Here is a 121,896-nt window from a genome sequence, read left to right as displayed (position 1 = left end):
TTAAAAATGATAGACATTTCGTCTTTTGAAATTCACTGACGTTTGGGTGCTTCAGAGCTGAAGTTCAAACTACAAAAATTTACAAAATTATGGAATTCTAAATGTAAAATATATTAACTAGTGAGTTATAATCGCTGATTTCTGATGCAAATTAGAAATGTAGTATCCTTAATGAAGAGTAACTTTTCTTGTTGTCTATGCATTTCATAAACAGTTGACGTATATTTACATATAACGCTTTTTATTAATTTCAAAATATTTTGTCACACAAATTTACAACAGTAGAAATTAAGTAAAGTAAAATATTAATTTTCATTTGTCATATTTCATCGAGAAAAAAACTCGTACATCTGCAAATAAGAAATATTATCACCTTCAATGTCTTTTCGTTACACCTAAAAGTTTGTCCACTTAATCTTTCTCTCTAAAACAGCGCTTTATATTACATATTTCAACCATTAATTATTTTATTGATCCCTCTCAGGCAGCCTAAAATTATACACATGTGCAGTTCACCAACACTCATTGATGGATACTGTAAATTGTCAAGGCACGTGAATGCACTTTCTGCTCTATTAGCAGTTGCTACAGCCTTCTAAGACCGTTTAAGTTATTTACTGTACAATTACATCTTAAGACATCTACTTCCATTAATTTTAGGCCCGGCAATCCAGAATTAAGAAAAAAGACTTTGGCACATGTAAATTTGGAATTATATGGCTGAGTTCCATTGTTACTTAAATGCAAACAATAAGGCAGAGCGAACTTACTTCATGAATTACATATTTAATTGAGAAATGACTTATAATTAATGTTACACATGTACATCGAACACAAAACATTATTTGTGGCACTGCGCGATAGAAAATTCGTTGTCTAGAAGATGAAGAATTCGATATTTCAGTTCCTTGAAGCACTAAAACTCAGCAGTTGGTGCTGTATAACTAAAACTAAGCTAATACTCTTTCAATTTTTATTCCGTCCATTCATAAAAAGGAGCAAACGTTACACATTCTTCATGGAGAATAGTTTCTGTAGTGACGCAAGAGATTCAAACATAACTTCACATCAGCGCTGGACGTTAACACAGTAGCAAAGTCTTGCCTGCGTTTTTGTGTTCAATGAGAACATCACTGAGCAAAGCTGTTAAACTCGACTGTTTGCCATATATTTCGGGAAGACTTTTCTTTTTTAAGGATTTTTGTAGCGTTAGTAGACTTTCCTAGAATTTTTGCTGCAAAAAGGATATAAAATATGTTATTTACTTTTGTTTTCATAGAAAGGTGTTAACAAGGCATCATTAATGGTACTGGAGTCGTCATTAGTTTTTAAATTGGAACAAACACGTATCAAGAAATTATAGTTTCTGTCTGTTTGCATTATGCTAACGAGGCATGCGTTTACGGCGATTGGGGACTGATAAGACATATATAGATAATAATGACCGCTGCAGGTGACTTATGTAAAGTAACACAGTGACAATCTGCAGTGTTAACATTGTCGTTTACATCTGAAATGTGATCTTTTCGGCTCGTCTGGCATTAAGAAAAGTTAAACTCCTGCAAACAGGTCGGAGTCTCTCGAAGCGTTGGATAGGTCCTATAGCCTATATTTGGAAAATCCCGAATACAGCTGACTATTGTGACAACTGCTTGTGAAGGCTGGAAGGAATTCTCCATTTGAAGAACAGGGAATGGAGCCTGCAGCTAAACTGAAAATCTCAAGGGTGAGTAGGGGAATGGCCTCCGTTGCAATAGCAACTTCACTTATTTGCTGCACCTTCAGACCTGTCCGCTTTTGTCTTTTCCAGCATTATTATTTACTCGCCAGAATGAGTGGAGAAGAAGGTGCATGTTATATTACTGATGAACATAATACGGAAATATTGGTTAATTGGAATCAAGGTGACGTGCCATCTTTCCCATGAAGGCCGTTCGCAATAAATGTCCTGCTATCACATAGTTTCACCACAGTATCAGCAGTTAATGTTATTAAAAGCACTGGAGAACCTAAAGAAATAATTTCATGTGGCTCAACGTCCTGATGCAAATTTTTCAATTGGACGCCATTTCAGCGACTAGTGTGTTCACAGTAACCCTTCCGGGGAAAGAGCACCTACGGTGTAACGTCGAATACGAGCCATGTGTCTTTCCTGGCGTATCCTCACATCATTGAGATGTAAAAGCTGGGCATACGCTGCACGACTAGATCACCAGGCCCGACGGGGAAAAATATAGAGATGGTGTAAGGAATCAGAATTATTACTAAAATCTTAACTGAGGGCGCTATCTGGATAGAAATCTTCGTGAAAAGCTGTGAAGAGAATGGACCGATCGCAACACAGACTCCAGAAGGTCAAGTGTGCTTACAGCTGCGATAAAGCCACACTGCTTGGCTACAGTAACCGTTATCAGACCATCATAGAACAATTTACACCATGTGTAGAAAATTACTAATGCTTGGCAAAATATTAAGATCCTCAAGGCTGTATTTAAAATGCTTAGATGTTCGTCTTATCGTTGTGTTGTAGAAGTATGTATAGTAACGTAATTAGTCGTGCATGCAATAGCATGTTCGTTTCCCCTCAGACAACACGATATCAGGGCTAATCAAGTACTGTTTGTGATAGCGGCGTAAACTGATTGATTAAGTCGGCACCATAGGAAAAGAAGATGCAAATTATAAGAAGGAATGGAACCTGGATTTCATCGATCTATCGAGCCTTGTGTTTCGTCGGCCTTTGCAGACTGATCTGCTTACTGTAACATACTGTGAGCAAAAATTTTAACGCCTGTGAAGGGCTCGCCTTTTGTGTAACCAGCGATACTGCACTTACTTTATGAGTTATCAAGAAATAAATTGTGATCATTTGCAGTTGCGGTATTCTCGGTTCGCTTGTTCCTAGTACCATTAATGTGCTTGAGTTAGCCTTTGGCTCTCGATACAACTACATAGCTCTCAAAGCAGAATGTACTGTACGCAACGTTGGGCAGGTTCGTAGTTAGCTGTCGTGTGTTTGCCGGCGCTTCCCAGGCCGGTCGCTACCGTTCCTTACACGAAGACGATGTCCTCTATGGAGTGGCCAGCACTGATGTTGGCCCGGAGTCATCCGAGGAAGGGCGGCAGCGTGACGTAGGTCTGCTCCGTCTTGACGGAGACGCCGTCCTTGCGGCCGGCGGGCCCCCCGTTGCCGCCGCCGTTGCCGTTGGCGGGGGCGGCGGTGAGGATGTAGCCCGCGTCGGCGGCGCGCTTCTCGTGGGCCAGCAGCTCCTCCTGGTACTTCTGCGGGCTCATGTCCTCCACGTCGATGTAGTCGATGCCCTTGGCGCCGTCGATGGTGATGTGGTGGTGCGGCGCGGCCACCATGGTCTGGTACTCGCGCATCGGGCTGCCTCCGTCGGCGTACTCGTGGTGCTGCGGCTGCTGGTGGCGCAGCCCGCCGGGCGAGCCGCCGCCGTACTCGTGGTGCGCGCGCAGCGGCGACGCGCCGCCCCCGCCGCCCACGTAGTCGCCGTGCTGCCGCAGCCCGCCGCCCGGGGAGCCCGCGCCTGCCAACACCGAGAGGTCAACTGCGGTCCACGCAAAGCTGAATAAGAATGCTCGTTCAACTTGTGTAAGTCCTTCGTTCTCGTAGACGTACGACACTGGACGATGATATAAAGTAAAGAAAACGAAACGCCAGAGTCGTATCGTCAAAGAAATCAATTTCAAACGATTAGTTTCGGCGCAACACTTACGCCACTTTCAGGTCCACCATAAATGGAAAGAGCACTTTCATTCTTTGACCCATGTATCGTAGAACCCATATAACGCTAGTTGTCGTGGACTGCTGTCGTACATCTGGAGTAAATCCAGAATGAGATTTTCACTCTGCAGCGGACTGTGCGGCTGATATGAAACTTCCTGGCAGATTAAAACTATGTGCCCGACCGAGACTCGAACTCGGGACCTTTGCCTTTCGCGGGCAAGTGCTCTGGCAGAAGAGATACTGGCAGAAGTAAAGCTGTGAGGACCGGGCGTTAGTCGTGCTTTGGTAGGTCAGATGGTAGAGCACTTGCCCGAGGAAGGCAAAGGTCCCGAGTTCGAGTCTCGGTCGGGCACGCAGTTTTAATCTGTCAAGAAGTTTCATCTGGAGTAAATGCTCAACAACGTTTTGTCAACCTGTGACCACATGGACATAATGTGCTTAATGGTTCAAATGGCTCTGAGCACTATGGGACTTAACTTCTGAGGTCATCAGTCCCCTACAACTAAGAAATACTTAAACCTAACTAACCTACGGACATCACACACATCAATGCCCGAGGCAGGATTCGAACCTGCGACTGTAGCGGTCGCGCGGTTCCAGACTGTAGCGCTTAGAACCGCTCGGCCACCTCGGCCGGCCTATAATGTGCTTATTAGAATTATATGTTAATACCTTCACCTGCTGACGGGCGTTAATATATATCAACGGGGACAGGTGAAAATGTATGCCCCGACAGGGACTAGAACCCAGGACCTCCTGCTTACAATGCCAGACGCTCAATCCATCTGAGCCATCCAGGGCACAGAGGACAGTGCAACTGCAGGGACTATCCCACGCACTATCCCGTAAGAGTTCGGGTAATATGTGTGCATCCGCACAGAAGAGGAAGGTCATGGTATTGCCAGAACTATATACTTACATGGATATGGCGTCTGTTCTTTCCGAAAGACGGGAATTGGTAAGAATGTCTTCTATGAGTAATGAGTATGATGGGTGGGGACACTACGAATGTAGTGTGTGGACATATATGGTGAGAATGTGGGTCTCGAGGGAGGCGTGCGCGGGATAGTCTCTGTAATCGAAAGAACAGACACCATATATATAATGTGCTTATGCGCCAAGGAAGGAAAGTACTCTTTTGGTTTGTGGTGGTTCTGAAGATGGCGTAGCGAGCTAGTACCGTGCTTGGACTCGGGCAGTCTACGTCACAACTTGGGGAAATCTCGGACTCCGCTTGACCTTTAGATGTCTTGTGGTCTGACGACTTCCGTTGGTACTGTCTCCGTGACATGTCTTAGCATCGTCAGTGCAGTAATTGAAACACGGATTGCAATATCTTCTAGAGCAACTCATAAACAAATAAAATATCGTTATTACGACTCAGTGAAATTCTCGAGCTCTCGCTCATTTTACAATCTAATGATGCCTTTGGGACTATCTTCATAACTTGGTGCTGTACTGTGTGAAGTAGCAATTGTTGTCTGCCATGTTACTGTGCTGTAGCTCTCTTTTTCGTACTATTTCATTTCCTTGCGGTAATTGTTACAGTTAGGATGTTTATAAAACTTGTCGATACAAAAGATGATTTCAGTTTAGATTATCATCAAAATTTAAGCAATCTTTATCTCCATGCGTGACTTCTGCTTCTCTGAAGTATAAAGCTGAGTATGAGGTGCCTGCACTTCAGGAGACAGGCATGGCTTGTTCACGCCCCCCCCCCCCCCCCCCCCCACACACACACGTCTCTCCCCAGCACACTGCTCGTCACTCGTGGTGGTCTGTGTGGGGCCCGGGTTCGCTTCCTCCGCTCCGCGTAATCCCCTCTTCTAGCTAAAGGCCAACTTACAGTGAACACGTTGTAATTTTTTCTTGTGATGGCAATTACGGTCAGTTTAATACGATTTACACATTCGTCAGTAATTTAATTTGTAAATAATTTACTTCCTTGTTTCATCTGAACATTTTACATCTTGTTTTCAGTCTGGTAAGCTTTTTACTCATTATTCACAGGAATCGATTCCCATCTGCAATCATCCACTTCCTGTATAGTCACAGTATCTAATAGCCAAATAAAATATTATTCTGGGTTCACAATCAAGCAATATTTTTTGAAGGACAACATTTTTCAAGAACACTGTTCACAAACTCACAATAAATGTTTGTACTTCCATACATACTGTATAAGAAGTATTGCAAATGTTTTCAGATAAAACACGAATTTTTACAGGGGTAATTTTTAATGCTGTGTTCTAAGACAAAAGAAAGCACTCAACAGGAAGACATTATCCTAATGGGACAGAAATCCGTATATGTGATGTACATGCACAGACGATCAAATGATTACAATTTCAAAAAAATGGATGATTTATCAAGAGAAAGGGCTTCATGTATTGAGCAAGTCAGTAACACGTTGGTCCACCTCTGGCCATTGTGCAAGCAGTTATTTGGCTTGGCACTGATTGGTAGAGTTGTTGGATGTCAACCTGAGGAATATCTTCCCAAATTGTGTCCAATTGGTGGGTTAGATCGTCAAAATCCCAAGATGCTTGTAGGGTCCTGCCCATAGTGCTCTAAGCGTTCTCAAATGGGGAGAGGTCTGGCGACCTTGCAGGCCAAGGTAAGGTTTGACAAGCACGAAGAGACACAGCAGAAACTCTCGACTCTGACAGCGGTGGGATATAAACTTGATTGTCGCCCATGATATGGCCCAAGAACCACGAGTGATGGTCTAGGGTACATTTCATTTCGTAGCTTGACTCCCTTGGTTGTCTCGTCAGCCGCTGCACCATTACAGCACAGCGGTACGTCGACATTCTACTCCCCGGTTTGTTTACCTTCAAGTTAAGCGATCCGGGGCTTACATTTCAACAAGATAATGTCCACATGCACATGGCGAGAGTTTCTGCTGCTTCTCTTCGTGCTTGCCAAACGCTACCTCGGCCAGCAAGGTCGCCAGATCTCTCCCCAATTGAGAACATTTGGAGCATTATGGACAGTGTCCTCCAACCATCTCGGGATTTTGACGATCTAACGTGCCAATTGGATAGACTTCGGGACGATATTCCTCAGGATGACATCCAACAACTCTGTCAATCAATGCCAAACCGAGAAACTGCTTGCATAATGGCCAGAGTTAGAACAACACATTATTGACTTTCTCAATTTGTGAAGCTCTTTCTCTTGAATAAACCATCCAGTTTTCCTTGAATTGTAGTAATTCGTTTGTCTTCACATGCACCCCACATCTATCGATTTCCGTCCCATTCTGATCATTCTTTTCTATATATATGGTGTCTCTCCTAAGAGTCCTTTACTTGAGCACACGCATATAAATCACCAACGAGAAGTTGCTGCTCTGTGTCCACATTACCCTTCTAGACTTCGCTCTAATGCCAGCTCGACAAACAGTACTCTAACGGAGTAAGATCGGGTGTAACATAAGCATTCATGGAGAATTTCGTCAGTGACCTCTCATATGCGAAAACACTGATTGTGAAACGAAATTCTTAGCAATCACATAGGTCATTGTACACAACTGCTACTTTATTAGCCTAATAAAACTGTGATTTCTTCGCAGTCGTATTACTTCTGATATATGAGAGAAGTGAGACACACAGCTGACTGATTTCGTAGTCTACTGAAGACTACCTCTCGATGTTTTACTGGTAACATCTTCGCAGGAAAATGTCGCTTGTTACTTCATCTGGTAGGAAGCTGATAAAGTAGCCTATTACATACGCAAGGATCTCAGTTGTACATGACATATTTCCAATATTAGGCTTTCTTCTGGACGGCAGGGACGAAGTACGTTAAGCACTTACGAACTTACTCTCTTGAGTCGGAGCGCGTCTCTAGTTTTTGTACCTTACCCTTGAGAAAGCAGCAACCATAAACGGTTCGCCGCTATCCAAGTAACTATCTTCTAGGAGCTGACTTCACATATCTTCATGCAAACTCTCAATGTTATTGCCGAGTAAATCGTCTCAATATATCTACATTTTACGTTGTCCTCAGCAATGTAACCAAACACAGGTATTGCCAGTGAAAATCAGTACAGCATGTAATCTATTCATCTTGATATACTCCTCCATCAAATGGACTTCATAGTACGCAACTATCTCCATTTCAGTGCTAAGTAAAGTGATCATGGACACGTAGGAAAAACTTAGTGCTTTAGCTAAAAGTTTAATACGGTTCTGCAAATCAGGGAATAGTGTGGTATTTTTCATTGGCATAACAGATACATGTACTTTGTACTCGTAGATTGACTGCTCGGTCTAGGAGCAGAAACCTGCCACATTTTGTAGTACACAAGGTGCACATCCTTGGTTGTGAAGTAGTCAGGGAGTGATATAGTGGGTATGTTTGATGTGAGAAACCGACAAACGGAGAGTACCTAAAAAACTAATTGTTTTGATCTATTCATGGAAATCTCAAGTCGATGTAAATTCCTCATTTTGTCAGAGAAACAGTTACTGTAATTAGTATGTAAAAACATAATTTGATCCTCGTTATATTTCATTTACTCACATTATATATGCAGGGATATTAAATAATTTTATGTGTAGGACGACTGACAAAATTAAATTGTAATTTTGGCGCTTTGCTATTTCTCTATTGCTGTTCTGTAAGTAAGCATCTTAAAACGTAGTAAGTCGATTATAGTAAATTGGGACCAATTTTCCCTTGTACTAACGTATTAGCTTTACTACAAATAGAGCTGCAGTAGTCCTTGTACACTACTGGCCATTAAAATTGCTACACAACGAAGAAGACGTGCTACAGACGCGAAATTTAACCGACAGGAAGAAGATGCTGTGATATTCAAATGGTTAGCTTTTCAGAGCAATCACACAAAGTTGGCGCCGGTGGCGACACCTAGAACGTGCTGACATGAGGAAAGTTTCCAATCGATTTCTCATACACAAACAGCAGTTGATAGGCGTTGCCTGGTGAAACGTTGTTGTGATGCCTCGTGTAATGAGGAGAAATGCGCACCATCACGTTTCCCACTTTGATAAAGGTCGGATTGTAGCCTATCGCGATTGCGGTTTATCGTATCGCGACATTGCTGCTCGCGTTGGTCGAGATCCAATGACTGTTAGCAGAATATGGAGTCGATGGGTTCAGGAGGGTAATACGGAACACCGTGCTGGATCGCAACGGCCTCGTAACACTAGCAGTCGAGATGACAGGCATCTTATCCGCATGGCTGTAACGGATCGTACAGCCACGTCTCGATCCCTGAGTCAACAGATGGGGACGTTTGCAAGACAACAACCATCTGCACGAAAAGTTCGACGACGTTTGCAGCAGCACGGACTATCAGCTCGGAGACCATGGCTGCGGTTACCCTGACGCTGCATCACAGGAGCGCCTGCGATGGTGTACTCAACGACGAACCTGGGTGCACGAACGGCAAAACATCATTTTTTCTGATGAATCCAGGTTCTGTTTACAGCATCATGATGGTCGCATCCGTGTTTGGCGACATCGCGGTGAACGTACATTGGAAGCGTGTATTCATCACCGCCATATTGGCGTATCACCCGTCGTGATGGTATATGGTGCCATTGGTTAAACGTCTCCGTCACCTCTTGTTCGCATTGACGGCACTTTGAACAGTGGACGTTACATTTCAGATGTGTTACGACCCGAGGCTCTACCCTTCATTCGATCCCTGCAAAACCCTACATTTCAGCAGGATAATGCACGACCACATGTTGCAGGTCCTGTGCGGCCTTTCTGGATACAGAAAATGTTCGTCTGCTGTCCTGACCAGCATATTCTCCAATTGAAGACGTCTGATCATTGGTGGCCGAGCAACTGGCTCGCCACAATACGCCAGTCACTACTCTTGATGGACTGTGTTATTGTGTTGAAGCTGCATGGGCAGCTGTACCTGTACACGCCATCCAAGCTCTGTCCGAATCAATGCCCAGGCGTACCATGGCCGTTATTACGGCCAGAGGTGGTTGTTCTGGGTAATAATTTCTCAGGATCTATGCACCCAAATTTTGTGAAAATGTAATCACATGTCGGTTCTAGTATAATATATTTGTCCAATGAACACCCGTTTATCATCTGCATTTCTTGTTGGTGTAGCAATTTTAATGGTCAGTAGTGTAGTAATATGAACGTCACATAAAGTCACTTCTTCTCTCATTTCACAGCTACTTATTTTCAGTATGAGCTTTGAGGTGAAAAAGTGGCAGAAAAGCGAGATAGCCAGCTGAGGCGAAAGCAGGGACACACCGCGTTCTTGCACTCAGGTCACGGCCACAGTTGGTAAGTTGTGCGGGAGCCTTGCTGCTAGGCTACAGCTTATCTCTCTTTAGCACTCACCCCTTTTTTTCTTCAACAAATTCCCTTCGGCTACGGTTACCTGTAACAACATCAACTGCCTCCAGGAATTCAATCGTCTCTCATTCCAAAGGACTAATCTAAACGCTTCCTGGAAATGAATAATTTATTTATTTATTTATTTATTATATTTTTTTGAGAATGGTTCAAATGGTTCAAATGGCTCTGAGCACTATGGGACTCAACTGCTGTGGTCATTAGTCCCCTAGAACTTAGAACTACTTAAACCTAACTAACCTAAGGACATCACACATATCCATGCCCGAGGCAGGATTCGAACCTGCGACCGTAGCAGTCGCACGGTTCCGGACTGCGCGCCTAGAACCGCGAGACCACCGCGGCCGGCTTGAGAATGGTAAGTAGGCATTTTGTGTGGTCTTCAGTCCGTAGGCTGATTTGATGTAGCTCTTCACTCTGATACATACTGCACAAGTATCTACATATCTGTATTGTTATTGTGACCTAAATTACTTGAACGGTCTTACTGTAGTCGAGCCACGGTCTAACTCTAGCAGTTTTATCTGCCACTCACCTTCCTCCACTCTCCCGCCATCCCTTCCGACACTTCTCTCCACAAACAATTTAACACTTCCTTGACGTCTCAGGATGTGTTTTATCGGCGGATATCTTCTTGTCAAGTTGTACCATAAGTTTCTTTTCTGTGCATTTCGACTCAGTACTTCATTATATGACTGATCAGTCCATCTCATTTTTAGCATTCTTCGAAAATCTAAAGTAACACTTTTCAAAAAATTTGTATTCTCTTCTTGTCTGTACTGTTTAACGTCTACGTTTCACTGTCGTACAAGGTTCCACTCCATACAAATACTTTCATAGGAGACTTACTATCACTTAAATTTGTATTAGATGTTTAAATATCTCTCTTTTTCATAAACAGTTGTAGCTAACTGCTCTAAATTCTCGTAGTCAACGTTGCTGATTTCCTAGAAATACTTCGGGTCTATTAATATTCTAAAATGCATATTACTTGAAATACCTGTGTCAGCGGATGGCACCTGCTATCAAAAATGATAAGTCTGTACGAAATTGGTAAAAACCACGACTCATACACATTAATGTCAAACCGAACTTCAATACTCATTCTGCAACTGTAAGAACTACTGACATCGGAAAGACCCGCGAATACCTAAAGCAACAGCTGTTTTAGTTGTAACTATCTCATCCAGCAAGTAACAATATTGGCAGGTGACATATGAACAGTTATGAAGGATAACAAAAATAGCTACATGTGACTTCAGCAGCTCAGAGAAAGAACAATCCCTTGTTGTGGGTATTTCAGATAAACATTAGTTCATTCAATACATCGTGCTTATCAGTAATTGAGGTTGCGTATTAAAATCGTCACTGATATAAAGCAAAATAAAGGTAGAAACTTCAAACGATGATTATCCATAAGAATGCTAGATGAAATTGACCATGTGAATAAAGAAACACGACGAGAAGCCGTAAAATGAGTACAAACAGAGATCCATCAAATGTATAATTATACTAGTTTCAGAAAACACTACCGTGACAGGTTGATAGACTGTGGAGGAGGAGAATGTGAAGAAGATAGGGTAAAACAATGAGAATTATGTCTTCGAATGATATAAAACGATTTTACAGATTATAGCCTAGTGCATGCCATTCTATCTGACGCAACTTAGGTTGTTTATGTGACTATCTTACTAGTTGTTTACACAAACTGCTTCTCATTTGACTGCACAAAGCTCAATGGACGCAGCTTCAGGCCTTACACAACTGCTCTTTTCACTGTAGAATAGTTTACAGGGCATCAGAAAAAGAGTATGATGTAATAATTCAGGGTAGGTAATATCAGAAGAGTTTCTTCAGCAGTGTCGCACGTTTAAAAACGTAATATGTTTGAGGAGATTAAAGTCATGTAATAAAGACCAGAGGAGGAACTGTCATATCCGAAATATCAGCATCATATCCATGACCCACAATGACAAAGAAGTGAGTTACTGACAACAATTTATCGATGTTTACGGACATATAATGTAGGAGGTACGATTAAGCTATGGCTCTAAAATGGCTCTGAGCACTATGGGACTTAACATCTGAGTTCATCATTCCCCTAGAACGTAGAACTACTTAAACCTAACTAACCTAAGGACATCACACACATTCATACCCGGGGTAGTATTCGAACCTGCGAGCGTAGCGGTCGAGCGGTTCCAGATTGAAGCGCCTAGAACCGCTCGGCCACATGGGCCGGCCAAGCAATGGCAGTATTTGAAAATATCAAGTGGCAAATCTTTCAGTTTCTTAAACGGGAAATATAGGGAAGTGTAATATGAGCAGTGAACATCCAAAAGTTCAAAAATTGGGTTGCCCAGCTAGCAGTGGAAATATGCATGTTTGGCATAACAATAAGGGAGAGAAAAACAAGCAAATGGTTGAGCGGAAAGACTGGATTTGAGGACGTGATAGTGGCGCTCACAACACTGAAATGGAGATGGGATTTGCATATGGCAAGACAAAATAATTGGGATGGGTGGAGGAGATCCTGATTTGGATCTCCGTAATAAGAGAGGACCAAGGGGGGGGGGGGGGGGGACCTAGTGGAAGATACATTGCCCAGTCACATTAATGTGACCACTTGTCAAAAGCCTGAATAATCGTCTTTTGCAGCGCATACCGCAGCAAGGACTGCTGGAAGAGAGTCAGTGAGGTTCTGGAAGGTACCGACAGGGACGTGGAGCCATGCGGACTCCAATGCAGTGGCCAGCCGGCTGCGCTAGGTCTCTCGGTTAAGGATATATGGTGCGAACAGGCTGATCGAGGTGGTTCCACAGATTCTCGACTGCGTCTAAATTCGAGCAGTCTGGTAGCCAGGGCAGTACGGTAAAATCATCTATGCTCTTCGAACCATGCACGTACAAGCGAGCTCTGCGATACGTTGCATTGCCGGCCGCGGTTGTCGTGCGGTTCTAGGCGCTACAGTCCGGAACCGCTGGACCGCTACGGTCGCAGGTCCGAATCCTGCCTCGGGCATGGATGTGTGTCATGTCCTTAGGTTAGTTAGGTTTAAGTAGGTTCTAGGGGACTAATGACCTAAGATGTTAAGTCCCATAGTGCTCAGAGCCATCTGAACCATTTGAATACGTTGTATTGTCCTGCTGGTAGATGCCATCGTTCAGCGTAAAACAAACTGCACGTAGGGGCTGACATGGTCCCCAAGGATTGATGCATGGTTGTGTTGATGCATTGTGCCTAGCAGAATGGCGAGATCATATAGGGAATACCCTCCGGCTTGGACTATTGTTGCAGGGTGTTTCACGCCGTACATGCCAGCGACCATCTGGCCAATGGGAGTCCACCTGTTGCCTTTAATGAGCGTCAACTTGTGGTACTGGGGTGCAAATTCCAGCCTTCCTTGCCGATGAACGGCAGTCAGCATGGGTACATGAAACATGCGCCCGCTGCGAAGGCCCAAATAAAGCAACGTTCGCTGAACGGTCATTGAGGAGACACTGTTGGTAGTCCCTTGGTTCATCAGGGCGGTCAGCTGCTCAACAGTTGCACGTCTGCTCTTTCGTACACATCTCCACAGTCGTCGTTCTCCCATATCATCTCTGGCCCATGGGACACCACAGTTGCCTCGACGCCTGTTTTGGATAGCGGCATTTTGCCATCCACGGTATACTTTAACCACGGCGGCACGCGAACAGTTAACGCACTTAGGCGTTTGGGAAACGCTTTCACTCTTGTCCTGAAAGCCAATGATCATGCCCTTAGGGACGTCAGGTAAATCGCTCCGTTTCCGCGTTACGACAGCGACTGCAGTGTTTCCTGCGCTCCCCGACACGCTTTATATAACTTACACTGCTAGTGCTCCCACCAGCCTTCTGTGAGTGGTTCTTGCCCGTCGATGTCGAACAAAGGCGATGGTCACAAAAATATGAGTGGGCCTTGTAGAATGACGGTATAAAGAAACACGCACGGCAAACTTGGATGCGAAAAACTGATGATAGTAGTTTATAAGGCTTAACTACTGACAAATATGAACCGCGCACGCCCCCATCTCTGCCGCGTTAATATTTCAAACCAACATCACAGTCACTTGATGGAGGGGAATAAGCCAAGTTTATGTCATTTCGCACTATGCAAAGTGGAGCCGATATCTACTATTTTTCTTATTTATAACTGAAATCAAGTGTTGTTTTTATCAACTGAACTACCCGTATTAATTTATACATGTTGTAATACAGTTTACTTAATTTCTCCGAAATTCCCAATATTTGCGCTATGGTTTTGGTTTCGCCTTCTTGAAAGGGTAGGAAACAGATTGAAACACTGTATTGAAAAATGTTTCTTTTTACAAGCGACAGAATTACTGCTGTACAGTTAATTTCTGTATTTGTTGCACTGCCAGAAACTTAAAATAGGTTATCGCTTCCACAGGAGAAGACAAAACGTCAGTTTGACATGAAGGATTTAGTTTCCTGGTGATTCCTTAATAATTTGTGTTAACTGTTTTATAATACTTTTACAAGAAATGACATTTGTATCTGTTCATAACGTCCGGTTTTTACCCAAAGTAAGCGTTTATGTTTTACGAATTTTGCTTAATCTAGTACAGCTACCGAAACAATATAAAGGTAAGGATCATAATATATGAGAAAAGTTGATTGTAGAGAAAACTCTTGTAATGAGTCTGAAATCAATATTGTATCGTCTCAAATCTTTGCCGTTCATGGAGTTTTAGATATGAGGGCTAACGTATTATTTCTAGATAGATATGTAATGACGCTATCATCCAGTTTGTAATGTTATGTATGAATAAATGGTCTGAAATAGAAGACTGTTCGCATGTACAGTCGTGGACAAAACGAGAGGGCCCCTCGCCTTTTCGTTATGCTGATCCGCACAGCTTTAAAGTCTGCTACACAGCATAACAGGCAAGGCGACGAAGTGCTACCAACATACTATGCACAGGCATGAAATTGAAAAACTACCCGAACTTTGTCAGACTGTTTTCAATCATGTGTAAGACTATATTAATGCTGATTAGTGTGTTAAAGACAACACGTAAATGTAAGATATAAATGAAAGAAGAAAAGCTAATTAGTATGAACTGTACTAATAAAAATGAATTTCAGCTTACCGAGATAACATAACTGTTTTAGTAAGACAAAGTACCCATATCGCTACGAATTAGCAAAATATTTTGCGCATTCGGCCGCGAAATGGTCTGTGTCAACGTTCAGACCAGTCATACTGGATTAGCGTTGTTGACCTACCATGAAAGAGTGCGAATTTAGCATAGCGTGAAGATTCATAACGAAATTCAGTGAAACATCATTCAGTGCCACACTTAAGTCAATTCAATTATTGACCGAAGCGGCAAAAGTAGGCAGTATCAAGTTTGAAATTCTACAAGAGTTTCATATTGACATCCATAGGGCGCCGGTACAGCATGAAGGCAGCAATAAAACGTATTGGGGGCGCGAGAATGTCTTAAAATTGCTTTACTGATAGTCTATCTGCCTCCATCGAGATTAGAACCGCAAACAAACCAGACCTCCCTTGCAGTAGCAAACTCCTTTCACTACACGAGCAGACAACCCAGGCAAACAGCCCTCTACTATTGCTCCAGACATGCATAAGCTGGCAATTTCGCAATGAAAATGGCAAAATGATCTGCAGTTTCTGTTGCATAGAGCTTTTTGGACTCAAAACATGAATTTTCTACCTTTATGTTACCGCTTACGTGACAATCATTCGGGGTGTTTATCGAAATAACAAAACATTGCCATTAGCGAGTAAATTTAGTAGGATAATTCTGCACCACCCCAGAAAATAAATGGCGACCTAGCTACGAAACGTATTCTACAATGTTTCGAATTCTCTGTTAGACTCGCCACAGCCAGAAAAAGTTCATTAGCCGAAGTGTTTCTTAAGCTAGCTAGCAATGGGGATACTCGCACTTATAAGACGCGGTGGCATTAATACTGGGATCTGAATTACCACATGTATAGACAATTTTATTTGCATTCCTGTAAATGTGATTTTGATAGAAAGCGTAGCTACCATTAATATGCTGATGTATCGACTGCAACTAGAACATTTCGAGTAATGAGTAGGGGGAATTATTTATGCGACCCTCATTTTCAGTAAATGTCGCAGCTATTTTTGTTGTTAGGATTTCGTCATCCAAAGGTAAAAATGGAACCCTACTAGTCTCAGTTTCTTGACCGTCTATCTGTCTACCCAACCCTTGAAAGCCGTTTACCTCGAGTACGGGTAGACATATTAAGCGGAAATGTATCGCACTTCCTACAGTATACGATCCCTTGATGATGTAAAAAAGTGAGCTTCTATGTCGACGCAATCTAAACATACGGCCGTTTATTTAAAGAAAATTTACGCGGAAGGTCAAAAAATGGCTCTAAGAACTATGCGACAAACTGCTTAGGTCATCAGTCCCCTAGACCTAGAACTACTTAAACCTACCAAACATAAGGACAACCTACACATCCATGCCCGAGGTAGGATTCCAACCATGCGACTGAAGAAGCCACACGTTGGTGACTGAAGCGCCTAAAACCACTGGGTCACCGCACCCGGTGAAACCCTTTTCCCCTCACGTATAATGATAATACATACTGTCTAGTGAGGATAAACTGTATTCGCAAGCAACTCAGATCATTTGATCACGGAACTTTTACTAAGCTACATTCAGATTTTGTTCGAAGTCGTCTGCAATATCCACTTATAAACACTCTAGGAACGTCGTATGCGATATCCAATTCTGAAGACGTTGGCAGATACTGCAGTACCATAACAAGTAGTTAAGAATTTATTGTTACTGGTCCATGCATGATACTATATTTCAGTATCATTTTAACACACCTAGGTGTTTGTCTGTGGCTGAAAATAATGTACAAAAAATAAATAAATAGCAAACAACTTCGATGTTCAAGTCAAAGATAGAGCCATTTGATAGAAGTGATAGAGAAGATCCAACGGAGAGCAGCGTGCTTCGTTACAGGATCATTTAGTAGTCGCGAAAGCTTTACGGAGATGATAGATAAACTCCAGTGGAAGACTCTGCAGGTGAGACGCTCAGTAGCTCGGTACGGGCTTTTGTTAAAGTTTCAAGAACATACCTTCACCGAAGAGTCAAGCAGTATATTGCTCCCTCCTACGTATATCTCGCGAAGAGACCATTAGGATAAAATCAGAGAGATTAGAGCCCACACAGAAGCATACCGACAATCCTTCTTTCCACGAACAATACGAGACTGGAATAGAAGGGCGAACCGATAGAGGTACTCAGGGTACCCTCCGCCACACACCGTCAGGTGGCGTGTGGAGTATGGATGTAGATGTAGATGTAGAAATGTAACTCAAATGTCGCAATTACAACATAATTTCGTTGTTACATCAACATGACTAGATCTACAGGATTTCTTTCCAATCCAGACTTACGTGCCTGGCAGTTTGTCAATTTCATGCCTGTGCATAGTATGTTGGTAGCACTTCGTCGCCTTTCCTGTTATGCTGTGTAGCGGACTTTAAAGCTGTGCGGATCAGCATAACAAAGAGGCGAGGGGTCTCGCTCGTTTTGTCCACGACTGTGATTGGTAACGATATCGCCCCTTATCTTCAGCCTGAAAATTCACTGACTTAGTGTGGAAAAATGTGGTCGCAAATTTGTTTGTGTTTTTAAAACAACTTTACGTGTGGAACGAAATATTACTTCCTTTCACATGTCTTCCGTTGCAACCAAACATTGCACAATATTCCAACACTGTAATAAAAAAATCTTTACTGAAAATACTACAGTTAAGATAAAGTGAACGATATTTCAGGAGCCACCTTGAAGTGAATGCCGCCACCAGTCAGCTTGTAACGCCGGAAATGCATATCCTCCTATTGTACTATCCATCTATTGTAGTATAATTTTTTTTTCCTTTATTTGTTACCTGAAGATATGACATTTCTGTGTCTTTATATATTGTAATTGTTTTATTATTTTAGCATTTATGTCGATGTATGATTGGTTTGTTTTGTAAATACTATTTGTATTTTTACGCTGGGTCTGGCCTAGGGAAAACTATGCTATCGAACGACTACATCGATAGGTCGTGTGGAGAACCCAAGTGTTTAGGATCTTTGGTAGTGTTAACTCTGCTGCATGGAGGGCGGGCAGAGCGGAGTCTGGCTGGAGTAGGGCGGTGGAGCAGGTGTGTTATGTGACGCTCCCGCGAGTTGCCGCGCTTTCGAGCTTTGGCAGCATGTAACTGCGCTTGATTGCTATGATAGTTTCTGACACGGTGTCGCGGACGGGAAGCATTAGGTGGGACATCAAGAGCCCGTTTCGCCTGGTGACTGTGTCGAGAAGAAGGCGCGCCAACATCCAGCTTCTGCAACAGCGACGGCCGACAATGAGTGACTGTCGCTGCCTTCTCGATCGACGACTTCAAACCTTCAATCAACGAGCAAGGAAGACTGGAAGCACGTAAAGTTTTTAGAACTGTATGGCAGACCTCAGCTTTTAAAATTGTTCCATTTGCTTCTTTAAATTACAGCAACTTAGCATGAACCTTTGTTGCTCATTGTCCCAATTGCATTACCAAGTTGGGTCCCTTCCTTTTCCGGAATGAACCCGAGTGTCGTTGAAATTCAAACGCCAGCATTAAAGCAATATCATTCGATTTCACTGCTGTAATTTCAGAGTTCAGTTAAGGTATGCATAGCTGGCTACAATATTTAGGTTACACAAGCACAAATTAAGAGTGCGAGTTTTGTTACCGTATTTTAGCTTACCTGTGACTGCAGCTCAGCTTGGTACGTACTAAATTGTACTATTGTTAATTGCTCAGAATCATTTAAAGCAGGTTCAAAGTTAAATCTCTTATTTCTAAATTGCGTAAATTCAAGTAGCTTTTGAAATGATTGTTGAGGTAGCCCAAGACTAACCTTATTTTACTGAATTTCGTTGCGCTTCAGAAGCAAAGCTCACTATTAGTTTCTGTCACTAAATTAAGTTTCAATTTTCCGGTTTTATTAATCCTTTGCTAAATTAAGTCAGAGTGTAGCGAAATTTATTACTTCTGACAAACATTCAGTTTTCACACAACACGTGTCAACCTTCAGTTGCCACGCTTTTAGTGCTAATTATATGTGCATCAATCTTTCATTTGCAGTTATTATAGTAGTTGTCCATAGGACTGGCGACCGTAATTTTCCCCAAATCTCAAATATCTAATTAACGCCAATTAATTGTTAACGTAACGACCGCACATTTACTTTCTTTATTAATTTTAACCTTTTCTCAAAATTAATTTCGACCAATTTCATTAGCATTTTTCCCTTCATTTAGATGTAACCCTTTCCTCCCTCTTTACCGACAGATTAACTTCGGTGACGATTGCTTTTTCCAAATTTCCGTTAGGTACACGCTGTTTAATTTTTCACCGTCATTAAGGTCGATAAGTGAGGGGGAGGTTACAAGCTGATCTAGGGGTCGGTTTCAGTGTAAAAAAGACATGCGCGGTCTGTGTCGTCTACGGTCTAAGGTGTGAGGATGTCTGCACGAGTTGTACGCCCAGCAGTGGTAGCTGAGGACGGCACTTCGACTGTCGGGTCAAGTAGTGCAGGTACTCACCAGTGGCTGTGACGTAGTCGTGATGCTGGCGCACGGAGGCAGGAGAGCCGGCCCCCGGGGGCGGCGGGGGCGGCGCGCCGTAGTCGTGGTGCTGGCGCAGCACGCTGCCGCTGCCGTTGCCGGCGCCGGGCGAGCCGCAGCCGTCGTAGTCGCCGTGCCGCGGGCTGCCGCCCCCGCCGCCGCCGCCGCCCACGTAGTCCTGGTGGCGCAGCGCCACCCCCGGGCTGTCGTCGTAGTCCTGGTGCTGGCCCAGCACCGCGCCCGACTCGTCCAGCTGCGGGCACACCACCCTCCCTTGCAGTCCGCTAAAACGACATTTGTACTACGGACGAAGGCCTCTGATGATGACAGCAATACGAATGAATCACGTTTCGCTGCGATCCATACATGATAACTTCTCCATTATCATCACGAGATAGCATGACAGGAGCTACTTTCAAGGACTTAAGTAGACCTATAGTTCAGGAAATGCAGTAAGTGAAGCAGGCAAAAAGGAATACAGACGTCTCAAAAATGAGATCGGCAGGAAATGCAAAATGGCTAAGCAGGGATGGCTAGAGGACAAATGTAAGGATGCAGATGCTTATCTCACAACGGGTAAGATATATACTGCCTACGGCAAAATTAAAGAGACTTTTGGAGAAAAGAGAACCACTTGTATGAATATCAAGAGCTCAGATGGAAACCCAGTTCTAAGCAAAGAAGGGAAAGCAGAAAGGTGGAAGGAGTATATAGAGGGTCTATACAAGGGCGATGTACTTGAGGACAATATTATGGAATGGGAAGAGGATGTAGATGAATATGAAATGGGAGATATGGTACTGCGTGAAGAGTTTGAAAGAGCACTGAAAGAACTAAGTCGAAACAAGGCCCCGGGAGTAGACAACATTCCATCAGAACTACTGACAGCCTTGGGAGAGCCAGTTCTGACAAAATTCTACCATCTGGTGAGCAAGATGTACGAGACAGGCGAAATACCCTCAGACTTAAAGAAGAATTTAATAATTCCAATCCCAAAGAAAGCAGGTGTTGACAGATGTGAAAATTACCGAACTATCAGTTTAATAAGTCACAGCTGCAAAATCCTAACCCGAATTCTTTACAGATGAATGGAAAAACTGGTAGAAGCCGACCTGGGGGAAGATCAGTTTGGTTCCGTAGAAATGTTGGAACAAGTGAGGCAATGCTGACCCTACGACTTATCTTAGAAGAAAGATTAAGGAAAGGCAAACCCATGTTTCTAGCGTTTGTAGACTTAGAGAAAGCTTTTGACAATGTTGACTGGAATAATCTCTTTCAAATTCTGAAGGTGACAGGGGTAATATACAGGGAGCCAAAGTCTATTTACAATTTGTACAGAAAGCAGATAGCAGTTATAAGAGTCGAGGTACATGAAAGCAAAGCAGTGGTTTGGAAGGGAGTGAGACAGGCTTGTAGCCTCTCCCCGATGTTATTCAGTCTCTATATTGAGCAAGCAGTAAAGGAAACAAAAGAAAAGTTCGGAGTAGGTATTAAAATCCATGGAGAAGAAATAAAAACTTTGAGGTTCGCCGATGACATTATAATTCTGTCAGAGACAGCAAAGGACTTGGAAGAGCAGTTGAACGGAATGGATACTGTCTTGAAAGAAGGGTATAAGATGTACATCAACAAAAGCAAAACGAGGATAATGGAATGTAGTCGAATTAAGTCGGGTGATGCTGAAGGTATTAGATTAGGAAATGAGACACTTAAAGTAATAAAGGAGTTTTACTATTTGGGGAGCAAAATAACTGATGATGTTCGAAGTAGAGCGGATATAAAATGTAGACTGGCAATGGCAAGGAAAGCATTTCTGAAGAAGAGAAATTTGTTAACATCGAGTATAGATTTAAGGGTCAGGAAAACATTTCTGAAAGTATTTGTATGGAGTGTAGCCATGTATGGAAGTGAAATATGGACGATAAATAGTTTGGACAAGAAGAGAAACCGAGCGAGGTGGCACAGTGGTTAGCACACTGAAGTCGCATTCGGGAGAACGACGGTTCAATCCCGTCTCCGGCCATCCAGATTTAGGTTTTCCGTGATTTCCCTAAATCGTTTCAGGCAAATGCCGGGAAGGTCCCTTTGAAAGGGCACGGCCGATTTCCTTCCCAATCCTTCCCTAACCCGAGCTTGCGCTCCGTCTCTAATGACCTCGTTGTCGACGGGACGTTAAGCACTAACCACCACCACCACCACCACCACCACCACCAAGAAGAGAATAGAAGCTTTCGAAATGTGGTGCTACAAAAGAATGCTGAAGATTAGATGGGTAGATCACATACTAATGAGGAGATATTGAATAGAATTGGGGAGAAGTGGAGTTTGTGGCACAACTTGACAAGAAGAAGGGATCGGTTGGTAGGACATGTTCTGAGGTTTCAACGGATCACCAGTTTAGTACTGGAGGGCAGCGTAGAGGGTAAAAATCGTAGAGGGAAACCAAGAGATGAATACATTAAGCTGATTCAGAAGGATGTAGGTTGCAGTAGTTACTGGGAGATGAAGAAGCTTGCACAGGATAGAGTAGCATGAAGAGCTGCATCAAACCAGTCTCAAGACTGAAGACCACAACAACAACAACAATAGTTCAGAAAAATAAGTTAATTCTGCAAAACTAACAAATTCTTTTTCACTTTCGTATTTTGTTACGAGTCAAGTTTATTATCTTCATATATACTAAGCTGTCGAAAAGCAACACTGAGTTGAACATGAAACGTCTCTAAAATTGTTTTGGTACAGGTCATGGCAAGGTTAGAGTTCAGGCAAAATTATGTCACCTTTGTCTTCGTTTTAAGCTTACTGGACAAAAAATTAGTCATCCCAGAGCGCACGAACAGATGAGTCGTTAAACCTTTATAGATGGCGCAGGTATCGAGTTGCACGCCCAACCGCACCACAGTATAATCTCCACAAAATATTCTCTATTCAGTGACCGCACACGCACTGCCTGTACGTGAGCATAATGAAATAGCTATCAGTGAGATATTTATGTTTCAAGCCGACACTGTACGTAAACATGGGTAAATGTAAGGACGTGACATACTGGACAAAAGAGGCAATCGTGTTTGGCCGTGCCCGTGGCCATGCGGTGTGTGAATTTGCTGGATTGGTTGATGTTCCGCGGCGTACTGTTCATCGTGTCTACAGTCAGTGGTGTAACACCACGTGGTCAAAAAACACGAAGACTTGTGAACCAGAACCGATTACACAACAGACAGGAATTGCTGCTGGCAGTAAATGAAGGTCCGTCCTAACCTGTCAACGAGAGAACGTTGTGACGAGGACTGCATGCAATGAACACACAGACACATAAAGCTGCGCGTCTTCAGTGGCCTGCAAATAATCGAAAGTGAACAACAGGTGACTGGCGGAACATAATGTGCTCTCACGAATCACAATTTCGAAAAGGCCCCGCGCAGAATCGCGGTTGGAGTGGGAGGGGGGGGGGGGGGGGGGGTGGATCACGGTGCTCGGTTCTTACTTGAGCAAGGAACGTGGGGTAAAAAGTTTTTAGTTTAGCCCGGACCAGCGGGCATTTGTATAGCCATGTAGCAGTATATTAAGAAAGATTTGAACGACGCACCGGAGCTGGCGCCCAGGAAAGTTGTACGAATCCATTAATTCCTTTTTGCAAAATATTTTAGTTGGGCTGAAAGTAATGCTCAGCTAATGATACCGAGTTCATGTACACCTTTCGGATTCTACGTATAAAAACAGTCGCCCTCGTTCGCATTTTACGTGCGTAAACAGTCACCCTTAAATTAAATAACTCCGGAGTGGAGCGAGACTGATGGTTCAAATTTGGTATACTGGGCTATTAGACCTTCTTTGAAGATGACTTATAACCGTTTGAAAACATCTTGCCTCGTTTGGATTTTTCATGTTAAAAAACACATTTTCCTGGGATGTATTTGCAACGTGTCAATTCTGTACTTTAAACTTGTGCGAATCATTTGAAACTTTGCACGAAGGTACATAAACGACTATAGTAAAAGGTCTGTATCCGCTATTGAGATACGTTGGTTTAAACTAGAGTTAAATGTGGCACGTAAAATTCGCACTTATGTAAACTGAGTGTGTAGAAATGGTTTAAAGTGAATCAAATAAATAAAACACGTGTTCTTAAGATAAAATTGAGAAGTTGATTTCAAAAATCTAGCATCAATCGGATTTTACATTTAAAAAACATGTTTTTTTTTGGTCAGTCTATTTACGGGGAGCGCTTCTGTGTTTCAGACTTGTGCGAATCGGTTCAAATATTGTGAGAAGATGCACAAATTCATGTAATTAATGGTCGTCCTGTTGTTTTGTGAAAGTTTTATCCGTTGCCACGATATAATGCAAAACAACGCATGTACGAAATCAGAATTATGTCCACCCCTGCACGAAATGATATACTGTTTGATCGAGTATTTAAAGCTTTATCGATGACCTCGCAGAAAATTAAACTAACCTGAAGTTGCCATAAAAATAATTGTCAGAATAAGATCATCTTATTTCGAACAAACGGAAAATGTTTTACTACGTCGTCTTCAAAAACTATGGTGGTGTCATGTAGAAAATTTATCTTCGGAAAAAACAAGCTTAAGTTCATCAATTTAAGTTCAGGTTTGAAAAGTAGATAGCATTTTTTTTGTGCATACATTGTTTCGCAGTTCTTCTACTTATTTCAGCCAATCATAGTTAATTCGGATTGGTTGATGAATCATTTAGCGCTAAAATTTTTCAATTACGTTTTCCTAGCCGGCGGTTACATAATTTTCAATTTTTGTTATTGCGTTTTTTAAAAATAATGACACGAATTTTAAGATAAGGGATAATAACAAGAAATCTTCAATAGTTCATTATTTGTTGCACCAATCTTTTAATAATATGATCGTATTGTAAGTTTGCCTACATAATATAAGCTTTTTACTTACTTTAATTTCATAAGCTTTGCACGACTTGTAATATTGCGTTCGGTATCGTATTTATTTTTGCTTTCATTTTGTGCACTGTTTTAAGTATTTGTGATTATTTTTCATATGTTTGCATGTATCGTCTCATACGTATATGACAAATATGAATTAAATGTCTGAAAATAGTTCGAAAAACAATACAAAATTAAACAAAATTTTAAAAATATGAAACAAAGTAATAAAAATCAGAATTAAGAAAAAATGATAAATAAAACAAAAATTCTCACACGGTCATGTTAACGTGGAGGACATAGTACGCTGTGCTATACAGCTTCTGCCATATCAGTCAAGTAACTGTAGTGGACCCAGACTGACGACACTCAACTCATGAAAAATGGTTCGAAACAGAATAAAAAAACCCGTGCCGGATCAGTTGTCGCCCGAGTCAACAATCGGTTGCCAAGTTATCGCGGTTCAATATAAGCGCGTATGTAAGTTATGATAGAGTAATAAAAGTTGGGAACCAGAACGAAAAATGTTCCTATCATGTCAAATAAGGCCAATACGTCCTAGGGATCTAAAAGAAGGAAACTAGCTTTTCGACTTATCTGGCAGCTTCAAAGACATTTGAATCTAGACATGTGGACACATTCGCCCTTTTTTTACAAGTTAACCCTACTTCCCCAGCATAGTTAACTCTCTTAGCCACAAGGTGCATCTTGCAATTTATAAGCTAGTCCCTGATCGTGTGCCCAAAATCCAGAAGATTCGCCAGCCATAGTAAACAATAAACACTGATCAGCCAAATTACTATGACCACTGCCCACGGCGGCGTTGGGTGCAGCCCGGTGGCGTTGCGGGCTCGTGACGCGGTAACAAAAGTGTGTAGGCGGAGCAGACACGGACGCGGGATCACCCTAGCGAAGACAAGGCCTGAAAATGGAGAAATCCATTGAGATAAGCAACTCTGACGAAGGGTACGCACAGCCAGTGTACCTGGAAAACGGCGAAGCCAGTCGAATGTTCACGTGTTCCTGCCGTCAGCATCTACGGAAAGAGGCAGAAGGACAGTGAAACTACGAGGCTCACTCCAAAAGAAATGCTCACTATTTTTGTAAAAATACAGTTTTCTTTTTGCACATGTGATAGTTTCACAGTGTGTAGATACATCCTTCCCGCTTGTTTTCAAACTTAGTTCAACCTGTTCCCGTGAGTGGCGCCGCCACAGCATGTCTTCAAGGTGGCTGCTACACTTGACGTTCGTCAGAAGCAACGTGCTGTCACAGAATTCCTGTGCTGTGAAAACGAGACAGTGGGAAACATCCACAAGAGGTTGAAAAAGGTGTATGGAGATGCTGCTGTCGATCGCAGTACAGTTAGTCGGTGGCAAGCAGGTGCCGTGAAGAAAGTGGGCACGGCAATATTGAGGATTGTCCTCACAACGCAGGCCTCGTACTACACACACTCCAGACAATGTGCAGAGAGTTAACGAATTGGTGACTGCTGACAGACGCATCACACTGAACGAATTGTCTCGCTACGTTGCGATAGGGGGAGGAAGTGTTTGCATACTACTGAAAGTGTTGGCGTTAAAAATGGTTTGTGCCAGATGAGTTCCCAGGAGTTGACAGTGGCTCACAAAAAAAAAGGTATGCAAAGAACTTTTGGAACAGTACGTGAATGGTGGAGATGAATGTCTTGGAAGAATTGTGACAGGTGATGAAACATGGCTCCATCATTTTTCACCAGAGACGAAGACGCAATCAATGGAATGGCATCATGCAAATTCACCCAAGGAAAAAAATTCAAAACCACTCCTTCTGCTGAAAACGTTATGGCTACGGTGTTTTTCGATTCTGAAAGGACTCTTGCTTATGTACATCATGCCAAGTGGAACCACCATAAATTCTGATGCATATGTGACGACACTGAAGAAACTTCAAGCTCGACTGAGCCGTGTTCGACCACATCGGCAAAAGCAGGTTGTTTTGCTGTTGCACGACAATGCACGGCCACATGTCAGTGAAAAAAACATGGAAGCGATCACAAAACTCGGATGGACAACACTGGAACACCCTCGTTACAGTCCTGACCTGGCTGCATGTGACTATCGTTCGTTTGGGAAACTGAAAGACTCTCTTCGTGGAACAAGGTTTGAAGATGGTGACTCCCTTGTGCACGCTGCCAAACAGTGGCTCCAACAGGTTGGTCCAGAATTTTACCGTGCGGGTATACAGGCGCTGGTTCCAAGATGGCGTAAGGCAGATGAGAGGGATGGAAATTATGTGGATAAATGAAAATATTGTTCCTGAAGGGTGTACCTACACACTGTAAAACTTTCAAACATGTAGAATAAAAGATGGATTTTTAAATAAATAGTGTGCATTTATTTTGGAGTGACCCTCGTACAACTAGACGCTAATTATTGGACGTTCACGACTCTTTTCAGAACGTGGGGTTCGGAGGCTTGTCTACTCTGTAATGTAGGATCGATGGGGATCTGTGGCATCTGTGCCGAAAGAGCACAACGCTGGTGTTCACACAAGTGTTTCAGAGCACACCGTTCATCGTAGATTGTTGAACATGGAGCTCAGCAGCAGACCACCCCTACGTATTCACATGTTGACCCAACGACATCGTCAATTACGATATCAGTGGGTACCGGAACATCGGAATTCGACTGTTGATCAAAGAAAATGTGTCGGCTATTGGGGTGAATCACATTTTTGCTACTCTAGATCGATGGTCGGCTCCAGAAACAGCGTCATCGAGGTGAACGGCGGCTCGAAACGTGCCGCACGCCACGGACATAAGCTGGAGGGTATTATGCTATGGGAAACATTCTCGTGCGCTTGCATGGGACCTGTGGTAGTATTAGAAGATACGCTGACAGCTGTAAACCACCTGCATGCCTTCACGCTTGATGTCTTCCACAAAAGCGATGTCATTTCTCAGCAGTATAATTGTCCGTGTCTCGGAGCCACAACCGCGCTAAAATGGTTGATGTCTCGGCGACCAAATTCGCTTGTTGTAAATCCTATGGAGCCCATCACTGCGTACGCAAACCAGCGGCTCGTTATTTACGCAAATTACATGAACTGTGCGCAGACATTTACTGCTACATACCTAGAAACCTATCAACAAACTGTCGGTTCCTTGATACGGAGAATCGGTGATGTATTTTGTTCCAAAGACGGACAAATAAGCTATTACGCAGTTGGTCATAATGTTTTGGATCATCAATGTATAATATAATATGGCTGATGAATAGATAAAAATGTTTTTCTGGGGGGTTAAAATTTCTGTTGGTGGATTTGCCCCGGAGGGACGCTAAAACAATTTATTAATTTCTGGGTGGAGAGGAGGATATAATTCCCGCCCAAAACCCACTCCCTGTTACAAGTATAGCGAGGATTGTAAGAAAAGATAGACACAAACTTATGTGTTTCTGCAGAGTGGATTGCATCTACAATAGGAAGTATCCGAGAGTGGGGGTGCGTCTGTAATAGATAGTACCCCTGAGTGGGGATGCATGCATCCTAAATTTTAATGACATGTTATGTCATACTGCGTAACACAACAACTGCTACGTTGGGCGACATGATGGCATGTGTCATTTTATACGACATGACATCATGTATCATGTTGCTTTATTTTATACGATGCATTATATTACATGACATGGGTACTAATACTAACAAGTAAAACAGAGCGAATATGTCAAAATGTTTTGATTTAAATGTGTTTGAAGCTGCCACGTAAGTCGAAAAGCTAGTTGCCTTCTTTTACATCTGTAGCCCCGCCCAGGACGTATTTGTCTTTTTAGTGCTATTGTATGACTATTTTTCATTCTGGTTCAAATGATGCACGTCGTCGAATGCACTGAAGGCCAATTGCAGCATTTCATCCAGAGTGTGTGCAAGAAGGTCCAAGCCGGGCGTGGGTCTGTCATGGTTTTTGCTAACACGAAGCACTATGTTTATTTAAACATTCTGAATGGTCGGGTGTTGCCTTTCAATCAACAATGCGCGAGTATGCTTTGATACCACTATTTTCCAAGAAGACAACAGCAAAGTTCATCGGCTGGAAGAAGACGTGACTGGTTTTCTGAACACTTACCCACCCTATTACATCTCTATTAGCCTGCAAAATCACCTGACTTGAATCCCCCAGGAAATCTGTTGGACATGTTGGAATGGCGGGTAAAATTGCGAAATCAACATCGCCGGAATTTGGTGAAATTGCGCAATCAAATCTTTAGCGAGTGGCTTAACTTGGTTGCGAAGTACCTCCGCAATCTTGCGGACTCACTTCTTAATTGAATCCAGGTGTTTGTCAAATACAGGGGCCGGATTATACGGTATTAAATGATGCAGTGATGATTTCTGTAGGGAGTGATTAATTTTTTTGTAGTGAACTTAAACTATGTATTGCACGTCACAACATCCCACACCCAGCTCCATTCTGATCTCACAGATTTATAGCACTTCGTTAATGTTCGATTGTTTTAGCTCTTTTCGTTCGTATTATGTTACACCTTTTCATGAGCAACAGAAAATTGGTTCTTTTCCTTGGGGACAATCTGCTATTGTCATTGCAGCTATTCAGCTTGCTTCTAGAGTGCAGTGTGACACACATGAGACGTAACTACTACTATGAGACTGTTTCACGTAAGTGTTACCTGATGAATACGTACCGCTTCAGTGCTCAATCTGCTTGCAATTCATTTCTGTACTGGCAACCCGTAGTCTCTAACCAGTTTCCCAGATCCGTCCCAACTTTCCATTACATGCGAGTTTAACATAGTAGATTGATTCATTCAAATTTCTGCAATGAGCACGATTACAATACACATGTGTGCAGTAAGCAACAGTACATATTCGTTGATGTGTCATGACTGACTATTAAGAAAAACTCAGTATCGAGACTGAAAAGTCCAACAGCAAACACCTTTTGTGAAAATAAAATGATTCAACTGCATTGCGTAGGTGGCGATCAAGTTTTCCTTTTGTAACGATACTCCAAATGACATGGTGTCTTTATGTGCGCTAATTTATCTATCATTGTTTGTCTACTAAACTGAGCCTCATCAATAAGATCAATTACATTTTAATCTCAGCATATTTCTAGATTTTAACCCCTGCCGCTTCATTCGTTCCCAGTATTAGCATATCTGCTTTACTTGGCATATGTCCCCACCTTTGCTTCAACTTCTACGTAACAGTACGTAAAGGATAAAAAATAATGGGATGAAGACGAACCGTCGTATGTATATCGTCAAGCACACGAGAAAGATAAATGATGATTTAGCAAATTCCTCTGCTATGCGAAATAATATGCCTAGTGATTTTGAAAGTAGCAACCGTCCGATTGGTGTCATTTTCCATAACCCTATATCAATCCGCAGGCAATCTGTGGCACGAAGCATTTGCATGAGTGTACTTCGTTCTTCTCTTGACATGCCTCTCTTCAGTTCGGCTTATTTGTGTGCGCTTCTCGTGATCCCACCAACGGAAATCATAGGTGCCGAGGTCGGGTAATTAAGATGGCTAACCAACTAGCAATTAGATCGTCACCAAACGTGGTACGGAGAAGAGATCTACATTTGAATCGAACGTTGCATGAAACCTGTTGCGTTGAACAAATCTCCCTCCCTCTCTCTCTCTCTCTCTCTGTCTCTGTCTCTCTCTCTCTCTCTCTCTCTCTCTCTCTCTCTCTTTCTCTCTCTCTCTGTCTGGTTGGACAGAGAGCAAATATTAACAAAGAAGCTGCAATAAGGTCATAATCTCATGTTAGTCATATTTGGAGCTTGAGAACCAATCTGTAATAGAAATATAGACGAATACTGAAACTAGAGAAGAGGCTACACAACACAATGAACGGCCACTAAACAGGAAAATTTAACGCACGTTGGTTACAGACGAAGATTCCCAAATCAATAGTTCTTTGTTTTCAGCGCATTCATGAAAGATAATTTTCTGCTTTGTATTGTGTGAACTACTTTCTGGCGTGAATTTAGCTTAAGTACTATTTCAAAACATTCTAAAGTATCTACCAAACAGGGGATCAAGAATTGTTCAGTTGCAGGGAAGCATTTCGCGCACTGATTAACAGTTGGTAAGTGGAGAGCGTTGTCCATTCATCAATAGGAGCTTCGTTTTCCACATATGGCGTAATCGGTTGCCAGGCTCTCCGTGAGGCTGAAACCAGCACAATAGAAGTCGTGGAGAGATGATATATTCACAATCCTTTCATCTGCCGCAGTATTGCCGTTATCGTGATGGGACTGCTTCACAAATAACGTCAAGATTTTCTTGTTCAGTCCGATGTTGAATTTCCTTGCGCTGCTCTATTACTGATCTGTAAGTGTATCTATACTTGTGTGCAATAACAATCCCAGGTGATCTGTTGAGAAAAACCATAAAAATCTTGTGTCGCATAAGATGGATCTTTTTCGTACCACGTTTGATACCCATGCTGTAATTAACTCCCCGTCTACGTCAGATGAAATAAGGGAAAATTTAGTGTTTTCTCGTTGTGACGAGAATCGTGTTGATTACAGCTTGTTAGGGCATCTTTTTACCGAAATCGCTTACAGACTCAAAGCTAGATCCTTATTAATGAAGTTTTAGGTGGAATTAGATGGCGAGTTTCTTCTACTTTGGTTTTCAAACAAGACCAATTGGAACTTCTTTGCATCTGATACCAGTGTGGTCGAACTGCTCTCCATTCGTAGGTATGATGGACGATCTCCTGCACGCTGTTCAAATTTTAGTATAGCGTCTCAAGTGTGTCATGAACGCGCATGTAGAATTTATTTGTAGGTGGTGAATCCTTAGGTGAGAAAACAGGAATACTCCGTAGTACTGCACTGCTCCATAGTCACAAGGGAAGAATAAAGTTGTAAATTGTTACCTGTGCTGTATCAGCGCATCTCTACGAAATTATTGGTGGATGTCAGCGACAAGCGGACTCTCTGCGCAGTACGCGACTTGACGCTGTCGCAGTTCACGTAGCAGATAACATATTTTCCATTCTGTGTGTAAGTTACATCCTAGGGTTACCGTCGAAGGAAGAATCAATTGGGTGCAACCTATGTTTACGCCTACTACGAAGTTAAATTTTTCTGTGGTCCAGTGGTCCGTGCTAATAGCGTCTGTCCAAAAAATGTGTGTGAAATCTTATGGGACTTAACTGCTAAGGTCATCAGTCCCTAAGCTTACACACTACTTAAGCAAAATTATCCTAAGGACAAACACACACACCCATGCCCGAGGGAGGACTCGAACCTCCGCCGGGACAAGCCGCACAGTCCGTGACTGCAGCGCCCAAGACCGCTCGGCTAATCTCGCGCGGCGTCTGTCCATACGGATAGGTCCTGTGGTAACTGGGATACTGACTAGTGAACACATGGAGCGAATGGAGTTGCATGTATACCATCTACCAGAAGCATCCGGACACTATTAACGGACATTAATATGGGATGTGTCCACCCTTCGCCATTATGACGGCTTGAAACTCTGCTGGTAACATCTTGAGTGAGGTGTCTGAATGTCTTTGGAGGATTGGTAGCCCACTCTTCCTCAGGATCCGAAACAACAGAAGGCATTGATGTTGAACGCTGGGGTGTGGAGCGAAGCAGACGTTGTAACTCATCCAAGAGGCGTTCAGTTAGGTTGAGATCAAGACTCTGGGGTGGCCAGTCCATTTCAGGAATGTTACTGTCCACAAACCTCTGCCTCATAGATGAATCCACGTCTCAGAATTGTTTATCTACTGTACACAGTATAAAGTGCTGCATGATGTGCTCATATCCTTTCGCATTTAGAATTTACACAAGCGTAACGAGGGTACCACACCATAACTACGAAAAACACCCCCATACCATAACACCACTTCCTTCGTATTTCACTGTTGTCACTACATGTCATTCAGGTAACGTTCGCCTGGCAGTTACCAAATCCAAACCCTTTTGTCGGATCGCCGCATGGTACAGCGTGATTTGTCATCAGAAATCGCTCTTTACCAGAAATCCACCGCCCTGCGCCGAGCGGTCTAGGCGCTGCAGCCATGGACTGTGCGGCTGGTCCCGGCGGAGGTTCGAGTCCTCCCTCGGGCATGGGCGTGTGCGTTTGTCCTTAGGATAGTTTAGGTTAAGTAGTGTGTAAGCTTAGGGACTGATGTCATTAGCAGTTAAGTCCCATAAGATTTGACACACATTTGAACATTTGACCACTGCCCTGCCGCGACGCTCTTTACACCATCTCAAGTGTCACTGACCAATGACTACAGAAATGTGTGGATTATGAGGAGCTGGTCGACCACTGTATGTACCCCATTCTTTTTAACTCCGTAGGAAGACTCATTGTGCTAGCTGCACTGCTGGAAGCACTTTGGTAACTGACGAGTGATTCCTTGCGATTTTTTACAGCCATCAGCCCTAATACTCGAAGATTCCTGTCTGTCAGTACGTGCGGTCTACCTGGTTTCGGTTTAGCTGCGGTCGTTCGTTCACCTTTCCACTTCACAGTCATATCACCAGTAGTTGATTTGAGCAACTGTAGAAGGGCTGAAATGTGCTTGATGGCTTTGTTGGTCAAGTGGCATCGAATGATTGGCCCACATCCGAAGACAGTGAGCTGCTCTGACCGATCAATTTCGTTGTCACTACCGACAATAGAGTATTCCCCGCTTCCAGTTATACTTTAAGTTCAATTCTTTTATCTTTTCGCGCATGCCTGCCCAGACACGGGAGAGTGCTTCGTTGCCAGCTGTACGCGCGAAGAGAAGCAGTGCCATAGTATAGTACAGTTCGCACACTTACGTTTAGAGGGAAGCGCGCAGTTTATGAAGTAAAGCCACCACGGCCGCATTAACCCTTTCGCTGCTTCAGAGACGTGCTCACCGCATTCCGCGCTGTGCACGATTTTGTCGCCAATGCATTGCTCGCCTGTCCAGACACATGGTGTTCCGACTGCTTTGACACACTTATCATTGGACTTCACAAAAACTATTTGGCCCAAAAATTTGATTTTTACACATCTTCTTGAGTGATACCTTCCCCCCATAAATGACCTAATTTTGTTTCGATGTTCAACGCAGTTATTGTGCAGCATTAAATGTAGTAAACCATTGCACGAAATATTGAAGAGTTTGCAGTCCACTGCGTATACTTTCCGTACAGTCGATTTTAGTTGCCACTAGAAATTTCAAAAAATTACATTCAAACGAATAAAATTCATGAAGTAAGACACTTCGAAATTGATTTTAAACAAAGGAAATAATATGCACCGAACAAGATTTTAACTCAGAACCTCTTGAGTAGCAGCCAAACACCTTAACCATTACACTTTTTTGTTTTTTGTTTTTAATCTCATTTTGTTCGCTTTCGTTCGTTGTACCTGCTCGGGGCGGACGTCGAAAGGCATCCATTTAAGTTCGTTGTTGATCGATTAACTCAGTTTTTTTATTACAGAGGGCAGCTAACCCTCTGACTGAACTCGCTGAGCTACCGTGCCGGCTCACTAAAGTAGTGCATCGTTCAAAGTATTTCCCAGAGTACTTTAAAAAGTGACGCAAAATACCTTCAAATCAAATGGTTCAAATGGCTCTGAGCACTATGGGACTTAACATCTTAGGTCATCAGTCCCCTAGAACTTAGAACTACTTAAACCTAACTAACCTAAGGACATCACATACATCCATGCCCGAGGCAGGATTCGAACCTGCGACCGTAGCGGTCGCGCGGTTCCAGACTGAAGCGACTAGAACCGCTCGGCCACCAGAGGCCGGCAAAATACCTTCAAACACTGTTGGTATGACCATGAATTACTCACATTTCGTTGAAGTACAATAGGAGATAAACAACTACCGCTGTTCTTTATTGCGAAAAAGCGGTTAGTGAGAATGAATTTCCTTTCTATCGTCTGAATTAGGAGGCTTATTGCTTGTTTGGTTTAATTAATTAATAAACTATTAAGCAGTTGATATAAAGAATGCTTTTTCCAAACTTTCTTTTATAGAAAATCTGCTATCAAGACATTGCTTTTGTTCAATTACTTTATTTGTGACTGAACGTTTCTAAAACTGAAGAAACTCGTCCGTGCTCTGCATTGGCTGACTGTGTTTTGTGACGTCAGATGCGCAGAACGAACCTAAACTCGGCCGTCGTCGTAAATGACGCGCACTTTAGCAGGTTCGTTGCTCGGGGCACCAAGTGCTCCATACCGTATTCCACAGAGGCGTTCGGATACCTTTGATAAGATAGTGTACGTCTGAAACAACTGAATTCTGTAGTGCAAGCACGGGATGCTGTCGGAATCATGTGGTGCGGAGAGTATCAACATTGCAGACTTGTACCCACCTGGTGCTGCGACCGGAAGAGCGAGGCGTCGTGCTGCGGCTGCAGCATGGAGGCGTACGAGTAGGGCCCTGCGGAGGGCGCGCCGAAGGGCGAGCTGGAGTAGGGCGCGTTGAGCAGGTTGAGGTGCGGCGACAGCTCGTACGCCGCCGGCGAGTAGGCGGCCCACGAGTCGCCCGGCGCCGACACGCCCACGCCGACGCCCACGCCGCCTCCGCCCACCGGCACGCCGCCCCCGCCCACTGACACGCCGCCCCCGCCGCCTCCGGCGCCGCCCCCGGAGAACGGGCCAAGCGAGCTGTTCAGCGAGCCGAACGACGACAGAGACGCGGTCGCCGAGCCTACGGACAGTCGGCGGCGTCTCAACAGTGTTCCCTGCACGGCTGTAATAATAACAAACTGCGAGTAATACCGCACGAGGCAACTGACGATCCACGTTAATGTGCAAGAAAGCAGAATGGCCACAGAAACGACTGAGTGTGTTCGACGCTCACTCTGGTAATCCGAAAAGGAGCACTAACGAGTAAGCCTGCCAGCGATAGTGAGTCGTCAGTCTGTCCCTCTCCTCAACCTATGAGCACCGGACAAGTGAACAAGCTAGTTGTGATGGATTGCTTGTTTCAGATAGCCGTCACTGGCCGTTTGTCATGTGACCCAGATTAAACAGTGACAGGCCGGCGTTTGAGAAGTGCCCGAGTGAAGTGCGGCAGAACAGCTCTTATCCTTTATATACATAAATGATCTGATGGACAGAGTGAGCAGGAGTTTACGCCTGTTTCCTGATGACGCTCCGGCTCACAGGAAGGTGTCGTCTTTTAATGATTGCAGGAGTTCATACGATGGTTCAAAATGGTTCAAAAGGCTCTCATCACTATGGGACTTAACATCTGCGGTCATCAGTCCCCTAGAACTTAGAACAACTTAAACCTAATTAACCTAAGGACATCACACACATCCATGCCCGAGGCAGGATTCGAACTTGCGACCGTAGCGGTGACGCGGTTCCAGATTGAAGCGCCTAGAACCGCACGGCCACACTGGCCGGCTCATACGATGGCTTAGACAGAATTTCTAGTTGGTGTCATGAATGATAGCTTCCTCTAAACGTAGGAAAAATGTAAGTTAATGCGGATGAGTATGAATAACAATCCTATAACGTTTGAATATAGCACTAGTAGGGTGCTGCTTGAGACAATCACATCGCTTAAATACACTCCTGGAAATTGAAATAAGAACACCGTGAATTCATTGTCCCAGGAAGGGGAAACTTTATTGACACATTCCTGGGGTCAGATACATCACATGATCACACTGACAGAACCACAGGCACATAGACACAGGCAACAGAGCATGCACAATGTCGGCACTAGTACAGTGTATATCCACCTTTCGCAGCAATGCAGGCTGCTATTCTCCCATGGAGACGATCGTAGAGATGCTGGATGTAGTCCTGTGGAACGGCTTGCCATGCCATTTCCACCTGGCGCCTCCGTTGGACCAGCGTTCGTGCTGTAAGTGCAGACCGCGTGAGACGACGCTTCATCCAGTCCCAAACATGCTCAATGGGGGACAGATCCGGAGATCTTGCTGGCCAGGGTAGTTGACTTACACCTTCTAGAGCACGTTGGGTGGCACGGGATACATGCGGACGTGCATTGTCCTGTTGGAACAGCAAGTTCCCTTGCCGGTCTAGGAATGGTAGAACGATGGGTTCGATGACGGTTTGGATGTACCGTGCACTATTCAGTGTCCCCTCGACGATCACCAGAGGTGTACGGCCAGCGTAGGAGATCGCTCCCCACACTATCATGCCGGGTGTTGGCCCTGTGTGCCTCGGTCGTATGCAGTCCTGATTGTGGCGCTCACGTGCACGGCGCCAAACACGCATAGGACCATCATTGGCACCAAGGCAGAAGCGACTCTCATCGCTGAAGACGACACGTCTCCATTCGTCCCTCCATTCACGCCTGTCACGACACCACTGGAGGCGGGCTGCACGATGTTGGGGCGTGAGCGGAAGACGGCCTAACGGTGTGCCGGACCGTAGCCCAGCTTCATGGAGACGGTTGCGAATGGTCCTCGCCGATACCCCAGGAGCAACAGTGTCCCTAATTTGCTGGGAAGTGGCGGTGCGGTCCCCTACGGCACTGCGTAGGATCCTACGGTCTTGGCGTGCATCCGTGCGTCGCTGCGGTCCGGTCCCAGGTCGACGGGCACGTGCACCTTCCGCCGACCACTGGCGACAACATCGATGTACTGTGGAGACCTCACGCCCCACGTGTTGAGCAATTCGGCGGTACGTCCACCCGGCCTCCCGCATGCCCACTATACGCCCTCGCTCAAAGTCCGTCAACTGCACATACGGTTCACTTCCACGCTGTCGCGGCATGCTACCAGTGTTAAAGACTGCGATGGAGCTCCGTATGCCACGGCAAACTGGCTGACACTGACGGCGGCGGTGCACAAATGCTGCGCAGCTAGCGCCATTCGACGGCCAACACCGCGGTTCCTGGTGTGTCCGCTGTGCCGTGCGTGTGATCATTGCTTGTACAGCCCCTCGCAGTGTCCGGAGCAAGTATGGTGGGTCTGACACACCGGTGTCAATGTGTTCTTTTTTCCATTTCCAGGAGTGTATATTGGATATGTTGCGAAGATATATGAAATGGAATGAGCACGTCTGGTTGGTAGTAGGGAAGGCGAATGATCGACTTCGTTTCATTGGAAGAATTTTGCGAAAATATAGTTCATCTATAAAGCAGACGGCGTATAGAACGTTAGTGCGCCTCATTCTTCACTACGGCAAGTGTTTGGGATCCCCACCAGGTCGGGTTGATGCAAAATGTCGAACCAATTCAGAGGCGTGCTGCTGCATGTGTTACTGGTAATTTCGATCATCATGAAACTATAACGGAGATGCTTCGCGAACCTAAATGGGAATCGCTGGAGGAAAGACGACGCTCTTTCCGCGAGAATTTAGAGATCTGGGATTTGAGGACGACTGCAGAACGATTCTACTGCCGCCAACGTACATTTCGCGTAAGGGCCACGAAGATAAGATGCGAGAAATTGGAGCTCGATCGGAGGGTTTAGACAGTCTTTTTTCCTGGATCAGTTTGCGAGTGGGACAGTAAAGAACTAGTAGTGATACAAGAAGCTCTCTGCTTGCGGAGTATGTATGTACATGCAGATGGAGTCTTCTGCGAGGCCACAGAATTGAAAAGTTTTTGGTGGTACTGCTGATGACAAACTGTCTGTCATCCGTAGTGACGCAGACGTTGACTCTTTGTTATTCGTAGGCCTGCGCGCCACGAGCAAGAGAAGCTGTCTTGGGACTGAGGTGCGTTTCGTATCAAACCGTACAACAAATTCCAACTGTAATAAAATAGGTAACTAAAAGCAACATTTTTTGGAAATCAATTAAAGCATACCTTTTGAATAGTACATCATGCGCAATGGAACATTATTTAACATAAATAAGGGCTAGCAGAAAATATTAAGGTTTGTAAAAAATAAAAATCTGAAACTTTCAAAGAGTAATGCATGTTACCTGCAAAATTAGACACCCAAGATGTGCGCTGGAAAATTTTAGCCTCGTTACATCTTCCTAAGCTTAACGACTTCTTCTTTATGGAACGATGCTGGCTCAGTTTTTCAGACTGATGCATGGCAATGCACAATAAACGTAAGGAAATGCAGCGGTGTTATCATAGTTCTGATCTCAGTCGACAGGATGTGTTTGTAGTGAGCGTAGCGAGTGAATGTATGCACTGATATGATGAGATCTGAATGAGTAGTGAAACATTACGATAGGAATTAATGAGACATTAATTAATTAATTATTCACTTGCATGTTTGTCAGTTTTTAATTGTTTTTTGTTGTTGTAATAAGCTGATAAGTTATGATAATAATAATATCGTGTGACTAGAGCCTCCCGTCGGGCAGACCGTTCGCCGGGTGCAAGTCTTTCAATTTGACGCCACAATGGGGATGAAACGATGATGAATACGACATCACAACACCCAGTTCCTGAGCGGAGAAAATCTTCGAGATAGCCGGGAATCGAACCCGGGCCCTTTGGACTGACATTCTGTCCCGCTCACCACTCAGCTACCGGAGGGCGCACAGCTGATAAGTTGAATATTATTTTAAAGTCATCTGTGAATGCATAACTAATAACTAACTTATTTCTTATGTCTAAATCGCAAACTTTTAGATCTATGATCAGTTTAAACGTTCAAGTCATCATCAGGTAGCCGCTCCTACCGCGGTTATTAATCAGTTTGAGAACGTCGTCTTCGCAAGTCTTCCAAAGCTGAGCTGTAGCTGCATACTCAACTGAGGACTTTATTCCCAGAATGATTAAATTAACTTAGGTAATATTAATGTTTTATTCTTATTTAATTTAGTGTACATTCGTATACAACTGTGTTTTCATCTCTGTTTTTTAGTTTTTTGTTTTATGGTTTCAGCTCTAATTATTAGTTGATGAGCGCTAGTGAACGAGCAATCGGGTCACGTAAACAATCAGAGCACACAATCGACATCCTAAGTCCCGGGCATCAACGGATCTGTAGCTTAGCGCAAGCTCTAGATCAGGTTGGAAGATGGAAGTCTGACTGGAGATAGTGAAGCCAACGAAGGTGAAAGCAAAAAACTTGGTTGTGGTGTCAGACTGATTTGTAGCTTACTCAGAATTCTAGGGTAGGTTATAAGGAGATAGTTTGATTGTGAGATGCCAAAGCCAATGAGTGTGACACACAGATCTGTAGCTTAGCCTGAGATCTACACTACTGTCCATTAAAATAGCTAAACCAACAAGAAATGCAGATGATAAACGGGTATTCATTGGACAAATATATTGTACTAGAACTGACATGTGATTACATTTTCACGCAATTTGGGTGCATGGATCCTGAGAAATCAGTACCCAGAACAACCACCTCTGGCCGTAATAACGGCCTCGATACGCCTGGGCATTGAGATGGCGTGCACAGGTACAGCTATCGATGCAGCTTCATCACGATACCACAGTTCATTAAGAGTAGTGACTGGCGTATTGTGACGTGCCACTTGCTCGGCCACCATGTTTTCAATTGGTGAGAAATCTGGAGAATGTGCTGGTCAGGGCAGCAGTCGAATATTTTATGTATCCAGAAAGGCCCGTACAGGACCTGCAACATGCGGTCGTGCATTATCCTGCTGAAATGTAGGGTTTCACAGGGATGGAATGAAAGGTAGAGCCTCGGGTCGTAACAAATCTGAAATGTAATGTCCACTGTTCAAAGTGCCGTCAATGCGAACAAGAGGTGACAGAGACGTGTAACCAATGGAACCCCATACCATCACGCCGGGTGATACGCCAGTATGGCGATGACGAATACACGCTTCCAATGTGCGTCCACCGCTATGTCGGCAAACACGGATGCGACCATCATGATGCTGTGAACGGAATCTGGATTCATCCGAAAAAATGACGTTTTGCCATTCGTGTACCCAGGTTCGTCGTTGAGTACAACATCGCAGGCGCTTCTGTCTGTGATACAGCGTCAAGGGTAACCGCAGCCATGGTCTCTGAGCTGATAGTCCATGCTGGTGCAAACGCGGTCGAACTATTCGTGCAGATGGTTGTTGTCTTGCAAACGCCCCCATCTGTTTGACTCAGGGATCGAGACGTGGCTGCACGATCCGTTACAGCCATGAGAATAAGATGCCTGTCGTCTGGACTGCTAGTGATACGAGGCCGTTGAGATCCAGCACGGCGTTCCGTATTACCCTCCTGAACCCACCGATTCCATATTCTGCTAACAGTCATTGGATCTCGACCAACGCGAGCAGCAATGTCACGATACGATAAACCGCAATCGCGATAGGCTACAATCCGACCTTTACCAAAGTCGGAAACGTGATGGTACGCAATTCTCCTCCTTACACGAGGCATCACAACAACGTTTGACCAGGCAACGCCGGTCAACTGCTGTTTGTGCATAAGAAATCGGTTGGAAAGTTTCCTGATGTCAGCACGTTGTAGGTGTCGCCAGCGGCGCCAGCCTTGTGTGAATGGTCTGGGAAGCTAATCATTTGCATATCACAGCATCTTCTTCCTGTCGGTTGAATTTCGTGTCTGTGGCACGTCATCTTAGTGGTGTAGCAATTTTAACGTCCAGTAGTGTAGGATGGTAGTTATCAGGTTGATCGTGAGATGGCTAAGGCAAAGAATAAAAGCAAAAAAGCACCTGAAATGTATGGGGCTCTGCAGAAAAATTAATATATTCTGCACTAGATGTCCTATTACGCTTTCTTGGAGTATAGCCGATATTGCTCTCTTTTCTATAGAACATTGTCTGTCAAGTACAACCTACTGGATTCCGTGAAGGAAACATTATTCGAACCAACCACTTATTCGCGAGGATATTCCATATAAAACTTACCTAGATGAGAACTGGGGTGGGACCTAAGGCCGACAAACAGTCTGAAACAGGTCACAGCAGACACTGTAACTGATGTAAGTTCACCGTACAGTGAGGAGGCAGCTACAAGTGAGAGCGTGTTGGAGACTGACCTCCGGTGGCGAGGTAGCCCGTCTTGCGCGGCGGCTCCCGCTTGCGCCACTTGGCGCGCCGGTTCTGGAACCACACCTGGACGCGCGACTCGCTGAGACTCAGCTTGAGCGCCAGCTCCTCGCGCGCGAACACGTCGGGGTACGGCGCCCGCTCGAACGCGCGCTCCAGCTCCTCCAGCTGGTACGCCGTGAACGTCGTCCTGGAAGCAGTGCGAGGCACCATCTCAGTACCGAATAACCTGCGCATACTTACCAGAGCAGTGCTCACACAGCGCGTCCACTGTTATCTATCAGTACACTTTACCAACTTCGTCTCAATCCAGATAAAACACAACTGTATGCAATTCATCTTAAGCACAATCAGGCACGTCACAAGCTTGTCATTACATGACAAGGGATAGAGACGGTAAATACGACCCATCCAAAAATATAAGGGGGTCATTATGCATCGTTTTCTGACCTACAAACTGCATTGCGAGAATAGGAGAATAAAGGTAAAAGATCAGCGGTAGCACGTGCGGCTCTCGACCGCAAACCCTGAGAACGACGGCACCTGCAACATGTTACAGTGCTACTGAGTATGCTTGCGCAATCTGGTACAAATACAAATGGTTCTAATGGCTCTGAGCACTATGGGACTTAACATCTGAGGCCATCAGTCACCTAGAACTTAAAACTACTTAAACCTAACTAACCTAAGGACATCACACACATCGATGCCCGAGGCAGGATTCGAACCTGCGACCGTAGCGGCCGCGCGATTCCAAACTGAAGCGCCTAGAACCGCACGGCCAGACAGGGCGGCTACAAATACACTCACGCAAACAGTCGACAAGGCGCTAAAAGAAAAGAGTAGGCTTATTAAAGGTTGTATTAAAGCTATGTCACTTCTAAAACTCTACCAACTCTCTGCCACAGCGCCACCAGATATTCATCGTGAAGTAGCTGCCAATGCGGAGAGAAGAAATCAGGCTCATCAGGAAAACTATTCACAACGTGGGCACATACCTGTAGCCCCAATTTTTCTCAAGACCACTTCAGTCTTGGAAACAGCAGCAGCTACAGCAAGAAAACAATTGTGGATATGTCGACTTGAGAATCACCCTGTCTGGCCCTTTACTTTGGAAACCTTACCACCGGGGCATGGACGAAAATGGACCGTGTGGAGATCACTCAGCCGGTTCGTTCTGGAGTCGGAAGATCCAGGAGTAACCTCCAGAAATGGCACTTCACTGTGAATATCACCAACTGTGATTGCAGAGAATCACGCGTCATGGATCACAGCTATGCCCTGCACCTTGCACAGAAGATGATCTTATGCTTCCGGCACCGGATGCAGTTGAAGTTGCAAGACTCTGCTCAAGAGTAATGTAGCTTTGTAATTCTATCTTTCATTTGTTTTATGGCTTGAATAGATAACAAATTGTAAAACAGTCTGAATCGTTTCACAGACGTTCTCGCGTAGACCGTTCGGCGTATCACCCAGTCACGCATATAACAATTAATATGAAATGGATTTCAACCTGATGTGGACTGGTGTACACTGAACTAACTCTCTGACAACAGGAGTAGCTAACATTGTTAAGGACAAGTCAAAAATGTCGCCTACTGGCAAGTATCGTGCCTCTGTTGTGAACTCAGAATTTTTTTTGATGTGACTCGTTGATGGTTTCCTTTCGGATGTTGAGTAGATGCTGTTCCACTTTTCTGCACGGTATTTCGACGACCGATCTAGTCATCTTCTTCAGGTGCTGCAAACTATGTTATTACGTTTTACTCGCTGCCCGGACTGTACTCATGCTATGAAGGACTGTCGGTGTCGCGTGCCTATTTATTGCTAAGCTCGAGTCCCGGCGCCTGCTGCGTCCTTTGCTGCTTAATTGTTTTTCAGAGTCCACACTGCGAAACGCACATTCTCTGAGCGTTTCGCAGCTCCGGTGGATGAAGTGACCTTCGATATCTTAACGAACTGACCACTTGACCGCAAGTATCGTTTAAATTGAAACCTCCGTTTTAGTTTGTTTCCTACTTATTTCACAAGACTCCTTAATTATTATGCTGTCTCAGAACGTTGGCGTTTGCACTAAGAATATGATCTTGTCGTATTATACTCGAGTCAGTCATTGGCAACAGCTGATTTGCTTGGCTGGTTTAGTTGGATGTGTCAACAAAAATAAAAAATAAACTTCTTTGTAGTGTTACAGGTGATCTAGCTAAACGTAAGCCGGATGTGTACCTCTTTTTATGCGTTTGTTGCGTTCCTTATGTAGGAACAGAAAAATCAAGAAAATGGGGGGGGGGGGGGGGGAGGGAGGAGGTGGCTGCATGGAATATCAGCGGCAATCCGACTAAACTAACCAAGCAAATCAGCTGGCTCCAAGCACTACCACGAATATAATCATGGAATGAAGTACGACTAGACAAGTACGGTGGTGCAAACGCAGCTTACTGGGACAGCGTAATTAAGGACAGTATGGAGGTTCGAATTTGAGCAAAACTTGTAATACGGCATTCTATTTATTACATATCGGCAGCCATGTCAGCCACCAGAGCTAGAAAATATCGAGCGAATGTACGTTTTACGAAATAACAGGATTGTTAAGGCTTTCGTGGTCACTTGTTTACAAACTGCCTATTGGCTTCTGTATCGGGTTCTTCGGCCGACGTTCATCTAATGATTTTACTGACGTTTCGCCAGCACGAGTGGCTGGCATTGTCAAAGCTTCATCCTCCACTGCCGGTGGTGAACTGGAGACGAGATCGCGGCAGCAGACTATATGTACCTGGCGCGCCAACGTCCGAAGGCTTCTCCGCGATCATTTCCGGTGCGGTTCTCCTCTTGCTACCGGCGACGGTCGTTCGCTGCAGTACGGGAAGCCAGGATCCGTTTACTTCAAGGCTTTCCTTTTTCTTGTTGAAACTGTTCGCGTGTTTTTGTATGAAACTGTTCGCGCGTTTTTGTATTTCTACAGCTTCTCTGAACAAGCGCGTGTGATAGTGGTTCTCTACAGCCAGAACTTCCGCGTGCTCTGCCAAGGCCGATTTCTCCACCTGCCCCCACCCTGAAATGTCGCTTATGTTCTTTGATTCTGGTGTTGATTGATCGTCCAATCATTCCGACATAAACTCTTCCGCATGTGCATGGTATAGGATATATTCCCGACATTAGCCTAAATAACTGAAATAGATGTATATAGCGCACTTAAATAGTGACCGGTGATGGTACCGCAATGCGTCACTCTAAATCTCTACTAAGATATATAGAATTGTAACAAATGCAGTAGAAAACATATTACAAAACAGTACAATTCATACAGGCGTAATTTAAAATTTAGCTTTGGGATTAAAATAATTAAGCATTTTGTCGGCGTCCGGACGTGAATAGTTCGATGAACATACGGAGGCTTTTACTATCGGACGCCTAAGGTAGTGGGACAAACCTCTCCTCTCTACTCTAACCTACCATCTTTTATTTTCTTCTTAATATATAAATATTACAATTTCTTTTTCCAAATCCATTTATATTTCATGTTCAAAAATATGTGAACTGCGATACACAAGCAAAAAATAAGAGAAAAAAGAGAAAGAGAGAGGAAAAAACTGTCACTTCTCCATGTGACAGTGACGGGCATTGGTGCGTCTGGTGGTTTGCTATGGGTAAGATTATCCATGTCGGCGGCGCTGTGCACAACCCGATATTTGTAGCTTGAGGCTCCCAAATACGTAATTTCTGAAGATGCTTGCACTGTGCGAGTGAAACAAGTCAAAAAGAAGTAAAAGTTACATACGACTTGTGGCTGATTTGCAACTTTAATTATGTAAAATCTATAGCGATAGCTTCTGAAACTTAATCTCCTGGAATTTTTAAAAGTAAACTTGCCTTTGATGCACAACTTCTTTCCTCTAGTGCCTTCTGCTTCAGATTTTTGGTAATTTCTATCACACTCTCCCGCTTGCTAACTAAATCTGTTACAATTGGTGCAATTATTCACTCGATCTTCGTCATCTTTTCCGTTAATCGAAACTGATAAACGTTCGATGCCGACAAACTTGGATTGAGAATCTATCGGATGAGGCTATTGTAAGCGATTTTATTCGTGTATGAATTGCAATTCTTTAGCATTTTTATGGCTCCGTGCGTCAATCGGTAAAAACGGAGCACTTCTATTAGGTTGTTGTCCGTCATTTTATCTATCCGTCTTTTTTTTCACTAACGGTTAGAGGTATCAAATTGAAATTTATGTCAAATACTAAAGTCTGTGATTGCTTGAGGTGTAAAATATAAATGTAGTCAAAATATACGGCCGTTTATGTCAAATATTTTGATACTCTCAAACTTCCTCATTAAAACGCAGAATCATGAAATTTGTCAAGAAGAAGATTTCACAGTATAATTAAACAAAATGCCAAAATGATTAATTTGTAATTATGTCACATTAAAAAAGTATTTTTTTGGCCGTTTGTTGTCCACCTATCTATCTGTCAGTATGTTAAAACTCCTTTTTCTCAGGAACGGGTAGACGTTTCAAGATGAAATTTATATCAAATACTGAGGTCTACGGTCCCTTGGCGGTTAAAGCACTTAAGCTTCTAAGTCAATGCAGTCAAAAGATATAGCCAATTCTATCACGTGTTTTGATACTCGCAAACTTGGTCATGAAAACCTATAAATGAACTGTCTATAACACACAATTAAGTTTGTATGGAACCCTCAGAGCACGAATCCTACTGTCAGAGCTGCGTGAGTCCAGTCCAGTGGCAGGAGCATGTCGTTGGATTGCTAGAGGGTACTGATCAGTAGCGTAGGAGTTGTGACTTTATAGTCTTGCTTCACGGGTCAAAGCGTAGCTGGTGATAGTTATAAAACAGTTTTAGTAATATAGCGGTGCAAAACCAAAGAAAGGGTAATGTAATTTGGTGGAATTAAGTAAGGTGGTGCTGAGAGAAGTAGACTAGCAAAGAAGGATGGGGATGGAAACTGGACGCCTCCTTTTCAAAGGAACCGCCTCGGAATGAACCTTAGTCTTCTTAGGGATACGGAGAAGATAAATCTGGATGGCCGCTGGGGGTTTGAGCCCCCTGCTCCTCTTCTTCTTGTGTGTACAAACATCTATCACGTATTTGGTTACATGTTTTCACGAACGAGGATTGCCCAGAAAGTGATGTACCGCATTTTTTTTCTCAGCCGAAAACAGTGCGACGAATCCGAAACGTTACGTATATATTATTTGAACTCTCCTGAGTGAGCCCGCCAAGTTTCCGTTACTTCCGACAGATAGTGTAGCTTCAGGACAGTTTCAAAATGGCGTCTGTAGGTGAGGTACGTTACAAACAACGTGCCGTTATTAAATTTCTCACTGCAGGCAAAGAAACTGAGGGGAATATCCACAAACGCTTGTGCAAAATGTATGGAGTATCTGGTGTCAACAGAAGTACAGTTAGTCGCTGGGCAGGGAGGGTGAGGTCATAAGGCGGGTCTGCGGAGCTCCACCATTTGCAGCGGTCGGGGAGACCATCCACGGCTGTCACACCTGGCATGTTGTAGCGAGCTGATGTCATTCGCGAGGACAGACTTATTACGACTCGGCAGTTGGCGCTGCATCTGTCAATCAGCAAAGGAAGTGTGGATGCAGTTATCCGTACTCTTGGATATTCATAAGTGTGTGCAACATGGGTCCCTCGGTGTCTAACGGTGGATCACAAATCGCACAGAAAAAACATTTGTCTTGATTTGGTGCAACGTTTTGCAGCTGAAGGGGAGGACTTCTTGTCCCGAACTGTGACAGGTGATGAAACCTAAGTTCACCATTTTGAGTCCAAAACAAAACGACAGTCGATGGAATGGCGCCATTCCCACTCCCCACAGAAGACAAATTCAAAACGGCTTTAGAGGATGCCATTTGTGGAAGACATTTCGAGGTGATTCACACAGTGAGGCAGTGGCTCCGCCACCAGAACAAGGATGGGCACCGACAGGGCATAAACGCCCTTGATTCGCGCTGAAGGAAGGCCGCAGAACGGGATGGAGATTACGTGGAAAAATGGGGTGTGTAGATGAAACGTCACTCTTTCGTGTGTGTATGTCCCATAACATTCAATAAAGAACTGTTCAAGAAAAAAAATGCCGTGTATTACTTTGTGGGCATCCCTCGTATTTAAAAATGTACAACGATTGAGAGAAGTAAATGAATTACATGAATAAAGATGTAGCGCGTGTAGTACATTAAAATGACTAAAGAAATAGATAGATGAATATGTGTAGTAAATACACAAATGAAAACGATCAAGTGTCATTCCGCTACATCGCTTGAGGTGCCCTGACGAAGAGCCGTGTCCAAAGCATTATCATTGAACTGTTAGAGATGTTCTAATCTGTTGTGATTCACGACAACGTACTTACTTTGAAAGAATTTCCCAGAAAATGGCAAGTTTTGAGAAACAAACGTTTAGGTGCCTGTTCAAGTATCTTTAGAATAATGGAAGCCTGTATCCATTTGGTAAAGTACCACACTATTAATGGAAAGGGTTTCGTTTCTGGTCTTTATTACGAATTATTCCTGCACTTACCGCTTCTTTAACCTCTGTCTGTGTCTGTTTACGTGAAAATTGTTGAGTTAAGCTTGGTTCGGAGACCACTTAAGCTGTAGATGCCAGTGTAACTGATGAGTAAGTCAGTTCAGATGTCGGAGAGAGGTGTCTTCCCCACCCCGTGTGTAATGGGAGCTAGTTTGAGGCCGCTGCACACGCAGCCAGGCAAACTGCGCCTCCCGAGGTGAGGGCCCAGCGGCTGGCGGTGTGCGTAGGGAAGCGCACACCTGGCTGCCGGCGCCTCGCCACCAGATAGACCCCACCCCGTCAGCAGCACAGCAGGCGCTCTCACTTCACTAGGTTTTTGCTTGGATTAAGTTATGTAAGGATGAAAGGGGCACGAAAGTGAAGCAGTGGTTGCGAAGGGAGTGACACAGGGTTGTAGCCAATCCCTGATGTTATTCAATCTGTATATTGAGCAAGCAGTAAAGGAAACAAAAGAAAATTTCGGAGTAGGAATGAAAATCCATGGAGAAGAAATAAAAATGTTGAAGTTCACCGATGACATTGTAATTCTGTCAGAGACAGCAAAGGACCTGGAAGAGGAGCTGAGCGGAATGGACAGTGTCTTCAAAGGAGGATGTAAGATAAACATCAACAAAAGCAAAACGAGGATAATGGAATATAGTAAAATTAAATAGGCTGATGCTGGGGGTATTAGATTAGGAAATGAGACGCTTAAAATAGTAAAGGAGTTTTGGAATTACTTACAATGGCCGAAGTAGAGAGGATATAAAATGTAGACTGGCAGTGGCAAGGAAAGTGTTTCCGAAGAAGAGAAATTTGTTAACATCGAGTATAGATTTAAGTGTCAGGAAGACGTTTCTGAAAGTATTTGTATGGAGTGTAGCCATGTATGGAAGTGAAACATGGACGATAAATAGTTTGGACAAGAAGAGAATAGAAGCTTTCAAAATGTGGTGCTTCAGAAGAATGCTGAAGATTATGGGTAGATCACATAACTAATGAGGAGGTATTGAACAGAATTGGGGAGAAGAGAAGTTTGTGGCACAACTTGACTGGGAGAAGGGATCGGTTGGTAGGACATGTTCTGAGGCATCAAGGGATCAACAGCTTAGTATTGGAGGGCAGCGTGGAGGGTATAAATCGTAGAGGGAGACCGAGAGATGAATACACGAAGCACATTCAGAAGGATGTAGGCTGCAGTAGGTAGCGGGAGATCAAGAAGCTTTCACAGGATAGAGTAGCATGGAGAGCTGCATCAAACCAGTCTCTGGACTGAAGACCACAACAACAACATGTAGGGATTGAAATGGTTTGTAATTCTGTGAGAGACGCCAAAAGACTTGGAAGAGCACTTGAACGGACTGTGACTGGGTTCGTGGTTTCTTGTCATAAAGGTCACAGTTCCTAATAATTGACGGAGAGTCACCGAGCAACACAGAAGTATAATATCTGGCGTTCCCCCAAAATGTGTTATAGGCCCTCTGTTGTTCCTAAGCTACATAAACGATTTAGGAGGCAATCTGAGAATTCCTCTTAGACTGCTTGCAATGGTGCTGTCATTTGCCGCCACGTAATATCATCAGAGGAACAAAACGAATTGCAAAATGATTTAGGCAAGATATATTATGGTGCAAAATACGGTAATTGACTCTACGTCACGAAAAGTGTGAAGTCATCCACACGAGCACTAAAAGGAATCCGCTAAATTTCAGTTACACAATAAATCACGCAAATCTAAAGGCTGTAAACTCAACGAAATACTTAAAGATTACAATTACGAATAACCTAAATTGGAGAGATCACACAAGTAATGTTGTGGGGAAAGCCAACCAAAGACTGCGACTTATTGGCAGAACAGTTGGAAAACGTAACAGGTTGATAAACTAACTGCTTACACAATTCTTGTCCATTCTCCTCTGGAATAGGGCGCGTGGGAACCGCACCTGATATGATTGATGGAGGCCATCGAAAAAGTTCGAAGAAGGGCAACTCGTTTTGTACTATCCTGTAGTAGGGGATGTGATACACGCATTGGCATAGCAGTCATTAAAACAAACGCGTTTTTCGCTGCGGCAGGGCCTTCTCGTTACACTTCAGTCACCAACTCAGAGTGTGAAAATATTTTATTGGCGCCCACCTACAGAGGGAGAAAAGATCATCATAACGAAATAAGAGAAATCAAAGTTCGCGTGGAAAGATTTAAATTTTCGTCTCTCCCGCTCGCTGTTACAGTGCAACGGTAGAGAAGTAGCTTAAGGGTGGTTGCTGCTACAATGGGAGGTTATCAAGATTTAATTGAGTTTCAGTTTGGTGTTATAGTCGGCGCACGAGCGATGGGACACAGCATCTCCGAGGTAGCGATGAAGTGTTGATCTCCCCGTACAACCATTTCACGAGTATACCGTGAATATCAGGAATCCGGTAAAACATCAAATCTCCGACATCGCTGCGACTTGAAAAAAATCCTGCAAGAACAGGACCAACGAAGACTGAAGAAACTTGTTCAATGTGACAGAAGGGCAACCCTTCCGCGAATTTCTGCAGATTTCAATGATGGGCCATCAGCGTGCAGACCATTCAACGAAACATCATCGTTATGGGCTTTTTGAGCCGAAGGCCCATTAGTGTACCCTTGATGACTGCATGACACAAAGGGTTACTCCTCGCCTGTGGCGACAACACCATTGGGCTATTGATGACTGGGAACATGTTGTCTGGTCGGACGAGTCTCGTTTCAAATTGTATCGAGCGGATGGACGTGTACAGGTACGGAGACAACCTCATGAATCCACGGATTCTGCATATCAGCAGGGGACTGTTCAGACTGGTGGGGGCTCTGTAATGGTGTGTGTGTGGGGGGGGGGGAGGAGTGGGGAGGCGGGGTGCTATTGGAGTGATATGGGACCCCTGATACGTCTAGATACGACTCTGACAGGTGACACGTACGTTAGCATCCTGTCTGATCACCTGCATCCATTCATGTCCATTGTGCATTCCGACAGACTTATGCAATTCCAGCAGGACAATGCGACACCCTACATGTCCAGAATTGCTACAGAGTGGCTCCAGGAACAGTCTTTTGAATTTAAACACTTCCGCTGGCCAGAATTCCCAGATATGAACATTATTAAGCATATCCGGGATGCCTTGCAAAGTGCTGTTCAGAAGTGATCTCCATCCCCTCGTGCTCTCACGGATGTATGGAGAGCCTTGCAGGATTCATGGCGTCGATTCCCTCCAGCTCTACCTCAGACATTAGTCGAGTCCATGCCACGTCGTTTTGCAGCACCTCTGCGTGTTCGCGGAGGCCCAACATGATATTAGGCAGGTGTACCAGTTTCTTTGGCTCTTCAGTGTTAAGCGTTCAGTTTTGACCGATTGAGGTACGGAACCCTAAATAACAGTGTCAGTCGTGTTCATTTAACGTTAATGTTGTTTGCACTTTGGGTAGAAGACCATAATCATATAACGTTTAAAGCGACGGCGACATACGCTCCAAATACCGAATGGTATCAATTATATGTTGAACGGAAGTCTACTCAGCCTCTGCTCTGCATGTAACTGATGCCACTCGGTTTCACACTGGAAGCATATTCTAGAGGTTGTTAACTGGAAGGTAATCTCGAACGGAAGTGAAAAGTGAACGATAAGTAGTTCAGACAAGAAAAGAGTAGCAGTTTTTCAAATGTGGGGCTACAGCAGAATACTGAATGTTTCACGGATAGATAGAATAACTAATGAGCGTTTAATGAATCGTACTAGGGAAAAAGGAAATTTATGCCACAACTTGACCAAAAGAAGGAATCGCTTGATGCAACACATTCCGAGGTAATAAAAGAATCGTCAACTTGGTAGTGAAAGGAAGTGTGGGGGTAAAAAATCTAGAGGAAGGCGCGAATGCATTAACCAGGTTCAAACGGACGTAGGCTGCAGTAGTTATTCAGAGATGAAGAGGCTTGAAAGGAATAGTGTAATGTGGGGAACTGCTTGAAACCAGTCTTCAGACTGTAGATCACAATAACACTATCCTTGTTTTTATTTCTTGATCACCTTTCATAATACTAACAACAATATATATGAGATGTCTAATACAGAAATGATAAATTGTTTAATAACAATATAATATATAACTGTTTTAATACGGTAACAATAATACTTTCTGTACATCAATCCTCAGTATGTCGCTTCAGAATAACTTCCAAGAAATAACAGTGCAGAGAAACACAGCATTTAAAAAGTATTCGTCAGAAAATTAGAGAAGTGCATGTGTCTTGTGACTTCTCTGGGAAAAATAATAACAAACTCTGACCTATTGACTAGGTCGTTATTTGCAAAGTGTGCACTTGCTTTTATCAGTACATCATTTGACACACTCATTGTGAAAACAGGTCTTCGGTCTGTGGCTATGTGGATGAGGGGTATACTTTTACTATCAGTCATTTTGGCCTACATGCGAGGAGTCAGTCATTCTGTTATTTTTCTTTGGTGGAGGGTCTTTCCCGTTCTGTCTTGTCTACTTCAACTTCCTGCTGTCCGCTTGTTTAATCTGTGGTCTCACGAAGTGTGACGAACTCTGCTTTGGCAGCAAGTGTGGTCAGCCTGCGAATGTACGCTTCTTCCTCGCCGGAAGGCCACGACCACTTTTAAGTCGACAGGTCTTGAAGCAACCAATAGAAAAATATCCCGTGTCAAAAATAACTCGTAATTTCTAAAACTTCTTGCCATTTTCGAGATTATTGGTTTTCGTGCTACTTTATTCTCTGAAGAAAAAATTTGAAATTCATCATCACTTGGTTTCTCTTCCTTTAGACTTCATAACCCTCCATACTACTCTGTCCTCTGCTTTCCCCTTCAATCTTTGGTACTCTCCTTGCGATCTGCTGCTGTCATCCAGCATCTGGTAATTTATTTAGCCCTTACCACTCTTCTCCGGAATAAAATCTTCAATTACCTCCACCCAAAGACAACCTAGCCTCAGATTACGTCCTGTCCAAATTAGTTTCCTGTTCTTCACTGTCAGTAACGTCCTCTGATCTTACCCAATTCTTCTCAGTAGCTCCTTATTCCTTACTTTATCAGTCCGACTGATCTTCTCCATTCTGCGCCATATCCGCATTTCACAAGCTTCAATTCTCCTCTCGTCCAGGTATCTGAATGTCCATCTTTATGCTCCATCCAAGATCACGCCCCATACCAGCATTTCACTGCTGATTTCTTAATTCTGTGTTTATACCATTGGCTAAGAGCCTTTTCTGCTTTTGAAATGCCTGTTTCGCCAGTGCTACTCTTACTTTGATATTCCGTTCACTATGCATATCTTCCCTAATTCAACTTCCCAAACACCTGAATGCTCTCGCCAGTTCTACTGTTTCACTCCTTAAATTACATTGAGGTGACAAAAGTCACGGCATACCTCATAATATCGTGTCGGAACTCCTTTTGTCCGGCGTAGTGCAGCAACTCGACGTGGCATGGACTCAACAAGTCGTTGGAAGTCTCCAGCAAAAACATCGAGCCATACTGCCTCTAAAGTCGTCCACAATGGCGAAAGTATTGGCGGTGCAGGATTTTATGCCGGAACTAAATGTCCCAGAAATGTTCGATGGGAATCATCTCGGGCGATCTGGGAGGCCAATTCATTCGCTCGAATTGTCTAGAATGTTAGTCTAACCAGTTGCGAACAATTGTGACCCAGCGACATGACATCATTGTTTGGGAATTGAAGTCCATGAATGGCTGCAAATGGTCTCAATGATCGGTTAAGTTGGACCAGACGACCCAGTACATTACATGTAAGTACAGCCTACACCATTACTGAGCCACCACGAGTCCGCACAGTGCCTTGTTGACAGCTTGGGCCCATGGCTTAGTGGGGTCTGAGCCACCCACGTACCCTACCATAAGTTCTTACCAACTGAAATAGGGACTCATCTGACCACGCTACGGTTTTCCAATAGTCTAGAGCCTATATGGTCACTAGTCCAGGAGACACACTGCGGGCGATGTCGTGCTGTCAGCAAAGGCACTGGTGTTAGTTTTTTGATGCCATAGCTCATTAGCGCAAAATCACGCCGCACTGTCCTTACGGATGCGATCATCGTACGTCCGGCATTGATTTTTGCGATTATTTTAAGCAGTGTTGTTGTCTGTTAGCGCTCACAACGCTCCGCAAACGCCGCTGCTCTCGGTCGTTAAGTGAAGACCGTCGGCCACTGCGTTCTCCGTGGTAGAGGTAGTGCCTGAAATTTGGTGTTCTTGACACACTCTTGACACTGTGAACTTCGAATCACTGAATTCCCTAACGATTTCCGAAATGGTATGTCGCATGTGTCTAGCTCCAAATACCATTCCGTGTTCAGAGTCTGTTACCTCCTGTCGTGCGGCCATAATCGATTCGGAAACCTTTTCACCTGAACAACCTGTGTACAAATGACAGCTCCACCAATTCAGTGCCCTTTTATACTTTGTGTACGTGATGCTACAGCCATCGCTATCCCATGACTTGTCAACTCACTGTATACGTCATTCTTCTTTTCCTTAAGTCTACAACCATGAATTTCGTTTTCTTTTTAATTATTTTCATACAGAATGCTACGAACGTTTCGTTCAGGTCATTTAACATGACAATCCTGTCGCCTTTTTTCCACATCCAAATAACTTTTCAATATTTCCTCCAAATAAATGTTATATAGAATTGGCGAGAGGCAGCAGCTCTGTCCGACCCCTCTGCTGATCTTCCTGCCTTTCGAGGTCTCATGCCTTGCCTTTTGCTTCAAGCACAAATGTGCAATATGTCTTCGCTACTTCTACTTTATTCCCTTTCTCCTTAAGATATCAGCTTATCCTACTGCACTGTGTCAAAGACCTGTTCGATGTCTCTGAAGGCCCCAGATGCTTTGCATCTACATCCATACTCCGCAAGCCACTTGACGGTGTGTGGCGTAGGGTACCCTGAGTACCTCTATCGGTTCTCTCCTCTGTTCCAGTCTCGTATTGTACGTGGAAAGAAGGATTGTCGGTATGCTTCTGTGTGGGCTCTAATCTCTCTGATTTTATCCTCATGGTCTCTTCGCGAGATATACGCAGGAGGGAGCAATATACTGCTTGACTCTTCGGTGAAGGTATGTTCTCGAAACTTCAACAAAAGCCCGTACCGAGCTACTGAGCGTCTCTCTTGCAGAGTCTTCCACTGGAGTTTATCTATCATCTCCGTAACGCTTTCGCGATTACTAAATGATCCTGTAACGAAGCGCACCGCTCTCCGTTGGATCTTCTCTCTCTCTTCTATCAACCCTATCTGGTACGAATCCCACACTTCTGAGCAGTATTCAGGCAGTGGTCGAACAAGGGTACTGTAACCTACTACCTTTGTTTTCGGCTTGCATTTCCTTAGGATTCTTCGAATGAATCTCAGTCTGGCATGTGCTTTACCGACGATCGACTTTATATGATCATTCCATTTTAAATTACTCCTAATGCGTACTCCCAGATAATTTATGGAATTAACTGCTTCCAGTTGCTCACCCGCTATTTTGTATCTAAATGATAAGGGATCTTTCTTTCTTTCTATGTATTCGCAGCACATTACACTTGTCTACATTGAGATTCAATTGCCATTCCCTGCACCATGCGTCACTTCGCTGCAGATCTTCCTGCATTTCAGTACAATTTTCCATTGTTACAACCTCTCGATACACCACAGCATCATCTGCAAAAAGCCTCAGTGAACTTCCGATGTCATCCATAAGGTCATTTATGTATATTGTGAATAGCAACGTTCCTATGACACTCCCCTGCGGCACACCTGAAATCACTCTTAGTTCGGAAGACTTCTCTCCATTGAGAATGACATGCTGCGTTCTGTTATCTAGGAACTCTTCAATCCAATCACACAATTGGTCTGATAGTCCATATGCTCTTACTTTGTTCATTACTTTGCACATTTCTGTATCTCTTTAACCAATAGCTTCTAGAGGTCCAGTGGCATCTCGTGTCCCTTTCCCCCTTCTGAAATCATGCTGCTCCTTTCCAACTGCTTCTTCCAGCCTTCCGTGCAGCCATCAGTTCAGAACTCTAAGAAGAACTTTTGCTGCGTGCTGTATTAAGCGACAGTCCCGTGTTCTTCACACTTTTACTATTCATCCTCTTTGGGTCACTATGAATACAAAAAGATCCTCCGGCCAATCCTATTTGTCGTAGATGGATTGGAAATTGATACTTGTGGAAATGTAAACGCTTGTACTGAAAAGGTTTTTGGGAGTCACGGTCCTAACGCCAACTCGCCGCCCTGGATCCGCGCCTGACTCTGGCGTCATCTGTTGGCTCCCTTCACGCACCGCGGACCCTAGCGGGCGTCATCTGCTCGTAGCACCTGGCAGCGCGAGCGTGCTGTGGGCCCGGCACGCGCTGCGGGTTGCCGCCTACAGGCGCTGTCACGGCTCGCACCTCTCTTCGCCTGGCCGCCGACAATTTTCACGCCCCGCGGTCGGAACCAATTTCGCGTCGGCAATTGAGCGTCGCGTGCGCGCCGTCACTTATTGTTAGGTGTGGTGCGGTGGGGCTCACACATGGCTGCCTCTGTAAGCTGCAACCTGTTAACAGCGCTTAAGCCATCTGACGCCACGTCATCCTGGAGGGTGCCCGAACTACACTCTACTGTTGCATAAGAGGGGGAGCCCTCATGGTTGTTGATGGAAGATAAGAGTTTATTGCCGCGTTCAGATCGGGATCGTTATAAATGGAGCACTAGTCCTTCTGTGGCACTGGAAAGTGGTTTGGAACTAACTCCATTCGAAGAAAAATCAAGTATCTAACCACCACAACACCTCGTTGCTGATTAAGGTAGAGCTGTCTTCTCCCCCAAGATTCATTTGAACATCACTTACCAGGTGTGGTCCCGATGCAACTAGAATGGCCTTGACTTCCTCTGACTTTCTGACATACCCGTCCAGGTATAGGGGGACCTACGGTGAGGTGGGCGAAAATATGGAAACACTGCAAGAAATTCTTGCTTGAACATAAAACCAGACGCTAGCCAAGACTGCAGGTTGCAATGTTCCATTTGGCCACCAACGGTACCTCAGAAATGTCGCAGTCTCAGTCGCAGTCAGAACAGATTTCTGGGAATTTGTGACTGCGTTATGTCGGAGCTTAGTGCATTCGAACATGGCCAAATTGTTGGTGCTCGAATGGTGGGTAGCACCGTAAGTCTAAACGCGGTATCCTTAAATGCACGTAGGAATCTTCAATGAGGAAACCTGAACTGTCGCTACAAATAGTCAGGTTCGGTTAGACAAATTTACTGTTGTTGTCGTTGAAGTTACAGTAAACACGTTTAAAACAAATTTTTAGTAATAATATGGAGTTTTACAGAATTCAGTCTGCACTGTTGGCCATTAAAATTACAGCAGCAGGGTGCATAGCCAATAACAGAGTTTTACGTATTATAGTAGGAAGAAAACATGATTAGATTTGTACGTGAATTTAGGGTTACAATGTGTGAAATTTAATTCGCAGAGCCACCACCTCTGGCAGAAACAATGACTATAGCCTGGCTTCACATCGAGCTTGGATCACAAATACGGATACCTGATTCCATGATGATTCAACACTACGCCAGAGTCATCAATCGTAACGGCTGCCGAGTGCTGGCGGCCGTCTCTCGGCAACCTATGACCAAATATTTTCAATGGATGTGCGATCTAGACAGGGCAACAGTCGAAACCCCTGCGTCTCGATTTAGACCAGGACAGCACGGGCAATACGCACACACTGTCTCCCTATACCACCACGCCAGGTACTGGACCCGTATGACAATAACTTATGCGATCTGGCAACGTTAGTTCTCGTCGGAGGCTGCAGACACCGATACGCAAACCGTGGTGCTGTACGCAGAAGCGGGACACGTCTGAAAAGACGGTATGTTACCAGGTTGCCACACCCGTGGCCGGTGTTGTTGTAAGACGCACCACTGCCGGCGAGTGTCCCTCTGCTGCCGTGTCGAGATAAGCCGCAACAACAGTCTTTTCCTGATTCGAGGTACTTGACGTAGCTATACGCTTATGCACTCTCTAACGAACAATACGTCTGTCCAAATGACGAATAACCGCGTGGAGAAGTTGAGATCCTGAATGTTATTGAGTGCGCTCCTCCAGAACCCATCGGCTCCATATTGCAGCACAGGCGTGGGGAACATATCAATGCGAAAAGTTCTAACCCAGTCTGTGTGCTTGCAATGAAATGCTAAACATTACCGCAGTACACTTCGTGTCAACTAGACGATTACACACTCCTGGAAATGGAAAAAAGAACACATTGACACCGGTGTGTCAGACTCACCATACTTGCTCCGGACACTGCGAGATGGCTGTACAAGCAATGATCACACGCACGGCACAGCGGACACACCAGGAACCGCGGTGTTGGCCGTCGAATGGCGCTAGCTGGGCAGCATTTGTGCACCGCCGCCGTCAGTGTCAGCCAGTTTGCCGTGGCATACGGAGCTTCATCGCAGTCTTTAACACTGGTAGCATGCCGCGACAGCGTGGACGTGAACCGTATGTGCAGTTGACGGACTTTGAGCGAGGGCGTATAGTGGGCATGCGGGAGGCCGGGTTGACGTACCGCCGAATTGCTCAACACGTGGGGCGTGAGGTCTCCACAGTACATCGATGTTGTCGCCAGTGGTCGGCGGAAGGTGCACGTGCCCGTCGACCTGGGACCGGACCGCAGCGACGCACGAATGCACGCCAGGACCGTAGGATCCTACGCAGTGCCGTAGGGGACCGCACCGCCACTTCCCAGCAAATTAGGGACACTGTTGCTCCTGGGGTATCGGCGAGGACCATTCGCAACCGTCTCCATGAAGCTGGGCTACGGTCCCGCACACCGTTAGGCCGTCTTCCGCTCACGCCCCAACCAACATCGTGCAGCCCGCCTCCAGTGGTGTCGCGACAGGCGTGAATGAAGGGACGAATGGAGACGTGTCGTCTTCAGCGATGAGAGTCGCTTCTGCCTTGGTGCCAATGATGGTCGTATGCGTGTTTGGCGCCGTGCAGGTGAGCGCCACAATCAGGACTGCATACGACCGAGGCACACAGGGCCAACACCCGGCATCATGGTGTGGGGAGCGATCTCCTACACTGGCCGTACACCTCTGGTGATCGTCGAGGGGACACTGAATAGTGCACGGTACATCCAAACCGTCATCGAACCCATCGTTATACCATTCCTAGACCGGCAAGGGAACTTGCTGTTCCAACGTGCCACCCAACGTGCTATAGAAGGTGCAAGTCAACTACCCTGGCCAGCAAGATCTCCGGATCTGTCCCCCATTGAGCATGTTTGGGACTGGATGAAGCGTCGTCTCACACGTCTGCACGTCCAGCACGAACGCTGGTCCACCTGAGGCGCCAGGTGGAAATGGCATGGCAAGCCGTTCCACAGGACTACATCCAGCATCTCTACGATCGTCTCCATGGGAGAATAGCAGCCTGCATTGCTGCGAAAGGTGGATATACACTGTACTAGTGCTGACATTGTGCATGCTCTGTTGCCTGTGTCTATGTGCCTGTGGTTCTGTCAGTGTGATCATGTGACGTTTCTGACCCCAGGAATGTGTCATTAAAGTTTCCCCTTCCTGGGACAATGAATTCACGGTGTTCTTATTTCAATTTCCAGGAGTCTATTTATGACGTAGCAATTTTGATGGCTGGTATAATATTTATTGTAACATAATCTGTGACAACGAGGCGCGATGACTCAGCAAGTACGAGGGTAATCCCAAAAGTAAGGTCTCCTATTTTTTATAAGTAAAAAAAAATGGCTCAAATGGCTCTGAGCACTATGGGACTTAACTTCTGAGGTCATCAGTCCCCTAGAACTTAGAACAACTTAAACCTAACTAACCTAAGGACATCACACACATACAAGCCCGAGGCAGGATTCGAACCTGCGACTGGAGCGGTCGCGCGGTTCCAGACTGTAGCGACTAGAGCCGCTCGGCCACTGCGGCCGACTTTTATAAGCACATAGCCTTGTTTATTTCTGCAATGGTTTACGTCAGTTTACAGCTTGAACATTTAGCTATTTTTCGACATAGTAACTATTTCTGTCTATGCATTTTTGTACACGCTGTGGCAGTTTTTGTATTCCCAAGTCATACCATGTCACCGCCATGCTGTTCAGAAAGTTATGAACATCTTTTTTAACCTCGTCGTCGGAGCTGAATCGCTGGGACCACAATTAACGCTGACAGGTACTGTGTGACACTGAAAAAACTCAAACGGGCAATTCTGAACCGGAGAAGAGGAATGTTGAGCAAGGGCGTGCACATTCTCCATGACAACACTCGCCTACACATCACTCGGCAAACGGTTGCTCTCCTGTAACAGTTTCAGTGGAACATAATAACCTAACCACCCTATTGTCCTGACTTGGCGCCCCGTGACTATCACCTGTTTCCTTGGTTAAAAGAACATTTGGCCGGAAAGCGATTCAGCTCCGACGACGAGGTGAAAGAAGAGGTTCATAACTTTCTGAACAGCATGGCGGCGAGCTGGTATGACATGGGCATACAAAATCTGCCACAGCGTCTACAAGAAATGCATCCACAGAAAAGCTGATTGTATCGAAAAATAGCTAAATGTTCTAGCTGTAAACTGACGTAAACCATTGTAGAAATAATCAGGTCTATGTACTTATAAAAAAATAGGAGACCTTGCTTTTGGGATTACCCTCGTATATGTTACGCAAAGTAGTACGCGTCGTGTTGCTTCCGTAGCGTTGTCGGAATCTGGGACGTCATCTGCTAAATACGTTATTAACCAGCTTTCCAGGGTTCGGTCCCTATTTTTAGAATTTTTTCCGCTATTTATCTCTCACTTACCTCTGATAATACTTTGTGTATGTGAAAAATACGATATTGGAGAGCCTGTGTTGTTCAAATTTACGATGCAATATTGATCTGACATGCATGCATTCATGCATGCAAGCATTGCTATATCGTATTTATACACAGACACCGGGCAACGTCTTTCAGTTAAAATGTCTCCCCTGTACGATTCCAATGGCTCTGAGCACTATGGGACTTAACATCTGAGGTCATCAGTCACCTAGACTTAGAACTACTTAAACCTAACTAACCTAAGGACATCACACACATCCATGCCCGAGGCAGGATTCGAACCTGCGACCGTAGCAGCAGCGCGGTTCCGAACTGGAGCGCCTAGAACCGCTCGGTCACAACGGCCGGCTCACCTGTACGGAAACATTTCTAATGAATACACAACTACACATAATGCCAATGTATGGAAGTTTAGATCTAGCACTGAAGCGTGCTGAGATAGCCTAATGGTATGGCGGCCGCTCGCCATAAGCGAGAAAACCGTGTTCAAGTCCCATTCCAACACAAATTTTGATTGTCACGATTCAGTTACTCGTACAGCTGATTGTTATCCATATTTGCAACTGCAAATAAGTTTCATGTCAGTGAAAGATGCCGGGTTGTACCGCAGTTCGTAGATTATGTTCCAGTCATCTTATACAGATAAATACAGGTCTTGTGTGCTTTTCAAGGGACTCATATACTATTCTTCCTCAAAAATAGTGACAACGATGATCCAGGTGTAAGCGATCACGCACCCTCCTCTCCAAAGTAGATCACAAACGCTCGATAATACTGAGATCGGGTGACTGTCGTGGCCAGGGGCAACGTGATAATTTATGCTCGCGCTGACAGAACCATTCCTGGACGATGGGAGCTTGGTGAACATGGGTCCTGTTGTCTTGGAACACAGCATAACCACTGGGGGTATCATGGAAAAGACCTGATCAGCCAGAATGGTCAGACAATCCTTGGCAGTTATGCAACTTTTCAGAGTAATCATGGGACCCATGGAATAGCACCATATGGCGGCACAGATCATCACCGAACCTCCACCGTATTTCACTCTTGGGAAGTAGACTCGGCCAGATTTTGGGAACAGTGTGCAGCAAGACTCATCCGACCAAATGACTTTCTTCCATTCCTCCACAGTTCAGGTGCTATGGCTTCGGTACCACGTTTTTCGATTATGGGAATTTACATCACTGATGTGCGGTTTTCGAATTCCAGCTTGCCCTGAAATTCCTTGGCTTTGAAGCGAGTGTGACATTTAATTCTGCAGTCAATTTTGCCCCTGTCGTCCTCTTATTTTTCGTGACAATCCCCATCAATGACCGCCCGTGACGATCACTCAGCACACACTTTCGTCCGCGTTCAGACTTAGCGGATGATGTTTTCCCGCTTTCCCTGTATACGTTTTAAATTTTCGACACGGTGCCTCTTGGTACATGAAACTCTTTTGTTCGGCAGCATGGAATCAGGTATCTGTGTTTGTGATCCAAGCTCGATGTGAAGTCTGCGTGTAGTGTATAATTACCTCGTTTTCTTCTTCTTCACTCCGTTATTGTCACTCTTTTTGCTCTTCGACTCTGACTTCTTGGACGTCGTCGTCGGCGTCTGGGTAGGAGTCTCCATGGCTGCTGAAACATTTTAGCATGTCGCACATAAATTCATTACAAAATTATAAAGGTTGTATCATCTGTCTACTACCGCTATTACAAATTTTAAAGAAATAAAAAAGTAGATTCTTTGTATAGGAATGAATTCTAAAATATTTGAATAATTTTATCAACTCGTGTTTACACTCTCAGAAATTTCTGCAAAATACCTGTCACACTACATACACACATCTTGGAGAGTTCTTGACAAATGATTGCATCGAGAGACGGACGTGGAGCTATGAACGCAACTAAGTGACGCATTGATACAACCACAAGACATGCCTTCTCCAAGAGCAGTGTCGAAATACTCGTTCGGAATCAAAATTTTGGTTATCGGTGTTCTTCCTAAGTAACTTAAGGCGAATGCTAGGCTGATTCATTTAAAAAAGAAAACTGTCGGTTTCATGTCCCATCCTGTTTAAATGTGGGGGTATCCTATCACTGAAGCAAGCAAATATGTCTGTACCCTGGCATACCGACAAAGTTAATTTGACCCTCTATTGCATGACTTTTTATAGGAAACCAATATCAGTAAAAAATCAGGGGATAGAGCCTGACACACAAAATATAGGTCAAAAAAGAAACTTTTATTTAATTTCAATTTATTCAACACATTGATTAATTATTAATTGTTTAGTTACAGAGGCAATGAAACATAGTCTGTACTATCATTGAACATAAGAAATAATTCCTCTTTTATCTGATTTCGTGTGTGTTCACATACACTCGACCTTCAGAGAAAAGATTATCGATTTTGAACTGTTCCTGCCAACTTAATGACGCTAGACACAGTCTAGCTGGATGTAACCTGACTGTGCGTGTTACCAGACGGCTACATTAAACGAAAATGTTCAAATGTATGTGAAATCTTATGGGACTTAACTGCTAAGGTCATCAGTCCCTAAGCTTACACACTACTGAACCTAAATTATCCTAAGGGCAAACACATACACCCATGCGCGATAGCTTATAGAGTGCGATTACCCGTCCAAAGCTAGGGGACGTTAACAGGACGTCTGTCCTTCCATTTGATGGTATGATATGGGTGATTGAATTCAAACAGGAAGTACTTCTCCTGAAAGTCGTTGACGTGAAAGATGTCCCAAACTTGCTGTCACAAATGAAAGTTAACATTAAATAGGTGACATTGTAGGAATTTGGAAGACACCTTTGTGCTAGTAGGCGTCGTATTTGTTGAAGGTTGACTAAAACTAAATGTGAAAGAGAATTTCACGATGAAATCAGTTGGTTTTATGAGCAAATTTGTTACTTAAGATGAGACACGTGCACGATTTATAACTCCAGAAAATAAAGACCGCTCAAAGTGGTGGCTGTAAGCCGTTACTTCTGGCTTAAAGCGCTATCAAAGTCGAAATTTGTGCCGTTTAATATTAATATATGCTCATTTGTGAGCTTATTTTCCAATGTGAAGGTTTTTTTTATGCAAAGAATGAACATAGTGTAAATAAAACAAGTGTAATGAAGTCAGGTGATAATGAAGGAATTCGGTTAGGAAATGTGATGCTGAATGTAGTAGGCGAGTTTTACTACTTGCCTAGCGAAAAAAACTAACGACGGCAGAAGTGAAGAGGATATAAGATGCAGAATGCAATAAACAGAAGAGTTATACTGAAAATTGGAAATATACACTGCCTGATAAAAAAAAGTAAAGCATGCAGAATGTATGGTCGGATGGTCGGATGTCAATGTCACTTCGCACACGTACTCGCCATTGGAGCGCATGTAAATGAATAGAGTCTGTGACAGGTAGAACGGTCAGCAGAGTTCATTAGTGCTGATGGTGTTTCGTGTAGCTACCACGCCTGGTAGCGTGTAAAGGAGAGAGGACAGCATCTTACGTTGAGTGATAGCTGTGAAGGACACGAAGTTGTCGCGTCCTCGTGTGTGACTGCGTTTTCGGAACCTGACAGAGCTTGGGTGAGGGTGGGTGGGAGGGGGGGGGGGGGGGGGGGGGAAGGGCGCTAAATTGTCGGTCTTCCGTCTGACCGGCTGGTTGAGTAGTTTTGTAGGGGCATTCGGAAGTGACTGTGGCTCAGTGGTGGACAGCATGCCAACGTGAGGGCAGCCATTCTCGTCATTAAAGTTCCGGTCGACCACCCCTGACCAGCACAATGGAGGATTGCCGTATTGTACACCGAGCGCGTGGGAATCGTTACACATCTATGCATTTGGAATGATTCCGTGACCGGAAAGCATGGACAGGTGATGAATGGCTTCACATTGTGTTCAGCGATGCACTACCTCGGACGACAATCGTCGACGAGCATGTCGGCCACCATTCTTCCGACATTTTGGTAAGGCAGAACGATGTTACTTCTGGCACAGGTCATCCCCGTTTACAAGAAGGGACGTCGAACAGACGTGCAGAACTATAGACCTATATCTCCAACGTCGATCAGTTGTAGAATTTTGGAACACGTATTATGTTCGAGTATAATGTATTTTCTGGAGGCTAGAAATCTACTCTGTAGGAATCAGCATGGGTTTCGAAAAAGACGGTCGTCTGAAACCCAGCTCGTGCTATTCGTCCACGAGACTCAGAGGGCCATAGACACTGGTTCCCAGGAAGATGCCGTGTTTCTTGGCTTCCGCAAGGCGTTCGATACAGTTCCTCTCAGTCGTTTAATGAACAAAGTAAGAGCATATGGACTATCAGACCAATTGTGTGATTGGATTGAAGAGTTCCTAGATAACAGAACGTAGCATGTCATTCTCAGTGGAGAGAAGTCTTCCGAAGTAAGAGTGATTTCAGGTGTGCCGCAGGGGAGAGTCGTAGGACCGTTGCTATTCACATTATACATAAATGACATTGTGGATGACATCGGAAGTACACTGAGGCTTCTTGCGGATGGTGCTGTGGTACATCGAGAAGTTGTAACAATGGAAAATTGTACTGAAATGCAGGAGGATCTGCAGCGAATTGACGCATGGTGTAGGGAGTGGCAATTGAATCTCAATGTAGACAAGTGTAATGTGCTGCGAATACATAGAAAGGAAGAAAGATCCATTATCATTTAGCTACAAAATAGCGGGTCAGCAACTAGAAGCAGCTAATTCCATAAATTATCTGGGAGTACGCATTAGGAGTAATTTAAAATGGAATGATCATATAAAGTCGATCGTCGGTAAAGCACATGCCAGACCGAGATTCATTCGAAGAATCCTAAGGAAATGCAATCCGAAAACAAAGGTAGTAGGTTATAGTACCCTTGTTCGACCACTGCCTGAATACTGCTCAGCAGTGTGGGATTCGTACCGGATAGGGCTGATAGAAGAGATAGAGAAGATCCAACGGAGAGCAGCACGCTTCGTTACAGGATCATTTAGTAATCGCGAAAGCGTTACGTTGATGATAGATAAACTCCAGTGGAAGACTCTGCAGGAGAGACGCTCAGTAGCTCGGTCCGGGCTTTTGTTGAAGTTTCGAGAACATACCTTCACCGAAGAGTCAAGCAGTATATTGCTCCCTCCTGCGTATATCTCGCGAAGAGACCATGAGGATAAAATCAGAGAGATCAGAGCCCACACAGAAGCATACCGACAGTCCTTCTTTCCACGTACAATACGAGACTGGAACAGAGGAGAGAACCGATAGAGGTACTCAAGGTACCCTCCGCCACACACCTTCAGGTGGCTTGCGGAGTATGGATGTCGTGGAGTGAGGAGCCATCACCTATGACTTCACGTCTGGTAGGGACTGAGGGAACTCTGACGACACAACGATAGGTCGCGGACGTCCTGCGTTCTCATGTTTTAGCTCTTATGCGACATCATCGTGGTGCGACTTTTCAGCAGGACAATGCTCGTCCACACATGGCACGCGCCTCTGTGAACTGACTGCTTGGTGTTGACGTATTCCCGTGCCCAGCATGGTGCGCACATCAGAGGATAGAAGGTATTTATGACATCTTTCACAACCGAATTAGTCCGTGCATTCAGGCTTGAGGGGATACAACGTCGTACTGATAAGTGGGCTCATCCTTCCAACTCTTCATGAATTAGACTATTTCTCATCACTGCTGTAACATCAGACACCTTTTTTTCTCTTTTCTTTTTCTTGTTTGAAAGACATCATGTTTACGTCAGTGACTGTTAAACTTTTTATTTCCGCTATTGCAATTTCGGCCTTAGGCCATTATCAAGTGTAGATGTTTTGGCTTTAAGAAATGTCAACTTTATACAGGCTGACACATTTATATGTCCATATATCGTAAAACAGCACAGACATGTGTGCTCGCACTACGTAGCACCGTTACGAATGTATATAACAGCAAATGACAACGTCATATAAATGTGTCAGCCTGTATAAAGTTGACATGGCTTAAAGCCAAATCATCTGCACTTGATAATGGCCTAAGGCTGAAATTTCAATAGTGGAAATAAAAGTTTAACAGTCACTGGTGTAAACATATTGTCTTTCAAAAAATTTCACATTACTGTGTATCCCAGTTATGAAAAGTTAAGTTAATCAGATACGCTGTCAAACCGCTAAATTTCATTTCGTTTCCTCCTCACCTTGCGGCTGCATCACCTTCTTCTCCTTTTTTTCAGACGGTGTATGTTTTCCTGTTTTATTCTCCTTTTTTTGAATTTATGTGTCAACAGTCAAAACTGTTTTATTATAATTGTTATTTGAATTCATTGTATTTTTATTTAGAGGGTGTCCGGGAAGTAGGGACGAATATTAAAGTACTATAGAACATACAAAATTTATTGAAAATGTAGTTTTTTTTCACATACACATTGAATAACTTCTTCCAGTTATCTAAGAAAAATTATATCCACCAGATGACCACCCAAGGCCGCGCGGCAACGAGCAATGCGTTCACTGAAGTTCTCGATGACGTTTTCACAAACATCTGGTGGGGTGCCGTTAATAACCATTTTAAATTCAAACTTCAATTGGTGTATTGTTTGTGGTTTGTTCACATACAGTTTTTATTTCACGAAGCCCCACAAAAAATCACAAGGTGTAAGATCGCATAATCTGGCAGTCGATTCCTGGTTGCCACCCAAAGAGATAATTTTCTGAGGAAACATTTTATTCAGCAGAACAACCGTTTCACGGGATGTGTGACATGAGGCACCCTCTTGTCGAGACCAAAAATCGTCATTTTCATCAATAAGAGAGAAAAACCAACCAGAAAGCATGTTTCGGCAACAGTCGCCGCTCACAGTGACGGAAATTCACTCATCATTTTCACAAAAGTACCCTCTTGTCGAGCCAGGAGCCATTGAGCAAATCGATGTGTCTTTCCAAGACCTATAGGCTTCAGCTCTTGTGCAAGGTGAATGCATTTTCAGATCTTGTATTCAAACAGAACTCGGTGGTCCTGTTTCCTTAGCGATTGAAACACAACCCATGGCCTCAAACTTCCGGATCAACTTCCGAACTGATGATTCGTTTAGAGTAGCATTGTGTTCGTGTGTCACACACACTTCACACCGAGCGAAGTGGCGCAGTGGTTAGCACACTGGACTCGCATTCGGGAGGACGACGGTTCAATCCCGTCTCCGGCCATCCTGATTTAGGTTTTCCGTGATTTCCCTAAATCGTTTCGGGCAAATGCCGGGATGGTTCCTTTGAAAGGGCACGGCCGATTTCCTTCCCAATCCTTCCTTAACCCGAGCTTGCTCTCCGTCTCTAATGACCTCGTTGTCGACGGGACGTTAAACACTAACCACCACACCACTACACACACACTTCACGAACGGTTGCCGTGCGACTTCCACTGTTTTTGTAATAACTTTTTATCATTTCGATATGTTGCTCAGTTGTCATCTGCTCCATGGCGAAAATAAACATCAAACAACAATGCTCGCCACACAAAAGCTATCAGGCTGCTAATGGGAAAGATCCCAGATAACAAATATGAAAAAAACCATAGCTGCCAAACCTCATATGACAAAATGGCTCAAAATTCAAGTTTGTCCTTACTTCCTGGACACCCGTTATATAAAAAATTATGTTAACCCATTGTTTTAGATATGGGCAGTATAAAAAAAGAGCATTGGCTGTCGGGTAGGGCGAGATGTAATACCTGTCGTAATGATTTTTTGAATTTATGTGCCTCCAGGCCGGCCGCTGTGGCCGAATTCAGTTCGGAACCGTGCAGCTGCTACGATCGCAGGTTCGAATCCTGCCTCTGGCATGGATGTCTGTGATGTCCTTAGGTTAGTTAAGTTTAAATAGTTCTAAGTCTCGGGGACTGATGACCTCAGATGTTAAGTCCCATAGTGCTTAGAGCCATTTGTGCCTCCAGACAAAATTGTATTTTATTAGAGTTACTTTTTGAACTCTCTGTATTTTATGCAAATAAATTTTTGAATGATAATTAATTGAAACCCTCAGCTGCCGACAGGTGTCATTGATATACCTCGATGGGGACAGCTGAGAATGTGTGCCCGACCGGGACTCGAACCCGGGATCTCTTGCTCACATGGCAGACGCTCTACCCATCTGAGCCACCGAGGACACAGACGAATACCGCGACTGCAGGGACGTATTCCTTCCACGCTTCCCGTGAGACCCACATTCTCAACTATCCACAATCTACATACGTAATGTACCTAGTAGATATTTGCCCATCCACTCATTACTCGCGCACACTAAGGTGACGATTTCCCGTAAGAGTTCGGGCAACCTGTGCACATTCGCACAGACGAAGGTCAATGACTGGGTAGCCTTTAACTGTATATATATGAAGATAGTAACTGTTCTCGAAAGAACAGATACCTAGCCATTGAGCTTCGTCTGTGCGAATGTGTACAGGTTGCCCGAACTCTTACGGGAATCGTCACCTTAGTGTGCGCGAGTAATGAGTGGATGGGCAAATATCTACTAGGTACATTACGTATGTAGACTGTGGATAGTTGAGAATGTGGGTCTCACGAGAAGCGTGCAAGGGATAAGTCCCTGCAGTCGGGATATGCATCTGTGTTCTCAGTGGTTCAGATGTGTATACAGTTGGTGCAGTGGATATGGTTGCACCAGCATGGTAGCTCAGCTTGTTCGGTCAGGGGGCTACTTGCCCTCTGTAATAAAAAAAAAAAAAAAAAAAAGAAAACTGAGTAAAGGAATCAACGATCAACTTGAACGGATGTATTGTGACCTCCGCCCAGACCATACGCAACGAGCAATACCGAAAAAAAAAAGATGGATAGAGCGTCTGCCATGCAAGCAGGAGATCCCAGGTTCGAGTCCCGGTCGGGCCAAGCATTTTCAGCTGTCCACATCGAGGTATATCAACAACACCTGTCGGCAGCTGAGGGTTTCAATTCATTATCATTTATTCTAGAGAAGCTGCACGGTCATCAGTGGTATCTGTCCTTTCGAGAACAGTTACTATCTTCGTATATAATTTTTTTTTTAGCTTAACGCATTGATTTACATATGGGAAATAAAAAGTAGAGGGCATTGGATATCCAATAAGAGGAAATGTAACATTCGTCATAATGAATTTTTAAATCCGTGTGCCTCCAGACAAAATTATATTTTATTATAATTACTATTTGGATTTGCGTATTGTTATGTATTAAAAAAGCAATTTAACTTAAACCAAGCTTTTATTTAAGGGAAATAAATAGAGGGCGTTGGTTTTTCAGTACGACTTAATCCTATGGTAGGTGTGTGGAACTGTAAACAGCAACCTCCATTGGACTAATGCTTGTACATGGTAGAGTTAGATTAGAATGTATGTCGTTATAATTACATTCAGTTTACATGATTACTTATAACGGTACGAAACTGTGGAATTGTAATTATTTACAATGGTGGACATGGCGTTTGATCAATGAGCTGTTTATATAATGAGATTTTCACTCTGCAGCGGAGTGTGCGCTGCTATGTGTCTCGGCCCGGCACACAGTTTTAATCTGCTGTTTATATGTCTGATTCCTGTATTACTTTTATTTATAACACTGATGTTGACTGCACTGTCAGTCGATATCTAGATCTGCAATGCAATATAGAAGACAGATGATATTACGATGGAGGCCGACCTTCTTTCTGTCCTGTGTTAGAAGTATTTGTTTGGAGTATAAGGTTTGCATCAGTCAATGGTCACACAAATTTTATTTATTGAGTATACCAGTTTCACCTTTTCAGTCGTTGTCAATAGTCCATAATGCTTCTTTCCCGATGGCTGACCGAAAGCCGGCCGGTGTAGCTGTGCGGTTCTAGGCGCTTCTGTGTGGAACCGCGTGACCGCTGCGGTCACAGGTTCGAATCCTGCCTCGGGCATGGATGTGTGTGATGTCCTTAGGTTAGTTAGGTTTAAGTTGTTCTAAATTCTAGGGGACTGATGACCACAGATGTTAAGTCCCATAGTGCTGAGAGACATTTGAACCATTTTGCTGACCGAAAAGTCGATACCGGTATAGCCAATAAATAACATTTGTGTGAACACTGAATGATGTAATCTCCGTAGGCAAAATTAGTGAAATTACGGTTGGTGTCTGCCAATAACGTCCTAGATATTATTTTGTTTGGAGTGTTGCCTCACATGGAAGTTCAAAAATGGTTCAAATGGCTCTGAGCACTATGGGACTTAACTTCTTTGGTCATCAGTCCCCTAGAACTTAGAACTACTTAAACCTAACTAACCTAAGGACATCACACACATCCATGCCCGAGGCAGGATTCGAACCTGCGACCGCAGCAGTCGCGCGGTTCCGGACTGAGCGCCTTAACCGCGAGACCACCGCGGCCGGCCACATGGAAGTGAAATGTGAACGATTAACGGCGCAGACGAGAAGAAATATGACGCTACAGAGGAATGCTGAAGAATATTTAAGGATGGGATACTGAACAAAATAAATCCGTTGGCAGGAATCGTTCAAAAATGGATTAAATTGCTCCAAGCACTATGCGACTTAACATCTGAGGTCATCAGTCTCCTAGACTTAGAACTACCTAAACCAAACTAACTTAAGGACATCGCACACATCCGTGCCAGAGGCAGGATTCGAACCTGCGACCGGAGCGGCAGCGCAGTTCCGAACTGAAGCGTCTAGAACCGCTCAGCCACAGCGGCCGGCAGTTCATTCAATACATCGTGCTTATCAGCCATTGAGGGCTGGTCCTGGGACATCGAAAGGAAGTTTATTTGGTGACAGAGGGGTAGAAATTATAGTGGGATATAAAGGTTGATTACAGTAAGGAGCCTGAAATGGATTGATGCTGCAGTACTTGTGCAGCATAGAGTGGGGTGGAGAGCTGCGTGAGACCAGTCTTCAAGAATAACAATCCAGGACAGGTGGATTTCGTAGTTACATCACAATACGGGCTGCATGTGAGTGTACGGCGTACACACCGGAGACGATGAAGGTCTGCTGTTGCTGCTGCTGCTGCTGCTGCTGCTGCTGCTGTGAGTCGGCGTGCTGCAGCAGCGGATCATCCTTGCGCTTGGTGGCAGGCTGAGTGACGAGCGGCGGCGTGGGCCCGGGGCCCGCGTCACCAGCCGCGCCGAACAGCCCGCCCCCGCCGCCCCCGCCGCCTCCGCTGCCTCCGGCGCCGCCGTCCTGGCCCTGCCCGCCTCCACCGGAGCCGGCGCCGGAGCCGGCGCCGCCGTCCATCTTGCCCAGCAGGATGTCCGAGTGCTGGAGACCCAGCATCACCTGCACAGACCGGTCACCGCTGTAAGCTGCTCAAATTGCAATCCACAAACCTGACACATCTCCATGATGACGAGCAGCGTCTACTTTCATTTTCAACTTCCTTCTCAAAAGTTTTGGAAAATATACTGCATTTAAGAACAGTTCAACACGTCTGCACGGTGTCCGGCCATTTGCCACGCCGGACATTTGCCACGATTTTACCTGCCCCGAAGGGTTGGGTCCCTCGTCTCCCCCTCCTCCCCCTCCTCTTCCTCATCGCTTACTGAGCCTTTCCGCTGGTTTACTTAACGTGGAACCAGAATCTCTTTGGATTTTCCGCCGCATTTCTAGACGGAGTTTCGTTGTGGATACTATCAAATGCATCTCGCAATGAAATCCGCACCAAATTTCGAGCCTCAGTAAAACTTCGCCAGTCTTGGAGATTTTGCGTTCGTCTAAATTATACTTGCCTTTTTCGGTGCTCCTGCATCAGCTTTCTGTCGTGTTTTGTGTACCATGGGGGATCAGTTCCGTCTCTTATTAATTTATTTGGTATAAATCTCTCGAGTGCTGTTGATACTATTTCTTTCAAATTAAGCCACAAATGGTCTTCACTTACATAGTTTGGAGGGATTGGAGACTGTCTCTTACAAAGATGTCAACTGATTTTTTAGTTGCTTTTATAAATAGGTATATTTCGCGTTTAGATTTGGTGAATTTCTTTGTTCCGGAACTGAGCCTCGCTACGACTGTAATCCCTGTATCCGTCGTGATGCTCAGGATTATTTGTAGCTAAGAGGTCAAGTGTGTTTTCGTAACCATCTACAATTTGAATGGCCTCGTGAACTAATTGTTCAAAATAATTTTATAAAAAGTATTTAAAACAATTATGGAAGTTGTTTTCTATCTACAATAGGGTCTGAAATGTATTTTTGTCAACATACGGAAGATAAACTGAAGTCAGTGCCAACTCTAATTGTATGAGTAGAGTACCTATTTGTGATCAGACTCAAGTTTTCTTGGAACTGTCCAGCCACTGTTTCATCTGAGACCGGGGATCGGTAAAAGGAGCCAGTTATTAATTTATTCCGGTTGTCGAATTTAACCTCCGCCCAAACTAAGTCACAGGAACTATGTGCTTCAATGTCGCTTGTGAGCTGGAACGCACATTACATTATTTTTCCTTAAGTTCTGCTTCTTGCTTCTGTTGTAGTGCAGACCTTTACAATTACGGCTTTGCCCTCCAAAACCTAGGATGCTTAGAACAACAACATACGTTACAAGCATAGCATTATGTATTACTTCATTTCCTTATTTCTAACATTTTAAAATTGTACGTCGACTTTAGATGATATGTTAATCATAGATTATCTTATCTCTATTTAGTGAACGTATTTTCAGTCATGTTTTGAACATTGTACTTCTACACTTTATTAACTAATGTTTCGCCGCAAGGGATATCGCATTTTAGAGGGTAAATTAATATGGAGGATGTCGTTCTTTTTTTCAAACATTCACATACCCATTTCTTCTTTACTTATTGTCTTTTGGGCATGTAGTTGTAGTAATTAAAGTAGGCTCAAATGCAGTGATCAAAAAGAAATGATTAGCGTACATTCGCATTCTCTTTGCATCGTTCCTTTCTTGTTGCTCTCATGGCGATGGACTGTTTCTAACGCAATCAGTAAGCGTGAAAGGAAGCTACCACACAGACAGAGGGATCTGTTGTTGTTGCTGTGGTCTTCAGTCCTGAGACTGGTTTGATGCAGCTCTTCATGCTACTCTACCCTGTGCAAGCTTCTTCATCTCCCAGTACCTACTGCAACCTACATCCTTCTGAATCTGCTTAGTGTAGTCATCTCTTGGTCTCCCTCTACGATTTTTACCCTCCACGCTGCCCTCCAATACGAAATTGATGATCCCTTGATGCCTCAGAACATGTCCTACCAACCGATCCCTTCTTCTGGTCAAGTTATGCCACAAACTTCTCTTCTCCCCAATCCGATTCAATACTTCCTCATTAGTTATGTGATCTACCCATCTAATCTTCAGCATTCTTCTGTAGAACCACATTTCGAAAGCTTCAATTCTCTTCTTGTCCAAACTATTTATTGTCCATGATTCACTTCCATACATGGCTACACTCCATACAAATACTTTCAGAAATGACTTCCTGACACTTAAATCTATACTCGATGTTAACAAATTTCTCTTCTTCAGAAACGCTTCCCTTGCCATTTCCAGTCTACCTTTTATATCCTCTCTACTTCGAACATCATCAGTTATTTTGCTCCCCAAATAGCAAAACTCCTTTACTACTTTAAGTGTCTCATTTCCTAATCTAATTCCCTCAGCATCACCCGACTTAATTCGACTGCATTCCATTATCCTCGTTTTACTTTTGTTGATGTTCATCTTATACCCTCCTTTGAAGACTCTGTCCATTCCGTTCAACTGCTCTTCCAAGTCCTTTGCTGTCTCTGACAGAATTACGATGTCATCGGCGAACCTCAAAGTTTTTATTTCTTCTCCAAATTTTTCATTTGTTTCCTTCACTGCTTGCTCCATATACAGATTGAATAACATCGGGGAGAGGCTACAACCCTGTCTCACTCTTTTCCCAACCACTGCTTCCCTTTCATGCCCCTCGACTCTTATAACTGCGATCTGATTTCTGTACAAATTGTAAATAGCCTTTCGCTCCCTGTATTTTACCCCTGCCACCTTAAGAATTTGAAAAAGAGTATTCCAGTCAACATTGCCAAAAGCTTTCTCTAAGTCTACAAATGCTAGAAACGTAGGTTTGCCCTTCCTTAATGTAGCTTCTAAGATAAGTCGTAAGGTCAGTATTGCCTCACGTGTTCCAACATTTCTACGGAATCCAAACTGATCTTCCCCGAGGTCGGCTTCTACTAGTTTTTCCATTCGTCGGTAAAGAATTCACGTTAGTATTTTGCAGCTGTGACTTATTAAACTGATAGTTCGGTCATTTTCACATCTGTCGACACCTGCTTTCTTTGGGATTGGAATTATTATATTCTTCTTGAAGTCTGAGGGTATTTCGCCTGTTTCATACATCTTGCTCACGAGATGGTAGAGTTTTGTCAGGACTGGCTTTCCCAAGGCCGTCAGTAGTTCCAATGGAATGTTGTCTACTCCAGGGGCCTTGTTTCGACTCAGGTCTTTCAGTGCTCTGTCAAACTCTTCACGCAGTATTGTATCTCCCATTTCATCTTCATCTACATCCTCTTCCAGTTCCATAATATTGTCCTCAAGTACTTCGCCCTTGTATAGACCTTCTATATACTCCTTCCACCTTTCTGCTTTCCCTTCTTTGCTTAGAACTGGGTTTCCATCTTAGCTCTTGATGTTTATACAAGTGGTTCTCTTATCTCCAAAGGTCCCCTAATTTTCCTGTAGGCAGTATCTATCTTACCCCTAATGAGATAAGCCTCTATATCCTTACATTTGTCCTATAGCCATGACTGCTTAGCCATTTTGCACTTCCTGTCGATCTCATTTTTGAGACGTTTGTATTCCTTTTTGCCTGCTTCATTTACTGCATTTTTATATTTTCTCCTTTCATCAATTAAATTCAGTATTTCTTCTGTTACCCAAGGATTTCCTGCAGCCCTCGTCTTTTTACCTACTTGATCCTCTGCTGCCTTCACTACTTCATCCCTCAAAGCTACCCATTCTTCTTCTTCTGTATATCTTTCCCCCATTCCTGTCAATTGCTCCCTTATGCTCTCCCTGAAACTCTGTACAACCTCTGGTTCTTTTAGTTTATCCAGGTCCCATATCCTTAAATTCCCACCTTTTATATTTATACTTGGCAGAACTAATTACAAACTGACATAATCGTCTGTGTTGCTTTCGTTTCCCAAAAGTTATAAATATATCTATTTTGGAAAAGAAGCTCTGTATTTGGACAAGATGTCGAAGAAGAAGGTCCCTTACGTATACTGGTTGTATCGAGTAAGATGTAGAGACGGCGGTTTGAAAGTGGACAGAAGTAGGAAGGGCGTACCTTAACTGAGGGATCGCTACCTGGCGACGAGGCAAGTGTGGCAAATGTCCGGCGTGGCAGATGTCCGGCATTCGTCTGCACAACTTGACTTGCAGAAGAGCTACTCCACTGAACACGCCACTTACCATTAGGCTAAACCCTGGAGAGTTGGGCCACTTTTTCTTCTTCAGCATAAAATACTTTTTTTAACTTTTTTGACTTCTGCCAGCGCATTTGAATAGCGTGTCATATAAACTTAACTGAAATATGTTATTGAGGCAATGCTACTTAAAATACGAAAGATATGATAAAATGAAAAAATACCTGAATGGTCCATCTCATCCATAGGTGTGTGGGTGAGATGGACCAGTGTACTGGATGAGATTGATCGCATCAAAACCGCTATATATGAGGAAAAGATTCAATTAAAATTCCATATTTTTGTTTGTAATATGTTGTAACGAGGACAGAATTATACTATTAAATACAGAGTATATCAAAAACAGTCATCCGATTTTAAAAAATCATAACTATTACGTCATTTGAGGTACGTTCATGAACAACATACTCTTGGAAAGAGCAAACTCTCGAGAGTTCCCGCAGCAGTGTGCGCCCACTTCAGTTCAAGTAAAAAAAGGGGTCGGGACAACAAAAATCGTTTTGTGTTCTACGTTCTTCGCAGTGCGGGTCAGTAACAGCTGTTCAGCGTGACTTTCGTACTAGGTATGGTATACGGATCCTCATACAGCACAGAGCATTACACGATGACATTAACAGTTCCGAGAAACAGGTTATTCGTGTAAAGGCAAATCGCCGGGCCGTCCCCGACTGGTAAATGGTCTATTACTTAACTATTTAACAGTTAATTCAGCGCTGTACAAGGCAAGATATTTTCAATAACAGTACAGCACGGGGAAAAGAAAATATGTAAAACTGATTTTCAGAACCCGTGGCATTGCATACTGATAGACAAACTGAATTGAAAACGCATGTTATAAAGCCTCTCAGGCGCTTGAGTTCACAAATTCTTGCACTGGGTGTAATTTTGTTGATGAAAACATAACAAAATTAGCTTACTTTAGACACTTACATTCTTTTATTTCTTTTGGAATAGTTTTTGGGACGATATCACACATAAGCACAAAATATTCCTTGTATAGAAGCAAGGATAATATTTGGTGACTAAAAATTAGCGTACTAACAACAACCTCAAAATACATTTACTCTCTTACGAGTTTTGTGGTGAAGAATCGTGCACTACATGAAAATAATAGAGGTTGTCATAAATATGACACCAGAAACAAATATACCTCCTCTGACCACAACTTAGCCTTACTCTGCACAGAAGGGAGCAATATATGCAGCCGTAAAAATGTTTCACCACATCCTTTGTGAGTTATAGCTGCAACCTGATAATGGAAGTTACAAAAACAAAATGGAGTAATTTCAACTTGACAACTACTTCTACTTCATAGACAAACTTCTGTGCAAATAGTATATACATAGTAGAATTACAATTATCAACTATTGTTGAAGATTAAAATTTTAAAAAATCCATTTATGTAAATTGTGAGCACTTAGCCACGCATCTTATTGGCCATCCTACTAACACGTACCACATCGTCGGGATTTATCAAGAATGTAATCCACGAAACATGCAAAAAACAAAAAATACAACAATATGTAAAACCCACAACACTCTACGATCGTAAATATTTGTTGTATTCAATGACCGTCAATCGTAATGAGCATTTTCGGATTGTTCTGCGTCCATAAAACAAATGCTTGCGATCACACACTGTTGTGGATATTACAGATTGTCAAACTTTGGGTCGCTGTTTTCTTTAAAGTAACCCAGTCACTCTTCACACAAAAAGAAAAAAAAAAACAATAACTGGAAATTGAAAGCAAAAACCCCGGTGACAGCAGCTACTGACTGCGGCGTGGATTCAGCGGGTCAACAGAACAGTTTCAGCATCTTGCTGTTACATTATGCCCCGCACGCAACTCATGGAATTTGACGAGTATAAAGTAAGTAGGTATACATCCTTCTCAAGTGCATCCCAGACTGGAACAATGGGTAGAGGCCTTACGACCACAGAAACCAGGTAAGTACCCAATTATTTTATTCTTGATAATAATACGATTACAGTTGGTGGTGACATTATTTTACCCTCGATATGTTCGCGAAAATACATGTTTAATTCCGGAGATGAGCATAAAACATCATCCGAAATTGTGCTGAACGCATTTTCTGCTAATTATTTCGAGTAATAAGTTCATGAGCCCACGCGAATAGTAAACGGTTGTGAAAATACATTTGACCTCTTAGCAACAAATAATAATGAGTTAATAACGAGCATCAAAACGGATACAGGGATTAGTGAACGCAGAGTTATCATAGCGAGATTGAATATTGTAACCCCCAAATCATCCAAAGATAAACGAAAAATGTATCTACTCAAGAAAGCAGATAAAAATTCAATTGACGCTTTCCTGAGAGACAATCGTCACTCCATCCAAATTAATAATATAAGTGTAGACCAGATGTGGCTTGAATTCAGAGAGGTAGTAACGGCAGCAGTTGAGAGATTTATACCAATTAAATTGTCGAACGATGGAGCTTATCCTCCTTGGTACATAAAACAAGTCAGAACACTGTTGCAGAAACAACAAAAAACATGTCACATTTAGACAGACGCAAAATCTCCAACATCGGCTATCTTTTACAGAAGCTCGACGTTCAGCGCGGACTTCAATGCGAGATGCCTATAACAGTTTCCACAACGAAACTTTGTCTCGGTCTCGAAACCTGGCAGAAAATCCAAAGAGATTCTGGTCGTATGTGAAGTATGTTAGCGGCAAGAAATTATCAGTGCCTTCTCTGTGCGATAGCAATGGGGATACTATCGAAGACAGTGATGCCAAAGCAGACTTATTAAACACAGACTTCCGCAATGCCTTCTCAAAAGGAGACGAAGTAAATATTCCAGAATTCAAACAAGAACAGCTGCCAACATGAATAACGTAGAAGTAAATATCCTCGGAGTATTGAAACAATTTAAATCACTTAATAAAAGCAAGTCTTCTGCTCCAGACAGTAATGTTCCTTTCAGAGTATGCTGATGCATTAGCTCCATACTTAATAATCATTTAAAGCCGTTCGCTCGACGAAAGATCCGTGCCCAAAGACTGGAAAGTGCACAGGTCACACCAATATTCAAGAAAGGTAGTATGAGTAATCCACTAAATTACAGGCCCATATCATTAACGTCAAAATTGAGCAGGATTTTGGAACATATATTGTGTTCGAACATACCTCGAAGAAAATGGTCTATTGACACACAGTCAACATGGGTTTAGAACACATCGTTCTTGTGAAACACAACTAGCTCTTTATTCGCATGACGTGCTGAGTGCTGTTGACAAGAGATTTCAGATCGATTCCGTATTTCTGAATTTTCGGAAGGCTTTTGACACTGTACCACACAAACAGGCTTGTAGTGAAATTGCGTGCTTATTGAATATCGTCTCAGTTATGTGACTGGATTTGTCATTTCCTGTCAGAGAGGTCACAGTTCGTAGTTATTGACGGAAAGTTATCGTGTAAAACAGAAGTGATTTCTGGCGTTCCCCAAGGTAGTGTTATAGGCCCTTTTCTGTTCCTTATCTATATAAACGATTTGGGAGACAATCTGCGCAGCTGACTTAGGTTGTTTGCAGAACACGCTATCGTTTATTGATTAATAAGGTCATCAGAAGACCAAAATAAACTGAAAAATGATTTAGAAAAGATATCTGAATGGTGAGAAAATTGGTAGTTGGCCCTAAATAACGAAAAGTGTGAGATCATCCACACGAGTGCTAAAAGGAATTCGTTAAACTTCAGTTACACGATAAATCAGTCAAATCTAAAGGCCGTGGATTCAAGCAAATACCTAGGAATTACAATTACGAACAACTTACATTGGAAGGAACGCATAGAAAATGTTGTGGGGAAGGCTAAGCAAAGACTGCGTTTTATTGGTAGGACACTTAGAAAATGTAACAGATCTACTAAGGAAACTGCCTGAACTATGTTTGTCCGTCCTCGTGTAGAATACTGCTGCGCGGTGTGGGATCCTTACCAGATAGGAGTGACGGAGAAAACCGAAAAAATTCAAAGAACGGCAGCACGTTTTGTATTATCTTCGAAATATGGGGGAGAGTGTCACTGAAGTGATTTAGGATTTGGGCTGGACATCATTAAAAGAAAGGCGTTTTTCGTGCGACGGAATCTTCTCACGAAATTCCAATCACCAATTTTCTCCTCCGAATGCGAATATATTTTGTTGACGCCGACCTACATAGGGAGAAACGATCACCACGATAAAATAAGGGAAATCGGAGCTCGTACGGAAAGATATGCGTTCGTTCTTTCCGCGTGCTATGCGAGATTGGAATAATAGAGAATTGTGAAGGTGGTTCGATGAACCCTCTGCCAGGCACTTAAATATGATTCGCAGAGTATCCGTGTAGATGTAGATGTAGATAATGTGTTTCGTTCTTGGTAATATCTCTTTCTTGCGTCTTCGTTCGTTAGTCTCGATAAAAAACGTAGACGTGAGAGAATCATGTTGCGAAGAAATGAACAAGGCAAAACGGTTTTGTATAAAAACTCAGCTTCCTAAATTCGAACGATATAAACCTCAATACCGGAAAAAATTAATGAAGAGCTGTATTTGGACCACTGCTGATAGAGGAGGCTATTGAAAACAGATAGATTGATTGAACTAGTAATAAAAAATTCAACAAGAAAAAAAGTCTAGGAATGAACATAATAATGAGAGCGATAGAATATTACAACATGAGTAGTTGAACTGTAGTTTATAGGGTAATTTACGAAAAGACTTGTGGGGCAGATCAAGACATTAATAGTATATATGACAAGTAGTCGATGATATGGGACGCAGCGGCCATATTGAAATGATAAGGACATTTGGCAACCGAAAAGAATGCATCAGAAAGATGAAAGGCCGCGATATCATTTGGCTAAGCGAAATAGACCCGCGCAGAGTGGCCTCGTGGTTAGAGGCGCCATGTCACGGATTGCGCGGGTCCTCCCGTCGGAGGTTCGAGCCCTCCCTCGGGAATGTGTGTGTGTGTGTGTGTGTGTTGTCCTTAGCATAAATTGATTAAGTAATGTGTAAGTCTAGGGACCAATGACGTCAGCAGTTTGATCCCTTAGGAATTCACAGATTTTAACCTAAATCAGTCGTAAGTTAACTGGAGTATCAGTCCGTAGCGATTTAGGGTGGAACTGATAAATAAATCTAGCGTTTGGAAAGGCACATTCCAGACACAGTGATTGGTAGCATCCTGAGGAATTGCAGTTACTGGCGAAAGAAGTCGACGAATTCTTGAGTGCTGTTTATCGGTCTGGAACTCTTACCAACATGGATTAACGAAGTAGGCGCAGAAGATTCAGAGAAGAGCTGCACGATTGGTCTCGCAGAGATGCTCCACAAACAGCAAAGGCAGATGCTGCGAGAATAACATTTTTCATACTGAAGAATATCGCTTACAAAATTCCGAGCTCCCGCGTCCGAAAACCAGTCGAGAAACACAATGCTTGCTGCAAAATACATCTGTCGTCACGACCTCGACTCAAAACTTAGAGAAATCATAGCTCGATAGAAGGTACAGGCATTCTGTCTCCGCGAGCACCGCCTCGAATGGGTCAGGAAGCGGAAAATTAGTCTGAGGCACGCCGCACATCATCTCTTACAGCGGACGTTGAGGTGGATTCGTAAGGTACGAGGTGGTGCGTAGTCTTACTCGGGTTGATCCCCAAATAAACACTTGCCCGTAACCAACAAGCTCTTCCAGGTATCGCGCGCCGTAAAAACGGTGGCAGATCCCCTTTTCACTCCGCACAAATATTAAAGTAGATCACCATAGGCTTCAAATGTATCTGCTTTTCGACGAACTCGTTTCTTGTGAGCGCCCTACGCCAACATTCATGGTATCTCGTCCCTCCAAGTGACCAAATAGGCGCTTCTACCAGTCAAACACAGAATTCCTGTACCCGCGCTAATCTCATCCTCTGTGACGCTGTTAACAGAGGTACCGGTACTCGTGTAGGAGTCTGGTTCCTATACTGCTTATGATGGAGTAAGTTCTGGGTCGTGTAGCTGATTACTTTTATTCTTATCCTATAATCAACTGGCGAATAACCTGCTTCGCTGTTATGACGTGAGCTACCGTCAACGATCCCTGTCATCCACACGTTGTTGAACAAAGTAGATCACCTTGGCAAAGACACCTTTCTCTGATCAATGTACTCAGTACAGAATTTTGTCACGGAGGATCTTGACAAGTCCAGCGTGTGCACGAGTTTTTAAATGGAGAATCCTACGCGTCGAGCCAACATGATTTGACCTTAATCAAACGTGTAGAGACCTCGTGTGCTGCTCGTCCTCTACATGACTGTCCAGCGCAAGGTCTGATGGTACCGCGATCGTGTGGCACGTTTGACTATGGCATTTCAACGTAGCTATAGGTGTGGTTTTTCTCTAACATGTCAGCTATCCCTAACTCAGATGTTCATCCCTGTATTACTAGTCTTAGCAGCCCTTTAGGTACACCAAAAAGAATTTATCAGAGACACAGTGACACAAATCCAAACATAGGAAGCTAATAATAATAACCAGTTGTGAATACAGATGTTTTGATTTGACATCACATCATTTACTTGTGCGCTAATTAGTGGCTCGTCTTCGCTGGTGGATCAAACAAGCATCGACACGGGGCGTATCACGACTGAAGAATAAGCAAAATTTATTTTCTCACGAGTGCGCTAAAGATACTTCAGACTATTTTCCCTCAGCCAGAAATATCCAATTGGTAGGTATCGACACACCGACAGACACGTCTCCATCGACAACAATCTGCCCTCGTCATACACCCACCTCGTCCGTTGTAACCATCAATCGTTCTGATATTTGCCTGACAACCGAGAGAAAACTTGGTCAGAACCTGGCAGTCGGGGCTAAACATGCATATAGATATAGAACAGCCACATATAGACTTACAACGTGTATTGTTGAGACATATGATCCTTCACGGTGAATGTTGGATGATCAAAACAGCTTCGTCATACAAACAAGTAGGTTGGCGAAGGTAGGGACGTTCCTGGAAGAACTGCAGGGCCAATAAGGAGGGGGGAACAGGTCTAAAAACCTAAGCACTGATGTTGATAATGGTGAATGAATGATCCTTCGGGAAATGCCCGGCCATTTTTTGGAAAGCAGAGCATGTGGGCCTATCGATTGTCTCAGAATGAGTCTTTAAGAATGTAAAACATTATCAGCTGTAGACTGTAAAATTAATCGATTATTTTCTGCTGTTGGCCAGTTTCAAATGTGAAGTCATTATCAAGTAGTATCATAGCATACCATGTCGCACAAGATATGATATGCAAATCAATTTATCAGTCCACGTGTGGAATCTTTGTGAATAAGGTGAAGTTTTAAATTGCAGGAGTGGGTTTTTTAAACTGTCATTTTTAACGAAGGAACAGGAAATTTTATTAACATATATGACTATCCATACATATTGTTCTTCAAACCTTGAAATAGGGACAACTCATCAACTCTCAGTTATTTGTTGTCAGGTGCGTGCAGTGACAGACGTTCCACAAGCTAAGTTAAAAATACTTCCCAACTCCAAGTTTTAAGCAAAGTTTCTCGAAGGCTGACCTTCGTCGTAAGGTAACTGCAGGTACTGGAAACCCCTCCCAAAATATTCGAATTGGGACTCAGTCTGCCACACCACCAAATCACTTTGTATTTGGCTAGAAAGATCCCGACTGTGAAATGGGTCAGCACTCGAACATCACGCTCTGTGTTTAGGAAAAAAAAAATGAACACGAAAAAAATTAAAAATCGTAGAAACGGATGAAGAGTGTGCAAGAAAATTTGTAAATGAAGTAGTCATACGAAGTAAACTGATTGAAGTTCATGTGGACGCTACAAAAGTAATCAAGATTGTTCATTAATGGGTCAATAAATTTAAGCCTGGTCGAGGGAACACTGGAGAACTGAGTATCTCCTGGGGAATTGGTCACAGTCATCGTATCGTGACAGAAGATTTGTAGGATCTTTTGGAAAAATATGCATCTTGCATGAAGGGATAGGTGGTGGGGTGTCGCTTCTGCTGACTCGAATGAAAACGCCTGTCGAAGAAAATTCCAAATATGTGCTGCGAAAACTTGAGTCGTACGATGGACTTAAGTGTCATGTGATTAAACACGAATCGCGGACCTATCATTATATTTCGGAGACAAGACTGCAGATAAAGTAATGATTGCGGAGAAGAGCAAAATCGGTTTGTCATTTTGATTGTGTTTTAGGACTCACGGAGTATTGTTATTATGGACTACTTGAATTTTTAAAAGAAATAGAAAGTGACGCACGTTATACATCGCTAATGGATCTTTCGCAGCGCGAGTTGAAGCAGAAGTGATTGAGATTATTTACTCGTACATCTACGTCTGTACCTTTCAGTACCTTGCAGTGTTTGGCCTCTCTCCAGTTCCATGCTAGAACAATGCGTAGGGAGAACGACTGCCGGCAAGCCTCCAGTGAGGTCGAGTTTCTGTTTTCCCCATGGCCATTTCGCGAGATGGCAATGAGAAAAAGTATTAGGCTGGTTGACACTTCTGCGCTCGGAATTTCAATAGCAGACCTCTTTGTAATTCATGACGCCTCTCTCGTAATGTGTGCCACTGGCGTTGGAAGAAAAATCTCCGTGACCCTCTCGAGCTTACTAAACGATCTCGTTACGAAATGAATCGCTTTTCTTTGGATATTCTCTATCTCCTCTGTCAAATCTAACTGTTAAGTGGCCCAGATTGACATGTAATACCCAAAGAAATCAGTTGGTGAATCGCGTTTCTAGGGGATTTTTCTAATGAATCTCGGACTGCCATCGCTCCGGACGCATTTTCCTCGATATTTTACGGTTGTGAATTGTTTCCACTGATTGAAAGCCAATCATTTAATCGAGTAATAACTCTTGTTTTTGTCTGTTTATTCACAGTAGGCTTTATTTGTTTCCGTTGGGTAAACTCCTACACCTCGCACTACGCTTCGATCCTTTGCGGGCCTGAACTTCGTTACAGTGTACCGGCGTTGCTACTTTCCTTATACTACAAGACCAATGTTGAACAGCCTCACGGAGCTTCTGACGTCGTCCACCAAGCCATTTTATATAAATTTACATCAACGAGGCAGCTGAAGTATATGATATTCCATCAGAATTATTGATATTCATGGGAGAATACCGTCGTCATAAAACTATTCGATCTGGTGAGTAAGATATATGAGACATGCAAAAAAAAAAAAAAATGAAAAAAAAACAGGCTTCAAGGTAAATATAACAATTTCAACTCCAAAGAAGGTAGATGCTCACAGATGTGAATGTTACCAAACATCAGTCTGTTAAGTCATAGTTGCAAAATAATGACAAGAATTATTTACAGAAAAACGGGAAAAAGTGGTAGAAGCCGATCTTGGGCAAATTCAGTTTACATTCTGCAGAGATACAGGAACACGCGAGGCAATACTGATCCTGCGACCTGCCATGGAAGATAGTTTGTATAAAGGCAAACGTACACTTGTAGACTTAGAAAAAAAATTGGCAGTTTAAACATGAATACATTCTTTGGAATTCTAAATGTAGCAGGGACAACACATTGGGAGCGAAAGGTGGTCTACACCTTGTACCGGAACCAGATTGCAGTTATAGGAGTCGAAGGACATGGAAATAAAGCAGTAGTTGAAAAGGGGGTGATGCAGGACTATAGCCTATCTCTGATGTTATTCACTGTGTGCATTAATGAAGTTGTGAAGAAAAAGAAGCAGAAATTTGAAAAGGGAATAAAAGTTCAATGAGAACAAATAAAAACTTCGAAGCTTGCTGATGATACTCTAATTCTGTCAGAGACGGCAATGGACTCAGAAGAACAGTTGAATAAAGTAAACAGGGTTTTGAAAACAGGTTGTAAGATAAATACCAACAAATGGAATGTAGTCGAATTAAATCGGACGACTTTGAGGAAATTAGATTAGGAAATGAAAACATAAAGTAGTAGATAAATTATGTTATTGCGGCAGCAAAATAACTGGAGGCAGTCGAAGTAGAGAGAGCGCAAGTGCAGACCGACAATTGAAAATAGAAAGAAAAGATGTCTGAGCAAGAGAAGTGCACGGAAGTGAAACGTGAAGGGAAAGGAGTTCAGAGAAGAAAAGAACAGAAGCTTCTGAGATATGAAACTACAAGAGAAAGCTGAGTAATAGACGAGTATATCGAATAATTAATGATGAGGGGCTGAACAGAAATGGAGATAAATAAATTTATTGTATAACTTCAGCAAAAGATGGGATCGTTTGGTAGGACAGATCCTGAGACATGAAAGGTAGTGTGGGAGAAAATTGCAGAATTAGACCGATGCTTGAATACAGTAAGCAGTTTCATATGTATATATGGATGTAGATCGCTTTAGTTACCTAGAGGTGAAGAGACTTGTACAGGACAGAATAGCGTGGAGCGCTGCATCTTAGCAATCCTCGAAGTGAAGACCACAACAGCATCTACACACGAATTCCACTAGCCACATTATGGAATAATGGAGTATACTTCAGGTACCACTGTCGTTTTCCTCTTGCTTGTTTCTTTTGCGTACTGAGCAAGGAAATAACGGCTGTCGATAAGCCCTCATGTGAGCCCGGATTTGTCTGATTTTTTCGCCACGCTCATTATTCATTATACACTACAGGCCATTAAAATTGCTACACCACGAACATGACGTGCTACAGACGCGAAATTTAACCGACAGGAAGAAGATGCTGTGGTATGCGAATGATTAGCTTTTCAGACCATTTACACAAGTTTGGCGACGGTGGCGACACATACAAGGTGCTGACATGAGGAAAGTTTCCAATCGATTTCTCATACACAAACAGCAGTTGACCGACGTTGCCAGGTGAAACGTTGTTGTGATGCCTCGTGTAAGGTGGAGAAATGCATACCATCACGTTTCCGACTTTGGTAAAGGTCGGATTGCAGCCTATCGCGATTGAGGTTTATCGTATCGCGACACTGCTGCTCGTATTGGTCGAGATCCAATGGCTGTTAGCAGAATATAGACTCGGTGGGTTCAGGAGGGTAATACGGAACGCCGTGCTGGATCCCAACGGCCTCGTATCACTAGCAGTCGAGATGACAGGCTGTTAGCAAATATAGAATCGGTGGGTTCAGGAACGTAATACGGAACGCCGTGCTGGATCCCAACGGCCTCGTATCATTAGCAGTCGAGATGACAGGCATCTTATCTGCATAGCTGTAACGGATCGTGCAGCCACGTCTCGATCCCTGAGTCAACAGATAGGGACGTTTGCAAGACAACAACCATCTGCACGAACAGATCGACGACGTTTGCAGCAGCATGGACTATCAGCTCGGAGACAATGGCTGCGGTTACCTCTGACGCTGCATCACAGACAGGAGCGCCTGCGATTGTGTACTCAACGACGAACCTGGGTGCACGAATGGCAAAACGTCATTTTTTCGGTTGAATCCAGGTTTTGTTTATAGCATCATGATGGTCGCATCCGTGTTGACAAGCAGTGTAGATGTGTTGTAATGACAATCTGTTCAACGACCTTTGTTGAAAACTGGTGCAATTTTCGCCCTTTTTCCAATTGCTTGGTTCCTATCAGTTCTCCAATGATTTACTTTAAACAGCTGCTGGGAAGAGAGCAAATTCTTTCACGTAAAGTATACGGTGTTTTTAAAAATATGTGACATATTCCTGAAGGAAGAAGTATTGGTCAGAACTAGAAGAAAAGCTCCCATAATGATATGTCCATAAACGAGTACCTGTTACGCTGTGAGCCAGCCCGTCCTCTCATTTACATCCGTCTGTGACGCAGAAGTAGACATTAAGGGCAGTGCTGCGCGTGGTCACTACGCCTCCTGACACATCCTTCAGCCCTTCTTTGCAGTGAATTATGCATGCTTTCAAATACACCTCGCTCCTTGAGGACTGCGTCACACGCTCCTGTAACGTCTGCACATTGTCGATGGTTTGGGTATACACTGATGCCTTTAAAGGTCCCAGTAGTCAGAAATTTTGCCGACTCACATCCGATGATCGGGGAGGACATATTATCGGGCGTGGAATTGCCGTAAGCCCAATCCATCGACGATGTGGAGACGTTACATGAACATGTGACGAATGCACGGATTCGATCGTAATGGAGCCGGGTGTGCGTAATTCACTGCGAAGAAGGGCTGAAAGTGTGTCAGCACGCGTGGTAAACACGTACAGCACTGCCTACAGTTTCTACTTCTGCGTCACAGGAAGATGGGAATGGGCTGACAAGCTGGCCCATATCTCAAAAGGTGCTGATTTGCGGACATAAAATTGTAGCAACTTTTCTTCCAGTTTTTGATCAATACGATCTCCGAAGAGCGTATGTGACACTTTTTTTTAAACATCTTTAACAGATTTGTACAGGTGTCCCACAAGACCCTCACCTTTGTTGGAGCTGTTCCAATAGGTTATCTATTCCATGGTTTCGTATCTCAATATCTACCGTTTCGGCATTCATTCGATGCTTGAAAGCAGGTAACAATTTCAGGAGACCTACTTCAGTATACTGGGCACCACAGTGACATTTGTAAGTAGGCTGTTTAGGTTTTTTTATTGGTAACGCCACCGCCACGAAGCGCTCTGTATGAAAATCACTGGCTGTGCCGTGTGCAGTCTGTGGCTGGTTTGCATTGTTGTCTGCCATTGTAGTGTTGGGCAGCGGCAGCTGGATGTGAACAGCGCGTAGCGTTGCGCAGTTGGAGGTGAGCCGCCAGCAGTGGTGGATGTGGGGAGAGAGATGGCGGAGTTTTGAAATTTGTAAGACTGGATGTCATGAACTGCTATATATATTATGACTATTAAGATAAATACATTGTTTGTTCTGTATTAAAATCTTTCATTCGCTAACCATGCCTATCAGTAGTTAGTGCCTTCCGTAGTTTGAATCTTTTATTTAGCTGGCAGTAGTGGCGCTCGCTGTATTGCAGTAGCTTGAGTAACGAAGATTTTTGTGAGGTAAGTGATTTGTGAAACGTATAGGTTAATGTTACTCAGGGCCATTCTTTTGTAGGGATTTTTGAAAGTCGGATTGCGTTGCGCTAAAAATATTGTGTGTCAGTTTAATCACAGTTATGTATAATTGTTCTAAGGGGACGTTTCACATTCTCCCCACCACTATGATCGCCGAGCGACTGTATACATGATTATGAGCCGTTTACTGATTTTATGTAAGACCTAGGCCTCGTAGGATTTTTCGTCATATCTGACAGTAAAGTTTTACTTTCGAATTCACTGAATGCTTCTCGAATTGCCCTCCCTACGCTCATTTTCACTTAGTTCAGCTTTCGTTTCTGAAGAAGGCTTTGTGTTCGTTTAAATGTGAGCTGAAGGTTTATTTGCTGTGGCAGCATCTTTCTAACACGACTGTTGTAGCACAAAGGAGGTGCGCTTGCAGCAGAGCAGTGTAGTTGCCGACACCTCGACTCCTGTGGTGGCAGACCTGCAAGGTCTACAATTGAAATTGATTCCCCTCCTAGACCATAACTCTAACCTCAAGATATTGAATCAAAAAGTGAAAAAAAATTCTATTCTTGGAAAATAAAAAATTACATTCGCGACTCACAGGACAAGTAGATATTATGTAGAAAAGCAGATTTTTATTTTTTAAAGTATTTATTTGTTTCAGTGATTCATAAATGATCAAAATATAGGGTATATGAAGACCATTCGTATCATAAGGATGTCATCTTTGTAAACCACCCGAAAACATACTTTTTTAGGATACTCGTGATGGGGCAACATGTGTGTTGGACTCTGGCTACTGATCAACAACATAATTTGCAACAGCCTACGTCTCAGCCATCATATGAAAGTAGAACGTGCTATTTCATCATCCAACAGTGAACGATGTTTCACAACGTACGTAACCAATGCTAAAAACATCAACCTTTGGAAAGCTGCGTTATAAGGTTTCCGAACTTGAGATGTGCATTTCATCCAGCTCAGGGACCAACTTGTGAGCAGGACTGGTGAGAGGCACAGTACTCATGTTTTGTTGCGCTCCGTGGAATACTGATGTGTAAATAGACTGGGATAGGATTGAACACTCCTATAGCGCCGCATGGACAGCTCTAGAATCTAATAGCCCTTACTGACGGCAGTGCAGTAAAATGTGAGCAATCATTAGGTATTTCCGAAGTCTATCAATCTTCCTGGAATTTCTTACATCTGGTGTATCTGAAACCCATATCTAAAATTACTGTTTTTTTGCAGTCTCGTAAGTGACGATGCTAATCAATAAAGTCTTTTCTAACTTTCCTTCTCTCTACTACTTTAAGTCATTCAAACCTGCCTGTTATTCCTTGGCGTACCCTAAAAAGAGTTACGTCGCATTCCTGCGATAAATCTCCTCTCTTTGAAGATTTATTACTAGACCGAAGATTTTAGGTAAAAACCTATTTTGTTCCTGAGTTCCTATTTGCATAAAAATTTGTACTTATGCGTTTCATGACTATTTACATTTAATGGCGTTAATTCTATAGGACCTAAAAAAGCCTATTTCGACATTAGTGCCTATTTTTGCCTATTTCGGCTTTAATAGTGCCTATTTCATCATATAAGACAGTGGCTCCAAGTTTTTTCACACTATACGACAGATGGAAAAAAATATTTTCTGCCCAGCATGCAGCAAGGTGGCTAGTTGATATGCGCTCATGCTTCGTATTTGCCTAACACTTCGGTCTTTTTTATTTTTTTATATCGCTATCCCTGTTGATACCAAACACTCTTTATAGGTGTTTTATTATTCATATGTAAAAAATAGATCACGGATCTTTAGGTTAAAACCTATTTCTTTCCCTAAGCTCTAATTTGCATGTATGTTGGTACTTATGCGTTTCGTGACTAACTAAACTGAATACCGTTAGTTCTGTAGGACCTATAATTGCTTATTTCGACTTTGACGCCTAATTTTGCCTATTTCGGCATCAAAATCCTAAAAAGTATCTATTTCGTTAATCTGACATAAAGTTCTTGTGTTTTCAAAGATTAGAAAAAGGAAGTAAACTTAGGGCTTTACGTCTCATCGAAGGCGAAGGTCGTTAGAGCCTGTTTACAATTCCTTTGCTTCCTTACTACCAACAGCACTCGGCACGGTCGAATGCTCATCCATCCAAGTACGCGCCGAGCGCGACAGTGCTTAACTTCGGTGAGCGAATGGGAACCGGTCAAAGATTTGAGTTACGCATTAGAATCGAACATGGGAGTACTATATGTTATATTTGAGAATACTTCCTTCGCAGGATTCTGGCCAGCTGTGAATTTTCGCAAAGAAACGGTTTCATAGGCCTTAAGCTGAGCACGAATTAAAAAATCACAATGCTAATAGTAGATGCCCACTATAGCAAAATTACTGCCCTTCGTGCATTTTCTCGCTGCTGTCTACAGGCAGTTCTATCAAACTTCTCTGTTTCGTGAAAGGTATTATACGTGAATTTTCCGATTCGAAAAATAATTTGCCAGTAGTGGGATGTTTTCATCTGAAGCACCGGTAGAGTCCTTTCTCTTGTTCAGAAGGGGCGGCCATCTGTCAGCTGCCGTATGTCCAGCAACGAGTACGGTACTTCCCCTACCACTCCCATGCAACGCAGTAGAACACAGGTCATCGTTCACTTTTTCCCAACGAAAACAAATCAGTACATTGTGTAGCGACCGACGTGTTAAGTGTTACTGACGTTCAAAGTGCAAAATAAATTCTAGTTTCTATGTGAGAATACTACGCCATGCCGAAAACAGCTAGTTCAAAGTCTACACATATAAGGCAAGATTTTCCGCATTATACAACAGTTGGAAAATTATTTTCTGCCAAGCATGCAACAAGGAGGTTAGTTGATGTATTTCTTAGACTTCTTATTTTCCTGTCACTTAGGATTCTTTTTTACGCTATCTTTTAGTAATAAGAAATACTCTTTATGTTGTTGTTGTTGTTGTCTTCAGTCCGGAGACTGGTTTGATGCAGCTCTCCATGCTACTCTATCCTGTGCAAGCTTCTTGATCTCCCAGTACCTACTGCAACCTACATCCTTCTGAATCTGCTTAGGGTATTCATCTCTTAGTCTCCCTCTACGATTTTTACCATCCACGCTGCCCTCCAATGCTAAATTTGTGTTCCCTTGATGCCTCAAAACATGTCCTACCAACCGATCCCTTCTTCTAGTCAAGTTGTGCCACAAACTTCTCTTCTCCCCAATCCTATTCAGTACCTCCTCATTAGTTACGTGATCTATCCACCTTATCCTCAGCATTATTTTGTAGCACCACATTTCGAAAGCTTCTATTCTCTTCTTGTCCAAACTAGTTATCGTCCATGTTCCACTTCCACACATGGCTACACTCCAAACAAATACTTTCAGAAACGACTTCCTGATACATAAATCTATATTCGATGTAAACAACTTTCTCTTCTTCGGAAACGCTTTCCTTGCCATTGCCAGTCTACATTTTATATCCTCTCTACCTCGACCATCATCAGTTATTTTACTTCCTAAATAGCAAAACTCCTTTACTACTTTAAGTGTCTCATTTCCTTATCTAATTCTCTCAGCATCACCCAATTTAATTTGACTGCATTCCATTATCCTCATTTTGCTTTTGTTGATGTTCATCTTATATCCTCCTTTCAAGACACTGTCCATTCCGTTCAACTGCTCTTCCAAGTTCTTTGCCGTCTCTGAGAGAATTACAATGTCATCGGCGAACCTCAAAGTTGTTACTTCTTCTCCATGAATTTAAATACCTACTCCAAATTTTTCTTTTGTTTCCTTTACTGCTTGCTCAATATACAGATTGAATAACATCGGGGAGAGGCTACAACCCTGTCTCACTCCCTTCCCAACCACTGCTTCCGTTTCATGCCCCTCGACTCTTATGACAGCCATCTAGTTCCTGTACAAATTGTAAATAGCCTTTCGCTCCCTGTATTTTACCCCTGCCACCTTTAGAATTTGAAAGATAGTATTCCAGTCAACATTGTCAAAAGCTTTCTGTAAGTCTACAAATGCTAGAAACGTAGGTTTGCCTTTTCTTAATCGTTCTTCTAAGATAAGTCGTAAGGTCAGTATTGCCTCACGTGTTCCAATATTTCTACGGAATCCAAACTGATCCTCCCCGAGGTCCGCATCTACCAGTTTTTCCATTCGTCTGTAAAGAATTCGCGTTAGTATCTTGCAGCTGTGACTTATTAAACTGATAGTTCGGTAATTTTCACATCTGTCAGCACCTGCTTTCTTTGGGATTGGAATTATTATATTCTTCTTGAAGTCTGACGGTATTTCACCTGTCTCATACATCTTGCTCACCAGCTGGTAGAGTTTTGTCAGGACTGGCTTTCCCAAGGCCGTCAGTAGTTCCAATGGAATGTTGTCTACTCCAGGGGCCTTGTTTCGAATCAGGTCTTTCAGTGCTCTGTCAAACTCTTCACGCAGTATTGTATCTCCCATTTCATCTTCATCTACATCCTCTTCCATTTCCATAATATTGTCCTCAAGTACATCGCCCTTGTATAAACCTTCTATATACTCTTTCCACCTTTCTGCCTTCCCTTCTTTGCTTAGAACTGGGTTGCCATCTGAGCTCTTGATATTCATATACGTGGTTCTCTTCTCTCCAAAGGTTTCTTTAATTTTCCTGTAGGCAGTATCTATCTTACCCCTAGTGAGATAAGCTTCTACATCCTTACATTTGTCCTCTAGCCATCCCTGCTTAGCCATTTTGCACTTCCTGTCGATCTCATTTTTGAGACGTTTGTATTCCTTTTTGCCTGCTTCATTTACTGCATTTTTATATTTTTTTCCTTTCATCAATTAAATTCAGTATTTCTTCTGTTACCCAAGGATTTCTTGCAGCCCTCGTCTTTTTACCTACTTGATCCTCCGCTGCCTTCACTACTTCATCCCTCAGAGCTACCCATCCTTCTTCTACTGTGTTTCTTTCCCCCATTCCTGTCAATTGTTACCTTATGCTCTCCTTGAAACTCAGTACAACCTCTGGTTCTTTCAGCTTATCCAGATCCCATGTGCTTAAATTCCCACCTTTTTGCAGTTTCTTCAGTTTTAACCTACAGGTCATAACCAATAGATTGTGGTCAGAGTCCACATCTGCCCCTGGAAATGTCGCACAATTTAAAACCTGGTTCCTAAATCTCTGTCTTACCATTATATAATCTATTTGATACCTTTTAGTATCTCCAGGATTCTTCCATGTATACAACCTTCTTTTATGATTCTTGAACCAAGTGTTAGCTATGATTAAGTTATTCTCTGTGCAAAATTCTACCAGATGGCTTCCTCTTTCATTTCTTAGCCCCAGTCCATAATCACCTACTATGTTTCCTTCTCTCCCTTTTCCTACTGACGAATTCCAGTCACCCATGACTATTAAATTTTCGTCTCCCTTCACCATCTGAATAATTTCTTTTATCTCATCATACATTTCATCAATCTCTTCATCATCTGCAGAGCTAGTTGGCATATAAACTTGTACTACTGTAGTAGGCATGGGCTTTGTGTCTATCTTGGCCACAATAATGCGTTCACTATGCTGTTTGTAGTAGCTTACCTGCACTCCTATTTTTTTTATTCATTATTAAACCTTCTCCTGCATTACCCCTATTTGACTTTGTATTTATAACCCTGTATTCGCCTGACCAAAAGTCTTGTTCCTCCTGCCACCGAACTTCACTAATTCCCACTATATCTAACTTTAACATATCCATTTCCCTTTTTAAATTTTCTAACCTACCTGCCCGATTAAGGGATCTGACATTCCATGCTCCGATCCGTAGAACGCCAGTTTTCTTTCTCCTGATAACGACGTCCTCCTGAGTAGTCCCCGCCCGGAGATCCGAATGGGGGACTATTTTACCTCCGGAATATTTTACCCAAGAGGACGCCATCATCATTTAATCATACAGTAAAGCTGCATGTCCTCGGGAAAAATTACGGCTGTAGTTTCCCCTTGCTTTCAGCCGTTCGCAGTACCAGCACAGCAAGGCCGTTTTGATTAATGTTGCAAGGCCAGATCAGTCAATCATCCAGACTGTTGCCTCTGCAACTACTGAAAAGGCTGCTGCCCCTCTTCAGGAACCACGCGTTTGTCTGGCCTCTCAACAGATACCCCTCCGTTGTGGTTGCACCTACGGTACGGCCATCTGTATCGCTGAGGCACGCAAGCCTCCCCACCAACCGCAAGGTCCATGGTTCATGGGGGGATACTCTTTATATGCGATTCTAAACTGCAGTTCCTTTTTTCTCTCGTATTAGGTTTCGAGTGTTAAGAAATATCACTTAGCATGCAGATGGAATCGCACATAAAGCTAATGTTGAACTAAAGTCAAAATTGAAGCAAGCTCTTTTAACCAATAAATCTGGTGAATCCTCCGACAAAAACAAGTTCTGCAGTGATTTGTGTCATGCACTTGTGGCAGCAAACATCCCCTTTGGGAAACTAGAAAACCCTATTTTCAGGGGTCTTCTTGAGAAGTACTGCCATCAGTCTATTCCTGCAGAGTCAACTTAACATAAGAATTATGTGGATTCAGCTTACAATGTTGCACTGCACAGAGTCCGAGAATATGTTGGAGAATCTTGTATATGGATTTCTGTAGATGAAACTTCTGACAGTCTTGGCCGTTACATTGCAAACCTGATTATTAGCAAGCTAGATTCAGATGCTCCATCCAGGGCTCATTTGATTTACTCAAAACAGATTGCAAAAACTAACCAACAAACAATAGCACAGTTTGCGAACAATGGGTTAGATGCTTCTGGCCGTCACTGATGCTGCTGCATATGTGATAGCAGCGTTTCAACTATTAAAAGTATTCTACCCATTGATGCTGCACGTAACTTGTGTAGTGCATGGGATCAACTGCATAGCAGAGCAAGTAAGGCTACAATTTCCTAAAGTAAATAAAGTAATATCTAAGGTGAAGAAATTTTTTGTTAAGGCACCACCAAGAATACAGGCATTCAAAGAACAGCTTCCAGATGTCCCATTGCCGCCAGAGCCTGTCACCCGCTGGGCCACATGGCTCATAGCAGCAGAATACTATACTCTCAGCTGTCCAGAAGGTGGTTGAAAATATACCGGAGGTTGCTGCATCCGTCACTGCAGCAATGGAGTTACTGAAAGATTCTTCTGTAAAACGGGACTTATCTTACATTAGAGACCACTACTCATTTATGGCAAGAATAATTTCACAATTAGAAGCTCAGGGAGACCTAGCTACGACAATATTTCTTTGCTTGAAGAAGTCAAAATGAAAATTAATTAAGCGCTAGGTGAAGTAGGGGAAAAAGTACGGGCAAAAATGCAAACCGTTTTGCTGAAGAACACTGACCAGAAGGAGTTGTGTGCAGCTGACGACATACTTAGTGGAAAATCCAGCACTCATGACTGCAGCATTCCTGTCCAACATGTGCCGAAAATTAAGTACACCCCTGTCACATCTGTTGATGTAGAACGTATTTTTTCAGCGTATAAATTGTGTCTGACTGACAAGCGCCACAGTTTTTCAGTAGAAAACCTAGAAATGATTTTGGTTATTTATTGTGAAGCCAACTATGGTCAGAATATGTGAAAATACGAATGTATTAATTAAACCATTGCCACATCTTTTTTTTACGGAGATCTTTATCTTGCAGGAACTCAAAAGTATTTGGAGTTATGTTCCAACATGTTGTAGATTGCTGTGCTCTGTAATTGTGTAAATATTCATTCTCCTTGTTTTAATGATTAATAAGATGTTCATACTGTCAACACTGTGCATTTTAATTTAATTTTTATTTTCTCTGCATCATTTTTATTAGAGCCTATTTTAGGTTTTATATAGCATAAATGAACTACTGAAGGAGCATATTTTAGGTGCCAAAAACACACTTTTTTACGACCTAAAAATCCGTGGTCTATTTATTACGTACGAGAGTGGTCAATAAATAAGTTGCAAACGCTAGAATACCGGATATCGTTTTAAGTTTCGCGCCAGTACATATCCAGAAGGTGGCAGCATATGTATCTTCGAAGGTAGCAGACACACAGCATTCCGCGGCCAATGCTGAAAGACATACAGTCAGACCGAGATGACAGGTTTGCTACACTGAAGAGCCAAAGAAACTGGTACACATGCCTAATATCGTGTAGGGCCCACGCGAGCACGCAGGAGTGCCGCAACACGTCGTGGCATGGACACGATTAATGTCTGAAGTAGTGCTGGAGGGAACTGACGCCGTGTATCCTGCAGGGCTGTCCATAAAGCCACGAGAGTACGAGGGGGTGGAGATCTCTTCTGAACAGCACGTTGCAAGGCATCTCAAATATGCTCAAGAACGTTCATGTCTGGGGAGTTTGGTGGCCAGCGGAAGTGTTTAAACTCAGAAGAGTGTTCCTGGAGCCACCCTGTAGCATTTCTGGACGTGTGGAACGTCGCATTGTCCTGCTGGAATTGCCCACGTCCGTCGGAATGCACAATGGACATGAATGGATGCAAGTGGTCAACCAGGATGCTTACTTACGTGTCACGTGTCAGAGTTGTGTCTAGACGTATCAGGGGTCCCATACCACTCCAACTGCACACGCACCACAGCCTCCACCAGCTTGAACAGTCCCCTGCTAACATGCGGAGTCCATGGATTCACGAGGTTGTCTCCATACCAGTACACTGCTCGATACAATTTGAAACGAGACTCGCCCAACCAGGCAACATGTTTCCAGCCATCAACAGTCCAATGTCGGCGTTGACGGGCCCAGGCGAGGCCTAAAGCGTCGTGTTGTGCAGTCATCAAGGGTACACGAGTGGGATTTCGGCTCCGAAAACCCATATCGGTGATGTTTCGTTGAATGGTTCGCACGCTGACACTTGTTGATGGACTAGCATTGAAATCTGCAGCAATTTGCCGAAGGGTTTCACTTCTGTCTCGTTGAACGATTCTCTTCAGTTGTCGTTGATCCCGTCCTTGCAAGATCTCTTTCCGGCCCAGCGATGTCGGAGATTTGATGTTTTACCGGATTCCTGACATTTACGGTACACTCGTGAAATGGTCGTACTGGAAAATCCTCACTTCATCGCTACTCCGGGCATGCTGTGTCCCATCGCTTGTGCGCCGACTATAACACCACGTTGAAACTTATCTTAGTAACCTGCCACTGTATCAGCAGTAAGTAACCTATCTAACAACTGCGACAGGCACTTGTAATCTTTTATAGGCGCTGCCGACCGCGGCGCCGTGTTGTGCCTGTTTACATATCTCTGATTTGAATACGCATGCCTATAGGAGTTTCTTTGGCGCGTCAATGTATAAGTGTACACCGACTAGGTCAATGCGATTTCTGTGAGCCAGGGGACTGTCCACAAGCGAAATTTGCCCTGTGTATACTTAGAATCGAATTTAATGAAAATATGTGTTCAATTGGATACGGTAATTCTTCAAGTGACAAGAAAAGGTTGCAAACAAGGAGCGTCCTAGCCGCCCTGGTTATCCTGTGATGGCACATTGCTTCCCCGTCTACGGGTATTTATATGCCTCCAGGACACATCGAACTTGTGGATTGCAGCAATTTAAAGAACCAAGTAAATTTATTATGCCCCGTGAGCTCAATTGTTAGATGCGTGCTCTGCCACAAGAATATTATGCTGCAACTTTTAACGTCTTGTAGAACGATGGGATAATTGTTTAAGTTTCTCAGGGGGACTATTTTGAGAAGAAAAATAAATTTCAGGCTTGTCCACGCGTCTCTGATATCTCTATCCAAGTTTGCGAGTTATTTGTTGATTCGCCTCGTGATTACGTGCTAGTTAAATGTGGGTAATATTTTGTACAGATCTACATTCACGGACCACCATCTCTCTAAGCTGAACCATAGAAAAACTGTCGAGAACAGGATATTTAAAAATATGCTACAGTTTTCCTGTTCTTCTCCAGTGAATTGCGCTGTACTGTTACTTTCATAATAGTATCTGTACTGGGTGGTGGTGTCTTCCTCTTTCTTCTGTTACCCGAAAATTCTCCGAAGCGTCACACCTGATTTGATCTGAGCTATATAACAATTTTGCAGTTATCCCCTATGTGGCTGGACGTCTTTTCTGTCGCCACAAGACACCTCATTTTTAAACTGGAGAAGCTATGCAGTCCCTTTCTGTGTGAACATTATTTCCATACTGCAGTCGATGCCGTGTTGAGCATCCGAGACGGCAGTTTCCCTAACGCTAGGGAATCATGATGAATAATATTTACCTGAGTGAAATACGCACTGTTCTGTAAGGTCTCCATCGCATTCAAAGTCGGTATACTCAGGATGTAAAGTAGGGTCTGACAAAACTCGTAGTTACCGACAGCAGGTTTTAATAATTTCTAACTTCCGGTTAAATTTTAGTATATATAGATGAATAATATGCATATATCTGGTTTTACATCGAGAGAGATTGCGCAGTGGCTAGCACACTAGACTCGCATTCTGGAGGACTACGGTTCAGACTCGCGGTCCGGCCATCCTGATTTAGGTGTTCCGTGATTTTCCTAAATCGCTTCAGGCAAATGCCGGGATGGTTCCTTTGAAAGGGCACGGCCGACTTCCTTCCCCATCCTTCCCTGATCCAATGGGACCTATGACCTCTATGTTGGGTCCCCTCACCTAAACCAACCACCAACCAACCATCTGGCTTTATATCCCAGTCCTTGCAGCACCCAAAGGGAAGAGCCCCTCACTTCGCTGTAGCTTTCTTGAGGCAAAGAGAGTAGAGAACTATGTTGAAATGAAGCACTCAACCACCCTGCCTAGTGTGGACAGAAAGTGTGGCTTAGTCACCCAGTTGACACCGGTCGGTCACTACTGCTTTTTGTTGATACCTTAGGGATGGTTCGGGGCACTACAGACGATTGAAATAACGATTCCAAGTACAACGGAAACATCCAACTCATGGGTCTCAGTTTCGCGTCATTAATGTGCAAACAAGCTTCTACATTTTTATGTACCGTCTTTACTAATTTCGCTTAGGTTGTCTTTACAGCTTCGAGGTGCTTTTATAGTTTGTAGTGTTGCTATTTCTTCACACAAGCACATATCAGTTTTCTGTCCAACAAATTAGATATTGTTTTTCTTATAGTGACAGTCCACTTGCAAAAAAATGTGTCCCAATGACACTAATTTGCAAGCGGAGTCTTAATGATTGTGCGTATGATACGTCACAGTTGAGTTTCACTCTTGCCATGGCCAGAAGGATGGAAACTATTACAAAAATGATTTAAAAAATAAAGTATGTCATAACATCACAAACTACGAGTTGTGCGAGTCTCCTTCAGTGATGCATGTACTATTAAGGGCTGGAACGATTCGTCTGTAACTGCACAGACTAGATGCATGTAACATTCTCAACCAGACATCGATAAATGTAACAGGAAGAATGGCAAAATGGTATCGATAGCCACCTGAAAGGTACAGCATACTCAACAACGTCCAGAAATTTTCCACCTAAAGCATATTTCCTGATCGGTGAGCGTCGCAACGATAAGCTGTAAAGGTAAGCGAGAGCGCGTGCGAAGAATTACGGTCAGGCTACTTCTCCAATTCTTAAACTGCAAGGGTGGTTAATACTGTACAACCATGGCTCGTTCCAAGTATAACAGTGATTTGCCAAAAAAATTTGTTGGTAAAAAGGTTTGAGACAGTATCGATAAATGCACCGAGCATCGGAAAGTATTTTCTACTCAGAAGTGGAAGCATTTTCGTAATATTATGCCAGTCTCTCTGAGCGCAACAGTATTTAAGACGCAACTAGTAACATGTAGTCCATCTTTAGGGTGCAAGTAAAATGCCTTTATAAGAGAAACGAAGTGTAATTTCCGGGATAGGTAAGTTACAATCCACCGTCTTAAGATAAAATTACTGGTCTGAAAGTTCTTAAACATAAATTAATTGTTCATTCGGCGAATCCGTAACTGGTTTTACTTTTTCTTCTCTCGTCATTATAAAGGCGAAAAACATTCTTAATAAAGAGTAACCTCACGTTGTTTCAACAACTTGGAAGCTGTCCCGTGCTTTCTAATATTAAAAGTGGAACATATTACATGAAATGTGTGTTATTATGATTTCTGAGCATTCTATTCGGGTGTTTTTCCTTTCGTGTCAGGTCCGACTTTTTAGATACATGTAACGCTGTTAGCGTTATGCATGTGAAATTATCTTCATTTATTTTCAAAATGTTGTTCTGTGATCCTTAAAAGGCTTCAAAAATAGCCTTACAGACAAAATAATGAAGTTAGGAACAGGTCCGATACATCACTGATGCGACAAAAGGTCACGGGAATTTGTTAGTAGACTTAGCAATTTAAAAACCGGGAACTATATGCTCCTAAGGCACAATTAGGGGCTGACTACAAAATCCAGACAGACAATTATTTGTTCATGTTTGTATAATGAATATATTACTCCTCAATTATGTATGATGCGTCACTGAGATCGGTTCGGAAATAAATGGAGTGAAACACGTACCCACACATTTCTTGAAGAAATACAGCAATATGACATCAGTGCATGGGTGAAGCTAAAAGTGATATATATATATATATATATATATATATATATATATATATATATATATATATATATAATTGAAAAGAAGTAACACACAAGTTCACAAGTTATAGAATGAAAAACACTTGCAGCGTCCAAAAGAAACTCGACAAACTAGCAGTGTTGATGAAGCGATAAATTTATAACTCAAGCTGGAGACTGTGGAGAAACCAGAACACACGTTGGCATAAATAAAACTCTATAAAAAGTGGCTGGATGCCGTACTTCTTCAAGTAATTTAATTCGCAGTCACGGAACGCAGCCACAATTATACGAACAAATTAATCACGTACGGTCAAGATTATATTTTAAGTCGAAAAAACGAACCTGACATACAAGGAAACTGACGTTTTGCTTTTAACGATTAAGAGCTTGACAACACCCCAAAAAGCTGATGAATCTCTTGATGACTGAAGGCCATACAACTGATTACAAATTTTAATAGTCTTTATCGCAATACAGTCCAGTACTAACTAAATATCCAGCTTCTGTCGACCAGTCATCTTGTACTTTCATCGTGATTTGTAGCTGAGAGAGACAAAATGAAATACCTCAAATGGTTTCTATGAATAAACTGTTAAAATATGCAGAATCTGACCAGAAAATGTCCTCTGCACGTATAACCAGATGGAAACCTGTACCTCAGCCGCGGGTTCCTGACATCTCAACCTCTGATTACATTTCCCAGCTGGCGAATATTCATAGACGAAAAGGAGAGATTTTCCGCCATATACAAGACACAGTTATCGTAATTTATTTTCCTGTTTTCACACATTTCAGCGCTTAATGTGCATCTTGAGTGGCTCTACACACCGACAGCAAGGCACTGGTCAGTCTTTGGATATTTTCACAATTTTGTGCGTGTTAACATTGTGAAAGTACGATCTGAAGATGATTGTTTGTCAAACGAAACTGGTTATCTAGTTACTACTTGATTATATCACAATCATAATTATTAAAATTTGTTATAAATAATATTGTGTATTCTTCACCTGACGGTGTCAGCTTTTGCTATACATGTGACAAAATATCAACAGGTACAGAACTTTTCCTAAGTATTCTGTTAGTGGCTGACAACGTGTTCGTGTCCCTGATGGCTGAACTTACAGACGTGAGCAAACATCAGTGGCACTGTAGATATTACCTCTCAGCAACACTTTAATCATTCGCTATACGTATTCACTAATAAACTGAGTTTACCGCACAGGAAGTAAGGGTTTCCAGTTTCTTTCTAAACAATGTCAGAATTTCTTACGAATCTGGCACTTTAAAACTAATTTGTTTTTTCTAAATCTCTGAAGCTAGGATTAACATATCCACATCCAAAATTCAGATGTAACTTACATAGTCTACTATTAGTGGTTTGTTGTTTTAAATGCTTTTAAGTTTTACAGCGACACGGATAACACAATATAATCGTGTTTGAACTGATGCAAAGCACTGCATTTTCCCTTACTGGTATTTCTACTCGCTTTCCAACACCTAGGTAGAACCCTTCTCTTCTTTCCTGACGACAGTACTACAACATTAGGTACGTAAATGATCACATCGTTTTCATCATTAATTCGGCTTCTAACGTGGCCACTGACAAACGGTAATCTCAGCTCACCAAAAGCTCCACGCGAGGTAAAAATTATACGGTTTGGTGTAATTGGGACTTTTTTTTTTATTCCCGACAAGGAATTTCAGCAATAAATTCAGTACAATCCCTCATGAGTCGGGATCCTGGCAATCCAGCAGAAGGTGTGACTTACCGTAGATACAGGGTATTATCTCGCAGGATTGGTTAAACTAGTGAAGTGAGTGCGACTTACCTGTATGGAGTGGACATTGCCGCGGGACTCGGCGTGCGCCCTCGCGCTGAGCAGCGTGCTGGAGCCCGACACGCAGCCGCCGAAGTCGGAGAAGAGGTTGTCGTCGAAGGGCCCGCCCTCCATGGCGCAGGTGCCGCAGGTGTCGTCCAATTAGCGCCTACCTGGCTGCCTGCCTACCTGGCTACCTGCCCGCCGCCTACCGCCAAAACACTCCGTTCCGTGCGCCACTTAAGCCCGTTCCGACAGGCGAGCGCGCGCCGCTATTACGGCGGCAACTATTCGTGAATTGATCCTTATTAGACGCAGTTAAGCCTTGATTTTTACTGATGAAACGCGATTGTTCACAATGAGCCCTAATATTCCGTACTCGGCCCGACAAATAATCTTTTTTCCGTTTCACGAGCAGCCTCGGCGCCGGTTAAAAGAAGCGGTTCGCGCAGCCCGCAACCCCGAACGCAATTGTCGGCGCCAGGCCACGAAAACGGCGGCGGCGGCTTCGCGCGGTTTTTAACAGAATTTAAACAAAAGCAGATTACATATATAACGTTGACTCGCTTAATAAAGTGATTCTAGTGAAGTTAGTCTCCCAAGTTCATACTCAATTTATATTAAGTAATAATCCCAGCCTCGGGGCCTTCCCCCCACCGCGCGACCGGCTCGGCCAATGGCAGGCGGGCGGCGGGGCGTGGCGAGGCGAGTGCGTCGACCAATGGCGGCGGGCGGCGTAAAAAAAGAACAAATGAAGGGCGCGAGATGCGCGGCGCGCGTGTGTCGTGGGGTGTCTGCTCCGCCGGCCCCGCCAGTGACTCAGCCACCCCCAGCCCCACAGCCGGCATCTCTGCCGCGCTGCGGGCACTCAATTAACCGGACGCTCTCCTCTCTCCTCCTCTTCTTTTTTTTTTGTGACCTGCAACTTTACGCTCTCACAAAATTTCACGAGCTCACTACCGTGTCGTGGACACGCGACAGCCTAAAGAATGTGTCATCCGCAAGTTCCTAACATCTCGACCCGCGACAGTTTACACTTTCCAGCTAGCGAATAATCACGAACAAACTGGAGAGAATTTCCGCCCTACGCAAGATACCAGTAACTTATTTTTCTTTTATGCGTACGTGTTTCAGCACTTGCTTATTATTTCGCTTCACGTAACGCCATCGGTTAGTCTTTGCTGGCAGCTTCGAGTATAATACATTCAATAGGGGGAACGTCGGCTAATAAGCCTCACTTTAGCCAAAATGTGTATAAAACTCTCTTTGTTGCTTTGAAACAAGGTGTAACTGCAATAAAACTTTACTTGAACATTCGTTATGGCGTCAATGGGGAAAAAAAGATTTCAAACCGAAACGACATGAAGACAAAAAAATTTTTTTTCGAAGACATGCATTCGAAATGTTAAGAAAAGTGTTGGCTGCTATTGGCCATGCAACAAAATATAGGTTTTTAAATAAAAAAGGTGTATTTGTAGTTCACAAACAAATCAATCTGTTTATGTTTCAAAAATACAATATAACAACAAAACAGTTGGTTAAAAATGGTTCAAATGGCTCTGAGCAGTATGGGACTTAACATCTATGGTCATCAGTCCCCTAGAACTTAGAACTACTTAAACCTAACTAACCTAAGGACATCACACAACACCCAGTCATCACCAGGCATAGAAAATCCCTGATCCTGCAGGAAATCGAACCCGGGAACCCGGGCGTGGGAAGCGAGAACGCTACCGCACGACCACGAGCTGCGGACACAGTTGGTTAAAAAACCATTGAACTTGTATGCACTGAACCTGACACAAAGCATTAAACTTCTGCACTGAGGTTTTGTGCAGTTGAGTTTTTTGTGCTTCTTTGTAAAGTTTTGGTATAAATCTTTAACTAGAAGCCGGCCTGAGTGGCCGAGCGGTTCTAGGCGCTACAGTCTGGAACCGCGCGACCGCACGTTCGAACGGTCGCAGGGTCGAATCCTGCCTCGGGCATGGATGTGCGTGATGTCCTTAGGTTAGTTAGGTTTAATTAGTTCTAAGTTCTAGGGGACTGATGGCCTCAGAAGTTAAGTCACATAGTGCTCAGAGCCATTTGAAGCATTTCTTTTTTAACTAGAAATTTATTGTCTCTGTCAAATATGTTTTCTGGTAAATCATAAGCCAAACTTTTGAAACTCAATCTTACGTAGCGGCATTAGCCTGGACTCTACATCTCTGATGTGTGCTACAAATATTTGTTTGTAATTTTCTTCACAAATGGTTCAAATGGCTCTGAGCACTATGGGACTTAACTTCTGAGGTCATCAGTCCCCTAGCATTTAGAGCTACTTAAACATAACTAACCTAAGGACATCACACACATCCATGCCCGAGGCAGAATCCGAACCTGCGACCGCAGTGGTCGCGCGGTTCCAGACTGTAGCGCTTAGAACCGCTCGGCCACTCCGACCGGCCCCTGCTAAGTTGATTTGAAACACCATGGAGGTGTCATAGATGTCTGCTGATTCCCTACGGTAATTTTAATCTCCTTCGCAGTGTATTTCTAGGAACATTAAAACGATCGGCAGCAGTGCTTTCGGTCACTTCGTCTTGCAAAACACTTGAAACCGCTTGCTTCCTTGGAGTCTCGAACCACTCCCCTCGACCCTCACTGGCATTCTTCTTCTTCAACCATGTCATAGTGTCCTAAAAACAAGAAACAAAATACTTGTATGGTCTATACCACCTCCCATATACTCAACTGATATTACACATTAGCCGGCCGCGGTGGTCTCGCGGTTCTAGGCGCGCAGTCCGGAACCGCGCGACTGCTACGGTGACAGGTTCGAATCCTGCCTCGGGCATGGATGTGTGCGATGTCCTTAGGTTAGTTAGGTTTAAGTAGTTCTAAGTTCTAGGGGACTAATGACCACAGCAGTTGAGTCCCATAGTGCTCAGAGCCATTATTACACATTAAAACACGACGGAAATTGAAACCGGCTTGAGTGTTCGGAATTTCATTATTATAATGCAATCTACATCATAATACGTAAATATCAGTACCAGTATGATACTACTACTTCTTAGCTTCAAAAGTAAAAATCGATACTTAAAATTACACCGTCACCAGCTACGACCCTCAAAAACAAGTAAAATTTGCTTGTAACATAAACTTAATAGTTACATCACTCAGGTTCTAGCGAATTACGAAATTATTTCTCTGCTTTATTCCAAGCACTGCGTGTGTCCGCTTTTTTGTAGCAAACCAGCGAAATAGCAAGTGGACCAAACACCCCACACTAACTGCCGCTGCCCTACAGTTTGTCACAATTTCTAGTGTTATCTTCTTTATAGTTGTCTTAACCGTTTTAAGACACTTATTTTGTTCATTGTCGCTACTGAAGCTATTACATGAACATTTTGTTTTAATGCGCAAGAAAAGACGCCGTTTATGCCTTCAGACAGCACGGTTACAATGCGCCGGTCATGGCGATTATGACTCCCGTCCAAAGAGCGGTTTACTAATTCATGTTGCGATTCTCAAACTTTTTCGATAACTTATGGAGAATTAAACAGGATAAAAACTAAGGGTTTTGGTAATGGTAAAGAATTGTACTTTGTAGTTGCTGGCCTACGAGGATGGGTTTGCGGGACCGAGTGCAAGAAACATTCCAGTCAGTTGAAAAGAGCACGTAGACAGGTTGATCGTACCTGCTGTCAACAGCATATTTTTTTTATATATAATTACAAACACAGATTGATAATTTACAGTGAATCGTACACATTTATGTACATATTTAAGTTTTTTGTGTTAGCAGCTGCTAGCCTTTCCTCAACTTTGCTTGTGGTAATTCACGATTCAGTTTACACAGCTGCCAAAACAGAAACTATTTCCACCGCCTTTAAACATCTTTAGTCATCGTAATTTTTAGCCTCCTCTGGTAATGTTTCAGGTGAGGGAAATTACCATATTTAACTGTGGATTCCACTACATCTACATCCATACTCCGCGACCCCCCCTGACGGTGTGTGGAGGAGGGTACCCTGAGTACCTCTATCAGTTCTCCCTTCTATTCCAGTCTCGTATTGTTCGTGGAAAGAAGGATTGTCGGTATGCTTCTGTGTGGGCTCTAAACTCTCTGATTTTATCCTTATGGTCTGTCTCTTCGCGAGATATACGTAGGAGGGAGCAATATACTGCATGAATCTTCGGTGAAGGTATGTTCTCGAAACTTTAACAAAAGCCCGTACCGAGCTACTGAGCGTCTCTCCTACAGAGTCTTTCACTGATCTATCATCTCCGTAACGTTTTCGCGATTACTAAATGATCCTGTAACGAAGCGCGCTGCTCTCCGTTGGAACTTCTCTCTCTTCTATCAACCCTATCTGGTACGGATCCCACACCGCTGAGCAGTATTCAAGCAGTGGGCGAACAAGCGTACTGTAACCTACTTCCTTTGTTTTCAGATTGCATTTCCTTAGGATTCTTCCAATGAATCTCAGTCTGGCATCTGCTTTACCGACGAAAACTTTATATGATCATTCCATTTTAAATCACTCCTAACGTGTACCCCCAGATAATTTATGGAATTAACTGCTTCCAGTTGCTGACCTGCTATATTGTCGCTAAATGATAAGGGCTCTATATTTCTATGTATTCGCAGCACATTACACTTGTCTACATTGAGATTCAATTGCCATTCCCTGGACCATGCGTCAATTCGCTACAGATCCTCCTGCTTTTCAGTACAATTTTCCATTGTTACAACCTCTCGATACACCACAGCATCGTCTGCAAAAACCCTCAGTGAACTTCCGATGTCATCCACAAGGTCATTTATGTATATTGTGAATAGCAACGTTCCTATGACACTCCCCTGCGGCACACCTGAAATCACTCTTACTTCGGAAGACTTCTCTCCATTGAGAATGACATGCTGCGTTCTGTTATCTAGGAACTCCTCAATCTAATCACGCAATTGGTCTGATAGTCCATATGCTCTTACTTTGTTCATTAAACGACTGTGGGGAACTGTATCGAACGCCTTGCGGAAGTCAAGAAACACGGCATCTACCTGTGAATCCGTGTCTATGGCCCTCTGAGCCTCGTGGACGAATAGCGCGAGCTGGGTTCACACGACCGTCTTTTTCGAAACCCATGCTGATTCCTACAGAGTAGATTTCTAGTCTCTAGAAAAGTCATGATGCTCGAACACAATACGTGTTCCAAAATTCTACCCCAGTACACCGGCGTTACTTTACCACGTTTCGAAGTGGGAGGAACAAACGTAAATCTTGGCAGCCGTGCCAGAATTTGAACCGATTACGAATCCAGGGTTTTAGTAGAGGTCCGTACGGCAAGATTATCTAATGATACTCAGAGAAGAAGTGTTAACACTTTCAGGTCGCTCCAATTAGTAAGCTCTAGATCTCGACGAAGAGAGTCTTCCGAACTTGTCCTTTTGTTGACGCAGCCAGCGATGAAGGTATCGTTGGCAGTGAAGTAAGTAATTGAAAAATTTGCTTTCGCTCCTACCTGCCAGCACCGAAGGGAAGGTGATGGAATGAGCATATTAGTGCATTGTACGTAAGTGACAAGATGCCTGTTGCGGAAATTTCAGCTCGTAGGTACGAAACACGCCAGAGGCAGTAGGTGCTTATTATTGCACCATTTGTTATACTTCCTTCTCGAGACATTTCGTCGCTGAAGAAACAATACTGTGTAACTGACGCTGTCGATTTGCCGTGTAAATCATAAGCGTGCACAGACACAGCACACTGTTATTATTTGTCGCGTTTCTCTCCGTGTTGCGAAGCAGTTGTTATGACAAGGCTTCCTTTGATGCAGATGGACGGTGTTTAACAAGGCATTATTTTCACCAAGAAAGAAATGGTTCAAATGGCTCTGAGCACTATGGGACTTAACTGCTCAGGTTATCAGTCGTCTAGAACTTAGAACTACTTAAACCTAACTTACGTAAGGACATCACACACTTCCATGCCCGAGGCAAGATTCTAATCTGCGACCGTAGCGGTGGCGCGCTTCCAGACTGTAGCGCCTAGAACCGCTCGGCCACTCCAGCCAGCCCTAGAAAGAAATCATCGGTCACTTAAAAACAGCGTATGAAAGTGAGAATTGTTTTGTCAATGATGACAGCTGCCAACTACCGCACCAATCGTCGATACTGTGTAGGGGTTCCCCCACTTCGCTAGATTCCTCTTACGTTGCAATCTCCCTGTAGACAACTGAATCTTCCGAGAACAGCCTTACGGAGCTTTCGACGCTCTGATTACGGGATGTTTCATTCTTTTTCAGTTACGTAGAGTTTTCATCTTTTCTTACCTCGGCTGATTTGAGCAATTTTCTGCCAGTTTCATTTTCGTCGTTAAGAAATTCGAAATTCATCCCCGAAGTAACCAGCTGGTGGGCTGCGTCAGGTGTGCTAACTGACCGACGTCGAGAAAATGGGAAACGTCGGTTAAGCATTACTCTTTATTTGACGACAGTTGCTGTCTGTTTAATTCGGGGTACCGCAGTTTCTAGAATTATAATCGAAAATAAGCGAAAGTATTACAAAGTAGTATCATTACAACTTATTAGAGAATAATTTAGTTGCTTTATTTTAATTACCTTTCAAATGACTCCACGGGAAATAGTAAATTGATAGCATTGAATAAAAGAATCAGTGCTTAAGTTTAAATTCTACAGAAAATTTCCGAGAGAGATGACTTGTACTCCAAGCACAAATCATTCTGAATGAGGCAGCAGCGCTCTATGAGAACAGCCGCCCTCTCCAGGGTACTTACGAACTGCGCTGCCGTCCGCGTTAGTAGCCAAGGTCACCAAAGCTCGGCAGAGCGCCTACACTCATGCCGGTGATAGTGGTTCGTTTCTGTAGAGAAAAGCTCCATATGTCCTGGGTTAAATCCGCGACGGTATGAGTAACTGTTGACGGCAACCTATTCTTTGGAGAAATGTTAAACCTGACGTTCCCTTTGGCTCTATCCGAGAGGACGTGCCTGCGTCCATGTTTCATGCCCCTCACGGTCGCCTAAATTATCTGCACGAAAACACAACGCTGAGGACTTAGTAAGAAAATATGTCAATTTTCTCGATGCAACAAAACGTTTCCAATTAGGTGGCACAAGATACCATTTGAAATATCCCTATGAACTTTATCAACAGTACTTCTCACTGCAAGTGAGAGTCGCCGCGACTTGAGAAAGTTGTAAGATACTTATGTAAACCGCTAGTTCGCTGGTCTACAGTGGGAGCTATTTCTATTTGTAGGTGTAAGCTACACGTCGTAACCTTATCGATGATAATGGACTGAATCGAACCATATTAAGTACGGAATTGCATCCACACTTGGCAAATATCTGCGGTTAAGCTACCATCAAGAGACAATTTTTTTTTACAATAAAATTTACAGGGTCGCCACCAGCCCAAGCCCTTCCTAACATACAAGAATGACTGAACTGGAATTAATTCAAATTTGAAATTCAATGGAAACAAATGAAGTAGCAGGACACACGGTATTATCCTTTACGGGATATTTATTCGTTAATAAAGATTTTTGAAATAGCGTGCACATCATATGGGTACACTTATATGGTGCCTGAACATGAACTACATTAATCTATTTTCGATAAGTGACATTATATTGTACAATTTAACTGTTGTGATTAATAGAAAAGGTGAGGAAGGGGAAACTGGAAACATCCTCTCAATCATTTAATCTAGATTCACACGACAGAGAAAGATCACAGGAATAACCGACCACCTTTACAAACATGCACTAATTTGCAAAGAGGTTTGTTTCCGTTGCAAGATTTGGTCAGCGTAAGTACATGAGATGAGAAGCCGTGCGCCCACGTGCAAAGAACGCAGTTCACCACGTGGTGAATTGGGTCACACATTTATGGTTTCAAAGCAGAATAAGTGGAAAGCAAAAATACAAGAAGCGTTTCTTTTCTTAGGGAACGACTGTAAAATGAATTTGTCACTACAACGGAAAACTAAATGACCATGGCAGAAACCCTCCGATGATTCAAGGTACACGTGGTCCGTTAAGAATTAAACCATTACAAAAGTTCGCCTTAATTCGCGAAAATCCAACAGATGGCTGCTGGCCCTCTCTACAAGGACTAGAGTGGGTCTGCACCTTTGATGACCCACCAATACCATTATTTCTGCAAGGACTGCAGCGGGTCTGCACCTCTGGTGGCCCACCAATACCATACACTCTACCACGACTACAGTGGGTCTGCTCTGTGATGACCTACCTACCAATATTCTTCAACTTCGACTGACTCTGCTGTGGGTTTGCTCTGTTGTGGCCCATTAGCTGTCTGCATGTCAAGAGTCAGCACTGTCTTTCCGCTGGAAGGACAACACTACTTCTTCAAGACTGCATGGAAATCCACTACTTCCGTGTGCATTTTCTTTTACTGCTCAGACTTTGAGAAAAAAAACTGCAATTTTACTATGATGGATGATCAGTATTGTCTTTATTGACTGTGAGAAAATTTTAGCTTTTGACCAACATTGTATCAATAAGTGTGTGCCTTTGATTTCTTTGTTATTGTAATTATGAAAAAAAAAAATTCAAATCTGTAATGGCCACTGCCCAAAACAATTTGCAAAATTTTTTGTGGGGAGCATGGGGGCAATGTAAGTAGGCTGTTTAGGTTTTCTTATTAGTAACGCCACGTAACGCTCTGTATGAAAATCAACGGCTGTGCTGTGTGCAGTCTGTGGTTAGTTTGCATTGTTGTCTGCCATTGTAGTGTTGGGCAGCTGGATGTTAACAGCGCGTAGCGTTGCGCAGTTGGAGGTGAGCCGCCGGCAGTGGTGGATGTGGGGAAGTGAGTTGGTGGATTTTTGAGAGCGGGTGATCTGGACGTGAGTCCATCAGAAACAGTACATTTGTAAGAAGGGATGTCATGAACTGCTATATATATTATGACTTTTGAACACTATTAAGGTAAATACATTGTCTGTTCTCTATCAAAATCTTTCATTTGTTAACTATTTCTATCAGTAGTTAGTTCCTTCAGTAGTTTGAATCTTTTATTTAGCTGGCAGTGGTGGTGCTCGCTGTATTTCAGTAGTTCGAGTAACGAAGATTTTTGGGAGGTAAGTGATTTGTGAAAGGTATAGGTTAATGTTAGTCAGGGCCATTCTTTTGTAGAGATTATTGTAAGTCAGATTGCGTTGCGCTAAAAATATTGTGTGTCATTTTAGTGTTGATCAGAATAGGTAAAGAGCGAAATGCGAAATGTCTGAGTACGTTCAGTTCTGCTCAGCTGTTTGAAAATCAAATAACCTAGGGGCTTACCAGCACAGTAATTCGATAATTGTTCTAAGGGGGCGTTTCAGGTTCAACGAATTTATCCCGCACAAAACAGATTAAATTAGCACTGGAAAAACCTATCGGTATGCAGTAGGAAACAGAAATGTACATGGTTTACCAAACCCGTAGTACAATACGAACACAAGCATATGCTATCACCAAGATACCACCAAAAATAGAAAAAAAATAACACGACTCACGCAGAACACATAATTAGTCTCACATTGGCACGAGATATAAATTCACTAGCTGTTCCTAATCATGTTCAATAGTGGATGCTCCACACGACGATGTCCCAAAAAGAAGAAAGCCAATTTCCTCCACAACTACTTTTAAACACGATCATGGCCTATTATTAACCAATTGTACCACAGTCCGAGCAGAAATTCGTAAGGTTTCACTTAGGGTGAAGGACTTAAATATTCCAACGAATGTAACATAGGAAAATCGCGATTAACACTACCTCCTACTTTGTCATTAGTACTAGAAGCCTTACTTAGGTTCAAATGGCTCTGAGCACTATGCGACTTAACTTCTGAGGTCATCAGTCTCCTAGAACTTAGAACTAATTAAACCTAACTAATCCGTGGTCTAGGGGTCGCGTCTTTGATTCAAAATCAAAACGTCTTCGGTCCCGGGTTCGATCCCCGCCACTGCCTAAATTTTGATAAATAAACAGCATTGGCGGCCGAAGACTTCCGGCATAAGAAGTCAGCCTCATTCTCCCAACGGCCTTGTCAAAGAGGGCGGAGGAGCGGATAGAGGTTCAGGGTACTCTCTTTTCCTAGGGGTGGGAAATTGCCCCTAAAGGCGAAAGAATCAGCAATGATCAACGACATGAGGATGCAGAAGGCAATGGAAACCACTGCATTAAAGACACGTAACGTGTATCCACAGGACATGTGGCCTGTAGTTGAAGAAGTGTCATGATGATCTCTCCATTGGCAAAAGATTCCGGAATAATCCCCCATTCGGCTCTCCGGGAGGGGACTGCGGAGGGGGAGGTTACCATGAGAAAAATATTGAATAATCAACGAAAGGATAATGTTCTACGAATCGGTACGTAGAATGTCAGAAGCTTGAACGTGGTAGGGAAACTAGAAAATCCGAAAAGAGAAATGCAAAGGCTCAATCTAGATATAGTAGGGGTCAGTGAAGTGAAGTGGAAGGAAGACAAGGATTTCTGGTCAGATGAGTATCGGGTAATATCAACAGCAGCAGAAAATGGTATAACAGGTGTAGGATTCGTTATGAATAGGAAGGTAGGGCAGAGGGTCTGTTACTGTGAACAGTTCAGTGACCGGGTTGTTCTAATCAGAATCAACAGCAGACCATCACCGACAACGATAGTTCAGGTATACATGCCGACGTCGCAAGCTGAAGATGAACAGATAGAGAAAGTGTATGAGGATATTGAAAGGGTAATGCAGTATGTAAAGGGGGACGAAAATCTAAAGTCATGGGCGACTGGAATGCAGTAGTAGAGGAAGGAGTAGAAGAAAAAGTTACAGGAGAATATGGGCTTGGGACAAGGAATGAAAGAGGAGAAAGACTAATTGAGTTCTGTAACAAGTTTCAGCTAGTGATAGCGAATACCCTGTTCAAGAATCACAAGAGAAGGAGGTATACTTGGAAAAGATACGGGAAGATTTCAATTAGATTACATCATGGTCAGACAGAGATTCCGAAATCAGATACTGGATTGTAAGGCGTGCCCAGGAGCAGATATAGACTCAGATCACAATATAGTAGTGATGAAGAGTAGGCTGAAGTTCAAGACATTAGTCAGGAAGAATCAATACGCTAAGAAGTGGGATACGGAAGTAGATACAGCAATAAGGAATAGCGCAGTAGGCAACACAGTTCAAGAGGAATGGACGTCTCTAAAAAGGACCATCACAGAAGTTGGGAAGGAAAACATAGGTACAAAGAAGGTAGCTGCGAAGAAACCATGGGTAACAGAAGAAATACTTCAGTTGATTGATGAAAGGAGGAAGTACAAACATGTTCCGGGAAAATCAGGAGTACAGAAATACAAGTCGCTGAGGAATGAAATAAATAGGAAGTGCAGGGAAGCTAAGACGAAATGGCTGCAGGAAAAATGTGAAGACATCGAAAAAGATATGATTGTCGGGAGGACAGACTCAGCACACAGGAAAGTCAAAACAACCTTTGGTGACATTAAAAGCAACGGTTGTAACATTAAGAGTTGAACGGGAATTCCACTGTTAAATGCAGAGGAGAGAGCAGATAGGTGGAAAGAATACATTGAAAGCCTCTATGAGGGTGAAGATTTGTCTGATGTGATAGAAGAAGAAACAGGATTCGATTTAGAAGAGATAGGGGATCCAGTATTAGAATCGGAATTTAAAAGAGCTTTGGAGGACTTACGGTCAAATAAGGCAGAAGGGATAGATAACATTCCATCAGAATTTCTAAAATCGTTAGGGGAAGTGGCAACAAAACGACTATTCACGTTGGTGTGTAGAATATATGAGTCTGGCGACATACCATCTGACTTTCGGAAAAGCATCATCCACACAATTCCGAAGACGGAAAGAGCTGAAAAGTGCGAGAATTATCGCACAATCAGCTTTACAGCTCATGCATCGAAGCTACTTACAAGAATAATATACAGAAGAATGGAAAAGAAAATTGAGAATGCGCTAGGTGACGACCAGTTTGGATTTAGGAAAAGTAAAGGCACGCGAGAGGCAATTCTGACTTTACTGCTAATAATGGAAGCAAGGCTAAAGAAAAATCAAGACACGTTCATAGGATTTGTCGACCTGGAAAAAACGTTCGACAATATAAAATGGTGCAAGCTGTTCAAGATTCTGAAAAAAGTAGGGGTAAGCTATAGGGCGAGACGGGTCATATACAATATGTACAACAACCAAGAGGGAATAATAAGAGTGGACGATCAAGAACGAAGTGCTCCTATTAAGAAGGGTGTAAGACAAGGCTGTAGCCTTTCGCCCCTACTCTTCAGTCTGTACATCGAGGAAGCAATGATGGAAATAAAAGAAAGGTTCAGGAGTGGAATTAAAATACAAGGTGAAAGGATATCAATGATACGATTCGCTGATGACATTGCTATCCTGAGTGAGAGTGAAGAAGAATTAAATGATCTGCTGAACGGAATGAACAGTCTAATGAGTACACATGGTTTGAGAGTAAATCGGAGAAAGACGAAGGTAATGAGAAGTAGTAGAAATGAGAACAGCGAGAAACTTAACATCAGGATTGATGGTCACGAAGTCAATGAAGTTAAGGAATTCTTCTACCTAGGCAGTAAAATAACCAATGGCGGACGGAGCAAGGAGGACATCAAAAGCAGACTCGCTTTGGCAAAAAAGGCATTTCTGGCCAAAAGAAGTCTACTAATATCAAATACCGGCCTTAATTTGAGGAAGAAATTTCTGAGGATGTACGTCTGGAGTACAGCATTGTATGGTAGTGAAACATGGACTCTGGGAAAACCGGAACAGAAGAGAATCGAAGCATTTTTTGAGATGTGGTGCTATAGACGAATATTGAAAATTAAGTGGACTGATAAGGTAAGGAATGAGAAGGTTCTACGCAGAATCGGAGAGGAAAGGAATATGTGGAAAACACTGATAAGGAGAAGGGACAGGATGATAGGACATCTGCTAAGACATGAGGGAGTGACTTCCATGGTACTAGAGGGAGCTGTAGAGGGCAAAAACTGTAGAGGAAGACAGAGATTGGAATACGTCAAGCAAATAATTCAGGACGTAGGTTGCAAGTGCTACTCTGAGATGAAGAGGTTAGCAACGGAAAGCAATTCGTGGCGGGCCGCATCAAACCAGTCAGTAGACTGATGGCAAAAAAAAAAAAAAAAAAAAAAAAAAAAAAAAAAAAAAAAAAAAAAAAAAAAAAAAAAAAACCACTTAAGAAATCACACACATCCATGCCCGAGGCAGGATTTAAAAAAAAATGGTTCAAATGGCTCTGAGCACTATGGCACTCAACATCTTAGGTCATAAGTCCCCTAGAACTTAGAACTACTTAAACCTAACTAACCTAAGGACATCACACACACCCATGCCCGAGGCAGGATTCGAACCTGCGACCGTAGCAGCCCCGCGGTTCCGGACTGCAGCGCCAGAACCGCACGCCCACCGCGGCTGGCGGCAGGATTCGAACCTGCGACTGTAGCGGTCGCTCGGTTCCAGACTGTAGCGCCTAGAACGGCACGGCCCCTTAATTAGGAGCTGCGAACCGTACTCAAAGTAACTTGCTCACCATTATGGTAGGCTTAGTAACTTTTAATGATTGCTACCCTACAGTTATAAGCGCCACAGACGCATGACACTTTTTTCAACATCGTCTTTGTAAACAACGTTCGGACCGTTCGACCAGTCATTCAGTTCCTCGAAGATAGAAATCCTCTCCTTGGTCAAAGAGGCATTCGAGAACCGCTATGTGAACGTCCTGATCGTCGGAAAATCTGCGACTGCTGCGAATTAATTCCTCGATTGTCTGGATATTGTCTGTGTACGATGTCAATGGCCTTCTTTCCGATCAGGATCACCCATGTCTGTGCTGCATCGCTTAAATTGTTGGTACCATTTTACTACGACGGGACGCGACATTGCGTTGGGTCGATATACCACTAGAATTCCACGTTGAATGTGTGTGGAATTTAGACGTTTTTCCCACAGGAATCGCACTGTCTCGCGTACTTGAACTTTGGAGTATGTTTCCAGTTGCCGAGCCATCACACTCCTGTACTGTGATGCTCCTGATATCAGTACCGCAGAGAAACTTTGCCAGCAGGAAACCCAGAACGCCTACTATCTTCTGGCAATGCTCTACTCTTGTTGCGCAATAGTCTTACCATGGAAAGACATGTGTAACTTGCTCTTTGAAGTCCTCTCATAGTAATTAGAAACAGGGCACAATGAGAAATGAAAAGAGAAAATTAGCGCAATATTTATTGGGTACTCATTTCAGGCAAATGTGCAGAAATCACGGCGTAACTGTTTTTGACTTACGTAGAGAATGAAACAAAGTTATATTTTTTTAATATGAGACTTATAGAACGGTGAATATAAAACTCTGAGGGCAGTATCTAAGCAGGAACAACGTCAGAGACAGGAAGACATGAATGCTGTTATTGAAAATATAGACGTCTAAGATAGGCAGGAAGATTAGAGTTTAATGACCACGTCTATGGCGTGGCTGTTAGAGACGCATCACAAGCTTGGGATGAGAAAGTAGTAAGAAAAGAAATCGGCCACCTCCTTTTTAAAACAAGCATTAAGCGATTTAGGAAGACCATGAGAAGTCTGTGTGTGGAACAAGGATCTGGACCACTTTCTCCCAAGTACGAGTCCACGGCGCTCGGTCAGATAGGGGGAGCATAGAAATGAGCTGATGTGCGGGTACTAAGCGAACAAAAGAAACTCAGCACCAGTTACGACTCTATGTTTATAAGGTCGCCTTACAGCATCCTTGATTTACAATAGAATCTTCTGCTAGCAAATTCGCCAGTCACTCTCATGTCAGGTGTTACAGCCTCAGAAATTCCCCACAGAAGTATAGGATCTTTCTTTTTTTTTTGGTTATTGAGAAGTCATCACTAAAGGAATTCCAAAACCAACACATCCCTACAAACTAACCAAAAAATCATGGTGCAGCTTCTCTGAGACGCAATTACATACGCCTCCGCGCGAGGCTGTAATTGTATCTACGGGGCGTGATTATGTAGTAGTTAAATAGTGGCTTCACGTTCCGGAAGAGCAACGTCTCTTCACAATCCACATCTACATCTGTAATCCACATATCACCTTATGGTCTGTGGCGGAGGATAGTAATACCTGTATCACTGGAATTCCCCCTCTCCTTGTTCCATTTGCGAATGCGGTTAGTTGCTAGAATAGTTGTCGTTTAGTCTCCGCTAGAGATCGAATTTCTGTGGTTTTTCTGTCAAGAGAAATTTGCGAGATAAATTTGTGATGAAGTAGTATGTTGCCCAACTGTTATTTCACTACACAGACTCGGGATTTTAGCAGTAAACCTGTCCGTGATGCATGGCGTTCCTGTTTCAGCTTCCTGCCTCTGGAACTCTGTGACTATTTCCGTAATGTTATCGTGATAATCAAACGAACTCGTGACGAACCACGCCGTTACTTTTTTGGTGGAAGGCGAAAGAAAAATTAGAATTGAACGTGACATCGGAGATCAGGCTTTCAGAGTCGGAACAAATGTTTGAACGGGATGGAGACGGGAAGGAAATCTGCTGTGCCTTCGTTGTAGGAGACACCCCGCAGTTCATGCTAATAAAAGGACGGTACGAACATCCCCTGACCCATTTGATTAATATTCACAGGGTGTGCAGTACTTCAACATATTGAAGCTCACATCGCACCTGCACTCCCCCACATCAAAACGTGCTTCCTCGATTATTGCTATGTGCATGCGAATCTTCCCTGTACGGGCGCGTGGTATGTACAGCTAGCTGATGACGAATGTGTTGGCTGAAAGACGCGTGGCCTGCGGTGTGGCGATCGATGCACTAAAGAAACTTTATGACGGAGACCCACACTACCTGGTACATCGTTGTCAACGATAAGTTTCCGACAAGACAAAAGTCTGCCCAACATTGCTCTAGCTGACTCCCGAGTGTGCAGGCGGTGTCGTGCGATAGACATGGATAAATAGCTCCTAGAATGTGGACTTCCTGCAGATGTGTTACTTCTAATTCAAATTCTATCTCCGAGGCCCGTCGCAGACGATCGAACCCGGAATGCTTCTTCTCCCGGGTAAGATCTCCTTCCCCCAAATCAAAGATACGTGCTATAAACTGGCCCAAAAGTCTTTCTGTGCACTATCTTTTTCTGGTCAGTCTCCAAGAGGTGCCTGTCTTTTGGACTTTCTTACAAGAACGACACGATCATCTGCAATACATTTCTAGAGCTTTGATAATTACTTAAGCAGTGTATTCAAGGATCCCCCCCCCCCCCCCCCCCCGCCCGCGCTCCCTTCCTCCCTAGTTGGGTAGTACCGAGTAAGAGAAGTTGATTCTGGTGGGTACTGATCTGAATCGCGAAATGGACAATTGAGAAGACATACCCGAGTCCCCACTGTGGAGAGTTGGAAGAAACAGAGTTTATTTTTTGATATTTTAGAGTTGTCGTGATTCTTATATTGTACTACTGGAAGTGTGGCCCCAGTTTGCTAATAAAATACAGTATTGTCACCAAAAAAATGCTTAGCGCCATAGTTTGGTAATGGAAAAGTGTCTGTTTCGTGTCCTTCTAAGAGCAAAGTTTTCTTTCTTACTTTCATTTAAAGTATATTCTTTTTTTCAAATGGAAATTCTAACAGACAAATTTGGAATAATTATTTCGAATAAAAATTTTAAAAAAAACGAGTAAGCGCTTAGGTTCATGAGCGCGAAGTCTCTGGATTGAATCTCACTGTAGATACATCTTTTTGTAATCCTCCTGTAATTCTGACGACAGATTTTTATGATTGCATAAACTATCAGTATTTAATGATTCATTTACTATTTTCATACTCTTTATCTTGAAAATAGGACAATTTGTTTTTGGAAGGAGATTGGACAAAAAATCGGATCAGAAGAACTTTCCGTCAAATCAGTATAGCAATTTTTTTATACACTCCTGGAAATGGAAAAAAGAACACATTGACATCGGTGTGTCAGACCCACCATACTTGCTCCGGACACTGCGAGAGGGCTGTACAAGCAATGATCACACGCACGGCACAGCGGACACACCAGGAACCGCGGTGTTGGCCGTCGAATGGCGCTAGCTGCGCAGCATTTGTGCACCGCCGCCGTCAGTGTCAGCCAGTTTGCCGTGGCATACGGAGCTCCATCGCAGTCTTTAACACTGGTAGCATGCCGCGACAGCGTGGACGTGAATCGTATGTGCAGTTGACGGACTTTGAGAGAGGGCGTATAGTGGGCATGCAGGAGGCCGGGTGGACGTACCGCCGAATTGCTCAACACGTGGGGCGTGAGGTCTCCACAGTACATCGATGTTGTCGCCAGTGGTCGGCGGAGGTACACGTGCCCGTCGACCTGGGACCGGACCGCAGCGACGCACGGATGCACGCCAAGACCGTAGGATCCTACGCAGTGCCGTAGGGGACCGCACCGCCACTTCCCAGCAAATTAGGGACACTGTTGCTCCTGGGGTATCGGCGAGGACCATTCGTAACCGTCTCCATGAAGCTGGGCTACGGTCCCGCACACCGTTAGGCCGTCTTCCGCTCACGCCCCAACATCGTGTAGCCCGCCTCCAGTGGTGTCGCGACAGGCGTGAATGGAGGGACGAATGGAGACGTGTCGTCTTCAGCGATGAGAGTCGCTTCTGCCTTGGTGCCAATGATGGTCGCATGTGTGTTTGGCACCGTGCATGTGAGCGCCACAATCAGGACTGCATACGACCGAGGCACACAGGGCCAACACCCGGCATCATGGTGTGGGGAGCGATCTCCTACACTGGCCGTACACCTCTGGTGATCGTCGAGGGGACACTGAATAGTGCACGGTACATCCAAACCGTCATCGAACCCATCGTTCTACCATTCCTAGACTGGCAAGGGAACTTGCTGTTCCAACAGGACAATGCACGTTCGCATGTATCCCGTGCCACCCAACGTGCTCTAGAAGGTGTAAGTCAACTACCC

At 43.4% G+C, this 121,896-nt stretch overlaps 1 protein-coding gene across 1 annotated transcript; it reads right to left on the bottom strand.

The window, feature by feature from the left end:
* Positions 1–224: 224 nt before the first annotated feature.
* LOC126335894 (retinal homeobox protein Rx) lies at positions 225–104,489 on the bottom strand. Its single transcript, XM_049999365.1, has 8 exons — positions 103,893–104,489; positions 72,230–72,331; positions 72,028–72,190; positions 62,569–62,671; positions 41,594–41,793; positions 35,037–35,374; positions 19,752–20,025; positions 225–3,548 (listed from the first exon to the last, which is right to left on the bottom strand). The coding sequence occupies exons 1-8, from the start codon at positions 104,013–104,015 to the stop codon at positions 3,106–3,108; spliced, it is 1,746 nt and encodes a 581-aa protein (XP_049855322.1). The 5' UTR covers positions 104,016–104,489; the 3' UTR covers positions 225–3,105.
* Positions 104,490–121,896: the final 17,407 nt, after the last annotated feature.

This window comes from Schistocerca gregaria, chromosome 2, assembly GCF_023897955.1.
Source record: "Schistocerca gregaria isolate iqSchGreg1 chromosome 2, iqSchGreg1.2, whole genome shotgun sequence".
Classification (NCBI taxonomy): Eukaryota; Metazoa; Arthropoda; class Insecta; order Orthoptera; family Acrididae; genus Schistocerca; species Schistocerca gregaria.
This window is presented reverse-complemented; position numbering and strand designations above follow the sequence as displayed.

Bases quoted from the DNA above. Each gene is read 5' to 3' on its own strand.
- LOC126335894 (XM_049999365.1), bottom strand. From the start codon at position 104,015: ATGGAGGGCGGGCCCTTCGACGACAACCTCTTCTCCGACTTCGGCGGC. The intron at 72,191-72,229 runs GGCGCCGGAGGC...GGCGGCGGGGGC, and splicing joins GCGGGCAGGGCCAGGACGGC to GGGCTGTTCGGCGCGGCTGG. The intron at 62,672-72,027 runs GTGTGTACGCCG...AAAATGTTTCAG, and splicing joins GCAGACCTTCATCGTCTCCG to CAGCCATGGAGACTCCTACC.